We start from the raw sequence: 125,971 nt of genomic DNA, 5'->3' as shown, positions 1-125,971 counted from the left end.
GGTGTGTCCACTTTTCTCAGAGAGCTTTGGGCGACAGAATGAGCAGCACTGAATAATCATGACCAAAAACAAACAGTGGTTGGAAAAACAGCCGACTGGCTATCTGGCTAGCAGCGAGTTTTTGCCGCATCCTGGGAAAGCCACAGTAAAGCAGATAGACGCTTATTAAATTAATAGGCGACCAAAGTGACCAAGCGCCATACAATTACTAAAAACTACCAAATGAAGTTATAATACAAAATTATAATCTCATCTAACATCATGGCTCTGATGACAATAATGGTAAAAGTATGAGGATGAATCGATGATAATGTGAGGATGAAGAGGAGGGAAAGTATCTCCTCTGTTCCTCTGAGTCCTCTGCTCAGCAACACTTAGCTTGGACCGCGTTAATGAGCTTTTGAGAAACTGCTGCAGGGCTTTGTTTTATTAATGTGAGCAACAGAAAATGTTCCCAATTAAAATGAAGATGGATTGTAGCAGCAGGTTCCTCCATTGTGGCTGCATGAAGACATTCAGGTCTTAAGAGAGGCTGCTTTAGTCACACAGCATCGCAGAGAGCTCTGTGTACTGTACACAGAGAAGAGGAGGAGCAGGAGGAAACAGAGAAAGTGGAGCAGGAGGAGGAAGAAGAGGAGGAGGAAGAGGAAAAAGAGGAGGAGGATGATGAGGAGGAATAGCCAGAGGAGAAGTAGCAGGAGGAGGAATACGATGAGAAGGAGGATGGAGAGGAGGAGGAAGAGGAGAAGGAGAAGGAGGAAAAAGAAGAGGAGGAGGTGGAAAAAGACACGGAAGAGGAGGAGAAGGACAAGCAGGAGGAGCCGAGGGAGGAGGAAGAGGAAGTGGAGGAAGAGGAGCAGGAGGAGGAGCAGGAAGAAGAGGGTGTGCAGGAGGAGGAAGAGAAGAAAGCGGATACTCAGGAGATGGAGGAACAGGAGGAAAAGGAATAGCATGATGAAGAGGAGGAGAAAGAGAGGAAGGTGAGGAGGAAGCAGGAGATAAAAGTCATAAGAGGATGTGGTGCTTTGGAATCCCTTAAAGAACAAAACTGAAGTCATGTTGTGTCTTTTGAATTCTGCTTCACTATGAAATCTTGTCTCCACAATAAAAGCAACTGCTCTCTTCTCATTCTGTTTCTCATTAAACCAAAGGAGAAGGATTGAATTAGCCTGAAAGTGAAAGTGAACACTAAATCCCCAAAGTTCACATTTATGAAGGTCTTCTGAAAATCTAATTTCGAATGAAGGAAAATAGAGGCTGTGTTCAACTGGTGCATGTTATATATATATATATATATAATTTTAGTACATTTTATTCATTCAGAGCCTGATTGCATCATAATGAAAGACAAACAAAAACATAAAACAGACATTTTAAAACTTGCATGATTCAGGGCGACATCCAAAAATGTATTATTCAAAACATAAAAATAATAATACCCTTTATTTGCATCACACATCATAACAGCCTTGTAAAGCTTCACAGAGACAGAAAGAGGCAACATAAAACCAACAATTATTTGCACAATACAAAGAAAAAGCACCTCAGTTCACAACGGTAAGGCAGACCGATCAAATGAGTCGGTCACAAAAACACAATCTCACACGGAGGCAAAACAAATGGGGGAAAACGTTTTTTTTAGTGAAGTGAATTTTAACAAGCTGATTCTGAGTATTTTAATTTTTTTTTTTGCATCATCCGAGTTTGAGTGGAAGAAAAAAAAATTCACAAATGTCTTCTGAAGGTTGACCATAGCATGATTTACTTGTAAAACCTTGAAATCTATTCTGAAACCACTGCAGTGTACTAAATGATCTCAGGACCCCACCCTGCCTCGTCCGTCGACTGGGCAGTTAGGGTAAGTGTTAGAAAGTGTTCATTTCCATGTGTGAAAGGTAACCTCCGGAGAAAGTCCGGACCCAATTGAGCAGAAATTCTCCGGAGTTTAAGTCTGATAATCTACTGATCATGACCACAGTCTGTAAATAAAGAAGGACAACAAGTATCCACTTCCCCCCACTTCCCCCCACTATCCAGAAATGAAGCATGCCTATACTGCAGCCAGGCACAAGGTGGCAATCGAGATGCTCGGGCTTTAATTTTGAGGAGCCTTCATGTTGTCCATCGAGTCTATGGTCATGACCGAAAGAGTTGGTTTATTTCCACCGTTTTAACTGAAAGAATTAAAGAAATACAATCAATGAGCAAGAATTAAAGTGTCCTCACTAACTTGCTCGTAACAGCTTAAATATGGCCCAAGTACTTTTGTGTGATAGACAACACATTTCTTTACTGCTGCTGTTTTGTCTTTTGTGCGTCGCATAGTGCGTTTTGTTTCTCAGTTTTCTTTTCTTTATCTGTTCGATGTCACTCTACATTTTGTCACTCTGATCACTTCATCTAATGGAAAACAAATCAAAGGGATAAAAGACTCTGCTGATCATTCGCTCTTAGTTCCCTCGGGGCTTAATGTTATCTCATCTCTCTCACACACACACACACACACACACACACACACACACACACACACACACACACACACACACACACACACACACACACACACACACACACACACATACACACACACACACATGTTTGTGCATCTATCCTAATTAGGATTTGTATTGACTTCTATTCATTGTGGACAGCCTAACCAAAAACGTACCCAAAACCTTAACCATAACCAATTCATGCCTAAACCTAACCTTACCCTAACCACACTTCACATCTGACCTCTAACCTTAACCAGGAGCTCAGAAATGAGCCTCATTAGTAGCAGGCTTTGGTCCCCATGAGGTCTACTAGTCCTGACAAGGTCAGTGTTTATGCTGGAAAAGGTTGTACAGAGGTAACAAAAACAAACACACACACACACACACACACACACACACACACACACACACACACACACACACACACACACACACACACACACACACACACACACACACACACACACACACACATCTTCTCCTCCTATGTGAACACATATCAGCAAAGTTCCCCCAAAAACTTTTTCTTTTCTCTCCGGGCCACACACTCAGTGAGCTATACGCTGTTTACCCCATTATCGTCCCTGACCGCTGACACCAAATCAAATGGAAAAGTACAAACTCATACAGTATAGCCTGAGGGAGAGACACTGGCGAGATATGAGATCCACATCAGGTCAGCGGCACAACACTTTTCTAACTGGAGAGGCTTTGTCTCTGTGGCTCATTCTTCTCCCTGAGGGAATTCATTGTCTGGTCTGGTTTAGAGCCTCAGCTCAGTCTGTGAAATGGTTTAAAAGCTCATAATTGTTGAAATCTGAGGGGAGTTACCTGCTTTGTCTGAACAGATGGTGAAGGAGACTGTGTGGGAGCTGCACAAACTAGGCTTATTCATGAGAACTCTGTAAAGTGCTCTGACATGTGCTCTTAACACATGCATGATATTAAGCTGTAATTTCTTTGCCAGTTTCTTTTATGTAAAACTTGCCTGGCACTTAGTAGAATGAATGCCTCAGCCAAGGCCCAACAATCCCCTGACAAACCACATTTAAATCAGGATTTTATTTGGATCATCTACTAATTCCACAAACATCGGGCTGTCTGTGGAAAAAAAATCTCACCAACAATTGACTTCACACTTCACATGTGTAGTCTTAGGGAAAGCTTCTTTTTTTATTATTTCACCATATTGGACTGAGACAGACACAGGTGCAGCAGTTCCTGTTTGGCATAATGTTAATTTTGTTGTTTTAATACAGAACTTTTATTTGGAAAAACTTGGGTTTGAAGATTGCGTCAGCTGTGAAACAGACCTGAAATATTTAATTTATGAAAAAGTAGGTCCAGTGAAGTAAAGGATTCAAACATATAAATATGACACACATGTGAATAATAATAAAGAAAATGTCATTGTATGACAAACATTGACTATAAAATCTTCAGTGCAGATAAACCAGGTAGGATGAACATAAAGTTTCAGTCTGCACCATAGACTGTTGATCAAAAGCTCCAGAACACAAACAATAAAAGTGACAGTTACCTGTAGAACGGATTGAGGAGGACTCACTTATGACAAGGAATAATTCTGACATAGCTCAGGCGCATTAATACAGGACAAAGAACAGGCACAGCAATATTTTTTGTTTCATAGACCAAACAACCAGTTCATTGAGAAAATAATCAGCAGATGACTCGATAATTGAGGGTCACTCTACCTCACTGTGTTAAAGAATCATATAGAATCTGCCTGTTTACAAAAAGAACTTCACAAAACTTCTTGTGTAATCCTGCTACTAACAAATAAACACAGCTGACAACAATATTATGTTTCCCTCATTCGTGGAGGTAATAATCACTCATTACAGCCTGAGAAGTAAGGCTGGGCTAATGTTCGGGTGCAGCTCATTCTAAAGCAGATTAACACTGTTAAAAATCCATTCTTTCTGCACCACTTGGACATGAGGAGAAATCCAAAGTGTGACTCGCCGCGCCTCACTGCAGTTGCTAAGCTACAATTTGACAATCGCTGTTGGAAAGGAGTGGTTTAGCCAACAGTCAAATAACTTGTTAATATAATTTTGGCCTGCGTTCCTCTGCAGCGAGCTCAGATATCAGCTGCAGAAGGATAATTGTGTTACCAGTTTCAAGCTGCTAACTAATCATCACACCTTATGCTGCCATGAAGTGAAACCAGCGGCCGCCACGCTGGCTTGCACTCTTTGGAACAGGATCAGCAGCATATTGATTTTAGTCTATTGTGACGCAATAGCTCAGTTTGGGATGAATAGTTAGGGAACAAATAATCGACAATGGAATGCTGTTTCTCCCGCAGAATAAAAACATGTACGCATGTGTTCTTCTAAAGCACATGTGTAATTGTCTTGTGAGGTGTGTGTGTGTGTGATTGAATGGTAGAGCTGTTGAGAAGTGAATGCTCTTCATGTGAGTGCTCCACAGGCTCCTGAAATGTGATAGAAGTAATTATGGCGTTCAGCGGTGCATGTAGAAAACGCAGATAATGCCAGCTCTCCGAGAGAAACCCTCAAAAATGGTTTTGCCCGTCTGTCCTGGACAATTACAGGCTGAGGAGGAGAATGCGACATTTCTTGAGTCAACCACTTAGATATAAATAACTACTCCTGTCTCTCCACAGGCACATGTTGTACCTTCGTGCTCATGTGTCATTTATCAAAAAGGTACAGATTAATATTCTTTTCCAACAACTGATGGAGGTTACATTTTTCTATTACCTCCCAAAATGCTCCCATAAGCTTTGATTTTTTTTAATACTTTTCGAGTTTGGCTCAGACAAGCGTATAGATAATGGATGGATGGAATGGAGTTTGGTCCAGTGGTCACACAATAGCTATTTGGAAATGTGAAAACAGCCTCTCATATACAGAGACCTCTGCAGCGGCCACAGGTTCCACTGCGACTCCACTCAATAATCTGTCCTAAAAGCAATAAAATGCCCAAAACGTAAATAAACTAGAATGTCACTCAATGGAGAAAACACCTCATTATGAAACCACATTAAAATACACTAGCTTTTATTTAGACCTGCACCAAATTGCACACACTCAACAAAAATGTTTGAATACGTGCCATTTCACAATGTTAAAAAAGCGGGGATCCTGGGTCCGACCACACCAATCCTTACCAAAATTTAAGAGGTTCTTCATTGGGTCATGTCCCACTCCTCCACAAAATTTCATGGAAATCAGTAGAGTAGGGGTTTTTTGCATGGTCCTGCCTGAGGCCCCCAAAGTCCCGTCAAACGCTCTTGGATAGGATGTTATGACGCTAAAACATGAGCTTTAACTTCAGCCAGTTTACTCCAAGATTCACAGGAACAATTTTAATACAAATCCTCAGGTGTCTCAGGCTGGAAACCAGACCAATCAGTGAGTCAAGATGGCTTCGCAACAGACGCAAAACTGAAAAAAAAAAAAACCACAGGATGAAAAAGCGGAGCCACACACGTCAAAGACACCGACGTCAAGAGAGCTCTTGGCGATAAGGGCGTCGGAGTCAATGTGCTCTTAAGAGACACATGTGATCTCTGCAAAGTAATTTACTCAGGAGATTTTTGTTGTTGAGAGCTTGTCTGAATGGACAAACGTCCTGCTGCATTGTTCATATGTGATTAGCAAGCTCCGGAGAAAGTCTGGATGAAATTCTGCAGACATCCTTCAGAGCTCATGTCTGAAAACTGTGTATTTTTTAAAGTGTAGTCAACACAAAAATGTCAACAAAGACTCTTTTGGACGTTGGAATAAGGCAAAGGCAGCAAATTACAAACTGGGTATATTAGTCAGTAGGTCACTTACTCATCCACTGAGTGTTATTTCTATGAGCCTGAATGCTTATTTAGCCTTGAAGCTGCTGGGTGTTTTACAGGAGTACTGCGTTTGCTAGAGAGGGAGTAATGACAATTACAGAGAAGAGACAGATGAGACACAATACTACTAACAGTGTATTTTACACCTGGGAGACAGTCGGAGCCTGAGCGCCACAAACTTGGATCCCCGGGTAACAATCTTCCTGAGCATCACATTATTGCACTGTGCCAAGGCGCAATACTGGGCTCCTCGTGCAGCAGTAATGGAAGACAATGATTCAAGGCTTCTACATTTACACTGCAGAGATAATGGATGCAGAGCAGAAACTCATTTTAATGAATATTTAATGTGTACGAGTATGAGCTGTTTAACATCTTGATTTACTTTTCATTTTGGCTCATTTCTGCTTTTGCTGTCTCTGTTGTCATTTCAACCATAAGAAATACAGCTGAGCCACAGTTTCTCTCTTCACTGTTCATTTCACTGAGGATGTGTGTTTGTGTGTGTGTGTGTGTGTGTGTGTGTGTGTGTGTGTGTGTGTGTGTGTGTGTGTGTGTGTGTGTGTGTGTGTGTGTGCTTGTTTTTGTTACCTCTGTATGACCTTTTCCAGCATACACACTAGACCTTGTGGGGACCAAACCCTGGTCCTAATGAGGCATAACATCATTTCTGAGATCTTGGTTAATCCTGGTGGCTGGCTGCAGTATGGGTTATCAATCCCGCCTCCTCCATGTTATTGGATAGGACATGGACCAAAATGAAGTGGAGACGTGTCATCCATCTTTATATACAGTCTAAGGTCAAAACTGACATACTGGTCCTACAATGATGAGAAAGATTAAGTCCTAAATACAGAGACACTTTGGAAAAAAAATATCTCAAAACAAAAACGACAATATCAATTTAGGGTGAGTAAAAAAGTCAAAGAACTCTCCACTTAGAAAAAGCAAGAAAGGACTCCGACCTCCCCTACTTATTTGTATACAGTCCCTTAATAGTGCGGATCAGGATCAGACTGGATTCTTGTCCTCGACGCATTTTTATGATTTGGCTGCTTCCCTCTCTCTTGCAGTATTTTATATAAGTCAGATATATACAGTAGGATGGTCGTTTTTAACCTTAGGAGCAACATTTACATGTCAGCCCTCCTTACTCGACATCAAGTTAAAAGCAGTTCAATGAAATGAATTAATAATGTATTTTTTCCCTCACACAGATAAATACATTATGTTATCAGAGAAGACCTCCCTTCATACACAACAGCTGGAACCCAGAGGTGAAGTTATCGGCACGGTGTCACCTGGTCTCTCTGGCCCTGAGGGTGGCCTTGTAATCACAGGAGCACGTCAACCCTCAGAATTATAAGTTTCACCCACACACCCCTTTTGTGTTTGTCCTTCTTCGCAGCCGCAGGAGGAAGAGGGAACAGGCGTTAGGGAATAATGGAGCTGGGCTGGTGCAGGAGTACAGCACGCTAAATGATGCGTCATTATGGAGATTCAATAATGGCTTTCTAATTGGCCCAGGCAGCACAGCAGCAGCATTTTACGTCAATCATTTCTCTTTCTGGTCCTCTCCAGCTGTCCTTCTTGTTCCTTCCTCCAATCCTTTTTTTTTTACCTTTCACTCTTTCAGCACCTGTTTATCTTTTCATCTTTCCATCTCTCCGTCTCTTTTCTTGGCTTTTCTGCCAAATGATGTAGAGATGAGAGAGATGCAACGAAACAGTGACGTGTTTCCCAGATGAACCATTGTGCTCGTAATGGCAGAGCCTGAATTGGTACAGCTTCCTAGCAGTGAGGGGGAAAGACATTGCACAGTGACAGTAACAAAGGTTCATTCATACTGACCACCTACACAGTGTAATGCACACACACTCAGAGGTGAGTCAAAGGCTAGAAAAAGTGCAGCACTGCTGGGTTACATAAACTATACTCTGAGCACAGAGCCAAGCTTTTTTTCAGCGTTTAAATGAAAAGAAAAACATCTTTATATCAAGATATTGTGATCAACCACAAACTAAATATTATGAAATGAAGATTTGAATAACATACAAATAGTTAAATTACTGAATTTTTATTTGGGAGGTCAAAAAAGAAAAATTTTCATGGGGAAAAATATAGAAAAAGGGAAACATTATAAATTGTGAAAAATAATGTGGAAAATAAGTCAAATTTAAGAATTGATTTTTTTTTTACTTTTAGCTTTTAGTTGTTTTTTTACAAACTGGCATTTTAAGAAAATGTTAGAAATCTTTGTACATACTATGTTTATTATGTAATTATTAATATATATAATTACTTGATGTATGCAGGTATGTTTTGGGGGATTGAGTTGCATTGCTTTAAACGTTATGTGGATTCCTGAGTCTTTAATTTGACGGAATCATACTGGAATCATTATAGTTTCAACAGACAGAGGCTCATCTGCGTCAGTCTGCAGCACAATGGAAACGCGGAGGGCACCGTGAAAACCCAGCAGATGTTCACTGCAATTTCGATAGACATGGTGGCTTTGCTCCTGAATGTGCCTGCTCCTCTGTCAATTTAGTTTTGTTTATACAACCTCCTCTCAGTGATGGTGGCTTCATAATGTTAACTACCCTGTTCTTCTGTTTTTACTACTTGATATACCGGCTGAAAAGACATTGAAGAGGCTCTCAGTGAATGAGAACTTAACAGATCACAGCTTTAACAGGTCTGTATATTCTACCATCATCAGTGTCCTTAAAGTTCAATCCCAAAGACAAAACAATAAGGTAAAAGAAGAGAAGTCTGTGACACCCTCGATGCGGCCTCTTGTCATTAATGACTTAATTTCAAACTGCGCTGACACATGCTGAGGCGAGATGTAACAGGGATGTCACGTTGGTTCGAGGAGCTCACACTGACTGAGTGTCAGACACACGTAAGGACAATTAGAGCTGCAGCAGCAGCAACCAGGCAGCAGAGTAGGAGTTAAGTCACAATGAGGAGAAACTTATCCAAATGTTTAAGCCTTTCTTGCTTTTCTTTTTTTTAGGAATAATCAATCTAAGGTGATGTTCAATTCAAGCTTTTTATTTTTCCCCGGAGGGCGATTCAAAGGCACATAGAGGATGATAAATAGGATAACGGCTGTGAAAACTGATTGTAATAACGTAGATAAATACTGAATGATAAATACTGAATGATTAAAGTGATCGGAGTGCATTGAGGTAAGTACAGATGTAAATTACAGTTAAAGTGAATTTACCCCCCCACCACCTTTAATAACCTGTCAATTCTGCCATCCTCCATCTCCTCTAAGAGAGAGATAGAAGGAGAGAGAGAAGTTTGAGTGTGCTGGTGAGCATCCTAAAGTTATTGCTGATGAAGCGAAAGGCATCAAACTCGCTCCGACAAACACACTGACGATCTGACACAGTGGGATTGACCATAAGCAGCACTAGGATAAATTTAGACAGCATCAGTGGCCGTTAAAACATCTGTAAAGATTGTACTGTATTCAGCAGACAGGCAGGATTCAGCATAAACTTTCGCTGTTTTGCATCCACGCAAAAAAAAAAGCTATGTAATTCTTGTAATTCTATGTCTTTCTAGACAATGCAATGATAAGGACCTACATAACATTTTGCAAACTGGAAATACATAAAGTTTGCCCTGTCTTGAACTTCTTACCCTCTTATGCAATTCAACAAGAACCAGCAAAGTCTAGAAATGGATCATGAGGGAAGTGAAAACATTTGATTCCCTGATTCGGTGGCTCTCTGCTCAGTGGTACAGTGCAGGGCATCTGCTAAGGGTATAATTTTAGAAAGACTTGAATACAAGGGTGCAATTACCTCAAGAGAAAGTTTACAGCGACTGAGCCCGAAAGTGTGTGAACATGTGGATGAATGAAAGGGTTGTGACCTGTGTGCATCAGTGTAGGTGCAGAGCTGGGTGGCCTATTTACATTTTGTACACTGATGGGTGTTTGATTAGATGAGGTTGCAGGAGTCTGACCTTTCCTTTGTGCACGACAGCTGTGACGAGGCCACAGCCATTCTGTTTAAAGGCTGAGACACACACAGCTACACTCAGACATGCATATAGAAAGTGACGCAAACACACATTAACACAGAAAGTCATTCTAAATTTTACTTAAAGGAAAACTTTTGGACAACTGGTTCACTTGTTTTCTTGCAAAGAGACAGAAGAGAAGATCAATACCACTCTCATATCTGTGTTTAGTGTGAAGCTGGAGCAAAGAGACCCTTATAGCTTAGCTTAGCTTAGCTTAGCTTAGCTTAGCAAAACTGCGAACAGCATGAAACAATGAGCCTGGCTCTGTCCAAAGACACATTTTACTTGACAAAATGTTTAAATCTTTTTTATGTATAATAATTTAGTGTATGATTATATTAGTTTTCAGTGTCGAATTGGATTGGTGCTGAAGTTTATTGTAAAGTAATAATTCTTCAGAATGAACAATAACAGATTTCAATACACCTGTTTTTGAGAGGACCTTCAGTTAGTGAAGTTACTAACTAACTTCTGCGCACTCCCTCCCTTCAACCTTTTGTTTCCCCTGTTAATAGGTTTCTTTTGGTAGATTTTCCTCACTCTTGTCGAGGGTTAAGGACAGAGGCTGTTACACCTGGGTAAGCCCTATGAGACAAATTGTGATTTGTGAATTTGGGCTATACAAATAAAATTTGATTGATTAACAAAATCCTGTGATCTCTGCAGCAGAATTAACACGTTCCTGTCTGCTTACGCCTGCTGCCCTCACCTGAATCCTGTGGAGGATTTGTTGTTTTTGAGAACGCTTCTAAGCAGAGAGCCTCCCACTGAGAGTTGTCCTTGTGTTAAAGGAAAACTGCAGAAAAAGTCCAGACCCAATTCTCTAGAGTTCCTCTGCGGATCATGTTTGCCTGTGCGCTCACTTTCTTACCTTGTTCTTCCTGCTTACTGAAAAGCACCAGCACTTCTCTGCTTGATGGACATGCTAATTCCAGCTAAAACCAGCAGAGAGAGGCATTAAGGGACACGATTATAAAAATAGACATAGATGGAGAAAAGGGAGACTGATGTGGGGAGAAACACCGGGTTGTCAGATGAGTGTGGAGCAGGCGGGGGTTTTAAATGCACTGTCGACCTTTCAAAACAAGACATTATGGAGCACTTACCTGTGCCAAACAACACTCTAATAACATTTTCCAGGCAGCTCTGGGTGAACTGCAGGGATGTGCCTGTTGCTTTATTGTGTATTTGTGTGAGTGAACTTGGGCACAAGGTGTAACCAACATTCATACATTTTACTTTACTAGTTGAGTGCCTGTTCATAAAGTGCCTGTCGGTAGGGGATTAAACAACTGTGCATGAAGCTCATACTCGGATCTCAAACTACGTGGTTTGAGAGTGAAATGCACAGTATTTGCAAGTTGCACAATGAGGGTATAAAGGGTATAACAAAGGGTAAAACATACAAGAGACCAAAGATGATTATGTCTCATGTGGTCCAGACATCCTTCTCCCTCTAACTTTGCTTTAAGCGCAGGGCATACTGAATTCAGCTGGAAGCAGAGCATCAGATATACGTTTCATGTCCTGCTTCATATCAGCTCTATAACACAGCTCTGTGGGCCTCGTACACACTACGTGACTTCAGGCCTGGAATTCCACTTGCCGAAAGTTTTTGGATATTTCTTTAAAAAGCCCCAGATTTGTGTTTAATGATTAGTGTTCAAGGACTCGTTCTGAGAGACTCGCAGATGCATTGCAGACGCCTGGAAGATAGCTAGTTAGCGAAATACCCAACGCGAGTCTCGAATCTGGTGGTTGTGACCCACTAGCAGCTACAGCCATTGAGAGCTCAAGACATGAGGTGAGAGGAAACCCAGGGGAGGATTTGAACATTCATATATTTCCTTTGATGATAATTAATCACTATTATTATCAGAATTAGGAGAAGATACCTTGCGCTCCCTATTTCAACAAAAGCAACAGAAACTTAAAATGATAAATGACAGTTATCGTTGTAACAAGGTCATAGACTGAGGGTATTTGGATCCTTGAATGTTCATGTTTTGTTCTGAACTGCTGTTGTCTTTGTCTTATATTTCCTCTGTCCTCAGGGGCTGATGTTTTTTTACACAGCTTCTCTGTTGATGATACTGGGGAGTTTGCAATTTCGCCGAGCACCTGATTCCATCATGATGAGATTTCTCGCCATCAAAACACTGCAATTACTGCATCTGCCGGATTGTGAGAAGATGTGGATCAATGACAACAGCAGAGAGAGACAAAAAGGCTTTCAGCGTTTATCTCTTTCATACATGAGTCGTCTTTCTCACCCATTAAATCATTCAAACCAAGAGTCACTCCTCACTATTTTTTTTTTCTTGAATGATCTATAGGACATTAATTTGCAATAAGATGCATTCAGTAATTTTTTTCAAATGCCTGCAAAGCTACTGTACATTCGTTTACATGACTTCATGAGATATACGTGAAACTTGAAGATGACAAATGTCTACACACCAAAATTCCCAACTCTAATGCACAAGCTGCAAGATGAATGCAAAAGCCACAACAGGAATGCAAAAGCCAGAACACAAATGCAAAAGTCACAACTCTAATGCATAAGCCACAACACAACTACAAAAGCCACAGGGCAGAAACAGCTACAACAGAGGTGAGTGACACAGGATGTTGACAATGAAACAAGCAGAGCTACTCTCTGTGGTCAAGTCATGGGTGTATGAGTCAAGTGAGCCATCGGTGGTGAAAACCAGTCAAACCAGGTACCATTAAAATGTGGCGCTTGTTTCTCTAAGATGTTATGGTTAGAGTGCTTCTAGTACCCAAAGAGGGAAAACAGACCTGTACCATAACACCTTAAAGAGACAAGCGTCACATTTTAATGGTAACTGGCTTGTCGTCCTTTTCACAACTTCATGATCTCTCTGAAAACGGACACTTTCCTGGTGTAATTCTCACAGTCCTCGGCTGCTGCGGCTCCAAACCAGAATGACATAAGGCTTTTAGAGCTAACATGGTTTTCCCTGCTCTCCTTCATCATCCGAGGTGTAATTAGACAGGTTATGGGGAGACGAGCAGCTCCAGGCCCATCCCTCTTAATGAAAAGAGTCATAATGCAAATACTGACCCTTTGTTGACTCGAATGCCCAAAATACTGATATCATTTTTAATTTTTAAAGCAGGGAAGAGACACCGCGGCCCAGGCGATGATCTGCACTTCTTAATTCACAGGGGGAGGAAAGCTATGAGTCGCCTCGGATGAATAAAATGAAATGGGTAATAAAATTTGGAATGAGGGAGAGAGGGCGCTCACAGTGGCCTCCCTCCCCTCCACCTCCCATCCGCCGCTGCCCACCTCCGTCAAAGCACCTCCACCCACTCCCTCCTTCACGAAATGACTGTCTGCCCTCGTCCGTCTATTCCGGTGTCTTTACTTCTCTCCGACTTCCTCTTTCATTTTCTTTCACCTGCTCTCTCACACCACCACACCACAACGCCACCCCTCTCTCCCCCTCATCAGACAGCCAGTGAAGCATGAGGAATCTGTCTGCACTGAAAACAACAGCAGGGGAGGGCAGGGCCATGAAATGCAAGGAACTGAGACTTTAGAGACCACTGAGCTGACTGACTGAATTAAGGGCTTTGGACTGTAATAAAAAAGGATATTTAGACTTTAAGGTTTTAGGGTATAAATGACTGCTAGATTACTATGAGAAATTCATGTGTCTAGGTGAAAGGACAAAAAAGAGCTGTCTGCCACACAAGCTGTGTCATTACAGGCTTTTTTATCTCGTGTTTCTAGTTTCAAGCTACATTCACGATGCACTTTTAAGATCTTTGCAGCTTTAACCTCACTTTTCTGCAGATAAAATGACTTTATAGCCATCAGAGGTTGTGATCATATGTTGGTAGAGGATTGAGAAATTTCCAGCAGAGGCTATAGCACAATCACTTTGTTTTTAGCTTTGCAATTTTAATGTCAAGATGCAGATTGTAGATAACAAACTGCAAACAATGGGTCCAGTTGGTTGAAAATGGCCTTAGACACCTTACTGACTCAGACATGAACTCGGGGAAATGTCCAAACAATTGGGAAGAATGGGTCAGATGTGTTCACAACAACAGAGAGATATCAGTGAGGGGTGGGTGGAGTGTTTCAGTGAGGGGGTGGGTGGAGAATGTAGGAGGCAGGACAAGACGTACAAATTCCACCACATTTTTTTGTTGACATCTTCGTCAGTGTCCTATGACTCTTCTTTTCATCCTGAGATATTTGTATTAGAAACAATTTTTTGGCAATGGATGTATATTATATATTATTGTAACAGTAATAATGATAATTACAATAATCACGGCAATGGTTGGAGCTTTGAAACATTTGGGACAAACCCATAAAAACTCCTACTGCTTATCAACACTATTTACCCATAAATTACTAAAGCAGAAAAAGCATGTTCTCCTATAAATGGATGCTGCAAAGTAGTAGTTGCGTTTTGAATAATTATAGAGCACGATACTAGAACAGCAAATCAAAAGAGAGCTGAGTTGGTTAGTTATAAGCTTAAACAGAATTACTATGGCAACTGTCAACAGTGAGCCAATGAGAACATGACGTCATTTGAACATAATACAGACGGCCCTACAGCCATGATGGGGTGAATAGAGACAGTAGGGGACAGTATTGGTGTGTGTGTTTGTCTGTGTGTGCGTGTGTGTGTATATGTGCGTGAACATGGGAGGGGAAATTAAAGAGGGGATTGGGAGAAGAAATGGAGCAATATAGAGGGAAAAAAAGGGGGATGTGGTTGAGAAAGAATTGAGATAATGCTCCCTGTTGGGGGAAGAGGCAGGGAGAGGATGGCAGTAAAAAATCGGAGCGATGACTCGGAGAGAGACAAGTGTTAGAGACTAATAAAGAATCTGTCTGCAGGTATTCGTCATATCTGGCTTATCATCGCACAAGCGACAGGAGAGCACTGATGTATTAGGACATTTGTTTCTACCACATTAGCCACCTGTTGTTACTTTGAAGCTACTGAGAACTTGTATTCATCTTTTATCAGAAAAAAAAAAGTACTTGTGGTACTGCTGTTGGGGACGAGAGGTTCTTGGGAGGAGCGGATGAGACAACTTGTTGTTACATACATATTTGTTTGGCTGCTCTAATGTGTCAGTGGTCAATGATAATGGTGTCTGTGGATTTGCTGTATAAGTGCTTTACAGACTGTGTAGCCATCTTGTTACTGACAGTGAGTCCTTTTTGGCACAGCTCCATAACTGCAAAGCTGCTGTGTGACTTAGTGAGTCACTTGACTGCGTTACTTACAAACGTTTGTCTAATTACCACCACTCCTTGTGTGTATTTTATCTCTGTGTGCCCCCTCTCTCTTGAGACTTGTACTACAATGCAGGGTTTGAATGCTGAAAACCTTTGTGAATTAATCATGGGAAGAGAAAGGAACAGGGAGGAACTGACAGGAAATGTCAGAACATGCAGACACAGCCAATGGCAAAAATCAAGGCTGTGCAGTTGTCATGACACTTTAATATTGGAAACTGACAATATGTGTATCTGATCGGTTTGAAATGTCAAGCAACTGAAAACCAGAGATACGTTTTTGTTCCTGAGGAAATGCACAAGTGTACAATGGCACATTTAGATAGAGATGACACCATATGACACCATGAATATTTCATACCATAACCCTCTCAGGCCAGAGCATTCCCAGGATTCATCGTGGACAGGTGCAACAGTAAAAGAGGGACAAATGGCAATGGTGACGCAAATAGGAAATCGGTGGTGAACAGACCGTCTCATGGTCTATGGGGGACCTCAGTCCACAGAGGCCACACCATTGTAGACTGATCGAGACCGAAGGATGCGGTCCCTGGATTGGGTCACATTACAAACAAGCGAACACGTGCTGTGGTTTTGGCGGTTGACTTGTGGCTTTTGTAGTTGAGTTGTCACTTGCATACGTGTTTACCTTTAACGCGCTTGAGTGAGACATCTCGGCCTCCGTAGCCATATTCTCTTTGCATGATCTGCAGACAAGGTGACCATGTTTAATCAAGTTTCTCTCCACACCCATTTAAAACTAAATATAACCACAATTCAGACTTATGGCTCATTTTGGACAAAATTACATCATATAGATGCCTACATGGTTTTTTTTTTCTCCAACTACAAAGTGGTTGTCTCCCTTGAACTATTGGTTACACTGCCCCCAAAGGATTTCCTGTAGTTCTGCTCTGTTTCGTCCGTATCCGGAAGCTTTCAGGAGACGTGCACAAATAAGTACTAAATGAACGCAGATTGCATACAGAAGGCTGACGTATCTAGTGTTGAGCATAAATTAGCCTTACACCGATCCCTATGAGGACCCAATGCGAACAAGAGAGCGAGCGGACATCAGATTGTGTTTCCCACTGGAAAAATTCCAAAACCTGCCTCATGCGTCAGTGAACAGGCTGAGTGACGAGAAGCCAGCTCTATTTCTGTGAAAGCTTAATTGCTCCACCTCAAACTGTTTTGGTTCATTTAAGTCAGTGAATGTAAACCTTGACTAGAAGCTATAGGTGCTGGCTAGATTGTGAGATCATTCTGACAATAACTGACAGTTAATCAATACCACTCTCACTCTCAATATCACGCTTATCAAGAGTGAATGGCTGAGCAACATGATTTCAAAAAAATCGATTAAAGCTTCACTAGATTTAAGAAGGCAGTATAAAGTGGAGGCTTGTTGATACGGTTGGAGGAGGGGGAAGGGGGTTATCTGAGGTCCTGAGACAATAGACTCTTCGTCGAATTTTTCAGACTTTAATTAGCTCTGTGATTTTGCCACCAAGTGTGACCTTCGAAGAACGGTTATTACTCACCATGAAAGGACATTTCAAGACCTGCTTCAAAAGAGGTACAAAATTAAGAACTTAAAATCCAAAGTGTGGTGCAGCTCCTTACTATAGAGGTACAGCAGCTCTTTACTTTAAATGATGTGGGTAAATATTAAAAACGGTCCTGAACATTACATTAGTTTGTACATTGTGAATCACCTTAAAACATCAGAATCAGCTCCTGCAGTTTGGTTCGTCTGTGCCAAAGCAGAAAAGAAGCAACAGATTAACTACGCCTACTTGCAGAAGAAATGAACACTCCCTTTTCTGTTTGCTCTTTAGGTGCACATAGCCCTCAGCTCTGCAGAGAAAAAACAAACCAAATCTTAAGGTTAATCCTCTCATCGCTCTCCTAAATCTCCAGCCACAGACCATGTGACCAGATGAGGCTGGAGCAGACGAGGACAGAGAGAGAAGGGAAGGAGGAGGGGTCTTCATAAAGAAGAGGAGACAAAGCAGAGAAGCCATGTATACAATCTATGAATCTCAAAGGTCTATATTAAATAGTTGTGGATGAGAAGATAAATACACAACCACTCTCTGTCCAACACTCAGCATCTCTAACATACATTACCACATTTTTGTGTAAAACCAACAATGTGACATTTTATGGTCAGACTTCAAAACACAGTTTCCGGGCTCAAGACTTTATGAGGCGTTTATAAACAAACACGGTGACAGTGGAGGAGGTTGTGATAATGTAGTTCATTAGAGGCAAAAGCAGCTATCTGACCTTTTTTGCTCTTAATATCACATCTTAATTTTTTAGAACATTACCACTTTTTATACCATGTTATATTATAACTATCTTTATTGTAATCCTATGACTTTATTCTCAAAGTATCAGATTTTTTTTCTTATAAGTGGACCTAATTCTCCATTTTTCTCATAATATTACGACTTTGTTTTTGTAATATTACAACTTTTTTTCTAGTGAAATTACGAGCTCTTTCTCAAAAAATGTGCCACTTTTTTCGTCGTAATGTTACAACTACTCATAAATAACTTGTTATTTTCTGATATATTTATACATTTATTCTAGTAATATGACTTTATTCTATAAATGTCCGATGTTTTTCCCTTTAAGTGGCCCTAATACTACGTCATAGTTTAAAAATAAGTAACTCAATAAATATATGCAACCATAAACAGATATAAAAATCCGGACTGCAGCATGAGCTCAGCTTGGAGGGAGATTTGTGTCGTCGTGGTGTTGAGGGAGTTCCTCACATCTCTGTGCTCCCTTTTCTCCTTCAGGCTAATTTCATGCTGCCTGGTGTGCAGCGGGGTCACGTCTGGCTAACTGTAACTGGCTATTAGACCATCTCAGAATATACACTGAATAAATATGCAATCCCAAAACATACACATTGATGAAATCACGCGTTGATCCACAGGTTCTGAAGAACAGGGAGCCGGTCCGTCACAGAAACAGAGGCAGCACATGAACTGTAAAATGCAGTGTTGGGCTCTTGCAATCAAAAAAGAGAATTTAAACACAGCGAGCTGAGACCTTCTTCATGAGCACCATCACGCCCAATCTAGGCCCTCAGCCTGGTGTGAATGAATGAATTTAATATCGTGATAACAACGGAGGGCCCAGCTGGAAGTAGACAGGCAGGAGCTGCACTACACTAGAACTACCTGTCCATGTACATGTGTGTGTGGGTATCAGCACCCAGGCTGAAATGATTAGTTTTATAAGTCAATCCACTTATAAAGGCAAGACATTACATTAAGATTTTAACGATACTACTACTCTTACTGTCACTGCTTGCTCAATCAGGCACTTCATTTCTGTGGGTCACATGATGCTTTGACAATTTCATATTGAATTCATCAATCAGCTGGTTGATGGTTCTCACATACAGCCCCTCCAGATCATTTCAGGAGAATGTCTGGAGTTCGGTGAATGTCTGACAGCTCCTCCACAACCCACCTAGGAGGAAGGATAGCTGCGCGTCATGCTCTGGAGCAACAGCAGTGTTTCCTCTGTCACAACTGTCATGTCAACTATAGGTTTCTTTGCAGGGCTATTTTAAAGCCCGTGCTTCTTTCAAGTTTCACAATAGCTACCTGTCAAGAAGCAGAAAAACGAAACGTTGTTGGTTGGGGTCATTTATGATCACTGCCTCCTTGTGGGTGTTCCTTAAGTGGACATGTCTTTGTAACTACACAGTAGTGGAGGAAGTTTCTCTTTCTTTCCTCAGTGCAAAGCAGGTTGAGCCTTTTATAGCTGATAATAATCATAGAAGGGAACCGAGATAAGGGTCGACTGCACTTTATTGATCCATCTTTTCATCAAGGCTTGCATCTTGTGACGTTTCCTCTGAGCTTTGTGTATCACAGTACAGTCACTCCAGTCTGTTCTCAGGCCGGCGATGTGTTGAAGAAAATAGATTGTCAACGTTTTAATCCACCAAGTAAAACGATTTAACTGTCGTCTTGTCATTGAAAAGCTTTAACACCCCTTAATTTAACTGAACATTGTGAAATTGGCTCCATAGATTGCAGTTTGGTGGTGCCTCTCCTTCACTGCCTCCTAAAGTACTGATGTTAATACTGTCTTATTGGTATATGTGTGGTATCTGTTGGCAGTGCAGCTCCGACTCAGTCAGGCAGTTTGATTACGATGCTCCTCATTGGCTGAGGCAGAAAATACTTATCATTGTATCACTTAATCTGTCAGTTACGAAGGCAGCTACAAGGGAAAATAAATCCGAGATTTCGGGAAAAAAGTTGTAATTTTACAAGACTCAAATCATAACATAGCAAGAATTAAGAGATCATTTTAGGCTGTGTGTCATATTAGAGAGGGAATATCAGAAGATCAGCATGTCTCCTGTGTTAAAATGAGGTATGTGGAGCCTCTTGTTACGTTATGCTTTAGTATTCAGGTTTCACATATAATGAAATACTTCATCTTTTGTCACATCAGCACCACATAATCATAAGTATCAGGACTTTGAAAAGATTGTGAAGGAACTGTCTGTGCTCTGAGGAAAGATTCATACAGACTTGGAGGAAATTGCTTCTTTTGTGGAGGAGAAAATGTTTTGTTTCAGTGGACTGTGAGGTTATTGTTGGCTACATCTGCATGATATTAAAGAAAAGGTTTTGTGGTTTCTTAAGAAACAATGAGATTGCTTCTTTATATGGATCCAGAAGGAGTGGAACTTCGGAGAGCACGGGCGCCTTGCTGCTTATTTCCCTTAATGATTTCATTAATATGGCCATAACACTCTGTGAGACTGTCGAATCAAGGGATTAAAAAAAATCGAATAAAAGGTATTTTGATCAAGCTGAGTTTGTGGGTTTCACACCTGCGATTATGTGTCCAAGCAAAAATAAAGAGATTGGGTGGAAATGATCAAAAGCAGGAGGGTCCCAGTGAGATGTCTTTGATGGAATGTAAAATATTTGACACAATACTGTGAATTGGATTCAGAAAGAAATCGTGAAACTGCTCACAGCTGGTTGGAGAGAAAGTTGTGTTAGAGCAAGCAGAGAGGTTAACTACGCACTTTATGGAGCCAACAGGATCTTTGAGTCGTGCTTCGATGATCTAAGAGGTATTTTCCTTTTCATAATCAACAGAGATTGGTACGTGATGAGAAGCTCCTCGTACATTTCATAGGAGACATGCGCTCAGTCTGTTATCCACTCGTGCTCTGCTTTCAGGCTGTCCCTTCTAATAGAGCGTGTGGATTCATTCAGCCAGATGTCGGCTTTAATCTTCTCAGCTCCAGCCTGAAGAGGAGCAGCAGAGTCTCAGACAGACGAGACTTGTGGAAGCGGTCTATTAATTCATCAGTGTTATAGGGGAGGAGGATTCAGGGAATGTGGGCTCGGTCCTAAAGTCACAATAAAACAAGCTCGGTGTAGTGGAGTCACCGAGAAGTCACCGTGTTGGTAGGACGGCAGACATACCCGTCCATAACACTGACATCACATATCACATGACACACAGACACTGGACACGTGCGTGCTGGTGTAAACATTGACTGCTTGAATAATAACTTGCCTCCCATGCATGTAAACAGTTGTGTCATTGTAAAATGCCGAATTTAACTGTACCACAGCTGTTTGCAAAGACAACCGGCTCAGCAACGCTCAGCAGAAGCCTGACAAATCCACAAAGACAACCTCGTGACCGAAAAGACCCAATCAGCAGGTGTTTTGCGAGCGTCTACATCATCATTTCCAAACATCTTCTTTTCTGCCTGCCCAGACTAAAACGCTGTTCAAGTGTTAATCCTACCTGGTTTATTGGCAATGAAGTATTTATAGTCATTGTTTTTCCATTAAATGAAACTGAGGAATACACATGCCAAGTGTAAAGCCAATAAGATGAACAGTTCACGTGATATGTCTTCCACAGACAGATGGAGGTTTGCAGAAGGTAGTAAATGTACATAACACTCTTCTTGTCATGCATGTGTCTTTTCTTTCTCCCTCATGTTCGCCGTGGTGTCTTTGTCCTTGTCCTTATCCTCGTGTGAACTCTACAAACATCACTAATCTGCACAGCCACTCCCAACCACCCACACAACACACTGAGAGCACACACAGCAATTCAGCAGTTAATAACACGTTTGATAGAACTGTATGTGGAGAGCAGGGACAACTGTTGAATGAGATAACAGGTTGTGTTTGGCTCCAACATAAGAATGGATGAATGTCTTTGTACAACTAACAACCACGAGGATGTATTCACACGGTGCAGCTGTCGGTAAAATAGATATTGCAATGCATTCACTGGGAGATTAGATATTTTTTCCTTGGCAGAAATTGCTGTTTCCCTCATCTGTTGATACAACTAGGCTACCGAAAATGGCTAATTAAAAAAAAGCATTGTTGTTGTCTGTGAAAAAATCGTAGAAGATTCAAGCACAGCAAACATACAGTACACTGCATTTGTCTATTTTTATAAGAAGAAGGTCTTTTGTTCCGACTGCTTGCTTTGAATCTACTACATCAAACAAAGGTTCAAATCCACAATATAAAGTGAGGTTTCATCTACATATAGTAAGCTACAACTCAGAAGCACATTCAGAAGAAGTTAGAGGTCCAAAATCTATCTTTATTTCAAGTGCAAATTAAAGAATCATCCAGTTCTGCTTTCAGTCAGTGTGAGATATCATTGATATCATTTAAAACATAAATAAAAAGGTTGAATGACCATCTTTAAATGTAGAAATTAACTTGTTTGTCTCGGTTTGTGCTGTGATGCTCTGCTCTGCTCATATTTACAGAGAACGTAGAAACCTCAGAGAGCCACATGTGAGGATCCCTCTCCCAGGACGGACAGAAGTGCAATAGATGCCACGTGTGATGGAGAACATCAGAAAGATAAGGGTATTTGCAGCATTGATTAGAATAAACACTTTGTAGCATAACTGAAGGTAAATGAATTGATGGATTATTGTCAGTAATGGTCGAGTATCTGAGGAGAAATATTGTATATCAAGTCTTGTTGTAATCATAGTCCATGGTCAGCAGCCACCACGATCATGATCCACCATCAAGATCGGATGCCACTATATCCACAGTCATTGTCCACTGCCACCATCAGGATCCACCATCAGCTGCCACCTCGATCCTGGTCCACCACCACTATCAGATGCCAACAGGATACAGGATCCGCCATTATTATCACGATCAGCCAGCATAAGATTTCACTTAACATGTGGAACCACTACAAAATGGCAAATTTACCATATAGTGGACTAGATAGTGATGAGTGATTGATTTTGAACACAGCCATTATATTAAATAAGCTGTAATGCCTTTCAGAAACTCCATACAATATTAGAGCAGATGCAAACACTGCAAACTCACATAATGTTCTCATGAAATCAAAACCACAAACATGTGAGATTAAGATTTAAGGATTTAAAAAACCTTAATTTATATACATTTACATCCCCATCTCTCGAAGGAGACAAGTTGCTGAGTATCTTCATGCAGCTTGCAAAAGAAAAAAATGAGAACGAAGAAACTTCTTTAAACTGTCTTAATTAGCATTCTGCACTGTTTCCATTAAAACCTTCTCTGAAGGAGCTTTTGTGTCACTTTACAAACCCTCCTTTAGTTGCTCATTAAACGAGGCGATAGGAAGAAGAGGGTGCACCAATCTGACATTTCCTGTAACACTGCATAAGTAATTAATAAGGAAGAGACAATTAGTCGTTGGGTTATCTATAAATCCAGCAGCTCACTTTCATATTTCCACTGACTTTAATTTGCTCCTGTTTGTCTGCAGAAGGTGAAGAATGTCAGAAACAACTGAAAACACCCTCGCACATGTTGAATCGGGCAGGATGACTAACATGTGAGGTCATGTTCCGACACATAAACCTGGAGGCCAGATCAGGAAGATGATTAAATGCTAATAATATTAATGATTAATCATTTCTCATTATCTCGAGATGACACAACAGACATGTGTTATGTGTTGTTGCTGATAACGCAGCGTGCACAGGTGACACTCTCTGAGCAGTCTGGAGCTTTTATGATTTGAGAGGAAAGTGTAAAGCCCAGGGATCAGTGAAGCGATCAGCAAAGAAGATGAATGAATCACAAATCCAGGAGATGAGTCATTGTACGTGAAAAGGATAAAGTATGGAAGAAATCCCATTAAACGGCACCGTGTGAAAACTAATCAGCAGAGATGAAACTGTTTCACCTGAATGAGATGAATATGAATGAGATATTTTAACCAGGCTGTTACCTTTCAGGCTGAGTTACTCAAGTCAAGGAAATGAGGCCTTATCAAAGCAAACAGTCTTGATCTGAGACGAGTCGAGACCAGGTTCAGGAGAGACGGAGAGAAGAGAGAGGACAAACATTTCTTTAATAAGATTTCACCAACTGTCAAACAGCAAACTGCCGTGTTTACCTTTCAAACTGCAGCGTTTCAGTACAGACAGAATGAAATCCACCTTTAAGCCAAGGCTGCCATGTCCAATAATAATGGTAGATCAGCCAGCATTGATTTATTGAAGCATAAATATAAGAAAATGTAGCATATTATGATTAATCTAATAATAAACAGATTATTGTCTTATACAGTAACTAAGTCACAAGTATCGTGGCTTTCATAAAAAGTCACGAAACTTGCATCGCATCTTTGCATTGACTTTGAATGTACTCTCGACATGTAAAAGGTTTGCGTCACGTTCAATGTGAACGCACCATTACTACAACTAAACTCATTTATTTGAACTGCCGCCTCAATTTACAGCCATAATCTCTGAGAGGCTGATGTTGCCACTGGCATCATCTTTATCCACCAGAAAGATGAATAAAGCAGATGTGGATGAACCAGAAATGAGTAGACATTTAAAAATTTAAAATAAATCCTGTTTGGGAAGCAGCCAGGAGCCTCCATTTTACAGACCTCACCTTTTCAATCTGGATAAAATGTCCTAAGGACCAGGTGACATTTGAACAAACCAGAGTTACTCTGGCTCATTCTCTCGTCACTCCCCTCACAGTGTCTCTGTCCGACACGTGTTCATTTGGAAGCTAATTCTCTTTGATGTTATGGAAGCGGCGTGTTGATAAAGGGCCGGGATAACGCACCGAATCATGCGGCCGTCCTGCTCCTTCCCTACGTTTCTAATTACGATCCCGGTGCTGCAGCGCTGATGTTAATTCACAGGTGTCTGCCGCCTGCCAGTCACCATGGTAACCTCAAGGTATGCCGTCTCATCCGTACCACACACACACACACATACACACACACACACTTTCTTCCTCCCTCCTCTTATCGGACTGATTAATCTGAACAACAAACAATACTTGCTGTGGCTTCGGCAACCTGCTGCTGATTTCAACCTGAGCAGGAAATTGAGGCTGTCTGGTAAAAGTCAGATCTTAAAGTGCATAAAGGCTTGTTCATAAAAGAGCACTAAAGCCCCTTAGCTAACCAACTGCGCTGGATGTTTACTCTGGCTGTGGAGAACAGATCTGTAAATGTGAGCATTGATGCCGAGTCTCAGGACAGGCAGCTTTATTGCTCACACACCTGTTTGCAAGATCGATGAGCTCTCGCCATCGTGGGAATCTGAGGTGGATTCATTACACGTCCACATCTCAATGCATCTCTTCTCTCTAGGAAGGCTGCACTCTTTACTAATCATTTCACTTCCAGCAGGTACTATTCGTACTGACATTTGCTAAACAAAAAAATAATAATCCTGTAAAGTGGAGAGTGCCTCCATTTGTCTTTGTATTGAACATCCTGTAATGACTTGAGTGTCCCTCTGCATTTAAACGCCTCTTCGTGTGTGAAGATCAAACATACTGGATATAGACCGATGACAACCATCTTAATCGCCACCTGGTGACTGGTTGCAGTAGAAGTCATGAACCATGCCTCCTCCATGTTAGTGGATGGGACATGGACTAAAAAGCCATGTTATAGGTATAACAAAATGTCCAATGTATCGGGCGACCTTCATACCTTGACTCCACTCCACAGTTACACCACTGTGCAGACTCTGGCTCCAAATGACAGAAAAGCACAAGATGGCAGCATCTGGATTCAGGATATTGTAGTTTCATTATTGAACAACAGGAAGAAGTGGAGATGAATGCATCTTTATTTACAGTTCATGGTGTATGATAAAAAATTTGAATGGCTGTACACTAATTCACTTTCTTGCATAGAGTGAAATTACTTATGTCACCTATTTATCTGCAAATATTAAGCTAGAGCTTAATCCCTGCTCTAAACAGGGAGACAGGCCAGAATGTCTGTGTCCAAAGAAATCAAAAGGTGTGAACAACACCTCTGAAACTCATAAGTTAACACCCTATATCTGGTTTGTCGTGAACTTGACCTGCCAGACTGTTAACACAGGTTTCATCCTGTGAAGTTTCCAAACAACCATCAGAGATTCAGGATATAGTCCAGGGATGTATCAAAATGCTTGATATAGCTCAACCTCTCAGTCTTGCAGCTAATTGGTCTCAATGGCCACTTTTAGGACAAATTCACATGAAGCAAAAATGTTACAAAATATTACAAATTAAATATCCACAATCCTGGGCACCTATAGAGCCGGGAAACATCTTCCCATATATATCTCAATCTGATTAACGCACAATCACAAGGTGAAATGTAATATTGAAATGTACTGTAGAGACTATCCAACCTATGGACATCACATGACTTAATCAATACTGCATTAAAGATACTGTCAGATCAAACCGAGGATTCAAGTTATCCACGGCTCTGAAAGGCACCATATCCTTATCTTGATAGAATGGGAAGGCCTCAGTCAAATTGTTTGATTGTATTTTTTCAACTGCTCTATTGGGTCATCAAGGACAAGTGAGACACTGGGATTGTTCCGACCTGAATGAAACACTCTTGGCGTGTTTCTTCAGATAATTCAATTTAAGGTGGCTGAATAGATTTGCCCTTTTACCTCGGAAAGACCAAGTGTTGCCCAACAAAGTTTATAAATAGCTGTGCTCTGAGAAATACCTGTCTGTGCAAAGCCAATCCACTGATGACCATCTCCTCTATATTTCCTATTGAATTGTTTTTTCAAATATGTCACATGTGAAAGATGATATAATTTGTCCAAACAGCAAAGCAATCTAGTGGCACAGTGGTGCAGCTTCCTCCCACTAGTCCAGATTATGGTTATGTTGATCGGACACTCTAAATTGAACCTTATAAGGGTACAGGTACACCAAATGTTTATGTTATAAATGCTACGATCTCTATGATTCCCTTAGGTAGATTGTGGACGTCTTCATAGATCACAATGCAAAATCATCAGATTGCTAACCCCACACTGACACACTAATACAATTATTTATTTAATCATAGTGTGTTTGATACCCTGACAACATCTTATGGACTCAATCCCAAAGACGTCGCTAGTTGACCCTGTGGCACAAATTCTTAAAATTACCCTCTATGTTGATTTGTTCTTTACGGTAACATTTGTCTCCGAACATTTTGTGCAATCAAATGAAAACAATGAGCCTCTTTTACCTCAGCCTGTGGGGAATGCACACAGCTCGTGGTTGAGGTGTCAATCAAAAAGCCCCTATGGGATGTTGTCTCTACCTGTGAAGCCGTGAAGAGAAAAAAACCCAAACATGATCCAGTAATGCAGAGATAATACCGAGTGTGAGGGTGAGAACGAGGGCTTTGGAGTTGAAATGGTATCTTGTACATTTGTTGACAAGCACGTCATGGCAGGATGTTGTCATTCTGCTGGAGGAGATGAATAATTAGTTGCTTTGTGAGGGAACAACTAAACAAACAGAACAGTACTTTCCCCAATATTGTCCTGACAGGATGAGAGATTATGGAGAAAAATAGCCCTCGCCTTGTCAACAGGGTGTTGATGACTAGTTAATGAAAAACACCTTCATTTCCTTTATTGCTTTTCATTGGAAAAGGGACGTTGCAAATTTACTTCCATCATAAAAAATCAATACAGGAGTCACTGAGGTGGGTCTTTTCCTGTCAGTGACAAATAGGGGAAGATGAACGCTCACAGTTTTTATTCTATGAACCTCCTCCATTTGTCTGGTAAATAGGAAAGTGGGTAATTCACAGTGAATATTGATTGTTCTGTCTCATAAAGCTGTAGCCTAATGCTTAATCTTTATCAGTAAAGATTTCCAGGATGCAATTGATTGTCCTATACAGTAATTTAGTTTTGATGATGAAAATGATGTCAATAGTTTTTCTTTATTTCCTTTGCCAAGGAGTTGATGTTTCTGTTGGTTTGTTGGTTTGTTCCAGTTCAGCAGGATTACGCAAAAACTACAAAACAGATTTTGCCACGAAACGAAGGAACCGATTCAATTCAGGATGTTTCTTTACAATTGCGAGATGGAGCGTTAGTTCCATCAGTTGTTTTGGTAGAGCAGATGCCATTACATAACAATGAATATCTCATTTAGAAATGAAACCTTTAATCAATGAACTGCTGCAACCATTAAGTAAATTAATCGATAAAGAGAAAAATAATCAGGAACAACTTTGATAACTGAAGAGCAGGTGGATTTCTTTCAAGAAAAATATGTCTGATATGGTGCCCGGCGTGAATCCTGGTCCAGCAGGGGTCTCTGTGTGGAGTTGTCCTCCTGCGTGGGTTTTCTCTGGGTTTCATAGCTGGGTGTGTCTCAGGGCACCTCTCGCTTGATGTCAGCTGGGACAACTACCCTCAAAAGATAAGTGGTATTGATGATGGATGGATGGTCTGGTATTCTTACTCTTTTGTGACACTCAAATCATTCTGTCTCAGGCTGTGAAACAAATCTGCTTTCTCACCATGGAATTTGTGATGATTCAATTTGTTGCCTTTTAACAGTGGAAACAATGAAGAAAAACATGAATTAGTCATTTAGTCATTTGTGATTGACCCTAATTTATTTAGATGTATATATACACAACACAATGGTCAAGATTAGAGATCAAATGATGAGTTATTTTTCAGCTCTGTTAAACCCCCCCGTCGCTATGTTTATACATGAACTGGCCTCTCGCAGCTAATTGCACACTGCCTGCTTCATCTGACTTCAAACACCTAGAAAATGCCTTTTCTGCAACACTGACCGCCCGATGTTCCTCAGAAACCTGTGGCAAATGTCCCCTTGGTTGCTATGGTAACCCCAACACCGTGGATTTGGTCCGCAGCAGTGGCGGTTGAGGGTCAGCCATCTTACTGGTTGGGGCCACTGGGAGCAGACGGTCACAGGGTCACTGAAGACCACCAGGCCCACAAAGCTCATTGTTAATGCTACTGCTGGCTGCCAGGTGATTAATATAGGAACCAGACTATGACAGGACTCCACACAGCCGTGTGCTCAGAGCCTGTTTATCTACAGAGTCACTCACACGTCTGACAAAGGATTCAAATGTGATTGGAGCTGACTCTTAGCCAAACCTCATCTCTGTCACTGCTGTTGGTTGTAAAGCTTTGAATCTGAGCTCTGGCACATATGAACATTTGTGGAAAACAACTGATCTTTGGTTTCAAACAGCTTTTAATTCTTCGCCAGCTGCCGTTGGTATTTTAGCCTCTGAAAATGACAGTTGCAGATTCTTTTACTGGTTAGTAAATGAACCCCAATTCCAGGAGTTGGTCAGATGTAAGTTTCTCTCTCAAAAAAAAAAAGGTGGCATAGAAGGGTGTTAACTGAACATTTGGTTACACACAATATATCACACGATCTCAGCACCACTGTGTGGTTCCCAAACTCTGCAACAGGTGTTATGATTCTTTAAAAATGTTTTGAATGTGCAGCACTGGTCTGGTTTTCATAGACTTATAGCACTTTCAATTAGTGGACATGGAAAACAGTGCATTCAAAATTAGACTGTAGTTTTTTCTGATGTACAATAATCTCAATTCAAATTCTTTTGAACCGAGACAAACCAATTTATATGCATTTAATTTTACACAAGAAAAAATCCAACAGAGAATTGAGCTACGAGTTTGCAAACACACCTCAACTCCTAGACTACTAAACTGATTTTTCCACGAAACGAAAAAAACGATTCAATTCAGGATGTTTCGTTACAATTGCTAGATGGAGCCTTAGCCTTGGTGGGGTTATGCGCTCTGTGCATCCTTCTAGTTCCATCAGTTGTTTTGGTAGAGCAGATGCCATTATATGAATATCTCACTTAGAAATGAAACCTTTAATCAATGAACTGCTGCAACCATTAAGTTAATTAATCGATAAAGAGAAAAACAATCAGGAACAACTTTGAAAATTGAAAAGCAGGTGGATTTCTTTAAAGAAATAATTTAAAAAAAACTAATCTTATTTTTATTCTTGACCGTGGTCTCACAGCTAAAAATCTAAATGGACATGGGCTGCAACTTTGAACTATTTTTATTCTTAAGTACTGACTAAAGTGCTTGCTGTTTGTACTGTAAAATGACCAATTGTAAAAAATATCTGGTGACTTTTGAAAACATATTTTACAGTCACAAAAGAGTATAAACAGCACATCACCCATCTAGCCGTTTTCTATTCTGGTTATTCTTTAAATCAAGCACGGTGTGAGAATGGCAAGTATGTTTCTCTTGTTCTGCCAATGCGAGAAATTGATGATGAAAAACACCACCAGCATTTTGTATTTTTAGTACGTCTGCCGGATTGGCCTGCTGATGATACACCGGAACACAAACAAGTGAGCCAATCAGTTCAGCAGAGCGGCTCGCTGTCACTCTCATTCCCTAATACTACCGCTACACTGCCCTGACCTGCACACCTAAATACAAAACAGACTTTATAAACATGATCATTTACACATGTGCTTATCAAAATGCCTCCTGTGATGAAGAGAACAGCAGCAGCATGACACTCCGCTGTAGCAGCATCCAGAAAATCTATTTATGGTTAGTCTCCAAAGCCTGACTGACCGTGAAGTGTGGGGTTACGGTTGCTAAGCTGGAACGGATCAATCAATGTTTAGCAAAAAATCATCTAAAGGACCAGATACCAAGAGACAGGCACTCACACCGTGTCACAGAAAGTGTTATAACACAGACTTTAAGGGCAATGACGGAGGTGTGACATCAATCAACGTAAAGGCCTTTAACAGCATGACAACCTGTTTGTTCATATACATCGGTCAGGGTGAACATACAAAGTAATCGGAATATCAGTGTTTTGTTAACACCATGTTTTCCCACTATGTGTATACGTGCTGTTTCTCATAGGTAAACAGTTTACACAAAATGCTCAGAAAACTGTCATGTCCAGAGCAAGGTGAGGATCCAAATGCAACAAGGCAGTTCAAGGCAACACAGGCTTAGCTGGATCGTGGGTCCACCAACAAAACCAGTATAAGAAATGCTAAACTGTGTGATTGTGCATGCATGCAAACGTTTCTGTTTCTTTGTAAATATGTGCGAACGTATGTCTGTGGTCACTCCTGCATGCATGTCAAGTAACACACAACATAACTTACCTGTAAGGCATACATGGATATTGATATATTGTTTTAAATACTATTTGTTTGTAAGGAGACAATGCCTGATGACCTGGACTGTATGTGTTGTTTTTCTTCTCTCAGCATGAACTAATAAAAACTGTTCACAAAATAGAGAACCTAAAATTGATGATGCCTTTTCTTTAAAGGTTCAGTGTGTAGAATTTAGAGGCATCTATGGTGAAGTTGCATGTTGCAGCTAAACACCCCTCACCTCACCCTCCCCTTCCAAACATGAAGGATAACCTGTGGTAACCTTCAGTCATCATAAAGACTCAAAAGGTGTTTAGTTTGTCCATTTGGGACGATTGTAAAAAACGTGGCGGCCTCCGTAGAGAGAACCTGCTCCTGATGTCAATATAAAGTATTTAAATATAAAGGCCCCATTCTAGTGTAAAGAAAAGTACAATTCGTACAATTTGAATGAAACACATTAGTGAAAACATCACAAGGATTATTTTATATTTAATTTCTGCCAATAGATGCCTTTCACCTAAATCTTAAACACTGGACCTTTAAAAGGTAATTTTGTTGTACTTTTATAAATGATTTTTCACACAACAAAATTACACTGCAATTCACAGGCTGAAGATGTTGAGCGCTACTCAACAAATAGATAATAAGAGAAATGTCAATGAGCAAACCAGCAGAAGCCATTCTAATGGACTTTTTGACCTTAATGCAACTGCATCTATAATCGGTGTCAGATTGAATGAATCAAATCTGCAACACGTTGCAAACAACGTGAGGGTCACTGATCTTACAAAATGTTGCCTTTTGTTTGAGGGTAAATGCTTCAGGAAAAACCACAGCGTGCTACAATTACACTGGATGGTAATTTACACAGCAATACTCAACCCCCCACTACACATAAACACACACATGCACACACGTACACATTCATCTCATTCCTTCACTTCGAGAGCAATCTGCTCTGCGGTTGCCATAGTAATCCTAAAGCCTATAACAGCCCTAAACCTTTTCCTCCCTGAAGCAAAGGAAGCCAGGGCTGAAAATTGCCCCAATCAGATTTGCTCTCCAGAATACAGGTGTTCATTGCTACACCTCCACGTCGCATCCAGACCCTGCACCCATTCCCAGATCCCCCCAACCTCCACGGTGTTTTCCCTCCAACCCCCACCACACTCAGGAGAGGACAGCATTATAAATCAATTTACAAGCTGTGAGAAACATCCGCCAAGGGATGGAAATGAACAATGGCAGATGAAGGATATTGGAAAACGTTTTCTTGCCGCTGCGGCGAGCGGAGTGTCGGGGCAGTGGCAGCGTCTCATGTGCAGCTGCTGCAGGAAACCTAATCGTTTTTTTGCATGCGTGTGCGGGTGATGAATTAGAGGCGGCAGGGACGAGCAGAGAGAAACAGAATCAGTGTGGGATTGTGAGGGATCCTGAATAATAAATGGTGGAAATGTTCAGTCATAGCGACGGCAAAGTTGCTTGAGGTAACTCGGTTGTTGAATGACGTGGACGGAGAAGGACAGAAACAGTGTTTCTGATTAACCATCGGTCAAACATCTCTCAGCTGTCGTGAGTGAATGTGTGAGCGTGTTGGGATGTGACGTCTGTGAACCTGTTGAGCTGATTGATTTTGAGTTTATCGCCTCTTTCAACCATTACAAATTCAAAAGCTGAATAAATTCATCTGTGAGGTCAGAGTGTAGAGTTTCAGTCGTGTGTGTGTGTCTCACAGGATCAGACCATGAGCAACAGGACAAGCTGCGGACTTTCCAACCTGCAGTGTAAGAGTTTCAGCTGCCTCGTCTCTGTAATTATCATAATATACACTATGTGTTTGGGTTGTCCGTCCATCCCATTGTTGTGAACACAATATCCGAAGAACGCCTTGAGGGAATTTCTTCAAATTTGGTGCAAACATTCACTTGGACTCAAGGATGAACTCATGTGTTTTTGTGATGTGAGTGTGATATCTTAAGGCCGCCTTGAGGGAATGGTGTTGCAGTGTCTCACTATCACACAGGCAACCCAGGAGCCAGCTTCTCAGTCTCCAGTCATTAAGATTATGAAACAAGGCTTCGGTTGTGCTGCCAAGTTTGTTAACATGTCAATTGTTGTGTTTCTACAAGTGGGAAATTCAAGATGTGTCGGGCTGATGTAAGCTGTAATTGAGGTTTAAGCAATAGGGCAGGAATGCAGCAATAACATACTTTATCAGATATCTTTTCATGGTAGATTGTGGAAAATGTGGTTCCCCCTATGCTGCATAAAGATGCTGTCAGACATGCCCTGACATGCACTTCTTAAAGTTACTAACCAGACCCTAGACATTATCTCACTGCTGCCAGATCAGGTGATTTTCAATCCAATTGACAAACTGTTTTATATAATTGTTAAAACAGTAAAATTGTTCTGGGAAGATTGTGATTATTTTGGCTACATTTAGTTTCCTCTTAAGCTTCCTTCAATAGAAAGTTAGTGAGCAGCCATTATGGCCATATGAGTGTTACGTAAGTAGAGTACAATTTAGACTTTATGTAGCCATGGTTCTGACTCCAACTGATTGTTGTGCTTTCTTTCTTTCTCTCTCTCTCTCTCTCTCTCTCAACCACCTTCTGAAGAAAATATCTGGCTTAACTCCCCGCTGCGTTTAGGAACTGACTGGGTAGGTCTTTGTGTTCCTTTTTTTGTGTTGTAAGTTAAAAGCAGCTGTCTGCGATGAGGAACTTGGTGAACTAAATCTTTCATATATGAGGCCCTGTTAAAACAAAATGAGCTGAAAGACACTAAACCTTTCTGTAGAGCTGAACTGCAGATTTGGGTAAAACTGTCACATTATGTGCGGTGGAACAGAAATGTGACAGTGGCAGCAGTTAATACCAGTGTTTCCCTGGCGTGTATCAGTTCCTGTCTCCTCCCACGCACGTCCCTTCCAAACTGACTGACTCCTCCCTGAGGCTAATGGTGATGACGTGGTATTTTTACCCCTCCAATTAGAGAGAGCATGCATGGCAGAGTCGAGATGTTTAATGTTGTGTGTGCTGTGAGTGTTAATTCGTGGGAGACGAGTCGAGGTGGACCACAGGCATTAAAAAACTCTGCTGAAAATTGGGATTTTAAGTGGGAGCGCGACGTTGACAAGACGAGGGGTCAGTTCGAAGAAGTGAGGGTGTCACATAACTGTGGTGAATCAGGTCATTATGAAGACGGACAGGACTGAGGCAGAGCTGCAGGGGATCAGACGAGGAGGGAGAAATGGCGGCGGTGGTGCTCTCCTGACCAAAAATGTCCGACAAGCCTGGACGGCCACATTGACGTCTTCATCCTGTCAGTCACACTCATACTTCACCTCTGTGTCAGTATCTCACTCAAACGCCACAGTGGCACCACGATGAAGCTGTAAACTGATGTCCTGGAATAAAAAAATCGACACTTACAAAGGGAGTATTGTGCTGGTTACAAGCACCAGAACAATTATTGATCAGGACCTGAATTTAAATACATAAAACAGATGCAATCAGTAAAAAAGTTACTGATCTGGAGCTGTTTGTAGTCGATAAGATTAGAAATCTACACTTCCAGACATTTTAGTTGAGCAAAATTTAAAAATCAAAATTATCCCAAATTGTCAGTAATAACTAAATAATGAGTTTGAACTAAGTCCCATGGTACAGATAACAAATCACTGGGTGAAATTATTTGTAATCTTTTTGAAACAGGCAAATTATCAGCAAAACCGCCACTCTGTGTGTTTTTCTTCTGTTCATGAATGTTTTGCCTGCTTTTGTTGAGCTGAAAGTCAGATTTACCAGCCTATGATAAGAAGGAATTAAACAAAACTAAAACTTGAAATGTACAGGAATAAATAAAGTCAAATAATCAAAAATGGTGTTTGTATTTATAGTGAGACAGTTGTCAACATTATTAGTTCCACAGATAAAGCTCTCATAGTATCCCAATCATTTCCAGTGGGAGTGTAACATTATAGCAGATAACCCAAATTGATGGGAACAAAAATAAGTGAACTGGTAACTTGTGAATCAATAACGACATGAGCAGAGATGTTGGGGAAACTTTTCTTTTAATTATTGAATTAATGTAAGTATTTCACACCCATTAACACAGTAACCACAGAGCAGCTGTCGGTGGCTGTAAAGCATCACAGAATAAAAAGAGCCAGAAACACAAGAACAGCAACAGCACATGTAAATCAGCCTCCACTGTTTATATACAACTGGAGAGAGATTAGAGATTTCAATGTCAAGTAACGGACCGGCACTTTGCAGCTTCATTTTTCAGAGAGAACCTGTCAAGACAGGAAGACTTCAGAGACACTTCAGTTTATAAACAGTATATTCATATATAAAAACACGACATCAAACGTATCAGTACTCTCTCTCTCTCTCTCACACAGACATTAACGCTTTACTCAATACTCAATTTAAATGTCTTCAATCAAGCTTCTCCTCGCTGAATCTAATAAAACAGCCATTGAGTGCAGGGATATAAGAGCTGAATTTCACCACAACAACAGGCCGCATAACAGGAACATTTATTTTGGTAATAGCTCTGTCGATTAAATAAAGGTTAGAATTTAAAATGACCTCACTAAAAAAGCATTACTCAACTTTTTTCCAGAGGAAAATATGCTGTTGTCACATCTGGTGCATATTCATGGTCCTAAGAGGATGAATATTTTATGTATATTTTAAAGTAAAAAACGTCTACTTGTCCAACACAAAGTTAATTCACTGCACTGGTCCTTAATCCTCACATTTAAATTTGAGTTTGTCCTGGATTAAACAAACACAATGAAGAGTGTTAAATATTTAGTCTAAGATATACCAGTCTGTGTATTTTTGATTATTTGAGTCTGTTTCCTGCCACTTTTAGCCTGATTGCTGAGCTAATGCTAATGTAGCTCAGTAGTAACATACAAACACGACAGAAGTATCAACCCTCTCGTCTAACTCTCAGTAAGAAAACAAAAAACAAAGAAATACCCCAAAGAAGTAATCCATATTCTGTAACACTACAGCATGCTAACATGCTAATGATACCAGCAAACTGAACAAGACGTTCCTCTTGTAAAACTCTAAACCACAGGTCATCTGTGTGTGTTACGTTAAAGTTAGGCTGCTTGTAGAGGCCATAGTAATTATGACAGGAACTAAGGAGGAAGTCAACGTAGTTTAACGATCGACAACTTCTGCGTTAGGACCAGTTTGGAGAACTGTTGGACTGAGGTTAAGTAGAACAAAGTCTGACAAGTAAAGTCTTTATAACCCAACGTTCAATGTGTCTCAATTTTAAATTCATCCCAATTATTTAACAGTTCCTCATAAACAAACTTTATATAGTGTTTGTTATGTAATGTATATATATAATAGTGGAAAAAAAAGAAGAAAACAATCAGCAAGGGAACATTTTTTACTTTTTTCATGTGGGCTCATCAGAACTTATCAAACATTATCCAGTATGTTTCTGTTAGAAATAAGCCTCCAGCTCAGCTCAACATCGACCACAAGAGCAACAGAAGGTGCACAAATCAATTTAATAAGTAAAATGTCAATTCCACATTTTTCTTTTCAGTGTCTGCACTTTTATGTCAGAGCAGTCATGGAACATTACGACAAAATTATTTCAAAAGGATTTTTTAAAACAATGGAGGCTTGTAACAAAGGAAAAAAAGACCCAAAAAACTTTTACAAAGGAAAAAGTAGATCAATTGTTTCCTCTCCTGTCAAGTTTAAGTATTATATTTTGACATTTTTCTTTAAGCTATGATAGATATTCTTCAGATATGTATATTGATAAGGTTGTTCTGCTCAAATCTTTTTTTACTTTGTTTTATCCTGCCCTGTATTTCAATGTATATTAAAAAAGAAGCCACATAAAAACAGTCAAAGCAAGTAGTTGTAAAAACAAAACTCAAGAACATGTTACCCATATTCTCAGTGTATCATTATTTCATCACAAAATCCCCACCTAGAGTCAGAGAACAAGGCGACCCACCACCGCACAATAAGAATCCACTGAAATTTTGTACTGAGCTCATGCGAGAATAAAACAAAGGTTCGATAACAAGAGGGGTGAATATAGTTCAGGAAGTACAAAATACAATAGCTGTAAACGAGCAGGCACTGTATGTTTGCAACAGGGATTCCAACGAGTTTCACACGAAGCCGAGCAACAGTGTCACTGTATAGAAATGGTACAATAGAGCGTATCAACAGCAGTGCTACAAGTGGGCTACAAACACTATGTGAGAGTCAAGCCGCCCAGGATTTAAACTGAAGCTTTGGGCCAGCGTGTGGGAATCCTCAGTCTGATTCCTTCTCTCTCTCCTCTGCCGAGCACTTGAGGCTGTAATCACTTGCAATCCTGCAAACAAATCAGCCTGTCCTTTTGGTTTCTCGACAGCCGCTCCTGCCATCGACTTCAAACTCTGCAGGCGTCTCTCTGAGAACCCTGGGAAGTGGAGTGTCAGCTGTGAAGTGTACCAACAGGCTGATTTTGAATGGGCTTAAACACAATGCTAGTTTCTTCTGACTCCTCGGGAGGACTGCTTGTTTTTCTGTGTGTCTTTCTTGACGTTTCTGCTCGGTCCAGTCGGCTTCATTAGAGTGGAAACACACATAATTCAAAAGCCTCTCCTCAGCACTTCTCACTCACTTTAGTGCATGATTGGCACTTCACTGTCAATAGAAGAAACCAGCACGCATGTAGTTATATTCAGTACAAATCCAACACACATGTTTACAAAATACTACATAGAAAATTAACAACTTGGGACAAAATGTCATGCTAAACACACACTATACCTCTTCATCACTCACCCGCACACACACACACACACACACGGTAAGGCTTTAGGGTTTCATTAAACTTCGAGCACGTCATGCAAACACCAGTGTGTTATTGACATGTTCCTGTGCCATGCAACTGGTACTTTGCACTTTGACTACAGAGCGCTATTCTTCTCTTATGAGACATTTATTACATGTACATGCACACAAGTACTGTATCTGTCCACTGCCAACACTGTGACTAAGGCAAGAGCCTGTTTGCATAAAATGTTACATGAATGGCGTATTTAATTTAATTACACAGTAAAAAGTGTGACCAATTGTGTGTGTGTGTCCAATTGCAATCAGAATGAACCAAAAAGCAGTAAAGCACAAAGTCACAGCCACAGAGTTGAGATAATAGTGTAATAAAATAATGGAAAGAAGTATTTGACATGATAAATTGAAGCGTAAGGGAAATATAAACATGTGCCTGTGTGACCGTCTGCTCTTGTATTCCTGGTGTTGAGAATCTGCGACAGCACTAAGGTGATGTCGACCAGTCTGAATGCAGAGTGGAGATGTTGGTGCACACATGTGGTGAAGGTCTGTTGTGTAGCAAGATGCACAACGGTCCTTTATAAAGTCCAAGAAAGTTCACCAATGAGAAATGTACATTGTAGATTACATGAAGGAACTTGATTTACCGTGCGAACGCCTTTGCTCCTTTCTCCACATTCATTGACTCAGTGGATCCATGTAGTTACTACATGTGGTTAAGACATAACTGGTGGCTGTTTAAGATGAGACAGTCCTTGCATCCCATCCTACATCATAAGTCAATATTTCTACCCGTTTCCAAGATTGAAGGAGAATCTTTTTCTGACCACTATAAGCTTTACATTCTCTCTATAGCCCTGTTATATGAGGAGATATTAATTTACTATTTTAGATAGAAATGTTCCGAAAGCGATAGCATCAGGAAGGGCCGCAGACACTGTTGAAAATGCCGGTCGGGTATCGGTGAGTAGTACACCAATTTATGCACCAATTTGATATCATAACTTTAAAGTATATTCACCGTTATATTAGTTGTTTTTTCTCTTAATGCACTGGTATCGGATCAATACACAAAATCCAGGTCTCTAAAGGAAAAAATGATATTGCAGCATTTCTAATTTCAAACCATATTTTTGCCGACCTTTGACCAATTAGCTCCAAAAGTTGATCATCTTGAGATACCTTCCCAAGTAATATTCCCTCCACAAATAATGAAAATCCATCCATGCATTGTTAAGTTATTTTGTCCACACACACACAGAGGGATGAAAACAATACTCACAATGCTGGCATGTAGGGAAATAATCACATTATGGCACTCTTCAGCTTGCATTATCAATTGGACTCTAATTAAATTTTGGGGGCGTGTGAATTCGATTATCGTGACTGCTCTGCTCCCACCCCCCTGCAGGAGGTGGACCATGGTAACTGGGATCAAAGGATCATTTGCACATCAGGATGTAGTACCACTTCAAAGCTCACGCTGATTCACAAAGGCATCTTTGTGCTGAACACATGGTGCAGTGGATGTAGACTCCATGTGTCCTGTGCTGCTGTGGGTTTATGCCCCGTTACAGTTATAAAACCATGCCACGCATCAAGAACACAGTGCACGCGAGGACACTGACACAGGCTGATGCACAGGTGTTGTCCCACCTTTGAGCCAGAGCTGGCCGAGGAAGTTGGCTGGGAGACATGTCCGGACAAAACTACTTTCATCTGTCAAATTCATCTGTCGCTGTCGAGCTCAGATGGTTTAATGAGCTTTCATGTTTGGAAGAAGGAGCCAGGCGAAAATCCACGGTTATCAAGAGACTCCAATTTCTTTAGATCTCAGAGCCTCTCTTCTAAGAATCTCTGTCCTCTTCATTTTTCCTCTCCCTTTGTGTCCAGGGATTTAAGCGATCCGAATAAAAAGAGCAGATTGTAAAGAAACCAGTGCAAAAATCTAATTTAAGTTTCAGTCAGCATCCTTGGTTTGTGCCTCCTCCGACCTCCAGCTCCTGCAGCTTTAAAGGCCTGACAGCAGCTTCGTTAGCGCCACCTCTCGCTCCCCCAGCAGCGTGTCCCTCTTCAGGCTGGTGCCTTTGTTCACCACCTTGAATTTCACCGACAGGTTCTTCACCTGAACCGAGCTGATGGAGTCGAAGAAGAAGTCCTCGTTGAAGACCGGGTTGCGGCTGTTCTTGATGATGTTGCTCCTCTGCTTCTGCAGCTTGCCCGGGTTCAGGTAGACAGACACGCAGCAGTTGATGCTCTTGATGTCAAAGTGCTTGTCGTAAAGACTCCCCGTCGCCAGGATGCGGATCAGCAGGCGCGACGTGCTGGAGTCATAGTTGGCCATGATCCTCACCGTGCCGCCTTTGTGCAGGTTGATGGTGTGCTCTTGTTGGAGGCCGTGGTCGGATCCTCCGGCGCCGCCGTGGAAGGAAGGGACGTGGAGCCGCCGCTGGATGTTGGGGCTGGGCTCGGCCGAGCTGCACTCGTCGGTGGAGAGGGAGCTGTGGCGAGCGAACGTCCGCTTGGCCTTCACGACCTTGGCCTGCGTCTCGTGGGTGAAGATCTTGAGCAGAGACGCGGAGCGGGAGAGCAGAGGAGAGCTGAAGGGTGAGGACTCGGCCGAGGAGCAGGTGTCACTTTCCCCACCGCTGAAGTAACGATACGGATTCATGTGAGAGGTGTTGAAGTCGGCCGGATTCAGGTGGTTCCCTGATTCACTGCTTTTCCCCGGGGTCTTCCTCTGTATGTTCGGGGAGGTGATGGGACTGGTGAGCTCACAGTGAAACAGAGACTCTTTTCGGCGGGTGTGGGGGCTTTCCTTCAAGGTGGCAAAGCCGTACGATGTATGGGTCTTGGGAACATAAGGCAGGGACATAGCTGTCTGTGACTGGGGGTCTGCATTGGTGTCTCCAGCCACAACGTCATCAGCGCTCTCTATCTGTATGATGTGGCGGTTTGCTGATCTCAGCAAGTTCTTGGTGTCTCCTGCGATCTTGGTCACCAGACGAGGACTCCTCGGGCTGCTGATCTTCCTACCGCTAGTGTGCTCTGATGTGGACGGCTGCAACCCCTCCTTGAGTTTCAAGTGAGGGAGCTCGGGCTCCGGGGTGCAGCTGATCAGCTTCGGGGGAATGAAGAAGTCTGGGATCTTGTCTGGAGTGAGGACGTTGCTGTAAGCCGGGGCTATGCCTTTCTTGTCCCCGTTCTCTCCCTGTCGCAGCATGCCGCTCTCCACCGACCCGCGGATCTTATCCAGAACCCACATGGTCCCACCAGACAGTGGGATGTGGCGGTGTGTGAGGCCAGTCAAGTGCGTCTGCAATTAATAACACACAGGGGGGAGATGTTAATGATCAGAGGAGGGAGCAGAGGGATATAAATAACAGCCAGGTGTCGTAGCTCTGATGTGTGAAACACAATCTGAGATTAAAGCCTAAAGTATTTAAGCTTAAAACTGAACAAACAAGGAAATAATACAAAGCCAGGATATTGAACTTGAGCTTAAATAATGGAGATAATAACTTCAGACACTGGAGAGTAAAATCTCTCACATTCAGGTTATAAACTGCAGCGCCTTCTGCAGGGACTGAAGTTAATTCAATAGGCTCATAACATTTTAGGAGCAAAAGTCGTTGAAATTGACAAATGATTTAAAATATGAATCAGAACTCAACACCAAATGAAAGTGAGTCTGCAGATTGATTTGCAGTGTCAGTAGGAATCGATGAACAAATACAAAGAGGCTCCTTCATTGTTTATTCTTGATATTGATTGAGAGTCTTTATTTCACTATTCCACATGTATTACACTGAAAAGGACAGTTTATGTGCATTTTATTCTTTAAACTAAGAAAATTCACATGTAATCCTAGTTTTCAGCTTCACCAAACACATGATGTTCAATATTTGGGCAGAAAAAAACTGTTTTACAATTGGTTTTCTTTTTAATCCCCCTCACTTTTTTGTCCAGATGTAATAGCCAAGTAATATTTCTAATGGTAATAATCTAACATCTCTATGCTTCTTTAGAACATTTGCACTTTTGAGTTTTAACTTGACAGGTAGAAGAGAAATATTCTGTGTATAAATTGGAAACTAAAATCCAGCAGCTACGAGAAGGTTTCCTCTCTTTACGCGCCACTCAACATCTCCAAAATGTAACATCGCCTTGAAACCTGGGACAAGTGAACACACAGATCTGAGCAACACAAACCTGAAGATCAAAAATACTTACAGAAGCAAAGAAAACTCGTGTCCTCCGGCTCCGTCTCTAACAGGTGGCTCCTCTCCCCGGATGAACTGTGCGCTGCGGCTCTGCGCCCTCAGACCGTCTCTGCCCCGGAGGCTCCGCGCTGCGCTTTATACGCGTCGCGCGGCGGAGGCTGACCAATAAGATCCAACTGTTGCGTTTCGTGTTTCACAACAGATGCATAAACAAACACACCGAGAGGGAGAAGGAGTCTTACAGGTGGGGTTTAATGCGTCTATCCTGCACAGCCAACAGCCATTATTCAACACTCAGCACTGCGCAAAACTGAAGACACGTTTTTGTTGTTTTCATCGCAGCTGCAGGCAAACGAAGCTTCATTAAGACAGCACATTACGGGGGGGGGGGCTCAATGTGCTGCACAGAGCTACCAAACTGTGCGGAAAGCGGAAAGACAGATGTTAGACACAGATACAAACAAACACACATATTAAAAGTAGGAATACAATATGAATAAACAAAAATAATCTTTACACCAATAGGATACATAAAACAAAAAACATCATAGGAATAGAAATTAATTAAAGTTGGATAATTGAAACCAGCCAACCATACTCATGAAAGGATTGTTTTAAGTTCAATATTAAAAGATGACAGTGGCTCGCAACAAAAAAAGATCAGGTCAGAGAGATACCGAGGTGCCAGACCGCGTGGGGCCTTCAAAGACAAGAATTGACATTTTTAAATCAATTCCAAAAATTTACTGGAACCAAAAATGTTCTAATTTCCTTTTTCTATTTAAAACAGATGGCAGCTGCATTTTGGAGTGTGGCTGCAGGCAATTCAAATGTCCCTGTGAACAGCATATTGGAGTGGGCCACTTCTATTCTCAGCCTGGGGTCACGAAATCATTTCTGGAGGTCGCGAGATGTTTGGTGGAGGGAAGAAAATGGAATATATTCCAAATGAATGCACACTTTTTAGACTGGTTATTGATTTTACATCAAATTGTCTGTACCAGTGATAAGATCAGCTTTGCATGTTGTGAGAGTTAAAGTCAGACGCTCCAGAGTCAGGTCAGGGAAAACAGTTAAAGCTGAACACAACTTAGACAATAATAATAATAATAGACAAGGTTTTCATCGTTTTCCTTGGATAAAAGTTCTTTATCTGAGCAATTGTTCTCATACAATAACAAATAGTTGTAACTATATGCTGTTAGTGTGGCTTCGGGGGAGAGAGGTCAGCCTCCAGGTATTGTTTTTTCATATATATGTGGGTGTAAAAATGTCACACTCTTAATATAATAAAGTGTTTTATACTCTGTTGTGTCTCCAACATTCAGAGCTCAGATCAAACTTGAACATGAACATCATGAAAATCAGAGAAAGAGTTGACTCTTTGTTCATCACCATGCTCCATCCAGATTGTCAGATTTGTCCATTTTACACACACTCGCACACACACACTTACACACACACACGGCACAGTGCTCGAGTGTGTGAGTAACCCATTATATCTAATAAGGCTGTGCCTATTTGAGCAGGAAAAGCACATGCAGCTGAGCAGACAATGAAATGTGGAGAAGATGCACCTGTGTGCTCTAATTCAATTTACAGCCTTTTATTCCCCCTCTTCCTCTTTTCTATTTTTTTTGGTCTTTCCTTTTTCGGGATTAAAGCGACCCTGGAAACTTTGCTATGGCAACAAATACATTTGTGTGTCTGAAATAGAAAGGGTCCCACTGACTCCATTGATCTGCCGCACGAAAAGCACTTTGTTTCTCCGTCACACAGCATCAACCTGCCCGGTTCATTTCCAATCTATAACCGCTCTCTCCATCACTTTATGTCCCCTCTGTTTACATATCCTCAGGCAGCTTGCCCCTGAGAGATTGATAAACTAAACCTGTATTATGGAGACAGGTTGGTTTGGAGGGTCAGTGCTCAGCCGCATATGAAGCTGAATGGCAGCGCTGCATTGACTTGAGAGGGAGGAACTTAGAAACCTAGATGTCGGCGAGTGTGAGCGTTGATACCTGGGGACAGTGAGAGACGGAGGCTTCACAAACAGCAGATTAACAAACCTTTAACGTGAGCAACCCTGCAGGAGGTGTCAGCTCCGACTGCCTCTGCCTCCAGACGGAAAATGAAATGAGCTTTATTGCTCTGGATGCAGCTGCCCTTCGTGCCAACAGCTAATTGGGAGCAAAACAAGCAACGCTTTACAGTAAATGAGCCGATTCGACCTCCATTTGATTTTCAGCCTCCAATAAAAGCCTTTGAAAGCATTAAGTGTTTATATGAGACAACAATCAAAGATAAGATTCTAAAAAACAGAGTGTGCAGTCAAGCTCCAAAGTCTGTGTGAGTCATCCTCTGAAAACCACGATTGTCTGTAACAATTTTCATATGGATCCATTTGATAGTTGTTGACATAAGTGGAACAAACAACGTTGCTATCTCCGGAGCCATTGAGGCTTAAAATCCTTACAGGAGTTAACCTGACCTGCTTTATGGGGACTGAGGATTTCATTTGATGAAATATGACTGACTCTGACCTGGAAGAAGAATCAAACAGCCACAAAACTATAGATTTCAGATTAAAATATGGCTAAATCCTGATTGCTGCACAGAAGTATGTGATGGACGAGCATAGGACCACTTCAAACCAGTGCAAAAAACCCAAAAGATCACGAGAAATACCAAAATGTCTACTAAAATAATAATTATATAAGATCTGTCATTTTATTTCATTCAGTTTGCCTTGTAAAAAGTGGCTATATAGCTAAATCTGGCTCATTTACAGTATTTTGTTTGAAAGAGTGAGCACTGTCCCTTAAAATATATAAACAAATTATGTGAGATAAACATAAAGAACTTCAATATTCAGTTATAATATTCAATATTATTGAGAAGATTTTCTAAAGAAAAGTTAAGTTACAGAAAGATCAACCGACCACCGAGAGTATAGGATTTGTTCTTTCAGACACATAAATCATATGATGTCATCACATCCATTTGATTTGACACAATAATCGTTTGACTCTGAATGAGCTTCATAATGCAGCCTGGCTTCACCCACAGACCTGAGAACAGCGGCAGCTACCTGAGCCGCAGTTCCCTTTCACACATGAAGCACATGTTGGTTGTTTGTATTGTTGATTTATATTTGTGTGACATCAAACGTCTGTTTATATACCTACATCGCGGTCTTGGCCAGAACCCGGACATTACAGGGTTCATCCTGCAGCGACAAAGACACAATTTGATGCTCAGAGTGGAGATAATGACAAGTCTTTTAGAGGTCCCCACAGAGGTCACCGTGTGATGTAATCATCACTTGAAGAGGGCCACTCACCTTATTGACTGCAGACGAACATGTGAACTCTCACCTTTACTCACTCATCCTGCAGACACTCGACCGGTTACACATGTTAAAGGTGTCAGGTCAGAAAAACGTAGAATCCGTTGTAGTTTACTAAAGGTAGAAAGAAATGCTTGATATTGTTTATATCAGTATAAGAATATAGGAGATATAATATAAGAGATATGTCATCTTTTATATATTGGATTATTGTATAGACTGTATTTTTACATGTTCTTATTTGGCTTCTATAAATACATTGTATTATAATGCATATATTTTTACTTTTTTATTCATACTCTTACCTATATTTTGTATTTCTATTCGTTGTCTTGGTCTGTATCTATTTCGACTCTTGGCCGGAGCGACTGCAACGAATCCCAATTTCCCCCCCGAGGATCAACTTTGTAAATAGTTATCCAGAACTTAGGTTTTTTTAATTGTTTACCTCACGAGACCAGCAGTCTAAACCCCAAAGAAAATAATCTTTTTCATGTAAATGTATATAATTTCTATTATTATAATATAATATATTATAATTTTATTTAAATGCATTTCTTCGGATAATTTTTTTTTATGTTATTTCTTATTTACCCATCAAACTACATATAGATATTAAGTACAAAATAAGGAAGATGAAGAGAAATTTGAACCAGTGAATGTTTCAGCATCTTTGCTCCATTAATTCTGTGACTTTGAAAAGTATCGATTACTCGTCTGTATGTTTACTCCTCATTTAGTCAGCTTATCAATTCAACGTTACACGTTACAACAGAATTTTTCTTTTTATTACAGGAGAAAAAACAAGAAAAGACTATTAAATAAAATCCGTTTATTAAAATGGAAATAATATCTCCTGGGGAAATACTGGAATGTCACAGCGATCTGGGAACAACTGCAGGATCACACTGTTATCAACTTCCTCTGCAGAATAATGACATCGATTCGCAAGCGCCTGTGAAGAGACGAGGGCAAACTGCAGCCTGTGAAAAGGTTAATGTGTCTGTTCTGCTCTCATTAAGAGGACGGACCCTGGATCTCTGTCTGTCCCAAAATGTGTGAGGAACACCAGCTCTTACAAAAAAACACAAAAAAAAAGAAAAGAAATAACGATTGTAATTGAATTACACCGATCTGACTCAGTGTGGCTGTGCTTGGCTTGTTCTCTGCTGTCATCCGGACAGATGTACCAACCGATGGGGTGATTACATATCAATAAAGGAGCTGGAGGAGTCAATCCAGAGTGCGTTTCATCACTGTGGGGTGACATCTTCTCCTGCTGACATCAGACCGGCTTCCTGGAAGGACGAGAGGGCGGAGTCACGGCTGGTACGAAGAAACAAGGACGTCAGACCGAACCGGAGCCGCACAAAAGCTCTGCAGGAGGTCGACTGCACCTCCAGGTTTGTTCTCTTGTTCCTGCGACTGTTTGTCTGCATTGACTTGCAGCGCGTACTGTATGGCCACTCAATAGGCCCGGTACGTCATGAGGTTCCATTTTTACCCCACTGCCTCCTATTGTTGCCATCCATCTTTCCTCCTTCCTGACAACCTGCTCCCACTTTCCACATAACCTCTGTTGCCTTGGAGACATGTATTCTGACATATGGATCAATCCCTCTCCTCCTATCATCTCACATTTTTCCCACCACTGGGGCCTGTTACAGTTCGCCCAGTTCACACAGCTACCCAGCTCCCTCACAGCGTCAGAGGGCCACGGGTTGGGGCCACAGGTTGTGACATCCGGCCCCTCTGATCCGGCAGTCGCTCCCTTTCCCAGACAACAACACATGGTGTGAAGAATGAAAGAAGAAGCCACGGAGGGAGAGAAGCAATCCAGGGACCATTTGAATGTGTTGCTTTTTTCTGCTCCGCTGAACTGGCATTTGGATTGGACACACGCAGGGCAAAAGGTCAGACCAAATTTGGGTGGACCCGGCCGCAGGGATGGTAAAAAATATCTGTGGGGGGAAACAAATAGGATGAGTGTGGAGTTAAAGGGAGTGTGGGTAAAATGATGCAAGAAGAAGAGAGGATCGTTTTAGGAGAGTGGATTCTCCGACCCGGCCGGAAACACATAAAGCCTCTTGTAGTGTTAAACTTCCTTTTACGATGTCACGCAGATTGATGATTTTCATTTTCAAGACCCACTACAGACCCCCATTACAGTCACGGATTCCTCAACTTTACTGGGAAGAAATGAGACAATGGAAATAATAAACCATACGAGTATAAATCATGGAGTGCATAGAGCATGTGAGCAACACTGAGTCTACTCACAGAGTCACAGTGGGCGATGAGAAAAGGTGGAAATGACCCTCAGACACTTGGAGTGGAGGATGAAAACATAAAACCCTAATAACTCTATGTGAGTAGATGGCAGCGCCCCCGGCTGGAGGATAAAGGCAGAGAAACATTGCAGGCCTCCGGTTGTGCAGCGGTTTGAATCACAGAAGTTGGAACTGAGAAAAGAAAGAAACACAAACTTTAATAAGCTAAAACTATAAATTACAAAATGAATAAAACATAGTAATGCCAGAGAAGGACTGTTATTATTATTTATTTTTATCTTTGTGGTTACACGGGCTGGAACAAACACCTGACAAGGTAACTAGAATAAAGCTGTTGCTGCCCTCTAGAGGCACAAAGCAGTCATTGAACAAATTCTACAAAAAGCACGTAGTTTGATGCATGCGTTTTAAAGAGGAGAGCATCAGGGAATCCTTCAAACCTCCACCGCTCTGATCATGATGGCGACTGCAGGGTACAAATATCATCGTCCACTTTCCAACAAAACACGACAGAAAAACGAAAAAACAAGCTTTAAGTTTAGATGTCCCCAAAGCTGCTCATCAATGTGGGCTTGTTAGTGCAAATAATGGCCCCTAGAAAGTGACAATGGACTGAAAAGTTGTTGAAATGATAACAGATTGGAAAGAGTGCTGCATTTCACCAGTTCTCTGATCAAATGAAGGACTTCATCTGTTTGAGCTGAGAGGAAAAAAACATACAAACAAACTCCACTGAAAGTCGTTACTGTTTGAGCTCATGTGTCTCAATCAAGAACAAACACTGTCTCACTGATTCCAAGATCACAGGCATTCTTTAAAGCATCTGCACAAAAGGACACAGTGACGGGAGCCTTGATAATTAGTTTCTGAAACATGGCTGTGTTGTCAAATTAGTAGAAGCTACTCAAATAAAAAGTAGGGTCGTCTTCCTGACTGCAAGTGCAATAAAACACTAATATCCAGTCGAGGTTTACAGACACGGAAAATGTTTCATTTACAAAAGAGATTTCAACTCAAGTGTCAATAAGAAGTTTATTTTTTTAATCCTCATATGTGCCTTGTGTCTGATTAGATTCTCAAAAGAAAAGAAACAGCAGAAAACTTCATATGCAAGAAGTGAACCGAACACAGCTGTGAGGCAGGTGTGCTTTCAGCTCCTGTTTTCTAATTTGTCTTTTTATTATTGCTATTCATTTATTGTCAATTGTTTTTTGCGTATAGTGCAGCTACACTATTACCGACTCTAATCTTATTTATAACCAGTGTGTCAATCAATAACATTGTTAGAGGACTTGTCCGGCTCACTCCAGCGTTAATAAGCGTCACAGATACGCAGCACTGGGTCTTGTTCAGTATATGTCACTGCCGAGCACTTTGCATTCACAAAGCACTGATTTATATGTGGGATCAGTTGCATTATTATTTGAAACTCATCTATCAATCGTTTGGTTTATTAGAATATTCATTTAGTTTAAGAAAGCTCATCTCAGTGTGAAGTCCACTGAATGATTTCTCATTTCAGCACCAGTTGGATGCTTTTATTGTTGGATGCCATTTACATAGAGTGAAGAAGAGAGCAGTAGACAAAAGAGAAGAAGGTCATTTAGGGAGGAGGTTTTCTTCAGTTTTCCCTTTTAACATATAAAACATGGGAAGCATCAGGAAATCCTTTAAAGTCTCCACCACCCTCTGAGCTCAGCAGGGTGACTCCAGAGTACACGTCTCATCAAGCACTTTCCTCTGTCCACTGCAGGGTTTATAAAACCATCAAGTGCAAAGGAAGAATACGAGTCTTACCTCCCGGAGCTAGACCCTGAGTTTCACTCAAATTGCATTCACTTGCATTTCTGCATCTAGAAGAGAACACAGAGAAATTCTTTAAATATCTCAAACTGAGCAAATGAAAACCACCTTCCATAAGAAAAATGAAATTGAGAAGTCAATATCTAATAAAGATCTTTATTTCAGAGTTTAAATAGATTTACAAACCATAAGAAAAAAAAGAAATAAACAAGAAAAAAAAAACATCAAGTGATCGTCAAAATATCCACATGTGCATATCAAGGGATTGTAAACAGTCCTGTGAAGCCAAAAAGTGAGACTCCCCAGGGTCAGGTTCACTCAGCTGGGAAAAGGATTTGTTTGTTTTGTTGGTTGTTTTTTGTTTTTTCCTGAGGTTCTTGTTGTTTTCTGTAATTAACTGCTGGGGTTTTTTTTCCCCTCAGTGATGCTGCCACCAATCAGAGCTCAGAGAACTGGGGAGGAGGCGATGAAAACAACAGTGGTTTGACAAAAGGAAAGTAAAAGAGAAAAAAATGAAATCCCATTCACCCTAAAAACATCAAAACTGAGGGGGAGAATCATTCAATCGGCTGTGGAACGGACATCAGTCAGTTATGGAATAATGATCACTCATCGCTGAGCGTTCAGAGCTGAGCCGGGCTGGAGAGTTACTGTTAAATGTGCTGGGTCAATTTGGTTCTGTGTTACTTTTCCGATTTTCGTGAAATCAAATGGGCCATACATTTTATTTCGCTCTTCCGAACAATCCTGTTTTTTTTGTTTTGTTTTTTTCAAATCAATCAGATCAATATTCTTAGCACTTAATACATATAAGACAGAAAACATTGCAGCTCACACCACAATTTGAAAATAAAAAGGATTACATAAAAAAACCGGAAAAAGAAGCCCCCCCAAAAAAATAATCGGACAGCCCTCAGGCCATTCACAATGCAACAGTTTTAGATTAATAATTGAGAACCTTAGTCCCTGGACACAATCCCGACCCTTATAGCAGATCTAAAACCACAAACACATCATTAACAGCATGCTAGTGAAGAACCATATTCTCCTGTTCATGCTCAAAGTTCAACCCTATTCCCCCCCATGCCTTCCCCATTTCTGTGCTTCTTCTCCACAACTTCTCATAAACGATCTGCGAAATATTCACTCACTCATTCACTCGCTCACACATAACGGATACATTGTTACAGCAATGTTGATCAGAAATACTGCTGGATGGTGGTACTGTGTCTTTGAGTGTGCAACAGAGGACTCCTGACAGAGTACAGACAGAAAACCAGAACCCCTCCATCAGGCCAATTCCTAAATCACTCGCACTGTGACCTGATCTCCTCTCAGGGAGCAGGGGGCATTGATTCAGGTGAGTCACGATGGCTGTGGCCCAGTCCAGCAACTCTGAGTAGAAAAAACAACATGCTGCCTGTGCACAGAGCCGCCACTAGGGGGATGTGCTCTGTGACGTCTTGTGTAGAACCTCACTCTTGTTTCTTCTTCCTCTGGAGACGTGTACTCCTCGGGTTTAGAATACTAAACCACTGACAAACATAAAACAGGTATGTCGTTGGCTTGTAAAACTCGAGCTGGAGTCCGCCACGCTTTAAAGCACTGCATAAGAAGTGAGTTCAAGCACTGACTGCATAGGTTTCTTTTAAATACAGTACATTGGATTTCATGAGCAGCAGCAGGCTCAGATAGCTGTTTGTTAATGCATCCAGGCCACAAGTAGCACGTGCTTGAGTGATGAAGGCTGCGTGGCAGTCAGTCGAGGACGATCCTGATCTACATTCCATACTTCAGTTCAGCTGTTGGATCTCACCTTTCTTACTCACAACCCTGGACAAAATCGGACGGAAGCAGTTATTAATAACTTGTTCCGTCAGTTTTTCAACACCGGAGACCTTGTGTGCCTGAATATCTCCCCCTGCCACCTTTGTTTGTCTGGCCGCTAACTTTTTTTTGCTGTGACCCGTCTGCCCCATGAGCCGTTCAGATCTGCGGTATCAGGGAGCGAGGGAAGGCACAAGGCAGAGGCTTCCCTTTTTTGGAGCAGCACGAGCCCTGGGGCTCTAGAAATGTCAGAGGTGAGGCATGACAGGCCTTCAAACGGCCTGGTAACTGGAAGTCACACACATGGCTCAGAGGCGGACATGACTCAACTTTTCAAGACACACACGCACGCAGACACGCACGCACACAAACACACACAGTATAATTTTTCTAAATTAGGTTACTTTGCAAATGCTCTACGCTCTGATCTGACCTGTGATATTACATTCCTCTCTGCTGCTGCTGCTGCTGCTGCATCATGATGATGACAGTGGGTGACCAAATAAAAAAGACAGAGCACACAACTTATTGTTGTTCTTCTCAAAGCCAGAGGAAGAAATATGTTGTGCAGCTCCAAACAATTTGAACAAAGTTACCGGAGCAGACGAGCCGAAGCAGACGAGGAAGTACTGTTGCCATAAGTTTTCCTGCTGTGTGTGTAACCTCTACTCAGACAAAAAGTATGAAAGAATATAAGAACACATGAAGGAAACCAACAAAAACAACTCTGTAGCTTTCTTTTCTTCGATGCATCAGGTTTTAGTGTGCGACTGCACATGTGACAGGAGGGGACAGTGGGGCCTGTGCTAAGTGAGGATGATGATGAGGGGTTGAGGGCAAGAAGAAGAAGGGCTGGGGAGACGGGGAGTTAAAGTTCAGTCCATGACAGAGGAGGGAGGTGTGGGTGGGGGTAGGGGGCAGGGACTGGTCAGGGGTGAGGGGCTGGCGTCACAGGGAGGCGAGGTCAGGACTCCTCGGTGCCTGAGTCGTCCTCATCGTAGCAACAGTCATTGTCGTCCTCATCGTCATCGTCCTCCAGCTCCTCGTCGTCGTAGTAGTCGTCGTATAGAAGGTTTGAGCCGTCGTCTGTGGGCGGGACTTGGGTGCGGACGCAGTACTCGTCTAATGTGATGGGAACCTTGACGCCGTCCCGCTCTGCATCAGCTGTAGTACCCAGCACCTGCTTCCTGTGAAAGGGAAGAAAAGGGAAAATGTAACCACATAGAAGTTTTTTTTTTTGCTGGTACGGTCATTACCTGCTACAAAAAAACTCCCTGGTGTATGAGGAGTGCCGAACCTGATGATCTCGATGTATTCTCGGTCCTTGCCCTTGCTATCCCTCCACTTGCGGTACATGACGGACGCGTCCACGTTGGCCGGGGAGAAGGTGTTGGGCTCGTTCAGAAGGGAGATGACGCTGAGCAGGATGGTCCTGCAGAGGAGACGTCAACAGACAAAAGGCAAGTGAAGAGCGAGATTAAAATAGAGGAAAGAAATACAGAGGGAGGAAAAGGGAAAAATAATAGGGAGGTAAAGATGGAGGTAAGACGAGACAAGGGACATTGAGAGCACAAGACAAAGATGTGCACAGGGATGGAAAGACGGAGGTGTGGACAAAGAGAGGGGGAGGGGGAGACATGAAGGTTGGAGTAAGACAAGCAGCCTGCAACACATCCATTTGTCTCTTTTAGTTCTCAGCTCTTATAGAGATACTAATAGACAATACTACCATTTATTATTTATACTTGAATCTATAGTTGGACTGAACAAGTGATGGATCACCATACAGGGATTGACTGTTAGAAGTAAACCTCGTCCCGTGAACTGTTTTCACACCTGTGATCTCCCACCGGCTTTCTCAACTCATTTTCTTCCATTTTTGTTGTTGTTCAACTTGGGGCCTACAAAAGGAGCCATTATTGTGGTACATGGCTCTATTCAACTGTGTGAGTTTGCGCATTAACATAATGCTAAAAAGGGAAAAGCTAGGGAGAGGAAGAGAGAATGGGGAAGCTGCATGGGTTGAATAAATGTGTGTCAAGTAAATATCTGAAATAAAGGGGTATGAATTATACATCATGTTTGGATGTTTGCTGCATTTACACTGCAGCAAGTTGGCTGGCAGTTGAGGGACGATCTCAAGTAACCGTCGAGTGTTGTGTTAGACTCTTGGCTTATTAGCACGGTTGCTCCTAGATCCTGTGTGGTGCAAGATTGTGACCAAACTGAGTTGGAAATTAGTCGGTCCAAAACAACATTAGTGGTGGTTCTAGTGCTAGTTTTACTGGCATGTTGACATTTGGCTCTGTCCAGGGTCTTTGATTTCACTAGTTAACTCTGGAATATACCAGCCACTTTGCAGACCCACAATAGAAGCATCTTAGAACAGCTGCATTAGCATAAAAAAAGATATTTGACACACCTAAAGAAAGGAAACTATGTCAAGTCACAACAAAATGAGGTAAGAAAAAGGCATCAACAAAAATCAGTCAAAAAAACCAGAAATGGTTAAGAAAGCTTGAAATCCAGTCCAGACTACATTAAAAGGGCGACTTCTCCCACACTGTTCTTTTGATATTAATGTAAACCTGAGGCACAGATGTGTAACTGTCTAAGTAATAATGCTTACTCGCAGCTATGTTTAAGACCCGACAGATGATTCAAATAATTTTATGTCGCACTGGACGGAGAGTAACTCTGCTGATGTGGTTTTGTGTGTTGCTCTTTAACAAGAGAATCTAGATATAGAGAAACCTAGAGGATTGTGTTGTGTACCTGACGTTCTGTGTGGGGTTCCATCTCTCTGATGGCAGCTCTCCGCTCTGTGGGTCGTCCACTGGTGGGTGCAGGATAGAGATACACACATCCCCATTCTAGGAACGCAGGAGAAAATATTAGGCATTGGAACCTCTTCTACACAGTCTGTCTTAAATACCTTAACATTTCTCATTTGGAATCACATGACAAGAATCTATTGTTCAATCATATACTGTTTTATACCCTTCGCATACAAGCAGTAGATCTCTAACAAATTCTGAGAAGTTACTACTAATTTTAACCAGCATTCAGTGTACAGTTTTAACCTGGATTTATACTGGTCAGTTACCTCATAAATGTTGGGGTGCCACATTTTGGTAAGGAAGCGGAAAGCAGGTGGAGAGTACGGGTAGTCGACGGGGAACTTGATCCGAGCCTGATGGTGAAAGAAGAGAAATAACAGCAATATGAGCAGCAGGCGGTTTATCTACACTTCTCCCTCGCCAACAGAAGTCCTGTACATGTCACGTCATGGTTACTTCCCTCTGCGTTCACTGTCTGTACAATAATGCAGAAGCAAAACACTCACACACCTACATTTATGGCTTCGATGTCAACAAACAGCAGCTAAAACGTCTCCACAAACAGATTGATCAGCTTTAATAGTGACTCATGGAAACCTATAAATAGTAGCATTAGAGTTGTGGCAAACCCTGGTGAGGGGGAGCTGATGTGGAGGAGCTAATGACAGTGTAATGTAATATGGTGTGGAGGGAGGGAGGGAGGTGCGCGATGCATTCAGCTGCCGAGTGTGTGTGGAGCTTAGAGAAACGCCAGGAGGGTGGGTGGAGTCGGGTGGGGGATAGGGACATCATGGTGGGGGTTTGTCCTCTCCAGCTGTCACCGCAAACCCAAAACAATCCACTACTCATACCCCATGTTCTGCTATTATATACACCCCCGCCCCACACCCACACCCACACACACACACACAGAGAGAGAGATTACACACAAGAACATGCATGAACCCCACATACCCTGTCACACACACACACTTGCTCACATTTGCTGATTCGGCATGGTCAGCTGGCCCTCGCCACAGAGAACCGTCAAGCGGAGGGGGGTGAGGGGGGGCGAGGGGGGCTGCATGGGAGCAGGGAGGTTGGTGGTGTAGTGGTAGTGGGAGGAGGAAGGGGGATTCCTGTTGGAATAATGGAGGTTGTGCTCTGTATAATACTGTAAGCCTTTAGTGCTCTTTGCATTGTAGCGTTTTACCCAGGCTGTGTGAAGCTCAAACACAATGTTCAGAGCAAAAGTCCACAAATGTGATGCGTTAATGTTTCCTGACTGTGTTGCTGCTGCTGGTTGTGTCAGTATGTCCTGACCTCCAGTGCTGGATCAACATTCGTTGGTACTGGATGTAGTCCCTGATACCAATTCCTGATTTGACAGAATAAACCTGTTCTCAGACCACAGAGGAAACACTGACTCAGCCCTGAGAGAATGCTGCCTGTGTGAGAGAGAGAGAACCAAATCCCAGGGTCGGACTGACTTGGCCAAAACTGGAGGACTTTCAGAGTGCAGGGTTCAAGCCAACATTGTACAGATTACAGGCTGGCAACAGTACAAGACATAGCAGCCAGCCAAGCGGGACGGGGACGTGGAGAAGAGGCCAAGGCTGCAACACAGAGAGCTTGGTTTGTCTTTTCAAACAATATCAGCATCCAACTCATCTCTGTCCACAGCCTGAGAACTGGGAGAAGAAAATCTTTGCTTGTGCTTTTGGGAAAACTCACTCTCCGTCATGCCATGTGCGACTGACTGTTCAAATGAGTGTTGACCTCAATAAGAAGAGCTGAGAACTGCAACATCTGCCAGCGAGGATGTTTTAAATAAGCTACAGTTGCTCTCATCAGCATTAACTTGAAAACCATTTAATCCAATTCAAAAAGAGATGGAAATGGTGCAAAAATGAACTAGAGGGCATTCAGCAGAGCAAACTTATGCCAACACTTTAACAGCAAAGCACTTTGTTCGTCTTCCAGATATGATTTTTCTAACAATACAGATTGTGAATGAAAAGCTCTTCAGCAGTTCCAAATCTGAAAATCACAGATCTCTTCAGATGGATTAAAAGAATCCCAAAAGAACACCAAAATTAAATTCACTCATCTTTTGGCAAATATTTGTCTGATTGAGTGTCTGAGCCATCTTGGAAACAAAAGGAGGGTGAGGCATGGAAGACAACCAATACTCCATCCAACAGTGGAAAGTAAAACCAGAGCCACCCACCTCTTGGGTCAAACACAGAAAAATGATACCTTTCATCATATGAAGCATTTTAATATAAGTCTGTTCTAATAAAAATAAAATGATTCCATGTCTCATTGTAGCCTGTTGTTGGTGGATTTACGCATCATCATTTGCCATAAAATAGCTTTATTTATTGTGAATACAATCACCAAGTAAAGCAGCATGGTGGGGATATGCATTAAGGAAAGCAAAAATATTAACCAGGAGTAATTTTCCTAGTAACACAATATCACAAACTGAATGCAAACACTAGTAATGCATGCAGTTACCATTAAAAAAGTGCAGTGATACAAAATATCACTGACAATTTGAGGAGGCTGCTTGTGGGTTGATTGATTTAAAAACAATTGGGAATAGTTGCAGAGCAATTTGTCCCCAATGCTCCAGTGTTCAGTGTTATAAAACTTACATGAGACAATAAAAAAGGACAATGTGATGTAAAACTTCACTGGACCGAAGATGAGTGTTGTAACTCTTGACCTGCCCACCCAGCAATGAGTTGACACCAAACCCGTGGTGGATAGAGGGAGGAAGGGATGGAGGGAGGAGAAGATGGATGCATTGGTTTCAGAGTGGCAGAGAGTGGCAGAGCAGAGCTGGACTAAACAAAGACAGGCTGCTTGGTTTGCTCATTTGCTCTGTAGCAGCGAGCAGCTCGTCTCCTGTCTCATCAGCACCGAGAAGACAGAAGCAAAGAAAACGCGAGGAGGAAGGGGATAACACAGCAGGGTCTTAGGAGGCCAGGATCAGATGAAAAGATTTGAGATTTTCCAGAAATCACCCTCTTTCTAAGAGTCATATTCTAGCGTGATCATGAGAACACTCACGTTCTCCTCACTCTGCATCCACAACCCTTTTGGATCAGGGAGTAGTGGGTGATGGAAATAAGGTATTGCTTCACAAGTTCTACCAAGATCTCTGCCCATCACAGAGCGTTAACCTCAGTACATTTGTTGCAACATGCCACCACCGGATTTCCTGTCATGCTTCATAATCCGATTGCGCACTAAATTAATACTGTCCGTGGCCTGAAGGGGATTCACTCTGAACAGCTCATTTAAGCGGTGTACATGAAGTGCACACGATTTCCTGACCAGAGACCCTGGAAGGGCTTTTAATAACGATAAAAGATCAATCTGCTTGGTCTACGAAACTTTCTTGGATTGCGACTTAAAAAAGCTGCCTTGAGATGATAATGGGAATGGGAGTGTACGTCCCCACCCTGTGGAAAATGACAGGAAGGTGAAGTAAACCAGGTCAATGTAAAAATCCTGAACAGGAAGAAAAAAAAAAAGTCTGTTCTCCCTGCACACCTCTCCCTCTCTGACTCACACATAGATATATACATACAGGTCCCAGAGATTATCATTAACTCCACTTATAAGGAGGAAGTAGAGGAGAGGAAAAGGATCAAAGGGTGGTGTTATGTTACAAACTGATTCCTTGGTGACTGTATCACGTGGAAAATTAAAAACCACCAGCCAACATTTGCTTCATGTTTCAAAGGTGGGATTACCACACTCATATCCCATACAGTATGAGACAAGGAGCACATGGCCAGGTCTTTAGGAGACTTCCATAGTCGACTTCTGGGGCCTCACCCTTACCTCCGCTCGCAGCAGGCTCTCCTTTCAAGGAGGCACCACAGCGAGGAAGGGCTCCGTCTGCTCTTGATCTGACTGTTTCTGTATTCCTTCTTTTTTCCCCTCTGCCCTGCTCTTGTTTCTCTGTGACACAGCCAGAGGGGGGGAAACATGACTCCAACTGCTCAGCCAGGCCCGGCCCAGACAAGTCCTGTGCAGCCTGGTTGGGTCCTCTTGCCCGTAACCCCCCCCACACACACACACTAGCAAGGCTAACACAGAGCTCACACAAATTATGAAGCACACATGTGAGGAGGAAAGAAAGCAGGCACAAACACAGCGTCAGCTGCTCGACACAACCCCCGGTCTGTCAGAGGCTAAAAAAGATACCGAGAGGCCCAGGCCAAAACTGAAGGGCAACACTTCCCGTACTCTGTAAAGAGGTAGTCGGTCGGGTAAAGCACCTCATTGAGATATGCAAGAGACCCTATTTAGATCATAACTACACAAAAACTAAATTCTAATCAATGCTGCTAGGTGCTGACGCAGCAGCAGTTTCATAGATCCCGGGCACCTTCACAGCTATGCAGCCCTACAAACAGAGCATAGTTTCTCCTGTACCTCCCCACGAGAAACCTCTCTGTGAAACCTCTCTGTAAAGCACAGATATGAGGCCACAGATGGGCTCGTGTTAAGGATGACAGGCATTAATCTCTGCTGTTGTGTTGCATGAGACAAAACCGAGCAGGAAAAGGTTAAATCTGTGAACCGACAGTCTCTGGAGACACAGAAAAAGCAATGTCATAGTAGTAGCACAGTAGATTTGGTGGGTTTGGCGTTCATGTCAATAAACCACACAGTTGGTAATAGCAAAAACATTTAAAAAAAAACTCTAAAATAATCATACGGTGAATTTAGCACTCGTTCCAGCAAAGTAAAAAACTAAATCTTTTTTTTGGTCTGTGTGTAACTAAACTTAACTAAAAGGAACACTGTGAACCTAAAACTAAAAGAGCACAGCTAAATCATAGCTTCAAACCATGTACTTTATGCCATGTAAGTTAAAACCTATTGGTCGAGCCTGTTGTTGCAGTGCACTGCCTGGACTCCTTTGAAAGTACAGTCATTACTTTTGGCTTGTTGAGAAGTGACTTGATTTAAACCACACCAACAGATCTAGATTGTACTATTATAAGCAGAAAATCTGCTGTGATTCACTACGCATGTCATCAGCAAATTAAGACTTTAGCTAAACAAACTAAACAAAGAATCGCTGGAGAAAAGGACTATGTTGAGCATAATGTTTTCCATGTGAAATCTCGAAATGCCAGAAAGTAAGTAAGCTGGTGTGGTAGAAGTGATGTTCACAGGAGTGTGATTGTTTTATTTAATGAATTATTGCATCTTAAAATGTTCCTGGGGTTATGAAAATGTGCTAAATAGTGAAGTGGGAGAGATCAACGAGAAAAAACACTGATGCAGGTCATATGTCACATAATTGATCATGATTATGCAATATGTTCGGCACACAGTTGAAGCAAAACTACCATAAAACTACAAAGCCTCCACGTTAATTTTAATTGTAGAGCTCTATAAAAACACTAAAATCGAATATCCCTATTGCAAGGTTTTTATTTTAAAGGCTAGGATTGTGTTAAATTAATTAAAGTTTAAACCTCATAGTCACTGTATCATCATAACAGCCAAACTAAACACATACATAAACAAAAAACACGGTGGCAGAAGGTGTCACTGTCTCAGCCGCTGTTGACATTATTGTGTTACACATCACGCAGGCATGTAATCTATTAAACAACAACATACCAGCTGGTGAAGTTCAGTATAAACATGGAACAGTGGCATGATGAAAGGTCTTAATAGATATTTTGTGTGATCTCTATATAAAAAGGGGGCTACTGAGCCAAAACCCTTTCAAGTGTGTACTTCTCAGATCATACATGATCCAGGCTGAGGGACTTTACTATGTAGCAGGAATTGCGGTTATTGAGGCAACGTCAAGGTTAACTCTTTTTTCCGTCCCACGGGCCTGCTGCACTTCTTCTTTAGCACAGCCAATGTTAGGTTGAGTGAAGCCAGATAACGATAAGATATCCTGAGTATGTTTTGCACACACACACACACACACACACACACACACACACACACACACACACACACACAAGCTTGAAACTACCTCAGAACCAGCAAATTAACGTCAGCACAGGGCCGATTGTGAGACCCTGAGGTCAATGGTCAGTTGGTTACGATAAGGTAGTGTTTACTATGTAAACGTATTGTGGATCCAGGACAGTTATCTAACACTGTCTGAATGACATTTCAGTATGTATCAGCCCACAGTGTTTCTGCAGTCATGATATATTTATCATGGTGTGACTCTTCGAGAGCAACACCCTTGTGAAACAAATGCCTGACTCAGCCAGGTTTCGTGTGACGTCATGACCGTCCCCGTTTCTGATGAACAGGCAGCTGCGGAGTGTCATAACTGCTGGTTTGTTTGGGTAACCTGGTCATAACATTGTGCTTTTTCTTGTTTTTCTTTCTTGTTAGAATACGCATGGCAAACAGGTTGGATGGAAACCCAGCACAGAACAATGAGTCACGACCATGCGGTGGATTTCACAGCTAGCCTGTGCATTCCTGGCCCGACAAAGGAATCCTGTACACAGCACCCACAGAGAACAGAGAACGCTGTCTACGGTAGCCTGGTCGGGGCGGCCCACTGCCTGCACTTACAGGCTTGAAAAAAGACCAGAGGCTAAATGAACAGGCTTCTCAAGAACCGGAATCACAAAGCACTGTATGGCTTAACTGATGCAATATGCTGGATAGGCTGAACACAGTGGGAGCCATTACTGATACTTCAACTGTAGTTGTTAGGTGGAAACCACTGAATAACGTGGGGCGTAGCATTATGAGCCTATGATAAAAAAGGCCCTCGTAAAGAGACCATGTAAAATTTGTTATATTCAGTAGAAACATTTTGAACCTTTCAGGTTCCTTAAATGTATTAACCTTATGTGTTTCTCAATAACACAGGACTGTTGTGGCAGTGGTCCAATAATAAAAGCTCATGATGTTTTGTTTGTTGGTTTTTTTGACTGAGAAAGTCATAAATCAAAGTGGATTACAGGGTGAATAACCACTTTAGTATAGGACTGAACATGTGGGTGAACAACAATCCGTTCGTTGTTTTGCAACATCTGAAGTTGTTTATCACGCACACTCATTTAGGTTTGAGACAAGTCCACTCTTGGCTCCCTGCTGTGCCAACGAATGCAAAGCTATTCTATATTTACAATGTAGGTGGATATGTTACAGTGGGACTCAAAGTGAGGCAGTTTGTGTGTCTTCATCTGTTTTGCCTTAATGATAAACAACCCGTATTTCACAGTAGGTCAGAGGTCAGACTCATGGCTGTAATGAGGAGAAGAGCTGATAACCCTGAACCTTTGAATAAGATAGTAAATAGTAAGTAAGAACAAATTAAAATTTCTAAATTGCAGGGGCAGATCCAGTTGAAATCTGACTGTACCGTCAGTACTCTTTTGTTTAAACAACAGTACCAATAAATATGACAATTTGTTAGGGATTGTTGTTTTCTAAGGTTTTTTTTTATAGTACACAATGTGCTTGAACAAGCTACAATTTTCTGAATATATTCAATGATGTGTAGCTCAAATCTATAGACCTATCAGTACACAAGGAATGCTCACCTTGGACGTGCACCGTACTGGATTAGATATTATGCATGGATGTTGAATATATATATATATATTAGGCCCCATGTGTAAACTGTGGCCCCTTTATGGCTCCAAATATAGAAACATCCTAGATCTGCTACCGTCTCAACTGCCAGTAACACAAACACTGTATCTGTGAAAGCAACACATCTTCAATCACAAGGGAGGAAGTTTGCCAGCAAACAGATTAAATGGCTCATGAGTTCCCCTGCGTTCGACACGCTGAGTGTCCACAGCTCCACCAGCAACACGTTCGAGTATACAAACAGAAAAGGGGCCTTTAACCTGGGGCTGTGGGCTTGTAGTGATGAAACACACAAAGTTGGATGGTGAGCTTGTCTGATTAGATGAACCTTTGGTTTCAACACAGAAGTGACGGCCAAACGCTCACGGTCACTAAAAGAGATAGCCCAGCTAGCTTGTTTAAAAATGAGCTCCAAGCAGAAAGTTTCAGCGTCTGTTAGCTTGTACGAACACAATCTAATAATCCGGACTGAGTGGAGTTGATTGAAAGTTGAACAAAGAGGGGGAGACTGCTTTATCGCTGTAAACAGGAAACAACTGTCAATTAGCCGAGTTAATATTATCGACTGTTTCCCGCTGTTAATAAAGACGGTGACTGAAAGGCTAACGCTGTCCTGTGCGAGTGAACTACTTTAACACAAGCTCAATCAAGCAGCCACAGAACAATAGGATCGCCTGCTAGCTAACATTAGCCACTTACCTTAAAATAACCACCCTCGTAGTGCGTGTTCGGGGGTCCAAATATCGCTACTTCCCAGTTGTACATGTCCGACTCGTCCACCAAAGTTATCTTGAACCCTTCCACCGGCTCGTCTTGGAGACTCTTCATCTCCAGCATCAGTGCTTTCTGGGAACTGGCTACATGGTGCCCATGCTGAGCCATGTTCCACAACGACTCGTATCGGATGTATCAGCCGACACCACCACCACCGCTGTCCCTGCGAAGAAGGAGGACAAGGCGAGCTCGGTGCGAACAATAGCCGCCAAGTCAAAAACAAGCGAAGCCCCGTCGCACGAGTGACGCTGGTTTCTGTGGGGTTTGGTTCCGAAGCAGCTTCTTATTAATACAAATCGCGACCGTGCTTCGTTCGGTCCGAAGTGGAGCGTCTTCTTCTTCTTCTGTTGTTGTGAACAGTCCAGTGGAGCTCCAGATCAGTAAGGGCAAGCTCAAATCGTGGCAGCGGTAGCTCGTCGAGGCACTTCCGGTGTTAACAGAAACTGCCACTGGTTATGTAAAGGCAGCTGCCTTTGTCGCCATGTCTATGGATGCCACACTGTTTAGAGGCAGCTGCCTCTGTTGCCTCATCCAGTCTAAGCTTGCCACACTGTTAGGAGTATGGTTGCCACACTGTTTAGAGGCAGCTGCCCCGTTTGCCTCAATACAGTCTATGTGGATGCCACACGGTTTAGAGGCAGCTGCCCCTTTTGCCTCAATACAGTTTATGGATGCCACACTGTTTAGAGGCAGCTGTCTTTATTGCCACACTGTTTGGCTTACAACTCACAACTTCATAATTTAGTTTTATTTAATATACAAGAGAGACTCGAAACAAAACATGTTTTTATTTTGGTGAAATTAGCTTCTATGGAAGTGGTACGTCACCTCCCCGTAGTTTTCAGCTACAAATGCTACCTCAACTTAGACCGACTCAGCCATGTGCATGTTTTCAAAATATACGATGTACTTTAAAGTTTGCTTTTTGATCGAGTAGTGTAGCTGGTGTAAGTCGTGTCTTTTTCACTTAAGTTTTCAAGTACATACTATAAGTTAAGTTGGAGTGCTTTTATATTGAAAATACACAGTAAGTTTTACTCGTTAGCTTTGTGTTGGTGCCAACGAGAGCTAACCTGCCTGCTCTCTTGCTCTCAAAATAAGACATTTGCTTTCAAACAAACAAGTTTTACATGAAATAAAGAAATCCACAATCAGCAGATAAGTCAGTTGAACTTTACTCAACTCAGCTACTCGCTGTCAGTCAATTTAAATATAACTTACTTCTGCTGTCACGCAATGCTTTCTGGGAATAGAAGTTCATGGGGATACATATACAGTACATCTGATGAATCAAATGTTAATAATACAAATGAATACATGGAACAACACAAACACACACACACACCATTCTGTTACACACTTGCTGTCTTTTAGTCACATACACAGTAAATATGTTTTTGGTATATGTGTTTGTTTATTGATTCACTGTAACACAAAAAGACTACAGCAGCTTCTTAAAGCCTTTATTTTTAATTTGGGTTGGACTTTCTTTAAAGGGAATGTGGATCATTGATGTTGCCCCCTTTAAAACATTTTACGTTACACAGCTGGAGAATCGAGTTATGGAGAAATGAAAAGACAGGACCTTCAGAAATCAGAGTCATATCGGAGTATAAATCAATCTCACAAGCCAACGTCGGTAAAATAACTCACTACAACTGAACCAATAGAGATTTAAGACAAGAGCGGGTTGTCTCTCAGTACACTGCTTCACATCGTGACCCATGTTCGGAGCCCCAAGCCCTGTGCGTCATGACAGCAAACAGACCCCCTTCCCTCCCCTGTGTTTAATAATTTAAAACATTCAACAGTATCTTTTTTTCTTTTCTTCAAATGAATGATTTTAGAATCGATAAAAACAAAACACCATCAAAAACAGAAAATGGTCAAGTAAACTTTATAATAATAATAATTAAAAAAAAGACTATGGAAAAAGGACAAGATGGAATGACAATGTTTTTGTTTGTGTTAGCATGTCCGATGAACAGGAAATAAAAAGTGTACATTCCTAATCATGCATTATACAAATTTTAATCAAACATTATGCACAAGAAAATACTCAGAATTAGGACAATGTATGATTAGGGAAGTTGTATTTTTTTTTCCACTTTCACTGATATCGGTCATTTTCAGGAACATAGAGGGAATACATAAATACTCGTTTCCTATTGACATTCCTGATATACAGCTGATCACCTCTGTATTCAGACACTATTACTGGACAGAAGATCTTGTGGAATGGCTGATCTGACCCTCAGGTCACAGACATCATTATCATATAGTTGTTATCTACAAAAGCAGACAGATGTGAAGGGGCCTTATCAGGCTATATGAACAGAGACGCTACCAAGTAGGTTTTTATCTTGCTACTACTAGGATTAAGTCGTGCTGCACTAGGTAGTGAGATGAATGACGCAAACAAAAACATCCAAGTACCTCAGAGACTTCTGTGAGGAGGCAGTTTCTTTTAAAGATCGGCCTTTCACGTTCACCATAACATGTCGATGCACAAAACAGTGGCAAGGCAGTTTCTAACAAGGGAGAAGAAACATCAGGGATTTATCTGGATGCACGCCGGCTGAGTGTCAGGCAGCCTGAGTGCAGCTACCGTGATGCGAAAGTGGCACAGACACATGTGTTTCACATGATTTCACATGGAGACAGACAAAACTCTGTTCTGCTGTTGACAAAGCGTGGAAGCCACGTTGCCTTGCTAATTTAGGAGAACCTAAAACCACCGACCACTTCACAGTCTCTGCTTACAGAGAGAACAACTACAGCAACCTGATATGCAGAGCATATCAGCTGGTTTTAAAAAATGCAGAGAGGTTGACAGTGTAACTACGTCATCCTTCAGCAAGTCATTGTTGGACTTTTTCAGTGAGAGGCAAGACAGTGATGTAACATCAGCAGCTCTCTTCCTTTTCAGATTATTCTGTCACAAACGTGTGCATGTGGTGACACACATGAAAGCGGTCAGCACCACGGCAGCTTCTTAAAAAATAAGACAATGCTTCTGTATAATTACAATGTAACATCTTCTTTATAACTAACAACTCCATCCTGAAGTCGAAGCAGAGGCTGAGGAAGGCGGCATTGGCCTGACAGCGAACTGAAACAGAAATCTCACATCACACTCCTGATCGGTTGACAGTTTCTTTCCATTTGTTTTACATTCTTCCAATTTCTTCATTGATTTGTGACAGGAATGATATGTTGGACGTTCTTGTGGTGGTGGGGAAGGAGGAGGATTGGGGCAAACTGCAGCGTGGCACAGTTGGACGAGGGAGCGAATACACAGGAGAGGGAGGTTGGGCTCTATGAGACTCCTGAAGCGCTGGAGTAGGTCCGACAGCACGACTAAAGGCACAGAGCAAAACCACTGGTCTGCTGCACAAGTCATCCCTAGTACCAAGCGTTCCGTTACACTCGCACCGGCCGATCTGTGCCGAGCCTCGCCAGAAAGGCAACAGGGGGAACAGCTGTGATACTAGTTCAAGACCCGGGCCTTGTATGTAGCTTTGGTTTCATCTCTGCACTATTCTCACTGCAGTCACCCAGTGTCTGGTCTCCTCTAGGCACCTTATCAGAGGTGGGTGAGCAGCTTACACTCCCCATTTTTTTTCCAGCTAGGACCAATCAGAGAAGGATTCGGTCACATGGTTGTTCCAGGCCTACATAGATGTTTAGTGAGCAGACAGACGGGGGTGAGACAAAGGCGCAGGAAGGCTTTAGACAAATAAAATGAACAGAAATAAACAAACAAAGAAACAAACAAAAACTTCAAAACGGTAAAAACACAATTCAACCATCAACAGCAAAAGTCCAGTTTTCAACATTACATTACATGACTGTCATAGACTGAATTGCCGACAGAGTAGAGGGCGTATAGGTATACAGGAAAGAGCAGAGTACGCAGGGCGTCCAGAAACAGGAGCAAAAGTACAGAGTCGGGGGTGGAAACAGGGGGCGGCTGTTAGGAGCTGAAAAAAACAGGAGGGAAGATGAAAGTGCATTGCAGAGAAGACGGAACGTGGACACAGCGAGTCTGTAAAACAACATCGAGAGTCGGGAGAGCGACCACAGAACTCAGAGGAAAAAACAGACTGTAGGATGCTGAAGTGGAAGGTAAGGGGGAAAGAAATGGTGAAAATTTCAGGACCAGAGGGACGGTGATGGAAGTGCCAGCCTCAGTGTTTCATAATATGATTATACTGTGTTTCAGTAAGGGAGAGGTGGGGGGGGCGCGGGTTGATGTGGCCGGGTTGGGGGCACCCCGGGGCTGTCAGACACAATCAGCACTGAGAGAAGGTCTGCTTGATCTCATCCAGCACATTCCCAAGCAGCGTCGGCTCGTCACATTTAGCGTCAATGGAAACTGTCTGATCAGACTGTGAGAAAAGAGAGAGAGAGAATATCAAGGTCACTATTAGAAGATTTATATTTTTATTAATATTTGTAGCTGGTGCAACGAAAACTACTTATTAATGAGTATCTCAAAATTAGTGGTGTATCAATTCTGAAACATACATTGTCCACATCTTGCACCATTACACTCATTACTTTTTCATTTCATAATTAACACTATAACAGATGTGAGTCATAAAATCATTACTCAAGTTGTAATATATATATAGACAGGCGAGTGTCCGGTCGGCACAAGTTACGCAAATCAATGATGTTGATTACGTCGACCTATCCCTAATATATATATGTATTTATGTATTATCTGCATGCATAAGACCAGTTGTAATTAAAATGAGAACAAACAAAAAAAAATCCCTAAAACCTTTCATTCTTAATCATCTTATTCATTATTCACCTTTTCCATCTCATGCATATCTCTAGTCCCCTGTTTGCTTTGGGAGGTTCAAATTTTTTCCAACCTCTTGTTATTTACTCCAGTGCTGTAATTCTTGCGTGATTGTTTTTGACCCAAACATGGTTTAGTGATCACGGGTGTGTTAAAAGTAAGTCTAATTTAATTAGATAAAGATGAATAATAACACTGAGACTGCTGACGGCCCAGAGACATTCAAGTCAGGAGTGTGGGAACGTTTTGGTAAAAAAAAAAAGAGAAAAAAATCAAACAAACTGGAGACTGAATTCATTGGTTAACAGAGATTAAGGAAGGAATATAACTGGTCCACTTACAGTTTTGACTAGCAGACAGACGTGGTGACCCTGGATCGTTCTGCTGTACATGGAGGCACAGGAGTCGATCCTCTCCACAACTGATCATAGAAGACACAAACAACACAACTGTCAGCAATGCTCAACTGCATGAAGTTATGGTAATTTACAACACATTAACAATAACACCAACACACCATCCAAGTTTACCCTGATAGAAAAGTAAGAAGTCACTTGTGAAAACATTTCTCAGTTGTTTTTAACTTCCTGAAAAGCAGCGTATTGTTATATTCTGTATGTGGAACACCTGACCAACTGATACCTTTATGTTTGTGGACAAACATCTGTCACTTGACACAAATGCATAGTACTTCCTGGTGAGCTATGTACCTGAGAAGTGGTGGTGGAAGCAGATCCTGGCTAGTAGGTGGTGGAAGGGCATAATGATCCCCTCCAGTTTGACAGAGCTGCTCTTCAGGTCCCCTGACTCCAGCAGCTTTGCAAACGCATCACTGGAAAAAACAACAACAAAGAGGAAAACATTTTTTTTTTTTCTTCTTCTTTCTTCATGTCAAACAGCCAGATTTTCATTAAAAGGTCCAGTGTTTAAGATTTAGGTGAAAGGGATCTTTCACATATGGATCTATGGATCTATAGAAATTAAATATAAAATAATCCTAGTGATTTTTTCACTAGTGTGTTTAATCTAAATTGTATGAATTGTTGTTTTCTTTACCCTAGAATGGGCCCTTTATATTTAAATACTTCATATTTATATCGGGAGTGTTTTTTACAGTAGCCCAGACTGGCCAAACTATGGTGCAACTTCACCACTACATGTCACTAAATTATATATATATATATATATATATATTTATATTTATATTACACAGTATGTGATGTTAAACTATTGCGAGGCAAAGGCAAATTCATTTCAATTTATTATTATTTGTAGTTGTAGCATTTAATCTATGTGATACATTAATGGTAAAATAGCTATTTGATCACTCTGACCACCTTTAATCAACAGGATCTTTGTTCATCTGCACAAACCTAGTAGGTTTTAGTATTTTGTGGTATTTTAAGCATAATTAATTTGTCAAAAAATGAGATAAAACACACAAACAATGTTCACCATGAAAGTGACTGATAGTATTATTATTATTGTTTTTCAAACTTTCAAGAGATATTATGATTATATCATTATCATAAATTATTTTGGCCCAAGTAACCAGTTAGAGAAAATCTCATCTTCTGACAGGCCTATCACCAACCTGTAGCAAGGAGTAGAAATTAGGTAGGAGGTGCAGGTAAAGTGCAGTTTGAAGTCCAGTTTCTCATGAGTGGAGGAGTCGTCATTCTGTGGGAACAAATAGTTGGGGGAAAAAAAATCATATTTACACAAGTCCACGATATGCAACCTCTCTGATTTATATTTAACATACTCGGATGGGTAACAGAAAATTGTGTAGCAAACACGTTGTGGAAAATATAATTGGTTTTAAAGGAGTGTGGATGTGTTTCCTGTGTGGATGTACACTACAGGTTTTTCTCCTAACCTTGACAATGAAGGTGAGTGTTCCCTTCAGTTTCTGTGGCATCACAATGCTCTGCATGGTGAAGACAAATCGCGCCTCATTGGACACCCCTGCAACACAAGAGAGAAGCTAAGAGTTAGGTAATCAGACTCAACCAAACTGCCCACAATGAGGATTTAAACCTCATTGCTTCTATTGAAGATGTGTATTCTGCTGATAACCGCTGACCTGGTGGAAGCTGGAAGGGGACGGTGAGGCCATCGTGTGGTCCCGAGCCCTCTGGCCTCTGGAGCTTGGAGTTGAGAGAGTCCAGGACGTTGAACTCCATGGATTTGAGGAAGCTGTCACACTTGTTTTCAAATATAACAGACACCACGACTTGACTGCCATCCTGAAGGTTCCCCTGGATGTCATAAACCTTAGAGGGTGAGGTGAAAAAGAAAATTATTCTTATTAGATCAATTGTTTGAAGCTGGAAAAACTGTGTCTAATCCTCCGTCCTTGTATTTTTAACACTGAAAGATTACTTAGAGAAGTAACAGAGTAAACACAGCAAGTCCAACACCAAAGCACACGTCACTGTTTGCAAGAAACCAGTCTGAGCACAAGAAAGATCACACCACAGAAACATTTCCAGAAAGTTGAGCAATTCTGCTGTGTTTTAGTCTCAGAGGCCAGGTTGTAAAGAGCAACAAGAAAACAGAGAAACGTCTAAAAGAAGAATTGTTTGTCAACTTTATCCAGTACCTTATCAGCATCTTCCATCATCTTTAAAGAGAGGGATAGAAATTAGAAATCTACACATTCAACTACTTATGTTGCCTTAGAAAACTTTTACATTTAAATCACCAACCTAAGCAGGAACATTTGCATTTTGCCTATGCTCAGTGTTGAGGGTATTTTCATAATCTGGATCTTAAAATTGGTCACAACATTTTACTTATTAAATTTATTTTGCGCAAATGTGGAAATGAAGAGACACAGTGATGCAACATAAGAACTGGGTCAACTGAGGGCAAACGTCACATGAGGCCGATCAGATGTTCCTCCTATTTATTAACTACACAGAAGTGTGTGTTGTCATCGCAAGGGTAAACCCATTTCTTGTGCAAGACTCTTCTTCCCTCTATATTTTAAAGTGAATGACAGGATCTAAATATAATAAAATCTGGCAGATAAGGACTGTATTACAATCTGAAATCAACATCAGTGATTCTGATGATATAATTAACAACAATAATTAAATATTATGATAAAACTGAGCGAAAATGGTGGGGAGAAAAAAAAGATATTTTCCCCGAAATATCTGAGTTGCTATCACTCACCATCTTGATGTAGGAGTTCTCCGCCAGCAGGCAGTAATTCGACATGGCCTGAAATGAGATAAGAGCTCAGGTCAGATCCGGCATTCTCTGTCACACAATATGCTAGTTAGGCAACAGGAGCTGCTTCTACCAGGCCGATGTATAACAAGCAGTGCAGGTTAGTGTGTGTGTGTGTGTGTGTGTGTGTGTGTGTGTGTGTGTGTGTGTGTGTGTGTGTGTGTGTGTGTGTGTGTGTGTGTGTGTGTGTGTGTGTGTGTGTGTGTGTGTGTGTGTGTGTGTCAGTCAGCAGGCTTGAACAGTGGGATCTACAAAGATCAGATGAGGGCGATGATAAATCCTCTTGCCTACATGCAGCATCAAGTTATTTGTGGCTTTGCGGTCAGTGACTTGTTTTTCCACCACAACAGAAATATTAGATCAAGATCAAAATACAGAATGACGCAAGGATGTTGCTCAACTTATTTAAGATAATTATTTTTTTATCAAAACAATTAGTTGGATTATAGACATCATGATGGGGTCGACAGTTAATCCCACAGACCAAAGTGGAACAACATGACATTAAGCCAATAACAAAAAGGCTTGTTTTTACTTTATGAAAATGTGAATATGTGCGCTGAACACTTGTGGTGGAGTTTATGATATTAAACACAGACCGGCAGAGGCTCTTCCTCCTCCACAGTGCCATTCTGCACAGACTCTTCGCCACCTGCGTCACTGTGGCGATGATGGTGATGATGCTTCTTCTTCTTTTTCTTCTCCTTCTCTTCCTTCTCCTTCTTCTGCTTCTTCTTCTTGTGTTTGGAGGACTTCTTATCATTGAAAACCCAGACAGAGAAAAGACGCAGACACTTTATTAGAAATCCCACACATTGAAAACTGAATTGGTAATGATACCTGGCTGCTGGGAGAAATATTCTAGAGACCATTAGAAGTGTCAGGTCTCTGGTACATCATTTACACAGACTTGTGAGAAGAAGAGGAGCTGCCAATGTGCTGTGTGCTGTCAGGTCACAGTGAACTGGGATCTATAGCACCACGGCCAAACTTTCTACTTTGTAATTATCATCATCATCGGCAGTAACTCACAGTCTCCTCCATCTCGGCGTCTTTAGGCTCATCAGGCTCCGAGTCTGGCGCTGTGCCTGAGACCGCCTCGGGCACAGAGGCTGCTTCTGCTGCTGCTGCTGCTACTGTTGCTGCTTCCTGTTCACACACCAACACACACACACACATATTAGCATTAGCAAGAGCAACCACAGTATAAACACCCACAGATTTGTGCCATTTCTGTATTGATAGGGGTAAGTGAAGTTAGTGAGTTCTCTCATTCATAGAAAGTCATTCAAAACCACCTGCAACCTACTGAATTCTGTGATACCACAAACACAAACTGGATTTTCTGAACCAAAAGTGTCGCATGCAGCAACATCATACGGCCAAAGGGACTAAAACAAAAATGAGCCTGCCTGGCGTTAGTTGCCAAAATAATACAAATAACGCATGATCACATATTAGAAGAGCCAGATTTATAGAATCCTGGTGATAGCCAATGAAGATGCTACTTTAAGCTCTCTAGGCCTAACTCTGATGTTATTCTGTAATATCACAGGACTGGATATTGTGTCATCTGTGCTTAAAAATACTGCTTCATATAGGCTTTAGCATTTGGGTAACTTCAACTAGAGCCTATTTCTAAGAGTACTTCCTTTCTTTGAGCGTGTTTTCTGTTTCTATGTGTGTCAGTTGTGACGCTAAAAAGGGAAAACAAAGACAAGCATGACTACATGTGACCACAGAGGAAGCAGTCAGAGATCACACGCACACACACACACACGCACACACGTGACGCAGTAGTGACAGGAACTAAAGGAACTGACTCCAGGTCAGATTCCAGGGGAGCTCAGGCAACCTGCACTCACTGATCACCACCGACACAACAACAACCGCTTTCACTTCAAGACCGACACGACATCCACAGAGCAAAACAACAGCTGAGGGAGAGAACCACTGACATTGTGAGACCAACAAGCACATGCTAGAAAACAGAGGGAGGCTGGAGGATGAAAGAGGAAAGTGTTATGTGATCATCCAAAGAGAGAAAGCTGTGTGAAAAAGTGGAAGATGAGCAAAAAGAACAAAACAAACAAACGAACAACTGATCCATATCGAGAAGAAATAGAGGGAGATCGCGTGGCAAACGTATGAGGTAGATCAATAATAATGGAGTAGTGAAGAATGGAAAGTGATGACTGAGGAGATGAAGGGAAGAGGGGGGAGGGGGGCGACTCCACCTGGGTGTTAGAGGGCACTGGAGCGTTTGAGAGCCAGAAATCCAGATCCGAAACCTAGAAGAGGAAGGGAAGGAGAGGAATGCGAGGAGGTGAGAGGGGTGCGGGCCAAACAGGTTCTGTATTTTACTTCTCGTGAAAATGGAGAATACTCAGGTTTATTTCATGAATACTTCAAGTATTTGGTAAAAGATGAGGAAACAGATACTTGATCACTTAAAAAAGGGACAGTTCACCCCAAAATGCTAATTCACTCATTATCTACTCACCCCTACGCTATGGAGGGGTGGGTGAAGTGTTTGAGTCCACACAACACTTTTGGAGTTTTAGGGGTAAACAGTGTAGCAGCCGAATCCAATACAATTGAAGAAATTAGTGACCTATCTTCAGACGGTGTCATTTACACTGTTTTAAGCCTAAATGTTTACAGGAAGTGGCTAAGCTAGTGGACTTTAGCATTTCCAACGGCCCCTGAATGCACCTTGTCGGAAGATAACAGTGGACATTTAGGCTTAAAACTTCGTGTAAATGACGCTGTTTCGGGTCAAATATGAATGTCTTGGCTTGCAGACACTTGGATGACACCACACGAGCAGTATGGAGGCATGTTGTTTTATGTCTGAAGATAGGTCACTAATTTCTTCGATTGTATTTGATTCGGCTGCTACACTGTTACTCCTGAAACTTCAGAAGTGTTTGAGGGACTCAAACACTTCACCCACCCCTCCATCAGGCATAGGGGTTAGTATATAATGAGTGAATTATCATTTTTGGGTGAACTATCCCTTTAAGCTGATTGAAAGAGAGGCTGGGAAGAAGTGTTGAGTAAATAAAAATGATTATATATTTTTGTTTGAATGTTACCTTTCAGCAGAGATTGTAAACTTGATATAATATGTTTGTATTTTAAATATATAATTGTATTTTTAAATATTTTTCAGAATATTTAATGTAATCATGTTTTGATGTTCATTCAAATATTAGACACAAACTCTGTTGCTAGGTAGGAAACAGCCCTACTCCACCCTTCTACAAGAGCATACCTCAGCGCTGGTCGATGTGGGCAGTGCCGCCACCTGACTGCTTTCTTCGGATTGGACCACAGGCTCGTCTGCCTGACCGCTGAGAAGATCCTCCTCCTTTTCTTCGTGTTTGTGTTTTTTCTTCTTCTTCTCTTCTTTGCTCTTCTGCAAATAACAGGAGGATAAATTCAGCTCGGTGTCACGGTGTGGTTCAGAAGGTTATCGTGTTATCGTGGCTCACGGCTCCCAACCACCTCATAAATATGGTTATTGGTTTCGAAGAGGAAGTCTCATCGGCTTGAGAGAATGAGGCTTTCTAGTAACAGAAGAGGAAGAAACACTTTAACCTCACCTTCCTATCTCCGTCTTTATCCTTCTTCTTCTCCTCCCTCTTTTCTTTGCTTCTCTTCTTCCTGGGCTCCAGTGTGTGTGTGGCGGCACTCACTGCGTCTCCATCTTCTCCGGGGCTTTTTGGAGCCTCTGCTGCACGGTGCGACCTGACTGGTAGCTTCTCGCTGTCTGCAAGAGGCCTGGACAAAGAAAACAGCCCAGTTATACGTCTGAACTTTGCTTAGATGAGGATTTGTGAGGTGATTGGGGTCCAGTTGATGCCATCATCTGGAAAACATCTTCAATCTCTCTTCATTCTTATTAGTGAGCATTCGGTTGTTAGAAAAGGAGAAAAAGGCTTGCAGGGTGCAGCAACCCACTGAATTCAGGCACATATTCGGTCTCATTCAAGGTGTTGAGTTAAGCCATTCCTCTGGCAGAGCTGGAAGCAGCAGACGTTCAAAAACAGCGAGAAACTATAGTAATAAATTCCTCCATATCCAACTTGAAACGAGGTGTCAAGTTTATTTGACCCGAGCCTGGACCTTGTAAGCAGAGAGCACATTCACTACAGCCCCCTGCTGGCTCTTCTCTGTAAAGAAACTATTCAGCCCTGACATTTTAACATTTTTAACAGTTTGAAGATGAGAAGATTCAAAGTGTTTTCTAAAAAAGATTTTTGACAGGTTATTAATGTAATTAATGCATTCCAGGAGTCCAAAGTTATAATAAAAAAAAGCTTGCGGACATATACCTGAAACAGCCTGAAAAAAACAGGATTGAGTCATTACTATTGAGGCCAATTTTGTGTAAAATGAGGTCACCAGTATGGATATAAATGTACAGTATGTTCTGCAGTCAGTCTCTTTCAGATGTTTCCAATTACTGCAGCACAATCACTACTCTTCTTCATTGCCTAATCTAAAACTTGGATTTAACCCAATTCTATAAATTAAAAATGATGTAAACTACAGCATTGGTCTAAGGGCACATGTGCTTGTGATTTCCACCAAGGCCAGGCGGGGAGTATCCACTTAAAAAAAAAAAAGAAGACTAAACTCAACCGAGGAGGATCTGGGAACTCAAGAGCGAAAAAATGATAGGACCTGACCCTCAGGACAGCTTTCCTAAAAGCATGTTGATGCCAATTATCTTTTCCAAGAAAAACAAGTGCCAAAAAGCTTTCAGGAGCCTATTCCAAGAGGACAGGTGGTGCAAGATTAAGTCCTGAGAAGATCAGCAGCAGCCTCTTAAAAACGTTTTTTTTTCTCTATAAAACTATGTCTCTTTATCAAAGAGATGGGGAACTTGTCTTTTCTTAAGATGATGAAAATATAAACCAGATTGTTTAGGAACAGCTGCTGATATTGTCAGGATTATACAAGTTTAAAAAATGGGAAGCAAGGTAACGAAAAGGCTGACTGGATAGTTTTCTAAGTCAAAACTTCAGTTTAATAATAGATACTGAAAGAACAAGGAAAGACGAGTAAAAAAAAGCAGAAGCGGGTACTGCAAACTCCAAATGAGTAAAGAAATGAGAGCTATGTTAGTAAGAGGAGCAAGACAGCTATTTGTAGAGAGGGAAAGAAAAAGACAGGGAGGCGGTCCCTGTACACGTTGGAGGCCAGGTTCCGTTGCTGCCGTGCTACTCACCTGCGCCCAGCCATCTCCAACAAGCTGCCCACACAGAGAGGCAGTAGTGGGTGTGTGTAGGCATAGAAAAGAGGAAGCAGAAAGCAGAACGACATGAGAGGGAGTGAGAGGAGGGAAAGGACCAAGTCACCCTGGTTGTGTCGCCATGAAGCTCAAGATATAATCAGGAATAAATTATCAACTTTAGCTAGGAAATATTCAGATTAGAAATGATTCACACAAGCTTTTGTTTTCCTCACCTTTGGATTGAAAAAACAAAGTCTCAATGATTGATTGGCTTAGACATTAATGTATACTAACAAAAATGAACTATAAATTTACACAAATATCTGTGAATATGTAGATATAGGATCCATGTGTAGTGAGCATTGTGCAGACTCACTTGTCCAGGTCGATGTCCAGCGCTTTGTGAGGGTCATTGGGGTCTTTGTCATCATCATCACTGGGTAAGGCATTCTGGAACAAGGAGAGGGGTAATCTATTACTATTTTCCACAGCTTCTCATAAGCAAAATTACTGTGCTTCAAACAAAGTTCAGTGATGTGTAAAAAGCACTGTAATTTAAGATTAAGATTATCAATCAATTTAGGAAAACTGATGTCTTCTTCAAGATTTGGATCCACGTTGACAACACAAAAAACAAATAACGGTAGGAGAAAGAAAACTGTTTGCACATTTTACACATTTTCCTTTTTCACGATCTAATGGTTCTGTATACACATGTTGTGCTGTTTGCGCAGCTCCAGCCCGGTGTACCTCTGGCATCTCCTCAGTAACTATGTCGACCATATGCGCAGGGGTGATGTCCTCCTCGCTCTCTGGGCCGGAGTCATGTCTCTTCCCTCGTCCAGTGCGCTTGTCTTTCCTCTTCTCCTTCTTCTTCTTCTTCTTTTCTGCTCTATCCTTCTGCCGGCGCTCCTCCTCCAGCTTGACGTACTGGTCAGACATAGGCAGACCTGGGGGACAAGAGAAAGCCACAGGTGTATTACAAGAAGACAGATACTAAAAACAAACGTGTAATTTATTACTTTCTAATAATTATCCAAATTTAATAAGAATACGGAAATGAATGAGTGTGACACTGGTGTCTTGTGGTGGTGTCCCACCTGGTACTTTGAGAGGCACACTGAGGTCAATCTGCACAACTGGGATGTGCTCCACTCCAAGGGATTCCTGATAAACCTGCACAGACACACACTGGTTAGCACATACATTTCATACACAAGTGTAACTACATTTAATGCAAGATCTACTACTGTATTTATGACTTATACGCTCAGGGTTTGGAAACGGACCGGATAAATTAAAGTGCTCTGTAAAACAGCCTGGTGATGACTGGTAAACAAACCTTCTGAGATGACGGGGAGGCCTTGATGTAGAACGGGTTGTTGGCTTGCTCCTGCTTTCTGGCTTCTCTCCTCTGGGAGTGGAGGAAAAACAACAACATGAATTAAAATCAATGAAGAAAAGTGCGCCTCCACGCATTAGAGGGAACCACATTGGAAAACAGATGAGACGGGTCAATATTGCTAGTATTGTTAGTTTTAGAGATAGAATATATATGATTACGGATGCTTTAGCAAATTTCTGCATCTTAGTGTAAATGTTGTGATTATTTCTACTTGGGATTTGGGAGAAGTAATATTTGCAAATGGGTGAGAATAAAGATAAGGGCTAGACAATGAACTTACAAAAAGCTTTTAAAACATCTTTTACATACAGTACTGAGCTCAGAACTGTTTATAAAAAAATCGTCCTTGTTGTTTTGAGCAAAGCTTCTATCGTCAACCAGCTCACCTTCGCCAGTTCCTTCTCGTCCACCTCTGTGTGACGGGGGCGGGATTGTTTGGGCTCCTCCCTGGTGAAAATAGCCTTGGGCTGCTCATCCTCAGACTCGCTCTCAGACGGAGGCTCGTTGATCCAGGCGTCCAAGTCCAAACTGCAGAGACACACTCAGTTACACGTCACAGATCAACACTTAACTTAAACATGGAAATATTCAGCAATTCTTGTTGGAACACCACAGTAGTAAATTAAAATGCCTGGGATTTTACTGAAGTAGATCTCACATGTAACATACCCTTCAGGAACAGGCACTTTCTTCTGTGCCTTGGGGGCCACAGGGTTGAGTTCTCCAGCAAACAGAGCACTCACTTCCTCCGCTACTTCTACATCCTTCTGCTGCAGTTTCTGGATGTACTTGACAAGTTGCAGGATGCAAGATGCCTGCGAACATGGCAGCACGTCAGACAGAAATTATCACAGGTATTTCATCCGATTTACGGTGAGTCATTTTGTTAAAAAGGTAACAAGTAAACATATCTATTATGGTTTGGGGGGGAAAAAACCCAGACATGACTTATTCTTCTCAAACTTCCTCTCTTACCCTCTCTTGCACCTCCAGGTTGGCGCTCTGGACAAACAGCGGTAGCCTCTCAACCATCAGCTGGCTGGTTTCCTGTGCGGGTGTGCTTTCAGTTTTCCCCTCCTGGCTCTTCAGCACGGTGGCAAACAGCTTGGCTGCATTCTGCACGTACACTGCCTGTATGTGGCCGGGGAGGGTGGCAACCTTTGGCCGTAGCATGGCCTCCAGCGTCTGCATTGGGTTCTCCAGGTGTCTATGAAGAGAAGGAGTATATTCCTTAGTCCTGTTTCTCTACTCTCAGAAATGGGCTACATGTTTGTGCTTGCTGTAAAGATTGTATCACCAATAGAAATACTACTATTCATGTATTTAGAGAGATGGTTTAGCTTTGCTAAAGTTAGGCTCTCGGGGTTAGCTTGTGCTTGAATCATAATAGAGCAAAAACACACAGGGAGGCAGCACAAGATCTGTACTCAGCTGTCGGCCATTTTCCTGTAGATTCATTGTTACAGATGACTGAGATAATGGGATATCCCATTACTCTCATTTTACACTCATTAAATCTTAATGCAGGTCTGCTGCTTCAGTACAGGTTTATGGTCTTTATTGTGCTTAAACTAATGTTAGCTTGAGTGTGTATTCACAGCCTTTCTAATTTTACTTATGCCTTCTTATACCAGTGATAATATGAATGCATCCCAATGGGAGAAATAAACGTACTCTGAGAACTCGCCGCAGATCCAGGCTGCAGCGTACAACACTTCACAGATGCCGTTCCGCTGCATGTTGCCGGTCAGCAGGTGGGCGTTGTCCAGCAGAGTAGCCATCTGGGCCACAGCGAAGATCCTGATGGCTTTGACCCGAATAGCAACATCCAACATCTGAGAGGCAATGAGGTGGCCGTGCCGCGTGCCCTCTAACCGGGTCAGCTCCACCAGGATACTGATGTACCTGTCATGCAGATGTGGATAATAAAGTTCAGTAACATGTAGGATTTGGGGTGGAACATTAAAACAAAGCAGGTGTGGAGTTATTGGCTGAGAGACAGACCATTCAAAGTTGGTGATGTACTGGTAGTTGCTCTGGCTGCAGATGTCAATGATCTTGGTGAGAAGCTCGTCTCTGTAGGTGGTTCCTTCTGCTTTGTCCACGTGCAGCATCAGCTTCTTTACGATCTCCATCAAGTTCTTCTTAGAAACCTAAAGAGAAGAGACACAGATTCAACAATGATTTCATTTAAATGCATAAATGAAAATTGCAAATAACCTCAGAACTACAAGTGCACACTTGTAATATATTCAAGCACGCTTTTGTTTTTATAAGTCTTAATTACATTAATTTGTCCAAATGGCATTTCATATCACTTGCTGTAGAATCAACTCAGTAATTGAAAAATGATGATGACATTGATAATCAATTATCACACAACCATAAACTGATTTAAAGAGGTCGCCAGCTAGTTGCTCTGTCTATTCTATGAGCCACTTCGACTATTGTGACTACTGTGTTACTGTCTAGTTGGTCCGTTTTACCTTGTGGTACAAATCAAGTCAGCTTTTAAAATAGAACAAGGAGCAACAAGTTCTTTACTGTCAGAGCTAATTTGCTAAAACTGCTAAAACTGACAATGAAGCTTCTAATATCTTTAACAATATAATTAATAGTGATGCATTAGTGAAAGTTCTGGTTCCACACCATGCCATAGAGCAGGTCCAGAGCTCGAAGGCGGATGGACTCATCCTTGTCGTCCAGACACTGGAGGATGAGGTCCTTGTGAGACTGCACTGACTTGGGGTGGGTCTTCAGGATCTTTGACATGGCCAGCAGGCCCAGGTACTTCACTACATAAGTGCAGACACACACATGGTGTTAGCAAAACAGTCATACACTCTTAGTTCACCGCATCCTCTGATGGAAACTTCTGTTTATCTCTTACATAACCATTCTCTGAATATATAACAAAGTTTGTCATATTTATTTATTATACGTGACATTTGTACTAACCTTACCGACTATCCTGCAGTTACAAACCAGAAATGTGTTTACAGCAGAGGTCCATGGTTTACAAAAGATCAATGAACTGGTTTGGACTGGACTAGTTATTAAAAAAATGTGACTTCATACTACATTTACCTACATGTAGTCTATCAAAAAAGTCTAGTATGGACAAGTTACTTCTATGTTATCTTCAATTGTAATAAAGAAGAAGAATATGTGAATGACACAAACTAAATACCAAAAGGAAAGGAACCACAGACACACAGAACAATGGAAAGGACATACAAACACATACACGGGACAACACAAACATACACTGGACACAGTCGTTTTGTTTTGCTTTATCCGCTGTTGAATCCCTGACTGATTTTCCTTCTCACCATTAAGTATTTTAAGAATTCAGAAATGTGCTGAATCACGACATTGTGTTGATCATCGAATCTGGCAGAGACAAACGCCTCTCAGTTTCCTCGATCGATGAGGGCATGTCGAGTAGTGACCTTGCAGTGAGGTGAGGCTGGTCACTGCAGTGAATACATTGCAGAAATGACCTGGAACATGACACAGGAATCAGCTCTGCATCTGCATCTGCCTCGGCTATGGAAAAAAACTGACAGGGGCAGTTCAGCTAAATGTTTTTGGACTGTGTGCAAATTTTGCATTAATGTGTCAGTCCCAACTGCTGAATCAAATGTGAGAAGTAAGCAAATATTTCAAAAATTGTTTACGACGTTAACGCCTTCCATCGATTCATTCCCAGGGTTTGTGCCGTTCATTAAAATGCTTCAAACACAACTGCACAAAATCTATGAAACCTAAATAGAACAAATCTAACATATCGGGTGCTTTTAGCAACATAAAACACTGACTTAATAGTAATTGATTTTCCTACTTCAGTCGACAGTAACACATCTAATGCATTAAGTGTAATACTGCATATATGTCAGCTGACTCTCTTTTAGTGGTCTCTGTTTAACTTAAATATATTTTTTTGCATTGATTAAAAAGGAATTCAGAAAAATGATTAACAACATGGCCTCTTCTTTACTAAAGGCTTTTAAATTGGCTCTAACCTCCTTTGTTTGTTTTTCAACTTTATTGATTTTATCGGTTCAGAATCCAGGGTTGTTCTGCTCTCTCGTCCCTTTACTCATCAATGTTAAGCGTTGAAGTGGATAAAGAAAACTATAAACCACAGGTTCACAGTCTGCTCTATTAACACCAGAGGTCTATAATCTACTCTACATGTAACTATCTACGTATGGGGGATGCAGATAACTCGAATGGCTGGATGCAGTAATCGCAGCTCTGACTGGGAGTGGGTGAGGGAGTGAAATTGGCGACTTATATCACATCGATCAACTCAGATTGATGCGAGACGCTGAGAAAACAAAGCTGGATGTTGTTCATTTTCTCTGCCATATGTGGGTTATGAGTAGATGTGACTTAAGCAAAATGGAATCCCAAGGTAGAAATGTTCGAGTTATCCAGAGTCGGGGCGTCTACGTTTCCGTCGACTAAATGGATGGACTGTTCCACAGTCAGTAACACACAGACAATGAGAAAATGACACACTGCAGGCATTGACAGAGGGCTCACAGTTCTGGTCCGAGTCTTCGATCAGGATTCGCAGTTTCTGCACACAGAGCTGAGGAAGAGGGAGGAAAACAGAAAGGGAGAAGTGGAGAGCCATTAACATCACATACAGGCACGATTCAAAAACTAATGAAACAAACTCAAGTGGGAGAAATGGTGAAATATATCTGGTAATGCAAAACAGCCTTTTTTAAAAGAAATAAAACTCTCTACTAGCCTGTTTGACATTTGCTTTGCGCATGAACTACGTTTGGACAGTCAGACGAGTGAATAGAAAGAAAATGGTGAAAGCATGCAGTGTGATTCAACTGGAGTGGAAAGGATTAAAATCAACATATAACCAATACCTTACCTGGATACTAGCACTGTGGTTAGGCATCCCCGAGGACAGAGAAATCAACACTGTAGTGAAGGAAAAGAATAAATTAGATTTGAATTTGAACTTAACATTTTGTGAGAAGAGAAAAAATCTCAAGGTGGATATTTGTATGAGGAAAAACGTTGACGTGAAAAGTATACTAAAGTACGGGAGAGTTAAAAGGTACATTTTCAAAACGTAACTTCAAAAGAACTGAGGAAAGCAGAGTTGACTAAATGATGGTTTCATAATTTATCAGGACTGAAAACCCGTAAATAAGTCACTACTGCTACAGAATACTAAATTCTATGAGTTTATTCCTGAACATGGACACAAAGAAATGATTTAAAGGTCTGCCTTAAAAAAATCACTTAGATTGAAAAGAGTTGTGTTCTTCGCTTTACCAAACACATTAAGCTAAGCCAACGGAACAACAGTACTGACCTGCAATCACGGTGTTGACACATTCATACAGCAGAGACATGGCGGAGGTACTGTGAGACAGGAGGAGGAGGTAAGAAATAGAGAGAGAGAGATGGAGAGAGAGCGAGGACAGATTATTATTGTTGTTTTCATCACATCAGACTAATATTACAATCGGTTTAAGAGTGATTCACAGCTTTCATCTCACCTGTGGATTAAGTTAGTCAGTGGTTCGATCAGCTTCTTCCCCAACCGTGGCTCGAGTGGTGTGAGCGCACCAAACTGTAAACAAACACAAAGACACATATAAGCTAAATGAATGAGATGAATATTAATTTACTATAATGAAGCTACTGTGGATAATATTCTACCTTCAGTAATACAAACAGTCCTTTGTGCACGTAATTAGTAATTTTGTGAAAAATGTGTTTTCATTATTTGTACAATATTTGTATATAAACTGTCATAATTTAACTGCTATGTGTTCTGAGCCCAATGCTGCAGGAGGAACTTTGATCAATTCCTCTTTTCTGATCGATATGTCCCTGTACGATTGGTGCAGTATTGGGAATTACAAACAGAATTTAGCAACAATGAAACCCTGTGTGCTGTCGACTGACCAGCTTGATGATCTTGATGAGGACCCAGTTATTAGTAGAGGAGGTCATGAGTTTGAAGAAGAGCGGGGCCAGAGACAGGTAGTTCTTGGGATTTCTGCGGGCCAGCTCACAGATGACATTTACTGCTGCTGACTGGACGCCTTAAGAGGAGGGAACAGATTAGAGAGGAAATCAATCAGAAAAAAAAGGTACAAATATTTATTTTCACACAACTAAAAATTTTAAACTGTGCTTTTTGCATGCAGTTTGACAAAAGCATTTATTTAGATCTGTTTGTTTTCATTAATGTGTGTAACCAGCTTTTGTGCCATCAAAACTGGTAAACATATTGTTTTAACATAGATTTCTTTTCACCTTTAAAACTGTTGAATTATCTTTTTGACAGCACTTGGAAGCAGCTTTTATTCTTAAAATAAAGCAGAATTTAAGACCAGTGAAAACTTACTAACTTACAGTCAATAATTGAGAGACCACATGCACAATCCTTGTGTCAGATAAATGTCCTGAGAGATGTTTTTTATCTGTGTAACAAAAATAGTTCTGTGAGCTGTTGAGTGTTCCTACACAACCCCGACAGAATCACAAATGAGCCGTTCTTGATCTCATATTCTTAGCTGCTGAATAATTCACAGGGTTCAGGTGACAGCGAATGCCGCTCGCCAGCCGTACCAGCACCATCTAGGATTTAGCTACGTGAAAGTAGAAAAAGTATATTTTGCCTAAACCCAGGAGCCACGCCCATGAAACTGATAAAAAAAAATTATTTTTCTTCACAGCAGTTAATTGTGGAGTAAAACCTTTGGAGTAACGGAGAATATGGTTTGTTTCCTAATACCTGGGTCTGGATCTTCCAGTTTCTCCTTAAGCCTGGGGAAAGCAGGGCGCAGTGACTCCGGGTACTTGAGGAACACTTTGTACATGATCAACACAGCTTTCTTCCTGATGTAGGGTTTAGTGTGCGACATCTAGGGAGAGAAACACAACAAATACCATGTAGACATGATTTCAGCTTGTGACCAAGAAAAAAAAAAAAAAAACTAAAGATGTTAAGCCCTGTGGGTAAACCTCTTGACATTCTCTCCATGACCCACCAGTGTCATGATGTCATTGGCCAGGTCCCGAGCGAGGTCAGGGGTCACAAAACAGGAGAGGCCAGTGAGGGCAACGCCCGTGTCGTACTGGTTGGGACTGCTGAGATCCTGGAAGAGGAGGGATTATAAAATGGAAAGGCCATGAGACAGAAAGGTTGGCTGAGGGATAAAAGCAGAATCCAGGGATGTTCAAAGAGTGCACAGACAGAGAATATAACTGACCTTTCGGATCTGATTAGTTGTCAGCATGATGACATCGGTGCTCTCGTGAAAGCACTGTGAAGCCGCCAGGTAGCCAATCCTCTGTAGGAAAAACAATAAGCATTGTGCAGCATTTAAATAGTGTAACTGCATAATGTATATTTCATTTAGCATATGTGGCCCTGCAGCAGTTCCATAGAGATTTACCTGCACAGTGCATTTCATTTTATGTCACTATTCATTTAGCTATTTCCGAAGTTTATCTATGAAGAGATCTTAATGAAGACTCACAAACTGTATTTTTATTAAGCATATGTGCTTGTCATTAGACGTGGACTTCCTCTCTAAAGAGCCGAAGTGTCCTTATGACAGGTTTCCGGTATATCTACATATACATGGTGTCTTTTTTACTCGTCGTACCTTGTACGTGAACTTCGAGGAGCTCATGACTTCAACAATGTTGAATGCGGCCCAGCTGACGTCATAGCCCAGCATCTGAAGCTGTAACACAGAAAACAGCAGAGACAAAGTGAGGGATGAGTGAATAAGAGGAGGAGAGATTGGATGTAAACTGTCCTTTTGGTGCACAGAGGCTAAATGATTTGAGCAAAAAGCTCTCAAATAGAGCGCCGATGCTAATCACAACAAGCCATCAAAACCTTAATGCAGGCCGAGGCCATTAATGGAAAGGGTACTTTGATTTAAACAGCAACTTTGCACTGTTCTCAATAAGTGCAGGCTGCAGGGTATCTGGATCTCTACTGACTAATCTTAAGCTATAAAAACAACATTTTCACAAGTAGCTTTGTAATTTCTAATAATGTGTGAGGTAGTTAGATATTTAGACCCTGATGAAGGCTTGGGTCAAAACAATGTGTTTTGATTCAGCATGCCGCTGTTTGAATAGAGGAGATAACATACAAAGATTGTGTGGTTCCCTTCCACATTGTGTGCGTTTGTGTGAGTGTGTATGAAGTCAATATGCCACACCTACAAAATATAAAACTGTATCAGCATATTGGGAGGCACTAAATTCAAAGTCAAATTTTACATTGCTGATTTCAATGTTTTAAAAGGTTACCTGCCTCACAATCAAAACCACATGAACTGCATATGAATCAAATCTTGTGTTATCTTTATATATCGTTCTTTAATTGTTAGTCTTGGGTAGTGAATAATGAACTGGAGTAGGAACAGCGAGACTGCAGCATCACCGTGGAAACAAGCCAGATTATCTGTGTGTATTTATCCGAAGGAACACAGGTGGGGCTACACTGAGAGCCATATACAGAGAACACTGTTTGTAAGTTTATCAAATAGAAGTGTCCAACAGGCAGACTCAGTCAGTTGAGGATGTCGACAGATCTTACATAGGTGAGCTTGCACACAGCATTGGCTTTGACGGCGATGTTGTCCTGCTTGAGCTCCTGTTTGATCTCATCGATGCATGTGGAGATGTACTTGGCCTGTGGGCAGACAAACGAGAGGACAAACAACGGACAACAAATCAGTTTAGGTGAAATCAAGCGCTCGTCTGGTACCGAGCACCAGGACAGAGCTGAAGAATCCTGCTCTGCTTATTGTTGCTATTCAGGACACTAGCCCACAGCGGTGGAGCTGAATTATGATTTAGCAATTCCCAAGTCGAGTCAGGAAAGTCCTAGACTTTATGAGGTAATAAGCTGCTTTCAGATATGCACTGATGTCTGGACATTTTCATGAAATATACACGAAGAAGACACTGACGAAGATGTCAACTTAGAAAGATTTTGAGAGCCTTAGATGATACGGGCAGACGAGGATATTGATATGCTGTAAACAAAAATAATTATATATATGTAATGTCCTGCCTCCTGCATGCTTTACCCAGGCACCTCCCTTCCCCTGAATGTTCCAGAAAGGTTCCCATCATTTTGAACATGTCTGACACGGACAATCTCCTGCTGCTTTCTCCATACATGGATGGCAAACTCCTAAACATGTCTTTTGGGCGGGGGGTTCTAGATGTTTTCTGGAGTTCATGTCTGAAAACGGCTACAGAATGTAGGTGTCTTTTCTTAATATACCTCTAGCATTAACCCCACTCTAAGGTTAAGGACAATTAAGGAAATTATGCTATTCAAAGTGACACCAAGCATAATGACATCAAATGTATGAATTTTGTCGATGTAAGCTCTTAAAACACACTTAAAAACATTATCAGTAGCACAGGTTGAATCTGTTTCACTCTAATTACATAGTAGCTTACCACTGGTTATTTATGTGGATCTAACAGGTGAAGGGTGACTGAGCAGCTCTTAAATCCAATAATGCATTTCACAAATTAATCAAAAATTTGTAGGAAAAAGCAAACGTTTATCTAACCCCTTCTATAAATAGACACAACATCCTGAAACCAATTAAGCAGGAAAGATAAAGCAGGTAAATTGCATTTGAATGGTGGACGACAGGCTCAGTGAAACCTCTAGTTAAGCCAATCAGTCAACCATTGTTGAGAGGAGCAACCTTGCTAAACAAACACTTATATGTATAGCTGTGTGTGTGTGTGTGTGCTGGTCATGTGTGCTGGTCATGAGACAGAAATGATGGGGGGTTCCTGCTGCCGCTGCTGTTGGACAAACTGTGGTTAGCAGGGCAGGCAGGGATTGATTCAACACAGCATCACGTGATCCGTCTCACTCTTCTTCAATGACCAACTCAGAACCCATTGAAATAGCTGAAATATTTGTCCCAGGGCCAACACAGACAACCCTTTCTGCCTGTAGTGCGAGCTGAGCTGGAGATACACTAGAGGGGCCTAGACTTTCCAAGTAAAGAAGGGTTCAGTGTTAGCTGATAGTGCTATACTTCTTCTTTTTTTTTTTTACAAGAACAAAAATTACAAATAGGCCTAAAATTCTTGCGAGTGATCTCCCTGAATCAAACGAGGACATCCTCACACCTTTCTCCAACATGCCCGCTGTTCCAAAGGCGTGGGAGTGAATGAATGAGCCGTGCAGAGACTCAGCACACATGTGAAAGACAAATAGTGCGCATGAGAAACTGTGGGCTGGCCTGGAAAAAGTCAACACACATTCAGGTGCCGACACACACAACACACACTGTATGAATATTTCAGCAAACTACCCAGTGTTGACAGCGGGGGGGACTGCCACCTTATCCAAGCTTGCCAGGTTGGGTTACCACCAGCGAACAGCTTAGACCGCATACTCAATCAAGAGATCAAGGATCCGAAGGCCTGGTACAGAGCCACTCATCTAGCTGCTTATTCTCTATAAGCAATATCGTCACAGACGCAACACAGACGGCCTTGTTTTTATTATGACGTTGAAAATGTGTATATAGCTGATTCTGTCTGCTGGATTAGCCCCCACAGGTGCACACAGCTCTGCAGCACAGGGGTCCTGCTGCACACCCACCTTGTGGTACTATAACATAACATTTTAACAACATGTTTACAGACACAGCCAACTCAGATCTCTTCAGGGGAGGAGGCTGGGGCTGAAGATGGAAACGTGGCTGCCCCAAAACAGTGCCCTCTAAAAGGCCCATCCCACCCTCCTCCTCCTCCGCCTCCCACTCAGGTCTGGAGCTGTGATGGAGCCAGAAGCTGATTCCTCTCCCACAGGCAAGAGCTGTGACAGGGATGACATCACCCTCAGTCACCGATGTGTGCTCCTTCTATTTACTAGTTGACATTAAGAATAAGATGCATTCAATCATCAACATCCTGAGTGGTGATCTATCTATTTCACCCATATAACATCTACAACTAGAAGGCATCCGAGCATCACTTAATCCATGCTAATGACTCTGGTACCCTCAATTCAAAATAGTGATGAATATAACCAGGGAAGCTAAAGCCTCGGGTGTTTCTCCCATATGAAGCTGGAGGCCACACGTCGACGAGGCTAGCGACCGATGCTAAATAGATGTTGACAGCAGCAATGCCCTCGCGTGTGATGCACAGGAGTAATCTGCTGAATTGTGATCAACTATCAAGCTGCTTCCTTAAACTGGCTCCCTGTTAGCCAGGTTAGCTAGCGGTCAGTAGCAGCCCGACAACAGGTTGACCAGCTTCCAACCTGACAGGTAGCATTCGTGCTAAGTTAGTAGGCGTGTGTGTGTCAAGGTGTTATTTAGCTAACGTAGAATTAGCTTTCGGGCTAATAAAATGGGTGTTTAGTGCCGCTGTAAGCTAGCGGGTGAAATGACTGAGCGGACGCTAACGTTAGCCGACTGGTTAACGGTACCAGCGGCGTTCAGTGGGACTTAAATCACGTTTTAATGAGGAGTTCGACATGTCAACAGTGGCAGCGGCAGCTAGCCGGCGGTTTTTTTTTTACCTCATCCTCCTTGTGGTTCCTGATGCCACGTACTAAATCCTGGAGATTTTTATCGAACATCCGATCGATGCTCCCCTTGACAATCTTCAGAGCCATGTCTGTGTCTGGGACTTGTGCCGCTCCGGTGCCGAGTGAGTGTCCTGCGGGAGCCGAGCGCCTTGCAGAGGTCTGGTGGGAGCCGAGCGACCCGCTACACCGTCTCTCATCCACCCGTGCGTGCAGGGGAGGGGGGTCCGCTGCTGCTGACCAAGCCCGGGGCAGGAGAAGCTGACTGAGGCCAGATGGGGCGTCCCGTACCGTGCAGGAGACGCTGGCAATGGATCAGTGTAGGAAATGGCTGACAAAATGGCGTCGAAAGTCAGCTGACTGGAGTATTATGCGAGACTCTCATCTGGGAATCAGGGGAATTAAAGGTCCAGCCCCCAAACACAGACACTGTCGTTCCCTCACTGTTCGTTTCAAGTGTTTAACATCTTACAAGTAGTGCATAGATATACATAAAGCATCCGATCTAGAGAAGAACGTTTGACATAGATAATTATCGCCATATTATAAATGCCAAACTATTATTGATTTTGAGCTAAAAGAGTCATTTGTGCTGAGCCGAGTTAAAGGTCTGGACCCCCTGAATCAGATCTCACTGTTCCTTTCAAATGTAGTAATACAATATAAAATATATAGTAATATAGTATGAAATACATAGTAATAAATGGCAGGTAACTACTATGATATGGCCCAAAATTATATCAAGATAAGAATGTTCTTATCAGTCGATCGATAGATAATTATAGCAATGAATGTCACATTAGTATTTATTTTAAATTTAAAGACTGATTTTAGCTCCTGAGAGAAGGTATGGTTTTTAAACCCTAAACCATTTTGTACCCCATCACTGCGCTTATACAATACATACGTATTACATGTGTGTATATTGTAACATTGTTATATGATGAAAATTATCTTAAGACAGTTATTGATTTTGTTTTATTGCCCAGCCCTTGTTACTACTTTGAATGAGTGCCATGACATTTGGAGTATGTGAATCATTATGCTATATTGCACAAAACCACCAACCAACAAGTAATCACTATAGGTGATGCTGCAGCTGGAAAAGAAAAGTAATTAAAAGCAGTTTTTCTTAAACACCAAGAAATGAGATAGAAACAAAAGCCATGCTGAGATTTTTATTCAAGTCTCAACTAAGTGATAGAAATGCTTTACCAATTTATATAGCACTAAAAACACCTGTTGTATGCATATGATGGGGAAATGTCAAAATAAACTGCAGCTACATGAGATCACGACTGCTTAAAAAGGCAGTTTTTCGACCTGTACATTTATTCCGTTTATTATTATGCAAGTTACTGAACGCAGATACTACAGGGAGATGAGAGTGCAAGGTGTGTAACTCCACAGCAGTTATTGTTTTAGACAAAAGTGTAGATGTAAGTATTTGAAAACGAGGCATTTAAAAAAAGTAGGTGGACCTCAGTCGGAAAACAGATTTAAGAGACTCAGCTCATGGCTTCAGGTTCAGTTTCACTGTGACACAACTCGTCAAGACTGGATTAACTGGATCAAAACCAGATAATTAAAAAAATACTGAAAAAACATAATAAAAAGACTCACAATTAGTTCTTCACCACTCTCACAATGTCATACACACAGACAGGAGGCGTTCATGATGTTTCGTAGGCTTTATAAAAAAAAAAAAAAATGAAGCCAACAAATTTAAGGGCTGCACAAAATCCTCAAAGCATGGCTCCATCTCCACCCAATGTCCCCGCAAAGAATCATTTAAAGTCTGATCTCACACTACCCCAGCCTAAATTCTGGTTACAAGTGCTAAAAATGTAATCATTCAATATACATACGGTATGAAAGACCAACGTAAGAGTTCATGTGGTACAAAGAACGAAGTAGCCAGGGGAGCAGGGGTTCAGGTTGAGGATCCAGGACGGGCCAAGTGTCGTATAAAAAGAAACGTACATTTCAGAAACAAAAAGGGGTTTCACACCGCGCCACAAACTATCACACAAATAAGCTTTCCTGTTGTGCTGGGATAAATAATGGACCAAAGGGAGTGAGCAACAGGGCGTTCTAGCTTGATTTCATTATAGTACAAAATGTCCAACATATCAACTTTGATGTAACAGATACTGTCGGAGATGCTGGGTGTGTGTTTTCGATGTTGTTGAGCTAGGAGCACTGTACGATGCCAAACAAAGGGACCGCCGCCTTCTTTTAGTTGCTTGGTCCCCTGCAGTGGTGGTTCAGGGTCTTTCAGCTTTCGACAGCAGGTGGTTCTGCCTCTGCAGAGATGGAGTTGTCTGCTTCTTCATAGGTGAGTGTCTGGTGGTCAGCAGGGCTGCTTGGGCTCCGTCTACAGATGAAGCACAGTCAGTCGCAACTGTGCTTAGATCACATTTACCATCTATTTCATCTAATAATTCCAGATATTTCAGTTTGTCTGACTGTAGCTCGCATATCACGAGAACCGTCAAATTTTGGGTGTGATGTGGACATTTCATCCATTCAATATTAATAAACTTTGATTAAACAGGCGGACAGTGCTCGGTAGCAGTGACTGCTGGGCCTCATCAATGTAAGTGAAATTGCAGATCATGACAACAACAGTTAATTCTCCTGTTCGGGTTTCTACGTACTGAGTCGAGCTTCACTGAACTTTATATAAACAGGTGAACAGCTCTTTGAGGAGCAGCAGTGGCTTCAGAGTTCTGCAGAGTCAGGCAACACGTGTTGATTTGCCGCAGCTCAATTACTGCATGTCACTTTTACAGTTTCATAAAGAAAACAGCAACCAGCATTACCACAGGCCGAGCAAACAACAGGCAGGTTTAGAGCAGACGCTGCACTAGTTCAATTAAAATATGGAAGCTGCACACATAAGCTTAATCTCTGTTAAAAAATGGGTCCAAGTGCAAAGTAAAGATGCGCAACGGCTCTGTTAATACCTAACTGTGGTATTTTCCAAAGTAGAATACCATCTTTTTATTGTCCAAAGAAACCGTTTTTAATATCCTTTCAGCAGTATATATCATAATGACTGAATGACTGATAGTAGAGCCAAAATACAGTATATTACTTCAACTGTGATACTCACCTATTAGGACTTGAAGTGTCATTATTCTCCTCCTCGGCGGGTGATTTCGGTTTTTCCTCGACCTCCATATCGTCATTTTTCTGCTCAGATTCCCCGTTCACTGGAATGGAGTCTAGAAAAAAACAAATTGATACAGATTGGTATAAATATGCAGAATAAACCAAAACAAGAATATCAAGGCTGGTGGGAAAAAATCCACATAATGTAGAACCCAGTAGATCCAAAATGGGCTTGTATTGTTTTTTACCTGCATCTTCTGGCTCCTTGTCATTATCGTCTGGCTCCTTGTCGTTATCTTCTGGCTCCTTGTCGTCTGTTTGAGGTTTACCTGGCACATCTGACTTGCCCACAAAGCGAAGTTTTAACTTATTGTACACGTCACTGGCTTTTTCCATGACTGCAGCACTGGCTTTATACCGCCGGATCTGTTATTAATGAAAACCATAGGCATTAAAATGGGGAGGATTATTGAAATGAGAAACATACTTCACTGGCCTGAATATAGGAGGGCCCTGATTATTACAGCACCCATATTACAACATCTGTTTTTGAATGAACGCAGACAAAGCAAAGAGAAGGTGCATTAAAGATGGATTCACGTACAATCCATCATCTCTAACACTGGGAAGCAACTGGTACATTTATGACATCAAGTGAACGATTTTCCATCATTTTAAATGTGGATTAACCTGCTTTAATGCAACATGTGACGTCAGCCAAAACAAATAGACAGTAAACGGCACCTTCTTTAACGTGGCAATAACTTCAGCGTTCTTGTGGAGGATCTGGCTGGTGACAGGCACAGCCTCAAGCTCTTCCAGGGCTTGTAGACACCGATCTATGTCCTGGAAAACACACAGAAAAACACATCAAAGTTGAATTTCAAATTGACATACCGCACAGAAAATAGAAAAACTTAAAACAAACTCATAGATGTCACTTACTGGGTTGTCAACTTTGAGTGCAAACTTTATGTCTGTGTGGAGTTTCTGTAGCCTTTCTTCTGGTGATGACTCTGCATATGAACACAGAAAGACAGTGAATAAGTACCTGAGCTTTTGGTGGTGTATTGCATGTTTCCCAGGTTTTCCAGGAAATACACGTGCAAGTCAGCTGCACAAAACAGTACATGTGAAACTGAGTGAGAATGTATGAGACACAGACCTTTTTTCTTTTCCACTTTCTTCTCCGGTGGCCTCTCTGGTTTGCGTCTGGATTTTTCAGGCTTACCTCTAATAGAAAGAGAAGGAACTCTGAGGTCTGTGTAGGTGTTGTGTTTTGTTGTAATGAAGTTCATCTAAAGTCAGACCGCACACTTTCGCCTGTTCTTCATTGAACACTCACCTGGTTCTGGACTTTTCCTCTAACCGTCTGGATTTCTTCTCTTTCCTTTCTTTTCTCTCCTTCTCTTTCTTTATTCTTGCTTTCTTCTGGTTGTCTTGCTTTTTAGGTGCTCTCTTCGCCTTTTGATGAGAAAAGCACAAGAAGTTGCACACGTCAATAGCACCAAGACTCACCTCTAATTCTATTACTGCGTGTTTTCACTAAGCAACTGCACCTCAGCTGGTGCTGGGGAATCAGAGTCGGAGGGTGCAGGAATCGGAGGTGGAGGGGGTTTCTTGGACTTCTTCAACGGGTGCTCATCCACACCCTCATCTGAGCTACCGCTGCTGTCACTGTTGCCCCCCTTTTTACCCTTATCTTTGTCTTTTTTCTTTTTCTCATCCTCCTCTTTCTCCCTCTCACGTAGACGGCGGAGCTCCTCTGCCTCCTCTTTTTTCCGGCGCTCCTCCAGCTCTCGCCTCCGTTCCTCATCTCTTTTCTTCCATTCACTGATGCGGTCGGGTTCACTGTCGCTGTGACATAAGAGGGAGTCATTTACACACGGTTAAAACACACACTCGAATTCATATAAGTGAATTACTCTGTGGTACGTGAGTGGGTAAAAGGAAGCTTCCTAACCTGTCACTGTTGGAGGACGATGAAGGTGCTCGTTTCACCGGCGGGGGTTTGGGTTTCCGTGCACGAGGCTTTGGTGCAGGCTTCTCTGTGGAACCTTTCTTCCGTGCTTGTGGACCTTTCCGAGGAGGTGGATCTGAGTCTGACTCAGACTTTGAGCCGGACCGGGATTCTGAGCCAGACAGGGCTGGTCGAGGTTTCTCGTCCTCCGAGTCACTCTCCACTACTTTTTTCTCTGAGCCTGATCCTGAGTCTGAATCTGAGTCAGATGATCCCTTCTGCAACATCACAAAAGAAAAGGTGGAATCAGAAGGAGAAAGGGCAAGAAATCGAGAACTTCCATCACAAAAGATGACAGATGCTTTTATTATATAAAAAAATGGTTCACCTTTTTCTTCACTCTCCCTCCTGCTTTTTTCCCACCTCGTCCCCCTGCTTTCTTCTCTGGAGTAAAATCCTATTGGAAAGATAAAGGCGGAACATTCATGGGCTGTTAAGTTTCCGAGAACACAAAAATGATCCTATATAGTGTGTGTGTAACTACCTACCTGGTCACTGTTCTTTCCAGATTCGGACTCTGAGGGCGTTGGTTCTGATTCGGAGGGGGATCCACTCTCTACATCTCGGTCACTGGACGAACCTCGAGCCTTCTTCTTCTGAGGAGGCCGCTGAAACAGAAAACACAAGCAATAGAAAAACATAAATGAATTGAATCTTTTTGTTTATGACCATTATTTTGTCCTTGCAGTAATTTATATAAGCCAAACAACCTTATATGTCAAAATGAGATCCATTACTTAAGTTATTGTTCTTTTTTCATTGTTATCACAACTCCTGATACAAAATACGAGGCCAATTTAATCTTTTTGTTATCTCCCAATTAAATTTTTATATAAAGAGCCTGATTCCCAGTCAGGGTTCTGCTGATAGGATTATACATACTAACTGCATCTCTTTTGTTACAAGACCTGTGTTACTACTGTGAGTTATTTGTTAATGAAACCAAAATGTCTGAAGAACTACCTTTGGAGCCGGTGGCTTTCTCTTCACTCCTCCTCCTCCTCCTCCTGCTCCCGCTCCTCCTGCTGCTCCTCCTGCTGCTGCTGCTGCTCCTCCTGCTGCTGCTGTTGCTGTTGCTGTTGCTGCTGCTGCTGCTGCTGATGCTGCTGCTGCTCCCCCTCCTCCTCCCTTTCCTTGGTCTTCACTTCCAGAGTCTGAGTCTACCTCACTTCCTGACTCCGCTTTCTGAGGAACCGGGGCCTCTTCATCCTCCTCTTCCTCATCACTTCCTCCACCGGCGTTGTTGCCCTCACTGTCGGATGAGCTGGCTTGCTGCAGAACAACCACGATAAGAAGATTAATACAGATGCTTCACTGAAATGAAAAGCAGTCGAGCCTGTCAAGATGACATCTCGCTTTTCCCAGATAGTTTGCAGTGCAACTGTCAAGGAAAAGCAAACATAAAACAAAGCATTGAGACAGGGAAAAAGGAGCCGAGAAAAATTCCATCCACTATCTATGCCAATTATCCTTTGAGGGTCGCGGATGAGCTGGGGCTAATCCCAGCTGACATTGAGCGAGAGGGATTTCACCCTAGACAGGTCGCCAGGGCTAATATACAGAGACAAAAAAATCATTCACACCTATGGTCAATTTAGAGTTTCCAATGAATCTAACCCCAATTTGCATGTCTTTGGACCAGCACATGCAAACTCAGCCGGGTACTAGAGTGTTACATCTGACCCAAACAGGCAGGACCTGTTAGGATCTGACGGACAAAACATTCTGACCCGAGCTGCACTCTATGGGGAAGCAGCATACACTGATGGGCCGAACTTAAAATTGGAGGAATATCGTAAATTACAGTTGAGAGGAAACATTCTAAACACCAAATTCTAAAACAATAAACATAATTATTTCTAACAAAAACAAAAATAAAAAAATGTATCTTTTTAAGCACAGGTGGCCAAATTATTATGGATGATTATGGAAGATGTTTGGTATTAGGGTGACTTACTACTGGCGGGGCACTGTAGGAGGCGTGTGGATTGTTCTGGATCTCCCATAAACCTTCATTGAATCCCTTTCTTTTGTTGGGCTTTCCGTAGCGTTCTTTGTACTTTTCATATGAAAATAGGTCCTTCGCTGCAAGGAATGCTCTGTGAGAAAAAGAGACAAAGAAAGTGAAAAGTCTGATCAACTAAAACCAATGTGATCTTGAAATAAAAAGGTTGTTGACATCAAGTTTAACATTTGACTTGAGACTTTATAAGAGTGGACTGTGCCACCTAGTGATAGATTAATATACTGCAGGTGCCATCTTGTGTCAAAGTGATGTTGTCTGACGATGGATCAAACATGAGAAATCATCTCTCAGACACATACAGCACGCTGACTCACACCGACACGAGTTCAATGGTAAACAGAGAAACCTTCAGAGAAGAGTAAAGCTAATGAGAGGCGAATAGCAAGCAGCGATGGGAGACAAAAGTAGAGACTTGAGTTTTCATCTCAAAAAGACGATATCGGGATGAGTCAGTGCGTGAATTTAAAACTGGCACAGACAGTTCAACCATGAATTATGAAATAAATCAAAAAATCTATACTATACATAATGGCTTTTCAAATGTCATTTATTTCCATTCAGACAACTGTCGTCATCCAACTTGTATTAGCTCAACAAATGCAATTAACTTTGACTTTTTGATGATACTGTGTTGTGTTTAGGGCTGGGCAATAAAACAATATCAGTAATTATCACAATATAATTGTCATCAATAGCAACATTACAAAAGCCCAATACATATTATTGTAACACCCAATCGGACAGGGCTCCTATATGATAATTACACAACTGCTCTGGGTCTCTCTCTCTCTTCTCCCCCCTTATCCACCCACCTCTCCTCTCTCCCAAATTTTTCATCCTCACACACCAACCGGTCAAGGAAGATGGCGGCCAACACAGAGTCTGCTCCAGGTTTCTTCCCAATAAAGAGTATTTTCTCTCCACAGGCACCAAAGTGTTTGCTTGCCGTGGGAACTGTTGGGGTTCTCTGCAATATTCTACGGTCCTGACCTCACTATGTAAAGTGCTTTAAGATAATCTACGTTGTGGACATGTAGAATTGAATTGAATATCAATATAATGCTTGTGTATGATTGAGTAAGGAGGCATTTGATCAACATCAGATTAGTAACATTTTGAGCTGCTTATCAAGAGTCGATCAAGCTTTGCTGACAGAAGGAGAATTTAAAACCCACAAACTTCACTCAAGAGCAAAAATCAGTCTTTAAACCGAAGATAAACAATAATAATGTGATATTTATCACGATAATTAACCACATCGCCTGATAGGAACATTTTTAGTTTTAGCCATATCGCCCAGCCATAGTTGTGTTGTTGTTGTGTTGTGTTGCACTCACGTCTCATGTGTCCCAAAGAAGAAAATAGGAATTTTATTCGGAGGAGGTTTCACTGCTCCATCAGCCACATCTTCAATCTGTAAACAAACAAGACCTTCAGGTAAACACCAACCGACAGAGAGGAAATGATGCACAACTCCCCTGTGGACTTAAACATGGTGGTATCGTGTACTGGGGACATGGAGTAAACAAAACACCACATATTCATGAACTCATGTAAAAACACTATAGATACATGGTGCACGATTAACAAGTGGGTACATGGAGAAGATCACTCTTATCTGGGGGAAATGATCATTAACGTCATTTCCAGAATATCCCAGTTGGCTTTGCTGCTGTACGTCTCCATACTGAAGAGGCCGACAGAATCAGATGCAGGAGCCGCTGCTGGTGCTCTGGCTGCGGGCCTGTGTCGCAGCCTGTCAGCCTGCTGTGGTACGAACTTCAGTTTGTTTTCTGATGGGTGTCCATGTTAGACACACAGATACACAGAGAACCTTCTCCAGCAGCAGCAGCCCACCCCCCTCCGCCCCTCCGGCTGCTGCTGCTGCTGCTGCTAACGCTACTTGCTCACCCTGGCTGGCCAGTGGGGGTATCCCTTCATTTTAGCGAAGACCAGGTCTCCGGGCTGGAAGTCGTGCGGCATCGTCCCGCTCCTCGGTGCAGCCTGCGGCTCTGGACAGTGTTCAGCTGCGCGGGCCTGTCCGTGTCTCTCCGCCGTCTGCTGTTCTCAGGTCGACACGGGACCTGGAGACGATGGGGTTAGCTCGCAGGCTAATAGTGCGCTAACGTTAGCGCGAGAAGAGGCAGCGACGTAAGCACGGCGGCAGGGTAACGGACAGGCTCAGCTCGCGCTTCAGAATAAAGGTCTCTACTAGAAACTACAATATGGTGACATTGTAATCTGTCTTGCAATTCAAAGTCAATGAAACGGCTGGAATTATTGAATATCTATTCAAATCATATATCAGAGGGAGCAGACCTTTGTTATCAGACTGTAACGTGAATTTAATTTATTTTGTTTTCTATTTATTCATACATTATTTATACATTTCTGCTGTTTTACAGATAAATCCTTTTATTGTTTTGTTTTTTGTCTTGTTTTGAAATGTGTTTTATCATCATGTTTTATTGTAAATCACCTTCTAAATTCATTTAGATGTGCTGTAGAAATAAATTAGCTTTATTAACAATATCATATTACTATTCATTCAAGTATTTACTTTCTTATTTTCTTTCACTGAAGTGTTTCCCCTTAAATACCCTGCTTTTGTATCCCTCTTTGACCACTTTCACTTCCTCCTCCTCCAGCATTTTAATTAGTATTTCTTTTTTTATCATCTCTTTCAGTTCTTTATTAATTTATTTAAATGTTTTCGTCATCTATTTAAATATTTCATCTCTTTAAATATCTTAATAGATCGTATCTTTTAATATTTTATTATATTTGTCTTTGTTTACTTAATTTATGAGCTGTACAATATTGTTTCCTCATGTCCTTGCTTTGCTCTGTGTATGGACGGATATTGTTTTTATTGCTTTTATTCTGTAAAGTTCTTTGTTTTCCATTGTATGTTTGACAAGTGCCCCACAAAAAAAGTCTGATTAATTGATTTAATGATTGGTTGGATAGTATTATACTGCACACACTCAGTCAGAAGTGTATTAGGTACACACAACTAAAAACAAATGTAGACTAATACATCATCTCTGCAGTAAAGCTTTTTTGTTTTAGAGAGATGTTGATACATCTTAAAGGTCACCATGAAGGGTGTGTGTATTATACAGAGAGTTGTTACTATTATTCAGTCCACCTTCATTGTAGGTGTGTGTAGGTGCCCTTAGTTATAATGCTTTTTGGTTTTGAGGGGCCTTGTAAGGCTTGAAGTGGAGTTAACTTTTACATTCATAATAATTTAATTCAAAGTTTATGAATGTAAAACTTGGCATTAAAAATGGCTTTTGTCTTTCTGTAAATTAGTAAATTCGCCACGTGTTAAACATCAATCCAAGTCTCATACACATTCAAACATTGATCAATACATACATCAGCAATATTATTCAATATCAGAAAATCCATGTCAGAAATGTCCCATCTGTATTTCTTTAAACGTTTATTTGTCGGGTAAATCACAAGTTAGGTAAGGTTATCGACTTTTACTTTAGGAAGACGATTGAGCCCTGTTTTCCTTGCGGATATGAAGTCATGCCATGTTGTGTGAAGCTTCACGGATCCGGATGAAGCAGCTGGGTCATCTCCACGCGATACGCCAACCCGAGCGGAAGTCCCGCCTCTGCCGCTTTCCCATTGGCTGAGCCGCGACCAGTTTCCTCCTCGTCCAATGACAGGGGACAATGTGTTCGGCTGCGTTGACCTCCCCCTGCATTCACCTCTAATGAGAAGCCATGTTTCGGTCTTTGAGAACCGTCCAGCAGTTTAACTGCAAGCTCCAGGCTTTACAAAGACTCCACGTCCACTCCAGACGACTCCTCTGCACCTCCAGGATGAGCTGCTCACAGTTCAGGGTGGAGCGGGACACGTTCGGTGAGCTGAAGGTCCCAGCCGACAAGTACTACGGAGCCCAGACTGTCAGATCCACCATGAACTTTAAGATCGGGGGGCCGAGCGAGAGAATGCCCCTCCAAGTGATCAAGGCCTTTGGGGTCCTGAAGAAAGCTGCTGCTGTGGTGAACAAGGACTACGGCCTCAACCCACAGGTGGCAGATGCGATCAGCCAGGCTGCAGACGAGGTGGCAGCGGGTAAGCTGGATGATCATTTCCCTCTGGTGGTGTGGCAGACTGGATCTGGAACCCAGACCAACATGAACGTCAACGAGGTGATCAGCAACAGGGCCATTGAGATCATGGGAGGGAAGCTGGGCTCCAAGGATCCCGTCCACCCCAACGACCACGTCAACAAGAGCCAGAGCTCCAACGACACCTTCCCCACCGCCATGCACATAGCTGCGGCCACAGAGGTCCACCATGTCCTGCTGCCCGGCCTGCAGGCTCTCCACGATGCTCTGGCTGCCAAATCTGAAGAGTTCAAAGATATCATCAAGATAGGGCGCACACACACTCAGGATGCTGTGCCGCTCTCACTGGGACAAGAGTTCGGTGGTTATGTCCAACAGGTCAAGTACAGCATCCTGAGAGTGAAGTCCGCCATGCCCAGGGTGTATGAGCTGGCAGCAGGTGGCACAGCGGTGGGAACAGGACTCAACACCCGAATTGGCTTTGCTGAGAAAGTGGCCTCCACCGTTGCTTCTCTCACAGGCCTGCCTTTTGTGACGGCTCCCAACAAGTTCGAAGCCCTGGCAGCCCACGATGCCCTGGTGGAGCTGAGCGGAGCCCTGAACACTGTGGCTGTCAGCATGATGAAGATTGCCAACGACATCCGCTTCTTGGGGTCAGGACCCCGCTCCGGCCTCGGGGAGCTCATCTTACCAGAGAACGAGCCGGGAAGCAGCATCATGCCGGGCAAGGTGAACCCCACCCAGTGCGAGGCCATGACCATGGTCGCGGCCCAGGTGATGGGGAACCATGTGGCGGTCACCATCGGAGGCAGCAATGGACACTTTGAGCTCAATGTCTTCAAACCCATGATCATCAAGAACGTGCTGAACTCTGCACAGCTACTGGGCGACGCGTCTGTCTCCTTCACCAAAAACTGCGTGGTGGGGATCCAGGCCAACACAGAGAGGATCAACAAGCTCATGAATGAGTCCCTCATGTTGGTCACAGCACTCAACCCACACATCGGCTACGACAAAGCGGCCGCCATCGCCAAGACGGCTCACAAGAAAGGCACCACGCTGAAGGCTATGGCCATTGAGCTGGGATACGTGACCGAGGAGCAGTTCGAGCAGTGGGTGAAGCCAAGTGAAATGCTGGGGCCAAAGTAAACTCACAGGACACGACTACACACAAAATACCCTATCAACTGTGAGAAGTGTTTCTGTCCGATCAAAAGAACTGTCTGCACATAACCTGAAGATCTCGTACTTAATAAAAGCTGAGAATCCTCTGCTGTTGTGTGATGCAGCTTCTTACTGGTGTTAATTCAGCTCACTGTTATTGAACCAAAACATTTTCTTACATCCATAATAGATCTGAGCCAAATGAGTTTTAATCAATTGGCCCAAAATTTGCAACATATGATGCAAAGACAGACAAAATGTTAAATCAATTAGTACTCCAGTTATTTATGAATGATTTGTCACACATTAAGCTGTATGTCTTAAATTTAGTTGTCAGTCAGCAATGCAGTACTTTTGCATACACCCGTCTCCACATAGATACAACTGTTTCTGTAGCAAAATGCAAATACACATTTGGTTCTGGGATTCAAAGTCTCACTCCGTGCCTCTCGGTTTAGTTTGTACCCTCACTTCAGTTCCCATATTGACTCTGTGCCATCCCAAATAATTCAACATGGACTTCTGTACCTCGTGTGTTCTGGTTTACAGTTCCTGTATCGATTGTGCAATGTCAGTTCAAATGAAAATTTATATAAAAAACATTTTCTGGCTTTCTGAAATTTTTCTTGCATCACTCTCACACACACACACACTCTCTCACTCACTCACTCACACACACACACTAGCCAATATGCTTGGTCATCAAGGATATATTGTATAGTATGTAAGATAAGGAAAAACTTGACAAAATGTATCTTCACTCAAATCCTATATTGTATACACCAGGGACAGCAACAAAATACACAGTAAAAATCAAATTTTATTGTATATCGATAAAAGTAAATAAACATACATTTCAAAAAAAGGGTTGTGTGAGATTTTTCTACAGGTAAAAACAAAAAACAAAATGGAGGACATTTCCTCTTCTACTTGGTCCAGCTGACTTTGGGAATATCGTAATGCTCTGTCAAGGCGTCCAGATGGCGATTGAAATCCTGCAGACAAATGAAACAATAGAAGATGCATTCATTTTTGCTACATTTACTTATGTGGTCATATACATGAGTGTTTTGTGCGCAACTTGAAATATAAAGATACAAACCTAAATATTTTATATCTATAAAAACAGCTGTATGTTGATTGCCCAAATTAATTTACTTGTAGAATTGAGCTGTTTTGCAAGACGGACGGAATAGAGCTCTGCAATATCTAATGTATGACTTACCTCCACTCTGTGTTTATGAGTCTTAGACGCCTTGTTCAAAATCCTTTCCATTTTCTGTAAGGAAAGAGAGAGAGACAGAGGCCAAATTAATCATTTGAAAAATGCACATAACTTTCAGTTTATCTGTAACTGTACTGATTTGTCATTATTTGTGACTGTCCGTAGCAACAGACAGGATCATCTTGTCACAATAAATCACATTTTAAAAGTGTCAGTGTTATTAAATTAGTTATATTGCTATTTGCCTAATACAACTATGCCTCTAATGCTAGAGAACAATAACTCACCCTCTTCTCCTGCATCTTGTCAAAGGCCATTTGTGCCGGTGTCCTTTTGTCAACATAACCTTTGTTGGATTTCACCTCCTCCTCGTTGTGACTTTGCACAGCCTGCTCGAGGCGATGTTTACTCTCTTTATCCTTCTTCTTCTTCCTAAATGAGTTGAAAGAAGACATGAAATGACAGTTGATACATGGCTTGAGATAGACAATGAAACACGTCCACACACAATGCCCGTGGCCAAGATAGTAGAGGTTACTAACTATAGAGGGTTATTGAGGTTCAGTTGATATGTTAATAATATTAATTATAAAAGCCGTCGAACGGTGGGACAGGTCAGCAACAGACAGCAGTTTTTCGCCTTTTGTGTTTGTACATATATTCATATATTTTATCTTGATTTGATCATTATATATCTAGTGTTATATTATAAGTTTTATTGTTGCACCCTTTTTAAATACACTTAACATCTGCTGTTCCATCATTTACAGGCTATGTTAATCTAATGTACAACTTTTTTATTGTTTCAAATATTTATCTTTAAATCTGTATTTATATTTGGTTTCATGCCGCAGGCTCTGTCCCTTTTGTTACCTTATTCTACTCCTCTCACCTCAGATTTTCATTTCATACCTAAATATCTTAATCAGCACACATTTCCTTACAGTGAGTTTTGTAATAGTTCAGATGGCTAGACTATAATTTCACTGCAGATTATGTGTATGTATTCTTGACTTTGTATTATTCTTATGCTCTTGTGTTTGACTGTTTGTGTGCTACTGAAGGCCGAAAGTTACCCCTGGATCAATAAAGTATCTATCAATAGTTGCTGCCTACCTCAAACATGCCCCTGGGAGGTCTGGTGGTGGGGTTGATAATAAGAGGAGCCCCATCCCCATGAACCCACTTCCTTCTGAAGGGACACTATAGTTTCCATTTCAGAGACCAAAATGCCTCTGTTACCTCCACTTTTATGTATTAATTAGGGGTGTAACGTTACATGTATCTGTACCGAAAATTTCCGGTACGGGCCTTTCGTTTTGGTACGCACATTTACCGAACAAATGCAGTGGGTCCACTTGCGGGAAGTTTTTGTCTGCGTCTCAAATTCCAAGGGACAACTTTAGCGAAGGACCAGATGTACTGCAGAGTGGATCGTACAAAAGCTGTACGCCGACATTGCGCAACTGCTGTTGGATATGTAGCTGGTAGCACATCAAACATGCCGCCTTGTTTGAAATGGCATCAACAGAGTGATGTCCACTAACATTGAATTGTCTCATCACGAGCCAAATAAACATCAGCTTCTCGCGGTCAGCCATGTTTGTTTACGTTTGACGTCGTGCCATCGCCTTGCCTTGGAACGATTTGTAGTCGGAACTCGGAAATAGACTTCGTTACAACGTCGTCATTGTATATACTGACTTACTGGGATAGTGAATTAACCCCAAAAATACTCACAAATATTCACAAAATGCCATTAAATACACTATCCACAATACTATCTGTTAGCAAACAAGCTAACGTTAGCTTAGTCTACACCAGGGAGTTTTAATCAGTCACGAGTGGGAGTTGAAGTATTGTTGCCAGTTTAAACGTTTCCTCTTTCTCTAACATAAGTCACCAAATGCCTCAAAACTCACTTTTTCCCAGCTGAAACGCTGCCTTTAAACTTCAGAGCACTTTTCTGGGTCGCTGCGTACTCCGACATCTTCCAGTCGCTATGGTTCCGCTTCCTGCTTTGGGTTCAGAGGTGTTTATCTCTCTGCAGCGCCCCTTGGCGGCTCCGGCTTGCAGCACCTGTCCGATGCAGCCATGTTGTAGTGCATCATCCCGTCCAGAGAGGGGCGGTAGTTGTTTCTTCTCACACAGGCGATCTAGAAAACGGAAGTCGAGAGCAGCTATGAAAGTCAAACTGTAGCACGGTGGGCTGGGATGTTCAGTGGGGTGAAATAAAAATGTCAGGTTACATTTTATTTAGAATAGTAGCCTTAACAAAATGCGCCACATCCAACGCTACAGCGGCGGTGTGCAGGTCCAACATGCTGAGCAGAGCAGAGACACGAGGATATGCGAAGAAAGTTGGTGAGTAAAGAGGACATCTCTGTTCAGTGTGTTCAATGTCCACCTACTGCACATCTCCATGTTCCTCTGTGCCAGGTTTAAATAGCATCTGCTGATGAAATGTACGTGTGAAAACTTAGCTGACTGATTTCCACACCACTGTATTCCATTTGAGATACAATCACAATGATTAATGATAATAAATGGCGACTAATAGCTGTTGTGATTTATGTCTGTGGAGCTTCTCAGTCATCCAGGTCATGGTATATTACAAGTGCTTAAAACAGGTCAACTGGACTTGGTTGAGTTTCTTGAACATCCTGCTGCATATACTACATTGCTCTGCTTCTGCATTATGGGTGTTTTGTCTTTGGGATGGACCAGTTTCTGCCTCAGTGTGTTGGTAGGCTTGGGATGTACTGGGATGGGGTGTTTTTCAGATACTCCAGCAGCATAAGGGATCACAACGTTGTTCCGTTGATCCTTCTTCTCCTCCCTTTCTGTTCTGTTTCTCCTTTTTGTGGGTTTGGCAAAGGCCCAGTTGGGATAACCACATGTTTTTCAAGAAACTCAACCAAGTCCAGTTCACCTGTTTTTAGCAATTGGATATGCTGTTGTGATTTAGCAATAATACCCAAATAATAATAATAATAATAATCACGGTCATCCACCTGTCTGAATCGCCTGGCTGTGCACACATATGCCTTTAACTCATAATGTGTTAGATACCAAAGCACTGGTAGCATGTTTGGAGTCAACCTGTGTAGATTCTCCATAAACGCATCCATGTGTGGATATGAACAACATGACACCTGACTCTTTTCCTCTGTCTTCCAGCGGCCAAAGGAAAAGGTAAAGGCATGGCGAAGGAAGAGCTGAAAGGTCCAGAGGTGTGTAGAGACCCCGCCAGACTTACTTCTCATGCAGTCGGGGCCAATATCTTTAAACAGGGAGAGGACCCCATACTGAAGACTCCTGAGGAATATCCAGAGTGGTGAGAGCACATATATATATATATACATACCCATACATACATTTCAGCAACACTTTTCACCACTTGTAATCGATTAGAACTATACAGTTTCTCTCATTTTAGAGGTTTTATTGACTTTTTCCAAAATACAAAAAACATAAGAGATAACCCCAATCCTAAGGTTTAAAACATAACAAAATTATAAAATAAAAAAGGGGGAAAAAGGAGGCACATCTCTCATTCAAGCTATAACAGTATTACAACCATCCTGGTTGGCCCATAGAATCTCTCATGCTTTCTACAAAAGCTCTAGTTATTCTGGTTAAGGGAGGCATTTCCTCAATTTTCATATCTGATTTCCCGCCTCTTTTATCATTTCCCCAGGTTGTACCAGTTGAACCTGGGAGAGCCCAAAAAGCTGCACGAGCTGGAGTCGGACAACTGGGAATACTGGAAGCGTCTGAGGAAGGAAAACATTTGGCGATTCAACAGACTCCATAAGGGGAAGAAGTTTTGAGCCTTCACTTGATTGTGGACAGTGGACAGATCTCCTGTACAGTGATGTGCTTCAGACTCTTATGAACTATATTACGACAACTTTTTACATGTTCAGATCACATCTTAAGTTTCTGAGAGAATTATCATGACACCAACTCTTCAACACTTGCCATTCATCTGGGTTATCTGAAATCACCCAGCATACTCAGTCTTTTAGCTGCATTGGCTCCTCTGGGAACATTGTTTGAAAGATGAATGCTTGAAAGTGTTCGTGGCTGACTCTTCAGCACAGTATATGACGTCAGGAAGTGTATGACGGGTTATGTTGAATACAGTGAGGAATCTCACTGAAATGCAGAGCGTATAATGCAGTGTAATCCAACATGACACCCCAGTCTCATCAAAAACTGAATATAAAAAGCTGAACAAATTATGGATGATGCATTTTGACCTCGGACACAATCTCACCAAAACCTCCACTCACTAGCGTCTGTGACACAATGGAAATCTCCAGAACAGCTACTTAATGGACTTTGTGGTGCGATCTCAAAAATGTAGTGTTTACTGTATTTGATGCAGGTTGATCACATGGGATTTGATTCTGTCTGTAATGGTAATCGTCCGATGATATCTCGACAAAACAATTTCTCACTTTTTTTTCGCAGACTTATTATAAATAAATACAAATCCAACAAACAATGTCTTCATTTCTTGCAAAATGCCCTCAAATTTGTATCCATGTTATGAATATAAACCTTCTACCACTTTATAAAAGGTTTAAAAACTAACTAATGGTTAATAAACCAATCATAAAGAGCAGCCTTTGGGTAGATAAATGACTAAATAGATTTTTTTTCTCTGATGGTTGTCAATCGAAAATAGGATATAATAATTTCCGATGTGTTTCACTTAGAAACCACATAAATCTTAAAACTGTCAAACATTGCAATATTACCTAAAACCAAAATATCTTGAATCAAGGTGCGTTATATATACAATATTGTTAGCTCATAGCTCCATGCATCGACTATGTATATACCTAAAAAGTTTTTCTTTAGCTCTTATGGACTAGTTCTAAAGCAAAGCTGAGTCAGTCACTGGTTTTCCTCTATTTATTTTCTCTTGATGCTTATTGCTTTGTGTTTTGTACCAAATCTATTGTTTAGTACTACACTGCACTAACACACATTCAATGAACGAAAAAAGGAGCAAGAAGAACAATCTTATATCACCAGCACATAACATGCAGATGGAGCTCCCCCCTTTTTGATTTCCAATCTTTTCACAAATCACATAACAAATCAATTGTATGTAAATGAACAATATTCATCATCATATAAATCCCTGTCCAGGGAATTCCACAGTTGCACTCAATACACAGAAATACACGTGCTTTTTGGAAACTAGACTTCCTTCCTCCTCATTTGACATTGATGTAAACAGTTTTCTGTATAAAAGTCTCAACACACGTGACTTGCTAAAAAGAAAAAGTCAGATAGTTCATAAGTGATTTTGCTTTGTTCTGAATTAAAGTAATAAACGGTGTTGCTATGACAACCCTTCATGCAAATGACGGAGTTATTGATGACAAATATGAGGAACCGAGAGAAGAGAAGTGGATAATGTGGGGAACAATACTATGCCACTGTGTGTAATATACAGCAGACATCTCCTTTTCCTCAGCAGTCACTCGATCCTCTGTTCAACTGGACACAGCCGGTGAGTCCAAACATTTCTCTTTCACCTGGATGGAAATTTGAATGGCGGAAGTGGAGGTGAGTTGCGCTGTTCTTACTTGTGCTGAAGACAACGTGTAGTTTCACTTTCGTGTGTGTGTGTGCGCACTCACACGAACATAAAGCTGCCCGAGGGGGAAACCCGAGATGACGAACACCCTGATACTGAACCAGCCGTGTGGGCGACCGAGAGGGGGACTCGTTCGACAATAAGCCCACTGCACCCGGAGGAAAATCCCCCTGGACCGGGGACAGGTTCAGGGCATAGGGTTTCCAGCGTTTAATATCCCCTGTGCTTTTCTGCTGGGTTTGTTGGTGCTGATACAGAAGAAGACGGAGGAGACGAACATGGTGGTCGGGAACATGAGTGAAGAAGTCCTGAACAGACTGTCAAAGATGTTGGACAACATCACCTGCGGATGGAAGCAGCTGGCCAGAGCGGTGTCCGAGCAGCCGCGCTTCTGCTGCAGGTGAGAGCCTTGAAGGCATCGGAGGAGGCAGAGCTCCACACATGGTCCCACTGCAGTTTACACATCTGCATATTAGTAATAATAATGATACACTTTATTTATATAGCACATTTCCAAACAAAGTTACAAGGGGCTTTACAAGTTAAAAGTCACAAATTGAAGGCAAACAATTAGAAACCATTTCAAAAGCAATGTGAAGATCACACAGCGTTAGAGCACGGATACAGAAATACAAACTGTTACAGGTGAGAAATGAGTAAAAACAAGACAAAATAAAACCTAGTAAAATGATCAAAATTGACGGTAAGATCAGAAGTACCTATTCCGATGTGTCTGTAAGAGAGATTTAAAAGAGGATAAGGAGTTTGTCACGTGGATTCTCCTCAGGGAGATTCTTCTGAAGACAGAAAGTGCCTGCTCACCTCTGGTCCTCTTTATCTTTCTTGATCACCACAACTCATTTCGACACAGTGTGTTTGTCATTGAGCTCTCCTTTAATACTACTGTCCATTCCCCTAAGTTTCTTGGTGGTCCATAAGAGTGACACCACCTTTTAAAATTGTGACCTCTGACCCCTCTGCAGTGAGAGTCAGCTGACCAGCTGCTCGCTCCAGGCGCTGAGCCCTGCAGGCAGCCCGGCTCGCGCCCTCTTGGCTCAGCTGGCCGATCGCTCCTGCTCCCTGGACTTCCTGCTCCACTGCCTGAGGAAGGTGGACCACCAGGAAGCCGTGCAGTACCTCACCAGCACAGGTAGTAAAGATGGAGATGTGGTTTCACACATATGCAAATGTATGAAGTCAACTCCAACTAAGAAAACATCCAGGGACCGGATATAATTTCTGTTATTACTACAGGGTAGAAGACCTTTAGCTCTTGATATATTGAGTCATAACCACCATACACGGTGATTTGCAGAGGTGGAAATCAGGAAGTAATTGAGCACACTTTCTCATCTGGGACAGTCCAACTTGTCATGGCTGTGAAATCTGAAAGGTTTAACTGTGGTGTCTGTTACATTTACGTGTGTGTGTGTGTGTGTGTGTGTGTGTGTGTGTGTGTGTGTGTGTGTGTGTGTGTGTGTGTGTGTGTGTGTGTGTGTGTGTGTGTGTGTGTGGCAGTGGCAGAGATGATTCAGATCACAGTGCAGCCCCAGGGTCAGCAGGCCACAGTGGGGGGCAGGGTGGTGTTGACCTGCAGAGCCGCTGGTCCACCTGGGCTCTGCTACCAGTGGTTCAGAGGCAAAGAAGAGGTCGGTCCAACATATGATCGTGATGTGTTCTGTATTTATGTAACTTTTTGGCTAAATCTGTCACCTTTACATCCTATTGATGTCATTTTAGTGAGACAAATAAATTCCTCTGTAGATAATATAATATCTGTGTTATATAAATAGCCCACTGATCATTTTGTTGATGTAGGTTTTGGAAAAAAACGGGTGCACACCAGAGTTGATTCTGTGTCCTTTAGCCCCGGTCCACCAGGGTCACTATATCTGCAGAGTCAACCACGGAGAAAAGTGCATCTTCTCTCAGTGGGCTCGAGTTCGCTTGGTTTCCTCTGCAGGTTCCAGTCCAGGTACCCCTCCTCCCATCCTTCTATTCTCCTTTTTTCCCTTGTTCTATTCCATCTCATGATGTGTGATGTATCGTTCTGGTGAATCTCATCATCTGCAGACTGCAGCAGCAGTCTGTTTCAGGGCTCAGTGAGTGGGCTGCGCATCACCCACCAGCCTGAGGCCCAAGCGGTGTCTGAAGGTGACTCTCTGCTCCTGGTGTGCAAAGCAGAGGCCAGCCCTCCCGCCCAGTACGAGTGGTACCACAACAGGGTTCCCATGCAAGAACACAAGACAAGGGCATTTGAAGTAAGTATGTCCAACAGTCATTATGTCAGATTAAAACCTGTTAGGATTAAAACATTGAATAAAAGGAGTAAAGCTTTACAACCTTTGGATTTTAATCTGTATTCTGGAGACTAATTGTGAAAGTTGAATGAGTGTAAAGATGATCAAATCTGCTTGATGTGAGCTCAAAATCTTGCAATCAATTCTTTTTTTATATATTTTTAAAAGAAGATTGACATTTCTGTAGAAGTACACCGTGTTACATTTGATGTTGTGTATCATTTCCTGTAGATCCTGTGTGTGACCACAGCACACAGAGGAGAGTACAGATGTAAAGTGTTCAACCTTTATCATGAGACGTGGAGCGACACAGCAGGAGTCACAATTGGTGAGACATAGAGACATTTTCTCATATTCAGAGTGTAAATGTATAGATGAGAAAAAAGATATTCATACATGACCATAATACTTTTGCATTTATTTCTCAGGCCCAAGTTCCATAACTGATGCATCCTGGGTAGAAGTTGATCGTGGTCTAGGTGTGTTTTGTTTTTCTACCTGAATATTTCACAGTGAATAAAGGAACTTGAGTCACAGTTTTGTTCCTCTGTCATTCTCTGAAACGTTGAATCACTTTAATTCCTGTTTCTTTGTAAGCACATCAGTGAACTGTAAAACAGTATCATGTGGCTTTACTTTGTGTGAGTCAAAGCAGTTGGTAGTGGATCAGTGTATGGACTTAGAAGTGTTGACTCAGTTCAGGTTATAAGAATAAGTCCAAACATTCTAATATAATATCAAACAATATGGGACTTTTTAATGTAAATATATTTTCCATATCGGTGTTGCCAGACTCACAGGAAATCAACAGGTCAACTTCTGGACCGGGAATAAATCCAACACGACCAATGGCCAGTCATCCGCCGCCATCCAAACATTTCCATGGTGAATTTGGTCCAAACAAATGCTGTCATCTTTTTGTAGATCACTAATAATAGTTACAGTATATTATTTAGTGGGTTAGTGGCTCTTCATTGATGCCCTGTCTTCCCCCTCCACAGCAACAGACAAAGTCGCTCTGCTGATCGGCAACATGAACTACCTCCACCACACTCAGCTGTGTGCTCCCATCGCTGACGTGCACGAGTTGACCAACCTCCTCAGACAAATGGACTTCAAGGTGGTTTCACTGCTTGACCTCAACTGGCAGGAGATGCACAGCGCCGTGACGGAGTTCCTCTTGCTGCTTGACAAGGGAGTCTATGGTCTGTCTCTCGTCCACCAAGATAATATGTTTGAAATGTGCTTTGTGCCAGTTCTTTTGAAAAATGACTGCAATATTTTGGTTTGAAGTAGAATATGCAGTAAAAATGCCCTTTTCAATACCTTGCTTTATTTAATACAATCACATGGCATCGAATAAATAAAAGCAACATTTCCTCATTATAACTTTTGAAAAACAGAAAATAAAAGAGCGAGGCAAAGAATCTGACAAATATTATGTGCCAACCTTAACTCTCTTTGACATTGACACTCATCAATGTTTACAACGCTTCGTTGTCCTTCTTAACCCAGGCTTACTATACTTTGCTGGTCATGGTTATGAGAATTACGGCAACAGCTTCATGATTCCCATCGATGCTCCGGCCTCCAACACGTCCGAGCATTGCTTGTGTGTGCAGAACATCCTCACCAGGATGCAGGAGAAAGAGACCGGGCTCAACGTGTTCCTGCTCGACATGTGTCGCAAAAGGTGTCAATATTTATTTCAATGATTGTATTGATGCCGCAGCTTGTTTTTTTTTAAATTTCACTTTAAGATTATCTGCCTGTGCTTCTTTAGACTTAAAATGTTATTCCCTTTTTAGAAACCCACATGATGATGTCATTGTACAACCTGGACCTCTGAAGGTCACAGCAAATATAGTGTTTGGTTACGCCACGTAAGTTGCTGATCCTCCCCCTGTATGAGACCAGTGTTTATTTAATACTAGATTTGAAATATGTGACACTCGACTCCTACTTTAACCAGTGAAGTGCCACTCATGTGCACTTGCCTCTGTTTAGATGTGTAGATGCAATGGCGTATGAAGTGAAGAGGGAAGACGTGTCCAACGGCATCTTCATAAACTTCCTCAAACAGCGAGTTTGTGAAGATGAGAAGGTCACAGTCATGCTGGACAGAGTCGCTGAAGGTATGTGGAGCTAAACAGACCCATAACAGAATTGCACCAACTGGCCAATCAGTTGTTTTGTATTTTAGGGTACGACTACACCTGATGTTTCATTGTCTTTGACATATGTGAAGTTGGTTTTGAACGGATTATTCAACATCTGGCCTGAAAGGGGTCACGTGCATACGGGCTCAACTCCAGTATGGAAATGCATTTAATAAATTTCATCTTATAATATTTTGTGCTATATTTAACAGCGGGGTGAGCCGTCTGTGCATTCAAACCCCTCACATACATGTAATTCACCCTGAATCTTTCACCGTAGTTTGATTTACCTTTTCACTTTCAGAGTTGCATGTTTAGCTCACTGACATGATTTCCTGAACAGAGCCTTCATTACCATCATTAGATCCACCTGAGCGTTTCCTGCTATGACTGTCTAAATGTCTGCTGTAAAAGAAAGCTTTTCGAAGGTTCCAGTTGCAAAGCGTTTGTGCAGGTTGTTACTAAACCGTAGCATAAAATAAGCAATAGCTCTGTGTTTCTTCTGGTGCATGAATGCAGTGAAAACCAGAGAGATGCTTAAAAACCACAGAGATGCTTAAATCTGCAGCAAACTAAACTAAAGATCACAGTGGGTAAAAGAAAGTGACTGTATTCCTCTTAGCTGGTTGAAAATGTGAACTTTTTGCAGATCTGGACAAATATCACTCAGTCATGTTAAACCACACAGACCACACTCTTTTTATTTTTACTTTGAAGATTTCAACCCAGCACCTTGTTCCCCTAAAAAAGTTAGTGTTGAATAGCTGTTGTGATGAATCCATACGGTGCATTAAAACTTCATTACTCTTTTCAGACATGGGTCGCTGTGTGATTACACGAGGGAGGCAGGCTCTGGAGATGCGCAGCAATCTGTCTGAACGACGCTCCCTCACCGACCAGATACAAACGTCTGAATGCTCTGAATCCTATTCAGCTCGCAACCTGCAGTGGGCCATCGCTCACGGTACAATTTACACAAAAGTTAACAAAAAATCTTAGATATAGCAAGAGATATTGCCATATCTGTTGTTTATTTTATTTCTTGTTGGCATGAAATAAACATATACCTAATTCAAATGCCTATCTTCGTAGTCCTGCCACCGAGCAAGTACCTGCAGTTTGACTGTGGGGTGACTGTTCAGCTTGGGTTTGCTGCAGAGTTCTCCAACGTCATGGTCATCTACACTCGGATACTTGACCAGCCCAAAGATATTGTTTCCTGCTCTGCTCAGCTCACTGACTTCCCCTTGGTTTGTTGGTTGATATTACTTATGTAGATATAACACAAAGGTTCTGGCTCATAATCACACATCATGCATGGGACCTGGAATCATTCAGTGTTTCTCAATATATTCTAAGCAGGAAATCTGTAGTTATTCTTGATATTTGAAGTACACACGCACAACATCTTACTGATCTTTACAATGTGTTTGCTTGGCAGGATGTGGATGTCGATCTGAAGACGACTAACCAGGAAACTCTCCTTGAAGCTGGTAGTTTATTATTGATCAAGGACGACCTTCTTTCACCAGAGGTCCCCAGTCTTTACACACGCCTCCGCAGCCTTCAGAGACTGAAGGTCAGACACTGGTTGTTCTTTTCATAAATACTTCTCTTATTTCTGACCTGGGAGAAATTAAATCTTCCTAGGCCCCCATTTTAAACAATATAATCAATGCTTATCTTGAAAAAGATTTGATAAAGTCAACAATAAGATTAGAATTTAAGTATGATATTTTGTACCTACTTTGAGCAACACTTCTTTGTGTTTGTGTGGGGGTCAGGTCCTCTCAACCCTTTTATATTTCCTTCTCTAAAGCTAAAAACACATCCTTCTCTTTTATGTCTAAACAGAGGGAGCTCACGTTCACCGTCTGTCTTCATTACACCTATTGCAACATGGATGACGAAGTACAGGAAAGGCAGTCAGTAACAGTTGGCAAACCACTGGTCTCCAAACTCAACCTCTATGAACCGCGACCACCTCGTGCCTGCTCTACGTCCTCGTCCTTCAGCCTCGACTCCTTCAACATCGCTGAGGGCACAACCTCTGTGGGAACATCCTCAAATACATGGCCTTATTATGGCAGAGAATCTACCTCCACTGACTCTCTGACTTCATCCAGGAGTGCAAATATCCCAGAGGAGACTGACAGCCCTGAATTATGCAACGACCCCAAACCTCTTGTTGCCGGCCAAAGCTTGTCCCACAGCCTAAGTTAATGACACAAACTACAAATTAAGTGACAATTTTCACTCGCACTAGTAATCATGAGCCTGATTTGACCATTACATACTGAGAATAAAGAGTATACGTAAACAAAAAGAAAAGTCAAAAGATTGGGAACATCTCAGTGAAACCTGACCCTGGACTCAGGTCATATCTTTACATTTTTAAACAAAACATTTTTTAAGACATAGATACATTATACCAGATCCAGTTTGGTATGTGTTTGTAAGGGGGAGGAAATAAAACACTGGTTTTTGCTTTTTGAAACATTTATTAAAACTCTTGTACAAAGTAAAAATGTAGAAAACTGTTTGTTATCATCACTAACTACCCATGTTAATAATAAGAATAAACTTTATTTATGTAGCACTTTTCAAAACACAGATGAAAAGTGTTTCACAATAAGAAAGACAACGAGTCAATATATTGACAGAGATAATGGATTTATAGATAGAGTTGGCTACATTTTGAGGTACTTATATATGTGCATGTACAGATAAATGATAAAAAAATGGATTAAGGAAGTTCTTTGTAATTTAAAGCTAAAAAAACTTAGATTTTCACTTTCAAGATCTACCAAGGTATTCCAAGATACATGGAGCCCTTTCCTTGACTTTTTTAACGCCCTTAATCTGTCTCTGGACTTGGAAGAAGCCTCTCACTCACTCCTACTACACCCCACACTCCTGTACTACTGTGGTAGCTGCTCACCCCTTAATCCCACTCCCTCCCCCTTCTACTTATCCATTTATTCAATATACATACATACGTAATTAGTATTACCCCCCCCCCCTTTTTTTATAAAATTTTATTTATTTTCTTTATTGTGCTGCTCGGCAGCCGTTGTTCTGTATGTGTGTGTGTGTGTTTGTGGACGTCTGTTGGAGTGTTGTTTGTCCCGGTCAGGGCCCGACCTGAGCTGGGTTTTGGGTGGGTTGTGGGGGGCATGGGTCAAGGATATTACTGACATACTACTGTACACTCCTGCTGTATCAGTCACTGTTTATGACCATTGTATGTCATGTCATTGAAAAATTCAAATAAAAACAGTTGAAAAAAAACAAACAAGTGTGATGCTATAGATCAAAGGAGGTTACTATGACAACTAATCAGAATGTTCGGAAAAACAATGTTGCACTTCATCAGCTGCAGACAAACGTCAGTTGCACCCACGATCCTGAAGAGAGCAGAAGCATTTTGAACTCTCCACGATCCTCAACCAAACTTGAGCCCAAGTTTCAGACGTGCTTTTCTTTGTCGACCATGCAGCACCAAGACAGTGTGACGAGCCTCAGAGCGGAACTCTTCCAAGCTAACGGTCAGATTAAGGTTCTCGAAGAGGGAAACTCGTCTCTGCAGGAGCAGGTCGAGCAGCTCCAGGAGCAGCTGAAAGAAAGAGATGGACTCTTACGAAAAGAGACCAAGAAACGGCGTGCTCGCTTCAGGGCCTACGTGGACGTCCTGAACCAGCTCACTGAGTATCAGGCCAAATGTGAAACTCTGGAGACCCATCTGCACCAGGAGCCGGCTCAGCCTGAAACAAGCTGGAGCAGAGAGGTGGAGGTCGACCAGGAAAAACAGGATCTGAAGAAGCAGGTCAACCTGCCCAAGACCGGACAGAGGACGCTTGAAGATGAGCTGAAAAAGAAGGACGAGCTCATCGTGACCGCAACCAAGAGACGGCGTATTCAAACCAATGCCTACCTTGACAGCCTGGCCATGCTCACGGTCAAAGAAAAGGAGGTGAACAAAAGTCAGGCAGAGACACAGGAGGCAAGGCTGCGGCAGGAGATGACTCAGACTGAGGGAGTGAGCAGCAGTAAGGTGGAGGCCGTCGAAAAAGAAAATGAGACTCTGAAGGAGCAAGTTCACAAACTAAAAGGTGAACACACAAAGCTCCAGGACGAAGTCAGACATAAGGAGGAGCTGGTGAAAAAGGAAATCAGCAAAAGACAAGCTTCTACCAAGTCGTACCTCGCCTCCCAGCACAAGCTCAGTGACATGGAGAACGAGCTGGACAGCGTAGAGAGGCAGTGGAGGAGAAAGGTGGAGCAGCTGGAGACAGTGAAGGTGGAGGAGCAAGATGAACTGCAGGTTGAGCATCTCCAGGAGCAGCTGAAAGTAAGAGATGAACTCTTACGAAAAGAGACCAAGAAACGGCGTGCTCGCTTCAGGGCCTTCGTGGACGTCCTGAACCAGCTCACTGAGTATCAGGCCAAATGTGAGACTCTGGAGACCCGTCTGCACCAGGAGCCGGTTCAGCCTGAAACAAGCTGGAGCAGAGAGGCGGAGGATCTGAAGAAGCAGGTCAACCTGCTCAAGACCGGACAGAGGAGCCTTGAAGATGAGCTGAAAAAGAAGGACGAGCTCATCGTCACCGAAACAAAGAGACGGCGTATTCAAACCAATGCCTACCTTGACAGCCTGGCCATGCTCACGGTCAAAGAAAAGGAGGTGAACAAAAGTCAGGCAGAGACACAGGAGGCAAGGCTGCGGCAGGAGATGACTCAGACTGAGGGAGTGAGCAGCAGTGAGATGGAGGCCGTCGAAAAAGAAAATGAGACTCAAGTTCACAAACTAAAAGGTGAACACACAAAGCTCCAGGATGAAGTCAGACATAAGGAGGAGCTGGTGAAAAAGGAATTCAGGAAAAGACAAGCTTCTACCAAGTTGTACTTCGCCTCCGAGCTGGACAGCGTAAAGAGGAAGTGGAGGAGCAAGGTGGAGCAGCTGGAGACATCGAAGATGGAGGACCAAGATGAACTCCTGAAACAGAAGACAGATTATCCTCCAAAGAAGAGAGGAATGAGAGGACATTTGCCCTGAAACCTTGTACCCTTCATCCCTTCTTATCCCACCCACTCCCTACTATAATATAATACAATAATATATGTACAACATTTACCTGTGTGTTTTTCTGAATATAAATAAATGATTCATGATTCTTTTATATTACTACAGTGTTGGTTTTGTTTGTTAGTTTCTATATTTAAATACATCACAAGTCGACAATAGGAGTTCACATATCGTGGGGGGCATGGGTCAAGGATATTACTGACATACTACTGTACACTCCTGCTGTATCAGTCACTGTTTATGACCATTGTATGTCATGTCATTGAAAAATTCAAATAAAAACAGCTGAAAAAAAACAAACAAGTGTGATGCTATAGATCAAAGGAGGTTACTATGACAACTAATCAGAATGTTCGGAAAAACAATGTTGCACTTCATCAGCTGCAGACAAACGTCAGTTGCACCCACGATCCTGAAGAGAGCAGAAGCATTTTGAACTCTCCACGATCCTCAACCAAACTTGAGCCCAAGTTTCAGACGTGCTTTTCTTTGTCGACCATGCAGCACCAAGACAGTGTGACGAGCCTCAGAGCGGAACTCTTCCAAGCTAACGGTCAGATTAAGGTTCTCGAAGAGGGAAACTCGTCTCTGCAGGAGCAGGTCGAGCAGCTCCAGGAGCAGCTGAAAGAAAGAGATGGACTCTTACGAAAAGAGACCAAGAAACGGCGTGCTCGCTTCAGGGCCTACGTGGACGTCCTGAACCAGCTCACTGAGTATCAGGCCAAATGTGAAACTCTGGAGACCCATCTGCACCAGGAGCCGGCTCAGCCTGAAACAAGCTGGAGCAGAGAGGTGGAGGTCGACCAGGAAAAACAGGATCTGAAGAAGCAGGTCAACCTGCCCAAGACCGGACAGAGGACGCTTGAAGATGAGCTGAAAAAGAAGGACGAGCTCATCGTGACCGCAACCAAGAGACGGCGTATTCAAACCAATGCCTACCTTGACAGCCTGGCCATGCTCACGGTCAAAGAAAAGGAGGTGAACAAAAGTCAGGCAGAGACACAGGAGGCAAGGCTGCGGCAGGAGATGACTCAGACTGAGGAGTGAGCAGCAGTAAGGTGGAGGCCCACGAAAAGAAAATGAGACTCTGAAGGAGCAAGTTCACAAACTAAAAGGTGAACACACAAAGCTCCAGGACGAAGTCAGACATAAGGAGGAGCTGGTGAAAAAGGAAATCAGCAAAAGACAAGCTTCTACCAAGTCGTACCTCGCCTCCCAGCACAAGCTCAGTGACATGGAGAACGAGCTGGACAGCGTAGAGAGGCAGTGGAGGAGAAAGGTGGAGCAGCTGGAGACAGTGAAGGTGGAGGAGCAAGATGAACTGCAGGTTGAGCATCTCCAGGAGCAGCTGAAAGTAAGAGATGAACTCTTACGAAAAGAGACCAAGAAACGGCGTGCTCGCTGCAGCAGCCTTCGTGGACGTCCTGAACCAGCTCACTGAGTATCAGGCCAAATGTGAGACTCTGGAGACCCGTCTGCACCAGGAGCCGGTTCAGCCTGAAACAAGCTGGAGCAGAGAGGCGGAGGATCTGAAGAAGCAGGTCAACCTGCTCAAGACCGGACAGAGGAGCCTTGAAGATGAGCTGAAAAAGAAGGACGAGCTCATCGTCACCGAAACAAAGAGACGGCGTATTCAAACCAATGCCTACCTTGACAGCCTGGCCATGCTCACGGTCAAAGAAAAGGAGGTGAACAAAAGTCAGGCAGAGACACAGGAGGCAAGGCTGCGGCAGGAGATGACTCAGACTGAGGAGTGAGCAGCAGTGAGATGGAGGCCATCGAAAGAAAATGAGACTCAAGTTCACAAACTAAAGGTGAACACAAAGCTCAGGATGAAGTCAGACATAAGGAGGAGCTGGTGAAAAGGAATTCAGGAAAAGACAAGCTTCTACCAAGTTGTACTTCGCCTCCGAGCTGGACAGCGTAAAGAGGAAGTGGAGGAGCAAGGTGGAGCAGCTGGAGACATCGAAGATGGAGGACCAAGATGAACTCCTGAAACAGGAGACAGATTATCCTCCAAAGAAGAGAGGAATGAGAGGGCATTTGCCCTGAAACCTTGTACCCTTCATCCCTTCTTATCCCACCCACTCCCTACTATAATATAATACAATAATATATGTACAACGTTTACCTGTGTGTTTTTCTGAATATAAATAAATGATTCATGATTCTTATATATTACTACAGTGTTGGTTTTGTTTGTTAGTTTCTATATTTAAATACATCACAAGTCGACAATAGGAGTTCACATATCGTGGGGGCATGGGTCAAGGATATTACTGACATACTACTGTACACTCCTGCTGTATCAGTCACTGTTTATGACCATTGTATGTCATGTCATTGAAAAATTCAAATAAAAACAGCTGAAAAAAACAAACATGTGATGCTATAGATCAAAGGAGGTTACTATGACAACTAATCAGAATGTTCGGAAAAACAATGTTGCACTTCATCAGCTGCAGACAAACGTCAGTTGCACCCACGATCCTGAAGAGAGCAGAAGCATTTTGAACTCTCACGATCCTCAACCAAACTTGAGCCCAAGTTTCAGACGTGCTTTTCTTTGTCGACCATGCAGCACCAAGACAGTGTGACGAGCCTCAGAGCGGAACTCTTCCAAGCTAACGGTCAGATTAAGGTTCTCGAAGAGGGAAACTCGTCTCTGCAGGAGCAGGTCGAGCAGCTCCAGGAGCAGCTGAAAGAAAGAGATGGACTCTTACGAAAAGAGACCAAGAAACGGCGTGCTCGCTTCAGGGCCTACGTGGACGTCCTGAACCAGCTCACTGAGTATCAGGCCAAATGTGAAACTCTGGAGACCCATCTGCACCAGGAGCCGGCTCAGCCTGAAACAAGCTGGAGCAGAGAGGTGGAGGTCGACCAGGAAAAACAGGATCTGAAGAAGCAGGTCAACCTGCCCAAGACCGGACAGAGGACGCTTGAAGATGAGCTGAAAAAGAAGGACGAGCTCATCGTGACCGCAACCAAGAGACGGCGTATTCAAACCAATGCCTACCTTGACAGCCTGGCCATGCTCACGGTCAAAGAAAAGGAGGTGAACAAAAGTCAGGCAGAGACACAGGAGGCAAGGCTGCGGCAGGAGATGACTCAGACTGAGGGAGTGAGCAGCAGTAAGGTGGAGGCCGTCGAAAAAGAAAATGAGACTCTGAAGGAGCAAGTTCACAAACTAAAAGGTGAACACACAAAGCTCCAGGACGAAGTCAGACATAAGGAGGAGCTGGTGAAAAAGGAAATCAGCAAAAGACAAGCTTCTACCAAGTCGTACCTCGCCTCCCAGCACAAGCTCAGTGACATGGAGAACGAGCTGGACAGCGTAGAGAGGCAGTGGAGGAGAAAGGTGGAGCAGCTGGAGACAGTGAAGGTGGAGGAGCAAGATGAACTGCAGGTTGAGCATCTCCAGGAGCAGCTGAAAGTAAGAGATGAACTCTTACGAAAAGAGACCAAGAAACGGCGTGCTCGCTTCAGGGCCTTCGTGGACGTCCTGAACCAGCTCACTGAGTATCAGGCCAAATGTGAGACTCTGGAGACCCGTCTGCACCAGGAGCCGGTTCAGCCTGAAACAAGCTGGAGCAGAGAGGCGGAGGATCTGAAGAAGCAGGTCAACCTGCTCAAGACCGGACAGAGGAGCCTTGAAGATGAGCTGAAAAAGAAGGACGAGCTCATCGTCACCGAAACAAAGAGACGGCGTATTCAAACCAATGCCTACCTTGACAGCCTGGCCATGCTCACGGTCAAAGAAAAGGAGGTGAACAAAAGTCAGGCAGAGACACAGGAGGCAAGGCTGCGGCAGGAGATGACTCAGACTGAGGGAGTGAGCAGCAGTGAGATGGAGGCCGTCGAAAAAGAAAATGAGACTCAAGTTCACAAACTAAAAGGTGAACACACAAAGCTCCAGGATGAAGTCAGACATAAGGAGGAGCTGGTGAAAAAGGAATTCAGGAAAAGACAAGCTTCTACCAAGTTGTACTTCGCCTCCGAGCTGGACAGCGTAAAGAGGAAGTGGAGGAGCAAGGTGGAGCAGCTGGAGACATCGAAGATGGAGGACCAAGATGAACTCCTGAAACAGAAGACAGATTATCCTCCAAAGAAGAGAGGAATGAGAGGACATTTGCCCTGAAACCTTGTACCCTTCATCCCTTCTTATCCCACCCACTCCCTACTATAATATAATACAATAATATATGTACAACATTTACCTGTGTGTTTTTCTGAATATAAATAAATGATTCATGATTCTTTTATATTACTACAGTGTTGGTTTTGTTTGTTAGTTTCTATATTTAAATACATCACAAGTCGACAATAGGAGTTCACATATCGTGGGGGGCATGGGTCAAGGATATTACTGACATACTACTGTACACTCCTGCTGTATCAGTCACTGTTTATGACCATTGTATGTCATGTCATTGAAAAATTCAAATAAAAACAGCTGAAAAAAAACAAACAAGTGTGATGCTATAGATCAAAGGAGGTTACTATGACAACTAATCAGAATGTTCGGAAAAACAATGTTGCACTTTCATCAGCTGCAGACAAACGTCAGTTGCACCCACGATCCTGAAGAGAGCAGAAGCATTTTGAACTCTCCACGATCCATGTTTTTCTGAATATAAATAAATGATTCATGATTCTTATATATTACTACAGTGTTGGTTTTGTTTGTTAGTTTCTATATTTAAATGCATCACAAGTCGACAATAGGAGTTCTAATATCGTTGTGGGTCAAAACGCTTCACTCTGACAACTGAGAGGAACAAAATTAAATATCATTAATGCGTCTTTTACACCAAACCCACTGAGAAGAGGCGACTGACTCCCAGAAGAGTTTGCTTCTCTGTTTTTTAATCTGCCTGACAAAAATCATTCTCATGTTTGTTTTACCCACAGCTGAGCCACACCTAGTTCATTTTTACCATTAACTATTAATTAACAAGAATATGTAAATTGACCTGTTACACTGAATGTTTGCAGGTTAACTCCAGGTACCCAGCCCAGTGCAGAACTCGGATGTGACACAGAAATACACTCAAATACACTGTTTTAACCCCATTGTGAGATTGTGAGAGCTTTTCCCGCTGAGAATTCTGTGCAAAAGTAGTGAATATGCTGATAGATAGATAGATAGATAGATAGATAGAGAGACAGACAGACAGACAGACAGACAGACAGACAGACAGACAGACAGACAGACAGACAGACAGACAGACAGACAGACAGACAGATAGATAGAGTTGAATACATTTTGAGGTACTTACATATGTGCAAACAAACAACACAGATACAAATGTTCAATTTTCTTGCTGTTTAAAGTGTGTTTATCATGTAGTTCATTTTCAAATCACAGTTAAAAGTGTGATGCTACTGATCTTACTCAATTGGAAGCTCACCCGTCCCCCCACACACGACCGCTGGATTAAGGAAGTTCTCTGTAATTTAAAACTCGAAAAACTTAGATTTTCACTTTCAGGATCTACCAAGGTATTTCAAGATACATGGAGCCCTTTCCTTGACTTTTTTAACGCCCTTCATCTGTCTCCGGACTTGGAAGAAGCCTCTCACTCACTCCTACTACACCCCACACTCCTGTACTACTGTGGTAGCTGCTCACCCCTTAATCCCACTCCCTCCCCCTTCTACTTATCCATTTATTCAATAAACATACATACGTAATTAGTATTATCCCCCCCCTTTTTTTTTTAAATTTAATTTAATTTCTTTTCTTTATTGTGCTGCTCGGCAGCCGTTGTTCTGTATGTGTGTGTGTGTGTGTGTTTGTGGACGTCTGTTGGAGTGTTGTTTGTCCCGGTCAGGGCCAAACCTGAGCTGGGTGGGTTGTGGGTGGGTTGTGGGGGGCATGGGTCAAGGATATTACTGACATACTACTGTACACTCCTGCTGTATCAGTCACTGTTTATGACCATTGTATGTCATGTCATTGAAAAATTCAAATAAAAACAGTTGAAAAAAAACAAACAAGTGTGATGCTATAGATCAAAGGAGGTTACTATGACAACTAATCAGAATGTTCGGAAAAACAATGCTGCACTTCATCAGCTGCAGACAAACGTCAGTTGCACCCACGATCCTGAAGAGAGCAGAAGCATTTTGAACTCTCCACGATCCTCAACCAAACTTGAGCCCAAGTTTCTGACGTGCTTTTCTTTGTCGACCATGCAGCACCAAGACAGTGTGACGAGCCTCAGAGCCGAACTCTTCCAAGCTAACGGTCAGATTAAGGTTCTCGAAGAGGGAAACTCGTCTCTGCAGGAGCAGGTCGAGCAGCTCCAGGAGCAGCTGAAAGTAAGAGATGAACTCTTAAGAAAAGAGACCAAGAAACGGCGTGCTCGCTTCAGGGCCTACGTGGACGTCCTGAACCAGCTCACTGAGTATCAGGCCAAATGTGAGACTCTGGAGACCCGTCTGCACCAGGAGCCGGCTCAGCCTGAAACAAGCTGGAGCAGAGAGGCGGAGGATCTGAAGAAGCAGGTCAACCTGCTCAAGACCGGACAGAGGAGGCTTGAAGATGAGCTGAAAAAGAAGGACGAGCTCATCGTCACCGAAACAAAGAGACGGCGTATTCAAACCAATGCCTACCTTGACAGCCTGGCCATGCTCATGGTCAAAGAAAAGGAGGTGAACAAAAGTCAGGCAGAGACACAGGAGGCAAAGCTGTCCAGCTCGCCTCCGAGCTGGACAGCGTAAAGAGGAAGTGGAGGAGCAAGGTGGAGCAGCTGGAGACATCGAAGATGGAGGACCAAGATGAACTCCTGAAACAGGAGACAGATTATCCTCCAAAGAAGAGAGGAATGAGAGGACGTTTGCCCTGAAACCTTGTACCCTTCATCCCTTCTTAACCCACCCACTCCCTACTCCTCCCCTCCTACACTCCCTACTCTCTCACCCCTCACCCCTTTCCTACTCCCCAAAACAAACCCCTCAATGCCCACCTCTAACCAATAATATAAAAAATGTATATAATAATATAATACAATAATATATGTACAACATTTACCTGTGTGTTTTTCTGAATATAAATAAATGATTCATGATTCTTATATATTACTACAGTGTTGGTTTTGTTTGTTAGTTTCTATATTTAAATACATCACAAGTCGACAATAGGAGTTCACATATCGTGGGGGGCATGGGTCAAGGATATTACTGACATACTACTGTACACTCCTGCTGTATCAGTCACTGTTTATGACCATTGTATGTCATGTCATTGAAAAATTCAAATAAAAACAGTTGAAAAAAAACAAACAAGTGTGATGCTATAGATCAAAGGAGGTTACTATGACAACTAATCAGAATGTTCGGAAAAACAATGTTGCACTTTCATCAGCTGCAGACAAACGTCAGTTGCACCCACGATCCTGAAGAGAGCAGAAGCATTTTGAACTCTCCCTGAATATAAATAAATGATTCATGATTCTTATATATTACTACAGTGTTGGTTTTGTTTGTTAGTTTCTATATTTAAATGCATCACAAGTCGACAATAGGAGTTCTAATATCGTTGTGGGTCAAAACGCTTCACTCTGACAACTGAGAGGAACAAAATTAAATATCATTAATGCGTCTTTTACACCAAACCCACTGAGAAGAGGCGACTGACTCCCAGAAGAGTTTGCTTCTCTGTTTTTTAATCTGCCTGACAAAAATCATTCTCATGTTTGTTTTACCCACAGCTGAGCCACACCTAGTTCATTTTTACCATTAACTATTAATTAACAAGAATATGTAAATTGACCTGTTACACTGAATGTTTGCAGGTTAACTCCAGGTACCCAGCCCAGTGCAGAACTCGGATGTGACACAGAAATACACTCAAATACACTGTTTTAACCCCATTGTGAGATTGTGAGAGCTTTTCACGCTGAGAATTCTGTGCAAAAGTAGTAAATATGCTGATAGATAGACAGACAGACAGACAGACAGACAGACAGACAGACTAGATAGATGGAAGGATAGATAGATAGATAGATAGATAGATAGATAGATAGATGGATAGACAGACAGACAGACAGACAGACAGACAGACAGACAGACAGATAGATAGATAGATAGATAGATAGATAG

At 42.1% G+C, this 125,971-nt stretch overlaps 8 protein-coding genes across 16 annotated transcripts; 3 read left to right on the top strand and 5 right to left on the bottom strand.

The window, feature by feature from the left end:
• Positions 1-36,620: 36,620 nt before the first annotated feature.
• LOC118120764 (C2 calcium-dependent domain-containing protein 4C) lies at positions 36,621-42,379 on the bottom strand. The gene is made up of 2 exons (XM_035176020.2): positions 42,286-42,379; positions 36,621-41,368 (listed from the first exon to the last, which is right to left on the bottom strand). The coding sequence occupies exon 2, from the start codon at positions 41,315-41,317 to the stop codon at positions 40,064-40,066; it is 1,254 nt and encodes a 417-aa protein (XP_035031911.1). The 5' UTR covers positions 41,318-41,368; positions 42,286-42,379; the 3' UTR covers positions 36,621-40,063.
• A 7,481-nt stretch (positions 42,380-49,860) lies between these two features.
• cdc34a (cell division cycle 34 homolog (S. cerevisiae) a) lies at positions 49,861-63,185 on the bottom strand. Its single transcript, XM_035176021.2, has 5 exons — positions 62,684-63,185; positions 54,652-54,738; positions 54,321-54,418; positions 52,843-52,977; positions 49,861-52,732 (listed from the first exon to the last, which is right to left on the bottom strand). The coding sequence occupies exons 1-5, from the start codon at positions 62,864-62,866 to the stop codon at positions 52,510-52,512; spliced, it is 726 nt and encodes a 241-aa protein (XP_035031912.1). The 5' UTR covers positions 62,867-63,185; the 3' UTR covers positions 49,861-52,509.
• Positions 63,186-63,917: 732 nt separating this feature from the next.
• On the bottom strand, positions 63,918-89,397 carry ap3d1 (adaptor related protein complex 3 subunit delta 1). Of its 9 annotated transcripts, none has more exons than XM_035176254.2 (35): positions 89,049-89,397; positions 86,073-86,168; positions 85,123-85,203; positions 84,724-84,804; positions 84,502-84,609; positions 84,246-84,375; positions 83,411-83,550; positions 82,999-83,072; positions 82,812-82,861; positions 82,362-82,411; positions 81,989-82,061; positions 80,111-80,256; positions 79,466-79,614; positions 79,136-79,366; positions 78,437-78,668; positions 78,131-78,276; positions 77,848-77,989; positions 77,399-77,470; positions 77,157-77,232; positions 76,807-77,006; positions 76,433-76,506; positions 76,051-76,074; positions 74,420-74,597; positions 74,089-74,232; positions 73,049-73,102; positions 71,844-71,960; positions 71,411-71,566; positions 70,755-70,802; positions 70,177-70,197; positions 69,658-69,847; positions 69,451-69,539; positions 69,166-69,251; positions 68,282-68,403; positions 67,913-67,992; positions 63,918-67,149 (listed from the first exon to the last, which is right to left on the bottom strand). In XM_035176254.2, the coding sequence occupies exons 1-35, from the start codon at positions 89,142-89,144 to the stop codon at positions 67,054-67,056; spliced, it is 3,852 nt and encodes a 1,283-aa protein (XP_035032145.1). In that variant the 5' UTR covers positions 89,145-89,397; the 3' UTR covers positions 63,918-67,053. The 9 variants fall into 9 exon arrangements, with proteins under 9 accessions (XP_035032145.1, XP_035032147.1, XP_035032149.1 ...); XM_035176256.2 differs by having other exon boundaries at positions 71,411-71,563; XM_035176258.2 differs by having other exon boundaries at positions 82,013-82,061.
• An 821-nt stretch (positions 89,398-90,218) lies between these two features.
• On the bottom strand, positions 90,219-98,380 carry hdgfl2 (HDGF like 2). The gene is made up of 15 exons (XM_047342846.1): positions 98,129-98,380; positions 97,555-97,631; positions 96,149-96,290; positions 95,155-95,463; positions 94,680-94,799; positions 94,520-94,588; positions 94,135-94,409; positions 93,731-94,028; positions 93,517-93,635; positions 93,337-93,404; positions 93,117-93,187; positions 92,916-93,017; positions 92,420-92,597; positions 92,173-92,284; positions 90,219-91,431 (listed from the first exon to the last, which is right to left on the bottom strand). Exons 1-15 carry the CDS (start codon positions 98,198-98,200, stop codon positions 91,332-91,334), a joined length of 2,112 nt encoding a protein of 703 aa, XP_047198802.1. The 5' UTR covers positions 98,201-98,380; the 3' UTR covers positions 90,219-91,331.
• Positions 98,381-99,913: 1,533 nt separating this feature from the next.
• Positions 99,914-102,086, top strand: fh (fumarate hydratase). Its single transcript, XM_035175992.1, has one exon. The coding sequence runs from the start codon at positions 99,961-99,963 to the stop codon at positions 101,458-101,460; it is 1,500 nt and encodes a 499-aa protein (XP_035031883.1). The 5' UTR covers positions 99,914-99,960; the 3' UTR covers positions 101,461-102,086.
• A 191-nt stretch (positions 102,087-102,277) lies between these two features.
• On the bottom strand, positions 102,278-104,779 carry fam32a (family with sequence similarity 32 member A). The gene is made up of 4 exons (XM_035175994.1): positions 104,623-104,779; positions 102,988-103,132; positions 102,701-102,754; positions 102,278-102,470 (listed from the first exon to the last, which is right to left on the bottom strand). The coding sequence occupies exons 1-4, from the start codon at positions 104,688-104,690 to the stop codon at positions 102,402-102,404; spliced, it is 336 nt and encodes a 111-aa protein (XP_035031885.1). The 5' UTR covers positions 104,691-104,779; the 3' UTR covers positions 102,278-102,401.
• A 66-nt stretch (positions 104,780-104,845) lies between these two features.
• Positions 104,846-107,213, top strand: mrpl54 (mitochondrial ribosomal protein L54). The gene is made up of 3 exons (XM_035175993.1): positions 104,846-105,064; positions 105,881-106,037; positions 106,401-107,213. The coding sequence occupies exons 1-3, from the start codon at positions 104,938-104,940 to the stop codon at positions 106,531-106,533; spliced, it is 417 nt and encodes a 138-aa protein (XP_035031884.1). The 5' UTR covers positions 104,846-104,937; the 3' UTR covers positions 106,534-107,213.
• A 759-nt stretch (positions 107,214-107,972) lies between these two features.
• malt2 (MALT paracaspase 2) lies at positions 107,973-116,122 on the top strand. The gene is made up of 17 exons (XM_035175989.2): positions 107,973-108,289; positions 108,578-108,720; positions 109,304-109,470; positions 109,839-109,969; positions 110,139-110,295; positions 110,394-110,581; positions 110,852-110,948; positions 111,049-111,099; positions 111,413-111,505; positions 111,622-111,825; positions 112,136-112,313; positions 112,429-112,503; positions 112,628-112,755; positions 113,594-113,743; positions 113,872-114,029; positions 114,221-114,358; positions 114,634-116,122. The coding sequence occupies exons 1-17, from the start codon at positions 108,275-108,277 to the stop codon at positions 115,000-115,002; spliced, it is 2,442 nt and encodes an 813-aa protein (XP_035031880.1). The 5' UTR covers positions 107,973-108,274; the 3' UTR covers positions 115,003-116,122.
• The last annotated feature ends 9,849 nt before the right edge of the window (positions 116,123-125,971 follow it).

Source organism: Hippoglossus stenolepis, chromosome 14 (assembly GCF_022539355.2).
Source record: "Hippoglossus stenolepis isolate QCI-W04-F060 chromosome 14, HSTE1.2, whole genome shotgun sequence".
Lineage (NCBI taxonomy): Eukaryota > Metazoa > Chordata > Actinopteri > Pleuronectiformes > Pleuronectidae > Hippoglossus > Hippoglossus stenolepis.
Note: the sequence above shows the minus strand (reverse complement) of the source record. Positions and strands in the feature narration are given on the sequence as shown.

Excerpts from the sequence above, each read along its gene's own strand:
- LOC118120764 (XM_035176020.2), bottom strand. The coding sequence starts at position 41,317 with ATGTGGGTTCTGGATAAGATCCGCGGGTCGGTGGAGAGCGGCATGCTG.
- cdc34a (XM_035176021.2), bottom strand. The coding sequence starts at position 62,866 with ATGGCTCAGCATGGGCACCATGTAGCCAGTTCCCAGAAAGCACTGATG. Across the intron at positions 54,419-54,651 it reads GGCACCCCAACATTTATGAG|AATGGGGATGTGTGTATCTC; the intron begins GTAACTGACCAG and ends CTGCGTTCCTAG. Across the intron at positions 52,978-54,320 it reads AACCCCACACAGAACGTCAG|GACCATCCTGCTCAGCGTCA; the intron begins GTACACAACACA and ends TCTCCTCTGCAG.
- ap3d1 (XM_035176254.2), bottom strand. The coding sequence starts at position 89,144 with ATGGCTCTGAAGATTGTCAAGGGGAGCATCGATCGGATGTTCGATAAA. Across the intron at positions 85,204-86,072 it reads CTGTGTGCAAGCTCACCTAT|CTTCAGATGCTGGGCTATGA; the intron begins GTAAGATCTGTC and ends TCTGTGTTACAG. Across the intron at positions 67,150-67,912 it reads TCTGTCTGCTAGTCAAAACT|TCTGATCAGACAGTTTCCAT; the intron begins GTAAGTGGACCA and ends CTTTTCTCACAG.
- hdgfl2 (XM_047342846.1), bottom strand. The coding sequence starts at position 98,200 with ATGCCGCACGACTTCCAGCCCGGAGACCTGGTCTTCGCTAAAATGAAG. Across the intron at positions 94,410-94,519 it reads GAGGGAGAGTGAAGAAAAAG|AAGGGATCATCTGACTCAGA; the intron begins GTGAACCATTTT and ends GTGATGTTGCAG. Across the intron at positions 91,432-92,172 it reads GACACTTCAAGTCCTAATAG|ACGGAGCCCAAGCAGCCCTG; the intron begins GTGAGTATCACA and ends CTTCATCTGTAG.
- fh (XM_035175992.1), top strand. The coding sequence starts at position 99,961 with ATGTTTCGGTCTTTGAGAACCGTCCAGCAGTTTAACTGCAAGCTCCAG.
- fam32a (XM_035175994.1), bottom strand. The coding sequence starts at position 104,690 with ATGTCGGAGTACGCAGCGACCCAGAAAAGTGCTCTGAAGTTTAAAGGC. Across the intron at positions 102,755-102,987 it reads ACAAGATGCAGGAGAAGAGG|AAAATGGAAAGGATTTTGAA; the intron begins GTGAGTTATTGT and ends CTTTCCTTACAG. Across the intron at positions 102,471-102,700 it reads CTCATAAACACAGAGTGGAG|GATTTCAATCGCCATCTGGA; the intron begins GTAAGTCATACA and ends ATTTGTCTGCAG.
- mrpl54 (XM_035175993.1), top strand. The coding sequence starts at position 104,938 with ATGTCAGGTTACATTTTATTTAGAATAGTAGCCTTAACAAAATGCGCC. Across the intron at positions 105,065-105,880 it reads AGGATATGCGAAGAAAGTTG|CGGCCAAAGGAAAAGGTAAA; the intron begins GTGAGTAAAGAG and ends TCTGTCTTCCAG. Across the intron at positions 106,038-106,400 it reads CCTGAGGAATATCCAGAGTG|GTTGTACCAGTTGAACCTGG; the intron begins GTGAGAGCACAT and ends TCATTTCCCCAG.
- malt2 (XM_035175989.2), top strand. Across the intron at positions 108,721-109,303 it reads CAGCCGCGCTTCTGCTGCAG|TGAGAGTCAGCTGACCAGCT; the intron begins GTGAGAGCCTTG and ends ACCCCTCTGCAG. Across the intron at positions 111,506-111,621 it reads GCCATCCAAACATTTCCATG|CAACAGACAAAGTCGCTCTG; the intron begins GTGAATTTGGTC and ends CCCCCTCCACAG.